We start from the raw sequence: 144,179 nt of genomic DNA, 5'->3' as shown, positions 1-144,179 counted from the left end.
AGGAATTTTCTATCCTTATTTTTTTTGTTCTTCAATAAGTTTAAATTTAAAAACTTGGTGAAACTTGAAGAAATAGTACAAAGGGTATCTGTATGCCTTTTCTAAGTCATGGCTAGAGTGCAATCATCAAAGCCCAGAAATTAACACCAATAGTGCTTATTAAGGAAGCTACAGACTTTGATCATTTTTTATCAATTGTTTCACTAATTTCCATTTTCTGAACTAAAATTCAATACAGCAAGATATTGATTTGGTTGTATCTCTTGTTTGATAATCTGAGACAATGTCTTTCTTTTTTCTTTTGTCTTTCATGACCTTGATCCTTTTGAAGAGTTCTTGCCAGGTATTTTGTAGCATGTTTCTTAATTTAGGTTTGTATTATGATTTCCAGTAGTTAATTTCAAGTTTTGTATTTTTAGCAGGAATACCTCAGAACTGATGCACATCTCTGAGCTTCACATTAGAAAGCTTTCAATGCTGGTATGTCTCATTGATGAGGCCGCTATCTGTAATCAATTGGTTAAGGTTGTGTTTACTTAGTTTTTTCCTCTATAAATATATGATTTTCCCTTTCTAAATAGGTAGGGATCTTGAGCAAATGTTCCTTTTGATTATTTAAAGGCTCTGTTTCTCATAGTTTTGCTCACTAACTTGAATTTGATCACTGATTTGAATCCCTTGATGATACCTAACTGCTCAGCTAGAACTGTTGAAAGGTGACCTACTTCCCTGATTCTCCCTATACATGATCATTTTATCTATTCATTTATTTAGTTATATTGCTATGATTTTGTAAATTTTTTTATTTTAGAAGTTATAATCCATTCCACCCCTTATTTCTTGTATTGCTCAACTTGTCCTAGTTTTGGCCATTTCGCATTGATTCCTAAGTTCTTTTGAAATATCCTCTTTGTCTCTTGAGCCACATTCTTGTTTTCTGTATTGAAAAGATGTTCCGAGCTCATCTTACACTTTCAGTATTCAGTCACAGATCAGTCATTTTCCCAAGGAGCTCTGTTACTTTTCCTAGCAGAATGAAGGTCTGGGGACGAGGGTTGCTCATTGCCACTGAAGTATTATTGCTTTTAGGTCTACATCAGCATGCTGAGCTAAGTATAAATAGTAATATACTAATGGATGTATTTATACATGTAACTATTTATAAATGTGTATTTAAATGTATATTTAATGATGTGGGTTCATACTGATGGTATTGGTTCTAGTTCCACCTCTGTACTTATTCTAGCCTTCCCTTTACTTATTAGTAAATTACTTTCTCTGACAATGAGAAATCTCATTTTCCACAGGTATTTACTTTTTACTCAATCCTCATACATAATTAGTATCAGAATTGTCAACTCATATCTCTGTGAAAAACAAGCATAATAGAGCACAATATTTGTGTACTGTTATTTTTGTTGTTAACCTTGAATACTTTGTCAAGTATTCTTTCTAAACAAACAGGTTTGCTCCTTTATTTCCCCCATTCTTTTACCGTAGCTCTGTTATTCATTTGTAATGCAGTTAGTTTCATTTTTATCTGTGCATGTTCCATTTGGTGCTCTTCCTACATCCTGCTTGAATTTAATTATACATATATATTGAGTTGGTAAAACATTAAAATGTTTCAAATAGTCAGTTACAGAAAAAGATGCACTCACTGAAATGTCACCTCTTTGCTTCTGTTTCATTTTCACTCTCCTATTCTTTACATCCCATGGCAACCCACTCATATAAGTAACTGTATTAATTCCCTAATTCCCTGAAATTATCACAAATTTCATGACTTAAAACAGCAAAACATATTCTTTCATAGCTCTGGAGGGCAGAAGTCTAAAATCAAGGTGTCAGTGGGACTGCCCTCTCTCCAGGGCTCTGGGTGACAATCATTTTCTACTTCTTGCAGCTTCTGGTGGCTCAGCGTTTTTAGATTTTTTTTTTTTTTTGGTTTATAGTTGCATCACCCCAAGTATTTCATCTTCATGTTGTCTTATTCTTTGTGTGTATGTGAAATATCCCTTTGCTTCTCTCTTAGAAGGACACTTATCCTTGTATTTAGGGCTCACCCAGATAATTCAGGGTCATCTTCTCACCTCAAGATTCTTAATCACGTCTGCAAAGAACCTTTTTCCAAATAAGGGAACATTCACAGGAACCCAATACCAGCCTCCATAGTAACTGATCTCATGAGTTTTAGGTTTATATTTTCTGTGATTTCATGAACGAATAAGCACATATAAATTTTCTGGTATCCCTTTTTTATATGAAAGGTAGCATATGATAGAAAATCTTTTCACCTTACTTCTTATTTGACAATATATCCACAAAATAAATATGTATTCACTCATAGAAATTACTTCACTTTTTTACAACATTTAGAGTACCACTCTGTGTATACACTATAATTTATTCCACTCACCCTAGGATATATGGACATTTCAGTTGCTATCAATAATTTGAAATTTCAAGAGATAGTACATATTATTCTTATACTGTTAGCAGTGTATCTTTGAGGATAAACTCCTAAAGGTAGGATAGTAGGGTCAAAAGATAAGTATAGAAATACAGATAAACAGAGGTGTTGTTTGGTGTTTCCAAATTCCCCTTAAAAAAAAAGATTAAACAGATTTACATTTTAATCAGAAATAAATAGCAATTCCTGTTTCCCAATAGCCTCACCACAGATAGTGTTCTCATAGTTTTTAGCATTCCACAAGTCTGGTAGATAGGATGTGTTTTAATTTTCATTTCTATAATCATGAGTGAAGTTGAACATCTTTTCACTCATTGAAGGGCCATTTATTTTCTTTTTTCTTTCTAAATGCATTTCATGCTAAAGGAATTTCTGTGATCATGTGAATTATACCTATAAATAAATCTAAAGACATATGAAATTAATAAGTAATTATTTAAAATATTCTATTTTAAATTAGAAACAACAAAACAATCCTGTCATCATTTTTATTCAACATTGAATTAGTTTCCTGACCAGTGAAGTAAGTCATGAAAAGAAATAAAAGTAAAAATTAGGAAGTAAGAGATAAAACTTCCTTATTCAGAGCTAACATTTCCTATACACAGAAATCAAAAGAATCCATAGTTAACGTATTAGAAGTATTGAGATGATTTGACAGTGTTCCTGATTTAAAAAAAAAAAAAGGTAAGACCAATTGCATTTCTGTTTCACAAAGCATAATTTATTACTACATAGAGTGTGTGTTAGTTTTTTAATACTGTGACAAATACCTGAGAAAAAAGGGTGAATTTTGTCTCATGGTTTCAGTTCATGGTCAATTGGGTCCACTGTTTCTGGGCTTCCGATAAGGGAAAGACCCTGGCAGAAAGAGTGTGGTAGAGCAGGGCTAATCACCCACATGGTGGTCAGGTAGCAAAAAGAAAAGAAAAAGAGCTAGTAGTAAGGGACTCAGGACAAGGTATACCTCTCCAGGTCACTCCCCCAGTGGCCTACTTCTTCCAACTAAGCCCCACCTCTTAGTTTTCCAACACCTCCCAATAGTGCCAAATCTTATGACTCCATCAAGTAATTCATCTACTCATTAGAGCCCTCAGAATCCAATCACTTCTCATCTGCTGGTTACCAAGCCTTTTACACATGAGCATTCGAGCTTCATTTCAGGTTCAAACCATAATGCAGTGAAAAAGCAGAATAAATATTAAGCACCTACAAATAATCCAACAAAACCATTCAAGACATTTGCCAAGGAAATTAAAAATTGCACATTTTATTGAAAATAATTAAGAAATAGAGAATTGCATTGTTGAATGAAAGACAAAGTTATGAAACATAAGTGTTCTTCTCTTGTTGATATATACATCCAGCATAACTCTATTCAAAGCCCCAAGTCATTGCAGGGGAACTTGACTAGCTGAGTCTAAAAGTTACATACAAGAGCAAAGTTTTTCTTGAAGGATCAAGGACAAGATTGGAGCACTTGGTCTGTAATATGCCAAGACTTAGCTGGGCACTGGTAGCTCATGCTTATAATCCTAGCTACTTGGGAAGACTGAGTTTGAGAGGATTGCTGTTCAAGGCTAGTTTGGGCAAAAAGTTATTGAAATCCAATTTCAACTAATAGCTGGGTGTGGTGGTAGACCTGTTATCCCAAGCTATGTGGGAGGCTCAAATAAGGAAGATCACAATTTTAGGAAAGCCCTGGAATCTAGTTTGTGGGACCCTAACTCAATGGCAAAAAGTTGGTCGTGGTGGCACATGCCTGTTATCTTAATGACACTGGGAAGTACAAAATAGAGGGTCTTTGTCCAGGCATGCCTGGCCAAAAAGTGAGACTCCATCTCTAAAATAACTAGAGCAAAAAGGGCTGGAGGTATGGCTCAAGTGGTAGCATGCTTGCCTTATTAGCTTGAAGCTCCGAGTTCAAACCATGATACTGCAAAAAAAAAAAAAAAAAAAAAGGAAGAAGAAAAAAGAGAGAATAGCAAAAGATGCTCAATCTCATCCCAAATCAGAAAAATGTATACCAAAAATCACAAGGTACCACTTTATATTTACCTTGTTAGTAAAACCGGTAGAGATGTACAAGTATTGCTGTAAATAGTAAGGAAATAGATACTTTGTATCAAGCCAGTGAGAATGTAAAATTTAAAAATATATCCTAAAGCAATCATTTGCATCAAAAAAGTTAAAATGGGCATTAATTTTCATTGCAGAAATTCTACTTTGAGCTGTATATATGAAAGAAATACTCTGATAGGTACTCTCCAAAGCCTAATGGCAGCATTTGTAAGAGTGAAGCATTGGTTAGGAATCTAAATTTCCATCCTCCATGGAATAAATAAACTGTATCATCAGACAAGAACAAATCTTTGTAACAGTGGAGATGCATGATGTTGAGCTGCATATGTCAATAACTCTCAGCAACAATACTGAGCAAAAGGAAGAAACCACATATATTCTGCAAAGTTTATAAATAGATAAAACTAAACAATATATTGTTTAGGGATACATTGCTAGGGAGGTGCAGTTAAACTATTTTTTAAAAGTAAGGATATAATAAACATAAACCTCATGAGAGTGACACCTCAGATGTTGGCAGAGAGGGTGGCCTAAAATGAGGAAAGCTCAGCCAAGAAGAGTTTTAAGACACTGAAATGTTGTATTGCTTAAAATGAACATTTACTTCATACCATACATATACACCCTACATACTTTTGTATAAAAACTGGAAAAAAAAGAAGCAGCATGACTCGTGACATTTGGGAAAATAGTTATTAAATGCTTTCTTTTGAAGGTGCTGATACCCCTCTGCTCCATCCCACTTAGCCTTTGCATATATATGTACTCACCTCTATTGAATATTTTGGTTTAAAATTTGATTCTTCACTAAAAACAGTAAAATAAGACTCAAAGATGATTTCCTTCTATGTCTTAAGACAAGAAAAAGTCTAGATAGCTTGCTATTTTTATTAGCTGAAAGCAAAACCATCAAGTGAATGCTGCTGAGTTTCCTAGTATGATAATTTGAATAACTAAGAAAAAAATTATATATATATATATATATGTATATATGTAGTCAACTTGAACCAATTGAATTTTGGAAAGATCATGAGTTCATAGTAGTTCTCACAAAAAGTCAAATGATACAAGCTGCTAGATGAGATCATGTATATCAATGTAAGTCATTTTTAATAGGATTCCAGTTTCTCACAGATGAAATGAGGTTAGGTCATCTGATTAAAAGAAAAGTGAATTATTGTGATTTGTTTAATTAGAACAATACTGATTTCTCATTGAATAAAATGTAATTGCATTGTTAGTGAGGAGTATTTAGCTTGTACTCTTGATTGTAAGAAACGTCTAACAGTGGCAAAGAAATATGAACTTCCTGAGTTAATACTGTGAGATATTGACCTGGGGACAGTGACCAGCATCAGGCGTGAAGAAGATATGTGCTCCTGGGGACCTAACCTTCAGGAAAGAGCTGCAGAGTGCTTCACCTGGAAATCAGGCTGGCATAGAGCCATGTGCAGAAGAGTTGAGGAGCTCTTGGACAGGGAATGGAATGCTCATCCAAACAGGTGGAATTGTGACTGCCCGGCCCTTTTGTAAGGCTGTGAAAGTCACATTGTTGTATCCCTGCTCTGTGGAATTATCTGTTACATCCTTTCCTTACATCAAAGTATGGGTATTCTTGGCCTGGATCTGCCTTTTCATCAATCACTGACAATATTGTGACAGCTGTGGATGTTGCAAAAACACTAGTTCTAAGGCACTTTAAAAAGTGTCATTAAAAATAAAAAGTATTTTGAGATTAAATACACCTGGGGAATTCTGTAGCAATTGGAGCTAAACAGGAATCTTTGAGATTTCCCAGAAAACTTATTATATTTTGTGACTCCCTAAGAGGTGGAGGTAGGTGGACTGAGGTTCTGTGCTGGCCCAGGCAAAGCATGAGACCCTATATGAAAAACAAACTAAAAGCAAAAGGACTGTGGCCACAGCTCAAGTGGCAGAGCACCTCAGAACTGAGAAAAAAGGAATTTCCATGGAAGGGGTTGCAATGCATGCAGACAGTGGTTTTCATCCAGGTTGTACCATGGAATCCTCAATTACTATTCAGAAAAATGCAATATGGAAATTCTCTCTAAAACTATTCACTATGCAGGACATTGCTACCTCTCCACTGCACGGATTAGGTTTGCAAGCCCAACATTCTGTCCAGTTGAATAAATCACACTGCACATTTTGGTTTCTGGGGCTTTTTCCCTGCACTCTACTCTACCCAATCATCTCCTTCCTGGACCACAGGGACATAGTTTTCTTTCCCATTATCACACTAGAATTGTGGATTTGTTGATAGAGGTACTGGTAGCATTAATTGGTTGTACATGAAAGAAAGGAAACTATAATTATTGGGGTAATCGAAGAAGAGCTTAGTTGTCTTCAGAGAAGGCACTTCTCTGATAGAGAATAGAATCTTCAAACATAGAAACGATAAGTTAAAGTACAACTCATAAAAACATAGATTTATCTGACGAGCATTTTGGGGGCTTCTGCTTTAGGCTAGGCATGGAGAAGTACAGATATCCCTTAAGCAGCTCACTCACAGGTCTGTGGGACTCAGGTCAGCAATGCAACTGTCACAGCACAGGGTGATACAGATATAACCGTCATATGCCCAAGATTCTACAGGCATACAGAAAGGAAAACACACAAACTTGCAGGGAAGTGACAGTCATTCCCACTTAGAAAAGGTCTATGACCCCTGATCATCTTATAGACAGCTCAAAAATATATCCAAAGTGGAACTCTGCATTCCTTTTTCCAACCAGTCATCCTCCAAACCTACTCTTATATTTTTTCTAACAGAATGCATGCTACTGCCATTAACTCATAAACTTGAGCCAAAACTTTGGGAGCTTCTAAAAGTTCTCTGAGTAGAAATTTTGTCTCACTTCCTATACGGAATGCAAATTTTCTTTTTCATATATATATATGCTTTTAATCTGTCAGTCACTCCTCTTGTCCTGTTTTAATGTGCACAGTCTTTCCTCAGGAATGCCAAAATAACCTCCTAGTCTCTCCAATTACACTCTTTTTGTCATTTCTTAAATTGTTGTGCTGGGGATACATTGTGGCATTTACAAAAATTCTTACAATATATCAAACATCATACATGAATTTACCCCTCCATCAGTCTCCTTCATCCCCCTCCCCCATTCCTGGAATAGTCTCAACAGATACCATTTTTCCATTTTCATACATGTGTACACAGTATTTACACCACATTCACCCTCCAACCCCCTTTCACCGCATCCTTCCACACACACACTGGTGTCAATCCCCCAGACAAGATCTGTTCTGCCTTCCTGTTCTCTGATTTTGTTTAAAAAAAGACATTTTTGTTTGTTTATGATAGCTACACAGGGAGTTTCCTTGTGACATTTCCATGTACATATGTATTATACCTCGAATTGGTTCATCTTTATTTTTCTACTTTCTACCTTAGCCCTCTTCTTACGGTGATTTCAACAGGTTTAAAAATTCTATATGGTACATCTATTGATGTACTTCTAAATCCACTCTTGAAAATACCTCTCCTCTTCTTACCTTCTACACTCATATTATTCCCTGTACAGCTGTCATCTTGTAAAAATGCACATTACGACATGCTTTCCTCGCATGCCATGTTTAATGCTTTCTCACTGCTCTTAAAGTATAATTTTCAGCATTTACTTAGGACCCTATAGCTTGAAAAATCCAGTTCTTGCCTCCTTCTTCAGTATATTTCATATCACTTTCCCCATTATGTACCAGGCTTTGATCATATAAGACTTCTCCTTCTCCAACCCTCTATGCTCTGTCCTGTCTTGGTTTGTTTATATTTGCTGTTCACCTTTCTGTTTCAGATTTATTTTTGGAGTAGACACTAAAGTTTAATCTCCTGAATTGGATGCTCCCTGACACTACTGTACCTCCTCCCTACCTCATTCAACTACCAGCATCATCCTGGGCACACCTTTGTCTCCTATGTGTTACCCTGTCCTGTGATACTTGCATTGATGACCTACGCCCCACCAGTCTGTGAGTGAGCTTTTTAAGGATATTGTCACATTGTCCTGAAATAATATTATTTGTGTGTACTTATTGGGTGTTGTTTGCTTTTGCCTGTCTTCCCTTACTAGAATGTAAGTCCCACAAAGGAATGGAATTTGTCTATTTTGCTCCCTTCTCTGTCTTCAGTAACTTGCACAGATAGATGCTTAATGAATTTTTAGTGAATGAATGTGGAAGAACTGAGAGGCCTGAGTATCTCAATCCACTGAGAAGTCTGGTCGATACAGTACTGCAGGAGCAATAAAAGTTTCTACAATAGTCATTATTTATTCAATGTACTTTTATGCCAGATATGATTCTAACCACTTTATATACATTAGCTCACTTAACCTTTCAACAGCCCTGTGAATTAAGTATTATTACAAATGGTGCAATGAAGGCTCAGCGAGGTTAAGGAATTTGTCCAAAATACAACTGGGAAGTGGAGGAGAGGAATTGAAGGCCTGGCTTTAGCATTTGTTCTACTAACTCTGTGGTAGCCAAGCTTTCACAGAGCAACTGAAGAGGTGTGAAGAAGCCATCAGTGATATGTTACACCTGTGGTATGGTGGGCAGTTCTTTGAAATTCCTACCATGAAAGTCACTCTTTGGGGCCTTTTGATTGTATAATTGAGGCACAATATATGTACTTGTTAAGGTATTAGCTAAATTGTTCATTTATCTAATTTGTCATTGTCCACTTTCACCTGATACAGAATATTATCCAACAGAAAGGAGCATGAGGAAACTGAGTTTGATAAGTGGGATTCCTGGTAGTGAGGAACTGAGAAGCTTAAGAAGTAAGCACTGAGAAAATTAACAGGGAAAAAGATAAATGATGAAACTTATGCACATATGTATTTCCCAAATATAGATTCAGGTTCCCATATTAAAATAATATGATTTTATAGATTTTGTAGCAAGAATGAATCATGCTGTCCTGTTTTCCATCTCCAGCTAGCTGATGTATTACCTGTATTTTGCCTAGGCCAAGCCCAGAAAAGTTCAATCTTTGCCCAGGTTTGGCCTGAAGTATGGAGCGTGTTCAGAGAGGGTTCGCTGAGCTGGAATTGCAGGCCTTTTCCAGTGTATCTGGTTCTTTATGTGTTAGGCAGAAAGCCCTCTCGCTCACGCCCTGGATGCGCCTAACCCCTAGAATTTATGACTATGCTACCTCATGTGCAAAGGAACTCTGCAGATGTGATTGAAGTTCGGGACCTTGAGATAGGAAACCCAAATAACACTAACAACAAAAACAAGAATATTTTTCCCTTTGTCAGATAACAGACAAAATTTCATGAGAGAAGCTATGGCTTTAACACTAGCATGCAGGTTGTGGGTGTGCTAATTCTTTATTTTGTCCCCAGTATAATTGATTAATGTCTCCTCCTCATCATGAAGTGGGAATCCTTAATGACAATTTAGAATTCTTACACTTAATAAAGGATGAAACAAAAGTTTTAAATGTAATCTATGTTTTATGGACCTATCTGCTTTTTGTTAGTTTCTTCTGTATTTTTAAGACTATATAAAATTGTCTTAAACTACATGTATTTTCTTCTATATTGTGAAGACATGGGAGCTATTGTTGTTTTACCTCATTTATTACAGAAGGTATAATCTTCTGGCTTATGACTCATCTTCGTTCCTTCCTCCCAGAGAAGAAAACAGAAAGCAGCTATACTGGGAATTAGAACTGTTATCAGGATCAAAACATTTAATTGAACAATTCATTTGATTACTGCTAATCATGTTGAATTAATCTTCTTAGTTCTGCCCTTATAATAGTCAGGAAAGGTTAGGCTATGCTATAGTAATAAATAAATTCTCTGTGGCTAAACACAGCAGAAATTATCTCTCATTCAAAGTCGACAACCCTCCTAAATCAAACTTCCATATATAGTTAGTGAAAACTCTAGGTTTCTTCCAAAGTGCGGCTCAACATCTCATTTTGAAGTCTTTGTGATGCCTGAACAAGGAAAGAGGAAGAGCTTTCTCATTCTAGTTTATCAGCCTTTAAATGTTTTGGTTTAAAAGTAACTTGTCATGTCTGCCTCATATGGCTGGTACATGGGCTCCCCTGCTTCATGGTAGCTGGGAAATTAGGAGGAGCACAATAAGAAGTAAATATTTGCCAGTACTCCATGTCTCAATATTCAATTTACAACAAAGCTCACATGATATGTAAAATTTCCATGTATGAAGTAAGGACAACAAATGCTGTAAGAAGTACTTTCTAATAAGGGATCAAATTGGGTAGCTTTATAGTAACTAACAAATATAAGAAAAGAAAGTAAGAAGTTAATTCTTTTCTATTTTTTCCTTTTTTTTTTCGGTGCTGGGGACCGAACTCAGGGCCTTACACTTGCCAGGCAAGCGCTCTTCCACTGAGCTAAATCCCCAACCCCAAGAAGTTAATTCTTAATGGAAAAGTTAGCTATGAGCTCTCATTAGTAGAAAACAGTGCATAGAGCGCACACGCAGGCACTGGAGAGGACCTGCGTGCTATTCCTAACTCGGCACACATGGGTGCTTGGAAAATGCTTGAACAAATGAATGAATGAACAAGCTGTCAAAGTAACCCAGATAGAGCTTCTCCACGTGGTGCTCTAGTCTATGAAATGAGGGTACTGGTTGACAAATTTAGACTTTTTCTATGTCTAAAAGCCTATTAGTTGCAGATATACAGCATCTCAAACTTCAGTGTGAATAATTCTAATGATTTGCTTAAAGTAGTTATTCTGAAAATAAGGTCTGAGACCCCATGTGGTCACTGGGACCTGTCCAGGATTGTGTGAGATGAAAAGTCATTCATGAACAAAAGATCTGTTTCCTGTGAAAGGTACTGACTGGTTTAAATGTATTATAGCTTGAAAGCTGATGATTATGGTTTCAATGCAAGCAATATTGTAAGTATTATGTGTTAAGCTTTGGTGTAGTATCATGAAGGATACCCATGATAATTTCTTCCTTTTTTTTTTTTTTTTCATTTGTCAGCACTGGGGTTTGAACTCAAGGCCTCATGCTTTCAAGGCAGGTGCTCTATCACTTGAGCCATGCCTTGAGACTTATGACTCTTGTAAAAGACTCTTAAAATTATCCTCTTTCGTGACTACATATCTGTGGGAAACCACATTTTCTCCATGCGCTTTAACCAAAACAACTTGCTACAGCAGATTGAGTCATGTACCAGAGCAAATGAAAATCTAACTGTGTTCTGCTAAGCAAGACATGTAAAGGATTAGCAAAAATGTCGAATGATGCCACTTCTCACTACAGTTTTTGAAAATGCAGGGTTTTTTTTTATAAAAATAAGTTATTTATGTCAGTATAGTTTATTGTTCTTTTAAATGACTTAGACATATGTATGTGAGATCACTCAGTTTTATTCTCTAACATAGTCTAGCTTAATGCTTGATCTAATCATTTATTCTGTAACATGGTACATACATCCATAGATACACATAAACTAAAGTCCTTTGGGTTCTTCAATGATATTCAATAGTCTTAAGGGGTCATGAGGCCAAAAAATTTGAGAATGGTTGATTTAGAGAGTAAACTTAGGTTCAACATTGAATAGAATATGTTCTTAAATATGAATATCTTTTCTTATATAATTAGGGATATGTTTTTAAAGAAACACATCAGAAGGAATGATTTCTTAATACTGTATTACAATTGTAGAATGTGAAATAATTTGCAGATGCCTTTTCCTAATGTGACAGACTATTAATTTTCTCTCCAACATGCACTCTCCCCCTTTCTACCTAGAAAACTACAATTTTGTTGGGGTTTAATCTGATGAGTAAGCAAACTCTCCAGAGTCCTTTCCTACGTCAGTTCCAGCTGATAAAACAAAATTAATTGATGTGATTGGAACTAAATGGTTGGAGCTTTGGGGAGATTCTTTGTCAAGACTGGGGATTTCACTTGTTTTCTCTTTTTTAACTCTAGCTCATTTTGTTCTTTTTGCTCTTTGTCCTTCTTCTCCATGGGACTATGATGTGTTGCCTGGAACTCAGCATACAAGTGTGCTTGGACACACAAATGTGAGGACAAGATTCATACTCTGAGGACAGAAGGAAACAAAATAGAAGAAGCTTTGGCTCTCAATAATATCAAGCCAATCAATAATCTGGGCCTGCTTACTCAATGTATTTTTGCTATGGTAAAGAGAAATTTACATTACTTGGATCACTACAATTTGTGATTTCTTAACTAATTCATAGCTTTATGTCACTTCTATTAAACAATTCCTTGTGATATGGATGAGAAAGTTATTATTCCCATGTTATAAATGAGGAGACTAAAGGCCAGAAATTTTAAATGAAACTCCCCCTACTACCCCAATTGTGTTCTAGGGCTGCCATCCATACTGGATGGTTTAAATAATAGAAATTCATTGTCTAACAGTTCTGAAGGATGGAAGTCTGTATTCAGGGTGTTCCCAGTCTTGGTTCTTTCCATGGACTTAGGGGAAGAATCTGTTCTATGCCTCTCTCCTAGTACCTGGCACTTTGCTGGCAATCTGTGGCATTTCTTGTTTTATAGATGCTTCAACCCAATCTCTGTCATTATAGTCATGTGAGCTCTTTGTGTGTGCAAGTCTTTTTATCCAAATTTCTCTCTTTTCAAAAGAATACCCATACATTGGATTAAGGCCCAACCTAGAGATCCAATTTAACTGGATTTCCTCTGTAAAAACTGAATCTCTCAAAAAGGACACATTGTTACTGGCAGTTAGGAAACTAGTACATAGTTTGGTGTGTCATAATTCAAAACATAATAGTGACCAAAAGTCACACAGCTATTAATTAGCAAGATTCTATACTCCAAACTTTTGTATCTCAGTTCAGCACATTTTTTCCTAAGGCATGTTTCTTAAAGTATGGATCACCATCGTCAGAGAAATCTCAGGCCTACTGAATCATAGCTTTGAGAGTGAGAACTGTGGGTTTTAATTTTTAGTATGTAATAACATTGATTTTTTTGGTGTAAAGTTCTATGAATATTAGCACACTTAGAGATTTATATAATTGCCACTGTAGTTAGGAGATGGAACAGTCCCATTATCCCTGAAAATGTCCTTCAGGAAATCCATACTCCCACAACCACTGGTCTCTTCTCCATTACTCTAGCTTTGGTTTTGTCAAGAGTATGAATACATGGAAGCATACAATGTGTTACATTTTGAAGCAGCTTCTTTATCTCTTCCTAGTGCCTTTGAGATCCATTCATACAAGTTGCTGCATGTATCCATAGTATTTCCCTTTTTATTGCTAAGTAGTATGACACGTGTGAATCAGCAGAGTTGATTTATCCATTACAGGATACACATGTTTAGGCAGTTAAAGCTGCTATATACATTTGTGTACAGAATTTTGTGAAATCATGACTTTTCATTTCTGCAGAGCAAATACTGAGTAGGATTGTTGTGCCATACAGAAAGTACATGCCTAAGTTTATAAGAAACTACCAAATTGTTTTTCAGAATATCTATACCATTTGCTCTTGAATTTTATTGTTTAGCAGACATCCTAGGTGACTCTCAGGCATAAACTAGTTTAAAAACACCTACATAATGACTCCAGTGGTTCATTCAAAGAACAAATCTATTAGCTAATACTAAGATGCATGGAGAAATAAGATCGCTCTTTTATCTAAGGGAACACTTACTTTCCCTATTAAGTAAGATACAATCCATGTACAGAAATCTGTGAACTAAATTTTAGCATGTTCCTCCAAAGACAGGAATATAAATATTTGCAGGCAATATGCCGTGACATCTAATAATAACTCATTCTTTGTTACAAAAATGCTTATTAGAGTAATTTAAAAATGTACTATCTTAAACACACACAAAAATGGAGATTATGTATAAATAGTTATACTGAACAATTAATCCAGATTTTTCTCTAGAAGTATACATTATTTATAAAAAAAACCATCTCCGGTATGTTCTTAATTTTTATAATTTCCTTAAGCAAACATGACAAAAACAAGTTTGAGATCCACACTGCAATTTGTTTCTTGTTTTGTGGGCTACTATGAATCAGTACAAAACATAGGCAAAAAGAATGGTATTAGACTAACACTGACTTCAATAAGTGTCACATAAAGAATGCAGTTGATCCCATTTTTAGGGCCAGCTAAAATCATTAAATTTTGGGACACCCAAAGTCTTGTGTCCACTCTTTGGGTGACATTGATTCCTGTGCATTTAGGAATCAATTTGTTACCATACATATTCTGCAGAATAATTAGTTAACTGAGGATATGGAGTTGGCTGGACTTTTCATGTATAGTATGGTAACTGATAAATGCAACCTGCAAAATACACCCTGGAAAAAATATATTCTGGATTGTGCCATGTGGGAAACTCTAAAACGATAGAAAAATAGATAACAAAGAGACTGATTCCCAATTGGTATTTTGCAGATCTCATCATTCCTTGCTTTAGCCAAATTAGCTTCATCCATACTTCTTACCCCTAAATTTGAAACCAACTAGCATTATTGAAAATTGCCCAAACCATCTTGAGGTTTTTAAAGGAATAATTGATGAATATAAAGTGCTTTGGAAAGTTAATATGCTATTTAAGTATTTTAAAGTCCTTTGTGGAACCCTCATACACTGCTGGTGGGAATGCAAGCTAGAACAACCACTCTGGAAAACAATATGGAGGCTTCTTAAAAAACTAAACACAGATCTACCATATGATCCAGCAATCCCACTCCTAGGGATATACCCAAAGGAATGCAACTCAGGTTACTCCAGAGGCACCTGCACACCCATGTTTATTGCTGTGCTATTCACAATAGCCAAGTATGGAAACAGCCAAGATGCTCTACTACCAATGAATGGATTAAGAAAATGTGGTATTTATACACAATGGAATATTACTCAGCCAGAAAGAAGAATGAAATCTTGTCATTCACAAGCACATGGATGGAACTGGGGAACATCATTTTAAGCAAAGTTATCCAGGTTCAAAAAGACAAAACTCACATGTTCTCCCTCATATGCAGATTATAGATCTAAAACAAATGCAATAACGTTATTGGACATGGACCACACACTAAGAGGAGAATGAGCACGGGAGGAATAGGGAAATGGAAGGAAACCTAAAACTTGAATGTGGTTGATGTACTTACTGTATGAATGAATATAGTAATCTTAAACTGGCCAAGACCACTTTGGGAAGGGGATTAGGAAGTAATGAAGAGGTCTGATAGAATGAACCAATGTGGGTTGCAATACACATATGCATGGAAACAACACAAAGCATCTCCCTGTATAGCTATCCTTATCTCAAACTAACAAAAATGCCATGTTTTTTTTATTATATTTTATGGTTTTTCTTCTACAAAATTGGAGAAAAAGAGGGCAGAACAGGTTCTGCCAAGAGACAGGGGAAGAGGAAGGTGGTGCAAATAATGTATATACATGTAAATAAATGCAAAAATGATACCTGTTGAAACTGTTCCAGGAACCACGGGAAGGGGGGATGAAAGAGAGCAACAGAGGGGGCAAATTCAAGTATGATATATTTGATACATTGTAAGAACCTTTGTAAATACTCCAATGTACCCCCAGCCAGCACAACAATAATAAAAAATAACAGGAAAAAAATAAAGTCCTTTGTTATTTGACAGAAAGATCTAATATCTGCAATAGATTAAAATCTTGCTTTTCTTTATCAGATTATATTTTTGCACTAAACAATTGAATGTTAATGGGGTCTGTCTTCATAAATGTTTCAATTTTAGTGTATTTTTATCATGAATGTATGAAGGATAATCCTTCAGTAATGATTAGATTCCATCAGAAAAAGTTTAAACGTTTGGTGACAAACATTAACACTGTGGAAAAGAATACATATTTTTGCCATTTTAAAAGCATCAAATATGATGGGTGGTTTATTTGTTTATATGATATAATTTACCTTAACATTGTTGGTGAATAAATAGAATATTGGCATATGGCCCTTTTATTAGTATCTCAGGGCTGGACAAGCTGATTATTGGTTTGCCATAAATTATACTGGACCTCGCTAGCCTTCAATTTCCTATGCATGATGTGAAAATTGATATTTTACTTTATAGAAACATGGAAAAGGTTCATTACAATTTCAAAATTCAGTTTAGTTGGTTTTATAAAACTTTCCTCTGAAAATCTATTCCAGAAAGACTAAAATGAGCTATTCAAATTTTCACCCATCTGACATTTTCTGCAATTTTTGGAGACAGCATATTAAAAACAATTTTGTTTTTTGTTATGAAATGTAACTAAATACATATTCCTTAGACAATCTCTAAATACTGGTGAAGTTCACATTAGCTACTTAAAAGCCAATTACAGAAAGCTATGAGTCTAGACCAGGACATATAAATGGTGTCAAATAAATACATTCATAAGCAAATAAAGAGACTTCAAATAACTGAGCTCTGTCAGGCATAGTGCATCTTTATGATTGCAAGTAAAATGAAATAAAATTCTGCTTTAAGTAAATTGTGATTCCCCTATCCACACTGAAATGATTGCTGAATTTGAAGAGAACAGGATTTTAAAATAAGTCATATTATTTACGACTATTCAAATCTAACATAGTTTTGCTTCTCAATGAGTGGCCCTAAAATTGACATTAAGGGGCTGGCTGTGGTGGGACACACCTGAAATCCCAGCTACTTGTAAAGCAAACATTCGGAGGATCACAGTTAAAGGTCAGGCTGGGCAAAAAGTTAGTGAGACCCCATCTCAACCAATAAACTGGGTGTGGTGGCTATGTAGGAGGTATAAATAGGAGGATCTCAGACCAGCTTGGTTCTAGGCAAAGATATTTGGAAAAATAACTAAGGCAAAAAGACCTCAGGGCATAGCTCAAGTGGTGAAGTGCCTGTCCAGCAACTACAAAGCCCTGAGTTCAAACTCCATTACTGCCAAAACTAACTAACTAAAGACACAGTAAGCTAAGGGCATCTAAATAATAAAATTATCCAAAAGAACAAGGAAATGCTCATTGCTGGTATGCTTATATCCGAACACGATGTCATTGTTTCAACAGATCAGTGCCTATGTGATCAAATGATAGACAGCAACAGCAATGTGCCGAGAATATCAAAGCGATAACAACCTCGGAAGTAAATGATCTCGGTAAGATTTCAAACCTTGATTGGGCAATGATGTTAAGAATTGAAAGCGCTATTCTGGAAAATTGGTTCATATTACTTAGCAATTTCTGACTTTCACAGAATCTAAGATGCTATTAATTAGAAGATGCTATTAATTAGAAGACACTATTATTTTATGTATGACTAAGGAAGAAAAAACATTAACAATTATAATTTGAGGATATTACTAATTATACCAACTTCAGAAATGAAAAGAATGTGATTATGGAATGAACAAAGTATAGCTTACAAAGCATCAGCCGGGGATATCAAATATTGCTGAGAAAAAAAAACAGCAAAAAGAAAACACAGTGAATGAAGTACACTAAAAGGCAAAAGCCAGAGCTCCTAATGGCAAAAGCCAGAACACTCTGAGCAACAATCTCAATAAAGTAGTATTATATTATAGCCCAAAGCATAAAATACCCATGAATTTATACTGATATAAGTGATTGAATAAATAAATGAGGGAAAACAGAAAAGTCTGCCACACAGGAAAATTCCAAACAATTTATGTAGACACCCTACCTCAAGGAAGTAGAACAACTCTCCACTCCTTAAGTGTGGCTATGTATGGTGACTTCTTTCCAAAAAGTACAGCATGGAGAGCAGTAAGGAAAAATAACTCTGTCGTGGGAAAACCTGGTAAACAGTACTCTAGCCCAGTGATCACTGTCAACATCATTAAGTTATAAATCATGTTGAGCCAAGAGAGGTGACTCACACTTATAATCCTGCCTCCTTAGGAGGTGGAGAACAAGAGGATTGCAGCTGGAGGCCAGCCTGGGACCCCATCCCAACCACAACACAGTGGTATGTGTCTGACATCTCAGCTGCATGGGAAGCACAAACAGAAAGATGGTGGTCCAAGCTGACCTAGGAATAAAATGAGGCCCTATCTCAAAAATAACCAAAGCAAAAGGGCTGCAGGCCTGGGTCAAGTAAGTGGTGGAGTGCTTAGAAGTGCAAAGCCCTGACTTCAACCCCAGTATCGCATATATAAAGTCATGCTGATAGCACGTACTCTAACCTGGTGGATGAAAATGGCACCTCTGTACCATTCTGTGGTCTTCCTGCCTGAAAATCAAAAGTCCAGTATTCTCACAAGATAAATATTAGCAAATTCCAATACAGGGGCATCTTACAATATACCTGACCTACTTCTCAAAGCTCTCAAGGTCATGAAAAAGCAAAGTCTGAGACACTTTCATAGGCAGGAGGAAACTAAGGAGGCATAGCAACTAAATGCAATGTGGTATTCTGAATGAGACCCTGGAGAAGAAAGATGACATTAGGTAGAAGATTTTAAAAAGTAAGGAAATCTGAATACAGGATGAACTTTAGTTAATAATGTATTGTGGTTAATTATTAATTGTAGCAAATGTATCATACTAATGTAGGATGTTAATAATAGGTAAAACTAAGTTCAGGGAATATGGGAACTCTCTACTACCTTTGGGATTTTTCTGCAAATCTAAAACTATTCTAATGGTTTTAAAAAGTTGTTTTTAAAAATGCATTGAAGAATTAACAAAATATAGTGTATAAAGTTCAACTGGGGATAATATTGGATGCTGGCTTCCCATTCTCATCAAAGGAAAACACTGGAATGTGATATTGATTTGTGCATTTGCACCTAGCAGACCATTAATGAATTTGTCAAAGATAATTAATGAATATGCTATTTCATGGTGTGAACCTGAATAAAAGATAGTCCTTATATTCATTGAGCTACTTCATTTTTCAAAGCATCATGCTAGGTACCTAATTATTTAATGATGACATCAAATCCATGAGGATTAAGCCTTTTTTTTTTAAAGCTAAAAACCAGGATCTGAGCTGTTAAGTAACGTGTTTGTAATAATTTGCTATGTCTGTTGTAACAAAGTACCCAGATTGTGTTTCTTAAACAGCAGGAATTTGTTTACTGATTGTTTTGAAGGCTAGAAATGAAAGATCAAGGGGTTGGTATTTCTTTCCTTCATGGCCTCCCTTTGGGCTGAAAACACTCATCTTAATTTCCTTGTATTATGAGGACACAGTCATATTATATTAGAGCCCACATGAGTGAAGTCATCTTGAAGACTCTCTCCAAATACAGTCCCATTCTGACATACTGAGGGCCAGGGCGTCAACATATGAAGGGGGACAGCAATTCAGCCCATAACAATATCTAAATTGGTCTCCCTACTCCTACTGTACTCCAGTGATGGAGGAATGATTCTAACTAGCTCTTTGTTACTCCAAAGTCTGTGGTTATTTCTTCACAATACCATAATGATCACTAGCCATGGCTTATTTGTCTCCTATAACAGTTCAGCCTCAGAAAAAGCTGACTTCATCTAGTGTTGTTTCATCTTTGTTTTGTTTTTGCTTTACATATTAATTTATATAAGGATTTTTATTTAAAAGTAAGGATTTCTGTCATTGTAGTATAGTGCATTCCAATCAGACAGACCTAGATTTAGATACTATTTCTGCTATTATGGATACTTTTTCTGCTATCCTCCTCCCAAAATTTTAGGGCACATTATGTACAAAAAACACTTAACATGAAACCAAGTAGTGATAGCATTGCCTTGTTTAGAGAAAATAATATTGTAGCAATTTTATCTGTATATTAAGTAGTACAGTAAGCATATGAAGAGTTCTTTAAGAATTTGGAAGTAAAAGAAATATGATTACCTTTTGAGAGTGAAACTTCAAAATTGTGCCTAATTCTACCATATTTTAAATTTAACCTGTTAGTTTCAAGATTTAGAGTTGTCAGATTTAGCAAATAAAAATACATAGTCCCTAGTTAAATTTGAATTTCAGATTAATAATGCATTTTTATGTAAATATGTCCCAGGCAAAATTTGGAATATACTGTAAGTAAAATGTATTGGTTATTCATTTGAGGTTCAAAATTAACTGGTCATTCTGTATTTTACCTGTCAACTTTAGTGAGACCTGTTTTAACACAGTTCTTAGTTTTAATATGCTTAAAGTCATTAGCACAGGTTCTGGCATATAAACACTACATTCTCATTTTTTATACAAGAAGTTATGGTAATGAGGGCTATATATGATAAGCTGATAGCCAGCATCATACTGAATGGGGATAGACTGAAACCATTTCCTCTAAAGTCAGGAATGAGACAAGGGTATTCACTCTTTCCACTCTTATTAAACATAGTGTAGGAATTCCTAGCCAGAGCAATAAGACAGGAAGAAGAAATAAAAGGAACACAAACTGGAAAGGAAGAAGTCAAACCATTCCTATTTGCAGATGACAATGATCTCATACCTAAAAGACCCAAAAAAAATTCCTGGACATCATAAACACCTTCACCAAAGTAGCAGGGTATAAAATCAATTTGCATGGGTTCCCAAATACAAAAATCAGTAGCTTTCACTATATACCAACAATGAACATATTGAGAAAGAATATAGGCAAGCAATTCCATTTACTATAGCCTCAAAAAATACCTAGGAATAAATTTAGCAAAGAATGTGAAAGGCCTCTACAATGAAAATAGAAACTATTAAAGAAAGAAATCAAAGAAGACTACAGAAGATGGAAAGATCTCCCATGCTCATGGATTGGCAGAATCAATATTGTGAAAATGGCACTATCACCCAGAGCAATCTACATGTTCAATGTAATCCCCATCAAAATTCCAATGATATCCATCACAGAGATTGAAAAATCAACCCTAAAATTCATTCAGAAGCACAAAAGACTGCAAATAGCCAAGGCAATACAGAGCAAAAAGCCAACACTGGGGATATCACAATACTTGACTTCAAACTCTACTACAGAGCCATAGCATGTTTTTGTACTGGTACAAAAACAGATATGAAGACCAGTGGAACAGAATAGGAGACCCAGATATGAAGCCACCCAGCTATGCCCACTGATTTTTGACAAAGGCAACAAAAACATTTGATGGAGAAAAACAGCCTCTTCAACAAATGTTGCCTGGAAAACTGGATGTCTGCACGCAGACAACTGAAACTAGATCCATGTCTTTCACCCTGTACAAGTATCAACTCAAAATGGATTCAGGACTTTAATATAAGACCTAAAACTTTGAAGCTAATGTAGGAAAGAGCAAGGAATACACTGGATTAATGGACATAGACAATGACTTCCTAAATAGAATTCAAATAGCTCAGCAACTAAGAGAAAGGATTGACAAATGTGACTACATGAAATTAAAAAGCTTCTGCATAATAAAAGAAATGGTCACCAAATTGAAGAGGCTGGTCACAGAATGTGAGAAAATCTTTGCCAAGTATGCATCTGACAAAAGATTGATAATAAGAATATACAAGGAGCTCAAAAGACTAAACTCCCCCCAATCAATTAAAATACAAATACAAGAATACTATGAAAAATAGGTCATACTAAGGAGAGGTCACATAGAGGGGGAGGGTAAAAGAAGGAAGTTTAAAAGGTGGATATGGTTGATGTAATTCCTATACAAGAATTAGTATAGAATTTTTAAACCTGTTGATGTAACCATAAGAAGGTGAATAAGGTAGAAAATAAAAAAATAGAGGAAATGAACCAATTTGAGTTATAATACATATATACATGGAAAAATCACAGGGAAACTTTCTGTATAGCTATCTTAAACAAACAAAACTGTCTTTTTTTTTCTTTTGCAAATCTGGAGAGCAGGAGGGCAGAACAGGTCTTTGGGGGGTGGTACTAGCAGGAGTGGGGAGGAGGTAGGGAAAGTACATGGGAGGGTGAATACAGTACAAATACTGTGTACTCATGTTTGTAAATGGAAAACTGAGACCTGTTGAAACTACTCCAGGAATGGGGGAAGAGGGGATAAAAGATTGGTAGAAGGGATAAATTCAAGTATGACGTATTTGATATATCATAAGAACCTTAGTAAATTCCACAATGTACCCCCAGTACAACAATAAAACAAAAATTAGAAAAAGAAGTTATGGTAAGTTTTTCCTTGCTGATACCCATTAACTAAAGATAAGATTCACAGATTTACGTCCTTTCATTCCTCACAATGAAAGCTTCAAATGTCGGATTATTAGGCCTTCTGTACAAACAAGGTCATGTTTCTTCTACTTTGCCCATGAAGTATCTGTGACTTATGAAATGGTCAAAAATGTTCTCTTCGCCTCTAAGGGTGGAGGGTTGTAAGGTAGTCTTACTTCTTCCATTTGAGATTATTTTCCTGTTGTCTGTGCTGGACTTAGAGTGAACATAAACCTTAGAATACCAAGATTTTAAAAAGTTCTCTCTGATCCAGCCACACTACTTCTGATCACTTTCTTTTAGCACAAGGGGAAAAGCATGAAATGGCACAAACTGTTCTAAAACTCTTTTTTTTTTTTTGATAATTGACCCTTATAGCAGATGAATGTCAGTGGAGGGAAGAAAAATATCATTCCCTCATCCAACCTAGGGGCATGGCTGAGGACCCTGTAACAAAAGACAGATGAACAAAAAGAAAGCATAAAGCATACAGATTTATTTAGTGTAGGTTTTATGTGATGTCTGAGTGTTCCTAAGGAAGAAGAGCCAAGCAACAGTTAAACATACAAGTATTTTACAGAAAGTCTGATGAAAAGTAAACGACCCTGGAGAAAATAAGATAGGATAAAGAGGAATTGATCTAATGGTGATAAACTATAGGAAACTCAGCAAGGCCTAGTCGTTCAGATTCCTTTCAGTGCCCTTTCATCTGCAAAGTATTCTCAGAGAAAAGTATGCTCCTTTCTAGGTACAGGGAGAGTAACTATCATAGGAAGGTCTTCCACCTTACTTCATGGGGAGACCAGATCCTTCCTAGGTGCTCTGACCTGCTTTAGAGGAGAAGAACAAGAGAAGGTGGGAGATCTTCCAGTTTCTGTGCTTTTCTGCAATTTCTTCAGCTTAAACATTTGCGCCTAGCATGACTTGAACTCCGCTATCAGAAAAATGACTGAGGCTTAGCCAAAGGTATAGCTATAATCTGGACTATACAAAGCCAAAGCCTTGAGAGACTTCTTTTAAAAATAGTGATAGGTAGTTTAAAGCATTCTTTTCTTTCTATATTTGTCTGCCAGACCAAAAATTTCCATAAAATTAAGACTATTAACGATCTTATCAATTCTTGGCATGTTGCTATCCAGGCAGCAACTTTCTCCATGTAATTTCTTCCAAGCTAATCAATACATTCTTCCCTTTTTTTCTCTTTCCTGTATTGTCTTTTAGGAGACCTCTAATGTCATGAAATATACCACCTGGTCTAATCTCTGCTGGAAAGAGTCTACTTAAGATGAGCTATATGGAGCTGTAATCTATGATTCTAAAGAAACTGTCTATGTGATTCCTGATTTGGACATATAAAACCATGTAGAAATGAATGACCAGCAAAAAAAAATAAGGTTACGCTAGAGTTGAGGAAGCTCCTTTTCCCCGAGTCTAGTTTTAATATCTCTTTTCTCTATTGTGATGAAACAATGGCATCATTAAAAAGTAAGTGCACAAATGCATTAAAGGAATTTAAGTGTATGGTATATTATCACTCAGCATTCCGCATTCATGTATGCATCTATTTTACTATGACAACAATAAAAATTTGAAGGAAAAAGTAACATTATAAAGTAAATATTCATTTATGGGAATTATGTGTAAAAATGTTGGCAGTTAAAATAGGTACTCCTCCATTTGCTTAATTTCAATAAATAAGATAAAATGGTAGCTTAAATTATATGTCTTATGGACATATAATTGGAAAAACCCAATTGTATGCATTCCTTAGGAAAAAAAATTACCCTAAGAACAACAAGCACTTATTTGACTTCTTTTACAAAGTCTAACATGATGCTTTCCAATTAAAACACAGCAAGCCAAGCTACTTTCTTACAGGTTTTCAGGAATAGGAATGAACAGGTATTTCATTAGCTTTCCTGTCCAGACAGAAGGGTACTTACCACTAGAATCAGGAAAGAAATTCCAGAACTCCAGGAGCCTGGAACTTATGAGTAGGACAAAGCAAGTAGCTCGCTGATTCTAACCTTAATGATTGAACAGAGACATAGATCTAACAGATTTCCAGGACCTCAATCATTAACTGACTCATCAGTGGGTGATATACATTTAAGTTAGTATTTTTTTAATGAGGATTTGATTCTGTAATTTATAAACTGAAGGCTGAGCCACCTAAGGCCCATGGCCACCTCCTGTTACGCTCCAAGTCACAGTAGGTTACTGCATCACAGGGGGGCGAACCTGTCCTCTGAAGTTGTGTGTGTGTGTGTGTGTGTGTGTGTGTGTGTGTGTGGAGTGGTGTGAGGGGAGGCAATGTCTACAAGACATCGGCAGCAGCTGAGGCCAATGCACTGGTGGAGCAAAATTCTCTGGGTCCAGCAGCAATAATATCTAGGAGAAAGTGGTACCACCAACAGTTCCAAAGGAGCATTAACTTAGTTTAATCAGTCATCCACTATATATTGTAAGAGGGCATTTATCATCTCTAGCTGGGTTTCCTTTCTATTAGAAGAAGATCTGAAGGAAGAACCTGAATATCTCCTAGAGATTTGGGCTCAGGCATACATCCTAGAGGCCCCCAATGGCTGTAGTCATCTGAAAATATATGCAAACAACAAGCTTGAATTATCTTAGGATGGAAAGTATGGTTGATGAAATAATTTCATACCTAAATTTACTTCTAAATAATATTAAAAATTATTCTACCATCAGGATAGACAAGTGGTTTTCAACCAAGGACAATTTTGTCCCCCAGGGGACATTTGGCAACACTGGAAATTTTTTGTCACATCTGAGCATGTGACATCTAAGCAGTAGAATGCTGCTAACTATCTTATAATACTAAAGTCAAATCTATACAACAAAAAATTGTGTAGCTCAAAATGTTAATAATTTTGTAATAATGATACCCTGGGTAAGATTATGCATTCAAATTATTTTGGTCTGGTTGGAGATGTACATAAATAATTTGAGAAAATTTCAGGAGCATAAAATTATGGCCTAAATTAGGGTATAGGCAGGCTTTGAGGGAAGAATTCAATCAGAGAGATATAGACTGTGCAGAAAAGGACTCAGAAAGGAGGTGAGCTATCTGCTGTTCTAACATTTACATAAGCAGAGAGCTGCTGTGGTTGGAAGAAACCACACATCAAAACTAGAGGAGACCTTAAGAGTGTGCTGGAACAGCTCATTTCTCCAGTTCCATGTGAATCACAGAGAATTGTAGAGCCTTGAGGAAATTAACTGGGACTATTTCCCCCTCTTTTTCTGTCCCCGCCATATCTCAGGAAGTACCCTGACAGTGAGACTGTGGAGAGGGGTGGGGGTGGAGACTGTCAGATAACTTGTCAATTTCGTGGTAGAGCCTGGAGTGTGGCTGTGATGGCTATGGCAAAGCCTTGTAGGCTTTTGACCTACAAAAAAGGACATTACCAGCAGTACATTACGTTTAACAGTTTGATCTGCTATAACAGAATAAGCATATATGGCTTATAAACAACAGAAATTTATTTCTAGCAGTTCTTAAGGCTAAAAAGTCTGAGATAGAAATGTTGGCAGTTTCAGTGTCTGGTGAGGGTTCTGCTAGTTAAGAGACAGCATCTGTCCTCTTGTGGCATAAGGAGTAAGAGAGACCTCTGAGGTCTCTTTTATAAGGGCACTTATCCTGTTCATGAAAGCTCTACCATGACCTAATCATCTTCCACACGCCTCATCTCTAAACAACATCATTTGGGGATTAGGTTTGAACATGTGGATTTTAAGGGGACACAAACATCCAATCTATAGAAATCCAGAGGCTGACTAATTACAGTGCACCTCAAATTGTTCATGCCTACTACATTTCCTATAGTCTAGAATATGGGGCTTCACCTTACTCAAGAGCTTTAATTTATAGCACCTGTTATATGCCTCTTCTATGTGTAGGAGCAAAAGTTGTAAGACTATTGACCATTCTAGAATTTCAATTGGCCTGAAGACATACACTTTCACACTTCATAATTAGTATATGTGCACACAGTAAGGTAGGAACAACATCAGAAAGCCGACTTGTGAAATTGGATGAGTTTACCTTTTTGAAGAAGAAACTCACCCTACTAGAAAGTGACAGTGACATTTTCCAAGTTTTCACTTATTGGGCTAGAATGTATTCTCAGGAAGAAGGGTTTCTTTCAACAAATATGATGAAGTCATTTCTATAACTGTAATGGACATGACTGGTACAAAGTATCTAACAAGCAGCACTAGCTGTTATTGGTAGTAACTAGATTTCAGGTAATGATAAGATCTGGCTGGCAATTTGGTACTAGGAAATTAGCAATCTGTATGGAGTCCACAAAAACCAAAAGCAAAGGACAATTATTTGGGGTGAGTCTGAGGGATGGGAAAGACTGGTAATTCTTACTCACAGTGCTCAGGAATGGAATATTCTGATTTCAGAAACCCATTATTCATTCTTGAGTTAAATAGAAACACTCATCCTAAGTAAGGTGGATCATTTCTCCAGCACTTTGCAGCTCTTTTTCCTACTTTGTTTTGATGCTACTTTATTTAGTGATCCTCTGAATTTGTACTTGTTCCTCTCAGGAGCTTTGCCTGGTAGATGGAAATGGCCTGTGTGGTAACGGCCTTGGCTCTCAAGTTAAGGACACTACTGGGATTCATCCATTTGTAAAATACTTGAACTTCCACATAAGCTTATTATATCTGGCTGTGAACTAGTAAGGTAGAATGCACAGTGGCTTTTATCAATATACAATATTGATAAGGCAAATGAAGAACAAAAAGGCTGCTTTGTGAAAGTTCAGCCAGATGGCCCAAGCTAGAGCTCAGACCCAAAGGCAAGTTCACCTACTCTGACCTGACAGTATCATCCTAGGAGAAGTAACAACAGGAAGATCAAGGGTGAGAGAATGAGTCCTAGGGACAGAAAATGTGAATACTTCTATTCCTCCCACTCTCTACTCCTCCCAGTTCTGCTGACACCTCTCTCCCCATGGTTTTAGTGACTTTGATTTCCACTCAGGAGCATGTTGGGTGACTCATTTTTCTCCTTCACTTCCTGGAAGATTGGGGATGACATCAGAGATGAAGGAGAGAGAAACTGTAGTATTTCCAGAGACATGTTTATCAGAGGCAGGATTCCTCCAGTGTAGACTGGGAGGAAGTGAAAGGTACAGAGATTAATTTCAGAGAGGCCTGAGGAGGCTTTTAGGCAACTGGACAAGTTTCTGTGTTTGTCTTCGTACTGTTCATAATTCTAAAATAAAGATGCAAAAATGCTGAAAGGCCTAGAAGACCCTTTAATTTATAAGGATATTTCTCAAATCATTTTGAAATTTAGCCAATCAAATCATTTCATAGTCCTTTCACATTTAATCAAGTATAGCAAAAACATTCTCTGCCTTTGTTCATTCATTGGTTGGCAACTGATCCAATTCCATTGAAAGGGTGACAAACATAATCCCTTCCTTAGGGATATGGCATTTCTTTCTTATTTTTGAGTATTCCACATTTATTATTCCTAAATGTACTATATTAAGAAACCCTGAAAAATAAAGTCTTTTAAAGAAATTTCTGCATGGGAAGAATTATGGATAATTTTAATTGTATTTGACACCATACTTAATAATCAAAATAATTCTATAAAATATTAAGGAGAAATTAAACTGTGGCACAGGAATAAGTTCAGAAAAGTGAATCTCAACCTACAACAAGCTAATTATTCTTTTACTGTATCAGATTACAAATTTATTTGATGGCTCCAAGGAAAAGCATATTTTGATATGCTTATGTGTCTTCAGATGCAAAAGTGTGTCATCTGGTTTCAGCCTGAGGTGATTCCTTTGCGTGTATTTGGTTTTCATTTTTCTGCTCAGAGGAACAGCAGTGTGAAATGCTGACATTCTCGTTACATTTTTTGTGTGTGAATTGACGTGTGCCTCTAGAGCTGTCCAGGTTCAGTGATTACATACTTTGTGTCCTGCTGGTTTTGGTTCATTTTCATTCTTTATGAAATCTCTTTACCAGAAGATTTGAAAAATAACTGATTGCAAACCAATCCATTCCTGCCTATAACTTCTGTCTTGCCTGACAGAAGAAAGAAAAATGCCCTACAATTGCATGCTGTAAAGACCACCCCTCAAAGTGTCCCCCTGTGTCAGGACTGACATTGAAAAGCCCCGAACTGAAAATTAAAACTTTACAATACTCTTCATTAATGTTTGTCATCTAAATTTAGATGCAGTACATAGATAGGTTTTTAATTAGGAAAGTGTGAAAACAAATGGAATCCTAAGCAAATTTCTTATTTCGGAATATTCTTGTGACTGTAGGCTAAAACTTGCAAGAATATGCCTTAGTTTTGTAAAACTTTCTAACAGAAAAGAATTGAGGTGCAATAGGTTTCTAGTTGTTTCAATAATACATGTTTAAAAATCACATAATAGGATCACCAGCTGATGGTTGGAAAGTGGATTCTTCTTGCTGTGAATCTGGTTCTAGAGACCCTTTTGATGCATTGAAAGTTTTATGCTAGGTAAATTGTTCTTAAAACCCTCTTTTTTTTTTAATGTGTTCAGAAGCAGGCAAATAGCACTGTAGTCTAAACATTTTAGGAAGCTAGACGTGGCCATACTTTTTGAAATGATTTGTTTGAATGTTTTAGAATGAGGGATACTTCATTAACATGATACAACAAAGAGAAACACGTGGGCATATTGTTCATAGTCCCTTGGAGAAAGTCTCAAAATCACTGAAATATTAAGAGCTGCTCCCCATCATCTGTTATTCAATTCTGAGACATTTCCTTATTGGCTTAGTCACATTTGGGAACATTCAAATGAATTCAACAGAACTGGATTTAAAGCACATTAGCAAGCAGAGAATATAAAAGTGAATACAACGTGTAGGCCCCCACAGTGTGCTTTGCCTGACACTTATATAAAAATTCTACAAGAGCACTTATATTTATTATATTTGTACTGCTTTTCCTCCTTAATCATTTGTATGCTCTTTGATTAAGAGGGAAGATCCTATTCTTAGCATGAACAGGGACAGTGCCAGGGTTATAGGATGCCCTCAAAAGTGTTTCTTAAAAGTTTTTCATTCTTGTTGGGCTGGGGGTATATTGTGACATTTACAAAAGTTCTTGTAAAATATTATAGTTGAATTCACCTCCTCCATCATTCTCCTTAATCTCTCCTCCCCCATTCCTAGACTAGTTTCAACAGGTCTCATTTTTCCATTTACATACATGTGTACACAGTATTTGTACCATATTCAGCCTCCTATACCCTTTCTCTGCATCCTCCCCATCCCACTATCAACACCCCTGCCCAGACTAGACTGTTCTGCCCACCTATTTTCTGATTTTGTAAAAAAATAAATGACATTTTTGTTTAAGATAGGTACACAGGGAGTTTCCCAAATTGGTTCATTGGTTCATCTCTATTTTTCTCCTTTCTATCTTAGTCCCCTCCTTTTAGTTATTTCAACAGGTTTAAAAATTCTGTATTCAGGAATTAAATTCCAGGAATGTACACCAGGAATACAAACCACATTCTGTATTCAGGAAGTACATTATCCATATTTACTTTCTTAACTTCCTTCTTTTACTCTCCTTCTTTGGTATGTGACCTCCCATGAGTGTGACCTGCTTTGCTTGTATTTGAATTACATCTATATTCCACCTATGAGAGAAAACATGCAGCCTGTGGCTTTCTGAACCTGGCTAACTTTACATAAGATGATGTTCTCCAGTACCATCCATTTACCTTGCAAACAACAAAATTTCATTCTTCTTTGTGGCTGAATAAAATACCATTGTATGTAAATACCACATTTTCTTAATCTGTTCATCAGTAGTGGGGCATCTTTGCTATTTCCATAGCTTAGCTATTGTGAATAGTGCTACAATAAACATGGGTGTGCATGTGCCTTTGTTGTAACCTGACTTACATTCCTTTGGGTATATCCCTACAAGTGTTATTACTGGATCATATGGCAGATATATTTTTAGTTTTTTGAGGAATCTCCATACTGTTTTCCATAGTGGTTGTACTAATTTACATTCCCACGAGCAGCATGTGAGGGTTCCTTTTTCCCCACATCCTCACCAACATTTGTTGTTGTTTGTGTTCTTGATAATAACCATTCTAACAGTAGTGAAGGAGAATCTTACAGTGGTTTTGATTTGCATTTCCTTTATGGCCAGGGGTGTTAAGCATTTCATGTGCTTTTTGGCCACTTGGACTTCTTCCTTTGAAAAAGTTGTGTTCATTTCATTTGCCCACTTCTTCATTGGGTCATTGATTTTTTGGGAGTTTAGTTTTTTGAGCCCCTGTATATTCTGGTTGTCAAACCCTTGTCAGAAGTATAGCTGGCAAAGATTTTCTCCTATTCTGTGGGCAGCCTCGTCAATTTAGAAACCATTTCTTTTGTTATGCAGAGCTTTTTAATTTCCTGTAGTCTCATTTGCCAATCCTTTCTCTTAGTTGCTGAGCCATTTGATTTCCATATAGGAAGTCATTGCCTATGTCTACTAATTCCAGTGTATTCCCTGCTCTTTCCTGCACTAGCTTCAAAGTTTCAGGTCTTATATTAAGGTCCTGATACTTGTACAGGGTAAAAGACATGAATCTAGTTTCAGTTTTCTGCATGCAGATATCCAGTTTGCCCACCAACATTTGTTGAAAAGGCTTTTCTCCAGTATATGTTTTTGGTGCATTTGTCAAAAATTAGGTGGGCATAGGTGCATGGATTCATATCTAAGTCTTCTATTCTGGTCCACTGGTTTCATGTCTGTTTTTTGTGCCAGTACCATGCTGTTTTTATTGCTATGGTTCTGCAGTATAGTTTGAAGTTGGATATTGTGATGTCTCCAGTGATGTTCTTTTTGCTCAATACTGCCTTGGCTATTCGCAGTCTTTTGTGCTTCCAAGTGAATTTTAGTGTTGATTTTTCAAACTCTGTGATGAATATCATTAGAATTTTGATGGGGATTGCATTGAACATGTAGATTGCTTTTGGTAATATAGCCATTTTTACAACATTGATTCTGCCAATCCATGAGCATGGGAGAGCTTTGCAATATTCTGTCTTCTTTGATTTCTTTCTTCAATGGCTTATGTTTTTCCTTTATTAAATTTATTCCTAGGTATTTCATTTTTTGAGGCTATAGCAAATGGAATTGTTTTCAGGTATTCTTCCTCATTCTGTTCATTGTTGGTATATAGAAAAGCTACTGATTTTTATAAATTGATTTTATATCCTGCTACTTTGGTAAAGCTATTTATGGTGTCTAGGAGTTTTTTGGTGGAGTTTTTGGGTCTTTTAGAATTAAGATCATGTCATCTGCAAATAAGAATAATTTGACCTCTTCTTTTCCAATTTATATTCCTTTTATTTCTTCTTCCTGACTTATTGTTCTGGCTAGGAATTCCAAGTCTATGTTGAATAAGAATAGAGAGAGTGGACATCTGAGTCTCATTCACGATTTTAGAGGAAATAGTTTCAGTTTTTTCCCATTTAAATTCCAATAAAAACAGAATGTATTGTTTAAGCGCCAGAATTTGCGCTAATGGCTTTTAAGTATATTAAAACTAAGAGCTGGATTAAAAGAGGTCTATTTAGAGTTAATAAGTAAAACACAGAATGACCAGTTAAAATTGAACCTCAAATGAATAATTAACCCATTTTTACTTATAATATATTTCAAATTTTGTTTGGGACATATTTATAGTTTAAAAAATTTGCTGGGCACTGGTGGCTCATGCCTTTAATCCTAACTACTCAGGAGGCAGAGATCAGGAGGATCACAGTTTGAGGCCAGTCTGGGTAAAGGCCCTATCCCAAAAAAATCCTTCACAAAAAAAGGCTGGCAGAGTGGTTCAAGGTGTAGGCTCTGAGTTCATACCCCACTGCACAAAAATAAAAGAAAATAAAAAGTGCATTATTTATCTGAAATTCAAATTTAACTACTGATTCCATATTTTTATTTGTTAAATCTGACAACTCTGAATCTTGAAACTAACAGATTAAATATAAAATGTGGCAGAGGAAATGGTTGCAGTTTTTCCCCACATAGTATGATGTTGACTGTAGACTTGTCATACATAGCCTTTACTATGTTGAGGTACATTCCTTCTATTCCTAATTTCATCAGTTTTCATCATGAAAGTATGTTGAATTTTGTCAAAGGCTTTTTCTGCATCTATTGAGATAATCATGTGGTTTTTTTCTTTGCTTCTTTTAATATGCTATATTACATTTAATAATTTGGGTATGTTGAACCATCCCTGCATCCCTGGAATGAAACTGACTTTATCATGGTTTATGATCTTTTTGATATGCTGTTGAATTCAGTTTGTCATTATTTTATTGAGGATTTTTGCATCTGTGTTCATTAAAGAGATTGCCCTATAATTCTCTTTTTTTGTTGTTGTTGTGTCTTTGTCAGGTTTTGGGATGAGTGTAATACTTGTTTCATAGAATGAGTTTGGCATTGTTCCTTCTCTTTCCATTTCATGAAAAATTTGAGAACTGTTGATATTAGTTCTTCCTTAAAGATCTGGTAGAATTCAGCAGTGAATCTGTCAGGTCCTAGACTTCTATTTTGGGAAACTTTTTATTGCTGTTTCAATCTCATTGTTTGTTATCGATCTTATTTCGGTCATTTATATCCTCTTCAAGAGTGTCTCTAAAGTAAATCCTGAATTTTGTTTTATAATATTGTCATGGGCACAAGATGTCACAGGGGAATTCAAGGATGTGCTAAAGGGTTCTTGCTTTCAGAACACTCTCAAGAATGAGAGACTGGAGCACCTAAGTTACAGGCAGGAAAGAAACTTAGATAGAGAAAGGCTGAGCAGAGAGACACACAGCGGCAGCCAGAAACTGGGTGCCCCCAAGCAATGGAGATATATCTATATCTATATCTATCTATCTATCTATCTATCTATCTATCTATCTATCTATGGCTTCCACCCTAACCTAAAGAAGTTCGTAGTGGAATCCTATAGGTCCATTCTTGGCACTCACAGACCTCCTGTAATTCCTGGTCCTCTGACCCAGCTGGTTCCTCCACTTCTCCCAGGTCTCAGGGGCTTCCTCATTCCTCATACCATGGGGCTGATCTATGTTATGGGACTGCTACAATAGGAAAAGAAATGATACTTATGTTAAGATATTTCTGTGGGTTTTTTTCAGTGCTGGGGTTTGAACTCAGGGCCTACAGATTGAGCCACTCTACCAGTCCATTTTTGTGAAAGGTTTTTTAGAGATAGGGTCTCATGAACTATTTGTCCAGGCTGGCTTTGAACCATGATCCTCTTCTGAATAGCTCCTGAATAGCTAGGATTACAGGTGTGAGCCACTGTGCATTTTTATACTAACCAATCTTGCTAGGCCTGCTAGGTTAAAATTACTATAATGAAAAAATATTTCAGGCTCTCTGTTCATGAAATCAAGATCTGCCATGTTTACTAGAGTAACATCTAAAAGCAATTATTAATATATTTCTTTTACTCTGCTTTCATGACTGTTAATGTCACCTTCATTGCCCAGAGCCACTTTTCAGAAGAAGGAGTTAGGGTTGAGAAATTAAGATTGTCATAGGATGAATATATAAAGAGACAAAAATATAGGTGTAATATGTCTTTGGGCACTCAATATCATCTCAACTCATGCTATTTTTTCTGGAAAAGGACTTTTCAATGTTCTGTAGCAATTCAGTGGTTGGAGGTGGCCCCAGGTCCCACGAAAGGATTTGATATAGGGAAAGTAAAAAGAAACTCAAGCTCTTTCCAGTACTAGGATTATTGCCCATGCTGAGTATGGGTCTTGGGATAAGTATGGGGGCTGAGAAAGTTGCATTGTCTGCAATCCTGGTTTGAGGCTTTGGGAAGAGATCATTTCTTTACCCTGCCTTAAACAATCTGGAGTGTGGAGACATTAATTTAAAGGCTCAAGCCATTAAAAGCACAAATCATTTTTGTTCTCTCTAGCTACCCTGATACCTTGGGTATTGAAGCTGAGTTGAGCTATGGAAGATCAGATAGTAGGACCTTTATACCAACAGGGGCAAGAAGATTTACCAAGCTAATGGCCCCCGAAAACAAGCAGGAGTAGCAATACTTATCTCTGACAAAGTAGACTTCAAACCTACATTGATCAAACGAGACAAAGAAGGACATTCCATACTAATAAAAGGGGAAATAGACCAAAAGGAAATAATAATCATCAATCTGTACGCACCCAATGTCAACGCACCCAATTTCATCAAACATACCCTAAAAGACCTAAAAGCATATATAAACGCCAACACAGTGGTTGTGGGAGACTTTAACACTCCATTATCATCAATAGATAGGTCATCCAAACAAAAACTCAATAAAGAAATCCAAGATCTAAAATATGCAATAGATCAAGTGGACCTAGTAGATGTCTATAGAACATTTCATCCAACCTCTACACAATATACATTCTTCTCAGCAGCCCATGGAACCTTCTCCAAAATAGATCATATCCTAGGGCACAAAGCAAGCCTCAGCAAATATAAGAAAATAGAAATAATACCATGCATACTATCTGACCACAATGCAGTAAAAGTAGAACTCAACAACAAAAGTAAAGACAAAAAACATGCAAACAGCTGGAAACTAAATAACTCATTACTTAATGAAGAATGGATCATCGATGCAATAAAAGAGGAAATTAAAAAGTTCCTAGAAGTCAATGAAAATGAAAACACAACCTACCGGAACCTATGGGACACAGCTAAGGCAGTCTTGAGAGGAAAGTTTATAGCCATGAGTGCATGTATTAAAAAGATTGAAAGATCCCAAATCAATGACCTAATGATACATCTCAAACTCCTAGAAAAACAAGAACAAGCAAATCCCAAAACAAATAGAAGGAGAGAAATAATAAAAATAAGAGCTGAAATCAACGAAATAGAAACCAAAAAAACCATACAAAGAATTAATGAAACAAAAAGTTGGTTCTTTGAAAAAATAAACAAGATCGATAGACCCCTGGCAAACCTGACTAAAATGAGGAGAGAAAAAACCCAAATTAGTAGAATCAGGAATGCAAAAGGGGAGATAACAACAAACACCATGGAAATCCAGGAAATCATCAGAGACTACTTTGAGAACCTATATTCAAATAAATTTGAAAATCTAAAAGAAATGGACAGATTTCTAGATACATATGATCATCCAAAACTGAACCAAGAGGAAATTAATCACCTGAATAGACCTATAACACAAAATGAAATTGAAGCAGCAATCAAGAGTCTCCCCAAAAAGAAAAGTCCAGGACCTGATGGATTCTCTGCTGAATTCTATCAGACCTTTAAAGAAGAACTGATACCAACCCTCCTTAAACTGTTCCATGAAATAGAAAGGGAAGGAAAACTGCCAAACACATTTTATGAAGCCACTATTACACTTATCCCAAAACCAGGCAAAGACACCTCCAAAAAGGAGAACTATAGGCCAATCTCCTTAATGAACATTGATGCAAAAATCCTCAACAAAATAATGGCAAACCGAATTCAGCAACACATCAAAAAGATTATCCACCACGACCAGGTAGGCTTCATCCCAGGGATGCAGGGGTGGTTCAACATACGAAAATCAATAAACGTAATAAACCACATTAACAGAAGCAAAGACAAAAACCACTTGATCATCTCAATAGACGCAGAAAAAGCCTTTGATAAGATCCAACATCATTTCATGATAAAAGCTCTAAGAAAACTAGGAATAGAAGGAAAGTTCCTCAACATTATAAAAGCTATATATGACAAACCTACAGCCAGCATTATACTTAACGGAGAAAAATTAAAACCGTTCCCTCTAAAATCAGGAACCAGACAAGGATGCCCACTATCTCTACTCCTATTCAACATAGTACTGGAATTCCTAGCCAGAGCAATTAGGCAAGAAGAAGGAATAAAAGGAATACAAATAGGTAAAGAAACTGTCAAAATATCCCTATTTGCAGACGACATGATCCTATACCTTAAAGACCCAAAAAACTCTACTCAGAAGCTTCTAGACATCATCAATAGCTATAGCAAAGTAGCAGGATATAAAATCAACATAGAAAAATCATTAGCATTTCTATACACTAACAATGAGCAAACGGAAAAAGAATGTATGAAAACAATTCCATTTACAATAGCCTCAAAAAAAATCAAATACCTAGGTGTAAACCTAACAAAAGATGTGAAAGACCTCTACAAGGAAAACTATACACTTCTGAAGAAAGAGATTGAGGAAGACTATAGAAAGTGGAGAGATCTCCCATGCTCATGGATTGGTAGAATCAACATAGTAAAAATGTCGATACTCCCCAAAGTAATCTACATGTTTAATGCAATTCCCATCAAAATTCCAATGACATTCATTAAAGAGATTGAAAAATCTACTGTGAAATTTATATGGAAACACAAGAGGCCACGAATAGCCAAGGCAATACTCAGTCAAAAGAACAATGCAGGAGGTATCACAATACCTGACTTCAAACTATATTACAAAGCAATAACAATAAAAACAGCATGGTACTGGCACAAAAACAGACATGAAGACCAGTGGAACAGAATAGAGGATCCAGATATGAAGCCACACAACTATGAGCAACTTATTTTTGACAAAGGAGCTAAAAATATACGATGGAGAAATAGCAGCCTCTTCAACAAAAACTGCTGGGAAAACTGGTTAGCAGTCTGCAAAAAACTGAAACTAGATCCATGTATATCACCCTATACCAAGATTAACTCAAAATGGATCAAGGATCTTAATATCAGACCCCAAACTCTTAAGTTGATACAAGAAAGAGTAGGAAATACTCTGGAGCTAGTAGGTATAGGTAAAAACTTTCTCAATGAAACCCCAGCAGCACAGCAACTAAGAGATAGCATAGATAAATGGGACCTCATAAAACTAAAAAGCTTCTGTTCATCAAAAGAAATGGTCTCTAAACTGAAGAGAGCACCCACAGAGTGGGAGAAAATATTTGCCAATTATACATCAGACAAAGGACTGATAACCAGAATATACAGGGAACTTAAAAAACTAAATTCTCCCAAAACTAATGAACCAATAAAGAAATGGGCATGTGAACTAAACAGAACTTTCTCAAAAGAAGAAATTCAAATGGCCAGAAAACACATGAAAAAATGCTCACCATCTCTAGCAATAAAGGAAATGCAAATTAAAACCACACTAAGATTCCACCTCACCCCTGTTAGAATAGCCATCATCAGCAACACCACCACCAACAGGTGTTGGCGAGGATGTGGGGAAAAAGGAACCCTTTTACACTGTTGGTGGGAATGTAGACTAGTACAACCACTCTGGAAAAAAATTTGGAGGCTACTTAAAAAGATGGACATCGATCTACCATTTGATCCAGCAATACCACTCTTGGGGATATACCCAAAAGACTGTTACTCCAGAGGCACCTGCACATCCATGTTTATTGCGGCACTATTCACAATAGCCAAGTTATGGAAACAGCCAAGATGTCCCAGCACTGACGAATGGATTAAGAAAATGTGGTATCTATACACAATGGAATTTTATGCAGCCATGAAGAAGAACGAAATGTTATCATTCGCTGGTAAATGGATGGAATTGGAGAACATCATTCTGAGTGAGGTTAGCCTGGCTCAAAAGACCAAAAATCGTATGTTCTCCCTCATATGTGGACATTAGATCAAGGGCAAACACAACAAGGGGATTGGACTATGAGCACATGATAAAAGCGAGAGCACACAAGGGAGGGGTGAGGATAGGTAAGACACCTAAAAAACTAGCTAGCATTTGTTGCCCTTAACGCAGAGAAACTAAAGCAGATACCTTAAAGCAACTGAGGCCAATAGGAAAAGGGGACCAGGAACTAGAGAAAAGGTTAGATCAAAAAGAATTAACCTAGAATGTAACACCCACACACAGGAAATCAATGTGAGTCAATGCCCTGTATAGCTATCCTTATCTCAACCAGCAAAACCCCTTGTTCCTTCCTATTATTGCTTATACTCTCTCTACAACAAAATTAGAGATAAGGGCAAAATAGTTTCTGCTGGGTATTGAGGGGGGGAGCGGGAGGGGGTGGAGTGGGTGGTAAGGGAGGGGGTGGGGGCAGGGGGGAGAAATGAACCAAGCCTTGTATGCACATATGAATAATAAAAGAAAAATGAAAAAAAAAAAAAAAAGGCATGTGCCGGGCCAGGACATTCAATGAAGGATGTGTGAAGACTTAGAGGTCTTAAGCAGTAGGAATTGAGAATGGCCCCAACAACCAAGGAGCTTCACCTAACTCTGACCAAACTAAAATTACACTGCATATTTCTCCAGTCACAAATTTTACCAGTTATGCTTGAGGACAAACAGCAAATGGTAGAATAAAAGACATGATACTGCTGGTACAATCAAGAGCTGAGAGTGGTGGTGTGCATCTCTCATCCTATCTGTGGTGTGAAGTATATAAAACAGGAGGACTGTGGTCCAGGTCAGCCTGGGCAAAAGAGAGACCCTCTATCAAAGATAGCCAGAGAAAAAGGGGCCGGAGTTGTGGCTCAATCAGTAGAGCACCTGCCTAGTTCAAAAACCTGAGTTCAAACCTCAGTACTGCCAAATAAATTTTTAGAGTCATGAAATTACATTACTGAATTGACAACCAGTAGGTTATAACTTCTGCAGAATACATAATCATAGATGGATAAAATGTTACTTTTTGTCTGCACATTGAAATTTAAATTAATTTCTGCAAACTTTGTAATGAGAGCTATGGCTGTTTGCCAACTGCGGCAGATTTCATGATAAGGCAAAAGTAGTATATGACAAGGTCTTTCTTAATAGTCATTTGGAGAAATGTGCTTGCAATTCTTTAATCAGTGTCACTGTTAGGAAAGTCTCCTCCTACTTAAGTCCTCTGGAATTTGTCATTCCAGGCTAAACATAGACAGGCTTTGAGGGGCAGGCTAGGGAAAGAATGGCTGCTTTCAATTCGCTATAGATATCTTTAACAATAACTCTTAATCAATAATATATTTGTCTAGTTAGAAATGCTTACCCCATTGTTTCCTATCCATCAGCAAAAATAAAAATTTATTCTACATTAAATTTACTGCATATATAATCTTTTAAAAATCTAACAATAGCTCAAAGTATAGAAAATATACCTCCATTTTTTTAGCCAACTGAAAATACAGATAACTTGCCAAATATTTCAACTAAAAAGAGGAAGAGGCAGATATTTCCTGAATGCATCCTTATTATGGCTCAAGAACTTTATATAAATGTTTTTGAATTAATCTCCAAGGTAGCATCATCAGGTCAATATTACCTTGTCTGTTTTATAGATGTGAAAGATGAAGTAATTTTCTCAAGATTACACAGAAAGATTAGAACCTAGGTTTGCTCTTATTTAATTGCTACTGTTCTTTCTATCCTTTGATCTTGCCTTGTATGTCTGTTTGAATATCAACCTGAAATTTATAATTTGTTATAGAACCTTGGGCATTATCCAAAGGAAGAAAGAGCAAATTAACACATAGCAGACTGATACAGTCTAAGCTTTCTGACTCCCTGCCCTATGTTTTAATTTTTTTAATGAAATACATATTAAAAGTGCAAAAATGGGCCTGACACATACTACACACTTAAATCATTTTACTTATTTCTTCCCCTATGAGCTTGGAAGATATATACATAATGCATAATACACATATCCTCTTATGTAATATTTATACCACTATATAATATATGACTTTATACCATAGATAGCATAAATCGTTGGTACTACGAAACTAAAAAGGCTAAAGATAAAATATTTGAGCAATTTGCTTTAGAGTTTTTTGATAGATAGCAATGACTTTAAAATGAGATTCATATAATAAATACTTAGTTGGACACTGAAAAGAAGAAACATCACAAATTTGAACAAGACTAAAAATCTTCAATTAATATCATTAACATTATAAAACTTTATTTTAGTATTATTATTTTTGTTGATACTCAAAAATGATGCTATTGAGTATAGTCAGATGGAAAACTTAAAATGTAATTTGAACATTAAAATGTTTTAAAATAGATAAAATTATGGCTTTTGGAAAATCTATAATTAGGAAAAATATGCCTTGGTAAATGCACAAAGCAAAAACACTCTGCAATGGTGGGCAGTGAAATGTCTGTGCAGCTCTCTTGCTCTCTGGGACTTCAGCCTGTCCATATGGTCGTCTAATAGGGGGCCTGTAGACTGTGGGTGATCTCACAAACCATATGTGCCACAACAGCTAGAAGCAACTGGGGCTTGGCTAAAGACATGGCAAGAACCTAAATTTGGATTTAACTTGTTTTTATTGAGCAGAACCCAAACTCACAGTTATTTTTGCACATTACTTCCTTTGTTTATCATTAATGCTGAAATGAGACTCTAAATATATACCCCTTTCTACTACAGTCATGTGTCAAGGACATGTTTTAACCAGAATCCTTGTTCTCATTCTATGGAGATTATTTAAAAGTGAAGAAATAATTTTCTAATTCTCTTTGTGCTGAGAAGTGTTAAGACTGGAGCCCACCAGGGAGTTGTCACTGGAATTACAGCTGTGAATGGTCTGGGCTGCAGCTCTGAGTCAAGGTTGTCCTCTAATCTCAGAGCCGAGATAAGAAAACCTGACTGTACAATTGCTGTGATTGTGGTAGAAGCCTAAAGGGAGTGATTAAACCTAGAAGTGAGCAAGAAGAAAGTCAGAGATAGAAACTAAAGGTCTGATGACATGATCATCAAAACCACGGGCTGACTGAGTTCACTGTTTCCGCTTCCTAAGCATCTTCTGTGGTGAGAGGAGTCTCCTTTAAACATCCTCGCCTTCTCATGTCTCTCTAGCACCACTTACAAACACACATCACTTATCACCAGGGAATAGGGCATGGGAGTCAGAGCGAAGTAAAAGAGCATTTAGGAAGAATCATGCTGTTCTAAGCTGTGTTCTTAGTTTAAATTCACCGATTAATTATTTGCCTCATCTCCAATTTCACATTAATCAATAGTTGTGATCAGCGAAATGCCAATAATATTAAGGAGTTTATTCTCAATTTAAGATTGGTACAAAAAAAGGAGATAACAGTCACATAAAATATCAGCAGGGAAATATCTTTAAAATGACTGACACACTTATTTCGAGGAAAGTATATACCTACAAAGAGAGGTTTGGGGTGTCTTCCATCTAGAGGCTTGTTTTCCTATCTCAGCACCTTCGTGAACAATTTGCACTGAATTAAGAAGCATTAATTCTGATTCTCTTTCTTAGGTTTCACATATCAAAGTCCACATCTGATGTTTAGATTCAAATTAAAAGTCCAATTAAGCTTTGTGTAAATGCCAAAATCTATTTAATTTCTTTTCACGGGTCAGAAATCAGAAGGGGGTGGGGGCTCTGTTCATTTGTATCGTGTTCCTTTAAGTTTCAGTTTGTTCTGGTTTGCAATTTCAAAACTGGTAAATATGCCAGGGAGATGCTCCTTCTAGCTCAGCAATGTGTTGTCAGATGGGTAGGAAGCATATTTTTCCTTGAACAGAAATGAGATCATTTAGGTAATAATAACTTTTATGTTGAAAGTTAGTGTGGATTACCCTTACTCTCACACCTAATGAGGATTACAAATAGAAAGAATGAATGCTGAAGTGTTTAAAGGGTTTTGAACATGTTAAACACTGAGTTTTCTCAGTTATTTTTCTTTTAGCTTCAGCAATCTTATTATCTCTAAGTAACATTTTTTTCTACATTTGTAGAAAGTGATATGGAGAACAGTATCATGACTACAAGTGGCTTATCCATGTTGCAATGCTATCATAAGGTGAGAAGTGCATTTCTATTCCTGGGTTGAGACCCTGAATGCTGTGTTTTACACTGAATAGAGACTTTTGAATACTTCAAATGAGCAACTATGGTTAAGAGGACAAGATAAAATGATACTTTAATTCAAGAGAGTGGCAACAAAGGCCAGATGTGGTGTAATCTCATCTACTAGGGAGGCAGAGATTACAAGGATTGCAGTTTGAAACCAGCCCAGGCAAAAAGTTATTGAGACCCTTCCTGAAAAAAATAATTAAAAGCAAAAGTACAAAAAGCAAAAGGTAAAGGCGTAAAAATAAAGAACAATGATCAAATAAACCACAAAATAATTACAGTCACTGAACTGGATCTAAACATGAGGACTCCAGACAATAACAGTTTTCCTATCAAAAGTACTATGGATATTTCTCTGAAAAGTTTACAACAGAATCCAAGTAAAGTAAATTGATGGATCCATTCAACAAATATTTACTGTGTGTATCAAGCAGAGCGAAGACAGGAAACAGAAACCACATCAGTTGAATTTAATCATTGACTAGGTATCCAGCCATTGAAAAGATGCCTAGTTACAATTACTGTAATGAGCAGCTGGGACAGAGTGGGACCACAGAGAGCCTGACTTACAGAAAGTTAGGGGGATGTCTAATAAAACATGATAAGCCCAGAGACAAGATGTTTATGTGACCTGAAGAAATCCACGATAGCAGTGTAAAGGGTCCAGAAGCAGCCAACCCAGTGATAGATGAGGAAAATTACCTAATCTGAAGAGCAGGAATTTTGGACTAAACCTGAGGGACGGGGTGGAGACGTGTCTGACAGCTAGGGACGTGTTGGTTTGAAGCACAGAGACTGGGGGGAGAGTGTGAGAGGACGTTAGAGCCATGGGCAGAGGTGGGACGATAAGGAGCTTCGCAGAGCCCGGGTGAGGAACTTAGATTTATTCTGCAACACTTTCAGTGAGAGCCAAGAGAATACTTTAAGCAGGGTAGTGGTATGATGAGAATTTATTCTTCAATAAGATGACACCAGTTACTGATAAAAGGGACTTTCCAAGACCCAATTTAAAATTTCACCCCTTCCTCTATTTTTCCAATATTCTGTATCCCTTTTTTCTGCATTTTTCTTTTTTTGCATTTATGAATACTGTATAGTTTATGGTATTTATATTTATTTACTTGTAGTGTATTGTCTAGCTCCTGCTAGCATGGAAACTACTGGAGAACAGGACTTTTTTCTTTGTTTTAGTTTTTAGGTCCCCAGTGTCTAGAAAGAGTGCTTATTACTATCACACAGTGCAAGCACAATAAATATATCTTAAATGAAAGAACAGCAATCTAAATGGCTGCTATGTGGGGAGGGTGGTGAAAGCCTAGAGGTAAAGTGAATATTGAAGAGTGAGGCAGCATCCAGAGGAAGGATGAAAGCTTTAGTGGTGGAGACAGTGAGGATTTGGTTCACTTTTAGTTCTGTTTGAGAGTGGAGCACTTGATGGTAGATTGAATGTTTGTGTTATACATGGAGAGGAAAATTAAGGCTGATTTGCTTGAACAACTGAATAGATGAAGACTGGTGGAAGAAGGGATTTGAAACGTAAAAGAACAGGGGGTTACTCCCCTGTTTTTCTGCTCAGAGTAGACTGAAAATCATAAGACTTGGGAGAATGAACTTAAGTCGGCAGTCTTCTCAAGCAGAATTTATAAGTCTTCATTGGTCTGACTAAACATTGAAAACACTGGCACACTGAGTGAAAGAATGGGGGTAGCGAGACACTCTCATTATAGAGACAAATCAAGGAATGACTACTTCTTGCTATTTCTGTAACCTGTACTGTCTGAGAAGCACTAGTCACGGCAAACCTTCAGTTTATCCCATCTCTCTCTTATAGTAGTAAAATGGATTTATACTCAAATGTGTTGATCTTTTAATCAATAAAAAATCCTGGAGGTCAGGCATGGTGGTATACACCTGCAATCCCTGCATTCGGGAAGGTGAGGCAGGACCATTGTGAATTTGAGGCCAGCCTGGACTACATAATGAGTTTAAGGTCAGACTGGACTATGGAGTGAGACCGTGCCTCAAAAACAACAACAAAAAAATCCTAGATCTCCTGCAGATTTTTATTGCTAAAGCAATACACTTGTACTAGAGATCATAATATCATAATTAAATACCAAAATCCCATTATCAGCAATATTAAATGCACAGCAGAGGTCTAAATGGAGACCTTTGGAGAGAGGGCCGTCAATGCTGAACAGGCAATTTTACCTCCAAACCAGAGAAGACTTTTTTCTAACCCATGGTACGTAAAAATCATAGTATTCTAAAAGCTACTGGTAGGTAATTGTGAAAGAAGTCAACAACACCAACAAAAACCTCTATGTTTAACAATGAAAAGTCTTCTACATATAACTACTTCTGGAAAAATCCTCATCTTCTAACTCTTTCTTTATATGGAGTGTAGAGGACCTAGACTCTGGCTGTACCTTAGTCACCTAGGGAATCTTTAAATGTCCCAAAGTCTGTGTTGTGTACCCATTCTAATTAAGTCAGAACCTCTGGAGGTCAGAATGTTGCTTTAAAAATCTCCAGGTGACTTTAATGTGCACGTAACACCAATAACCAGTGCTTTATGGATTCTTAAAACACATTAGTGCATTAAAGACCCTGAGGAATAGTGTAGGAAATACGCCTATTTTCTTTGTCTAATCCACAGTTTATAAAGTTGTTTCCTTTTTGTGTAACATTTATAGTATCTCAAGAAACACAAGGGTCACATTAATGTATTTTGAAAACTGTTCTGCAGGTAAGTTAAATTTGAGCTGAATCTTTTGAGTAATTCAGATCTGAAGGGATTAAAAAAAACCTCAGCCCATTGCTTTTATTTCCATTTGCATTTTCTTGTTTATTAGGGAGCTGAACATCTGTTCAGATGTTTATTTAAAGGTCAGAAAGCTTGCAGGGTTGCTGCTTGTGGTTATGGAGAATTCCAATAAAGGATTAGGGGCAGAAGCTGCAGAACACTGAGGGGAGGGGAAAGCCAGGGTTCTGGAGAAATGAGTTGTTGGGCAGCAGAATCCTGGCATTTTCACTGACACTGGTGTGGCATCACACTTTCTACATGAAAATTTATAAAGGTGATAGATGTTGACATGAGCATTTTCTCTTATTCACCATTACTGGACCTCAATAGGGACACTGTAATAGTTTTGTTCCCTTTATAAAGCACCAACCCCTGCGTGGTTTAAGGAATAGAGATTTAGTTTCTCAAAATCAGACACTGGCAGTCCGAGATCAAGGTGTTGGTAGTGTTGATTCCTTCTCAGACCCTTCTCCTTGGTTGTCTTCTTCTTGTGCCCTTATGGGGTCCACTCTCTGCATGACTTTGTAATCTCTTTTTATAAGGACATTAGTCATAGTGGGTTAGGACCCATTCCAGTGACCTCACTTTAACCTAATAATGTCTTTAAAGACTCTGAAGATCCCAGATATAATTGTATTCTGAATTGCCAGAGTTTAGGGCTTCAACAAATGTGTTAAGAGTGAAACATAGTTCAGGGACCAGACAATTGCAGTTCCAAGAGATCTAGAGAGATGACTTTGGGACGGCTTACAAAGTACGTGGGTATCTGGAGTCCTGTGTTTTTCTCCATCCTCTGAACTCCCTCTCTCTATTTCTCTCTCTCTCTCTCTGCCCCTTTTCCTCGCCCTGCCCCACATTTATGTGTGCATGTGTTAGATGCATATGTCTTAGAGAAAGAAAAAAAAACTGTTAGAAAGAGGATTTTTTAATAAGTCAGGCTGTTGGAATATTTTAAGAAGGGCTTGCTAATAAGTCTAAGAGTCTGTCATGCTTCTCTTCTTCTGTTTAATTCCCTGGGAGAATTGTAGCTTGCCTGATGGTTGAGAACTTCTCAGAAGGTTTTCTGCAAATGTAGAATTGATGATTGTTCATCCCCAAGACTGATTACAGATCTATTTATCTCAATAATGTTTATTTTACACCATCAGGAAGGTAGAATTGTAAGGCAAGAAGAGATTTAAAACACTGTGATAGGTCACTTACAATGGATCACTTATATTCAGAGCTATTCTTTATTTATCAAAGAGTTCTAGTAGTGTTTTCTTCCATCTTACAGTTTCTAATAGTTTCCATTTCCCTTGTTTTTAGCTTATTCTTTACCAGCATTTGTAGCTTAAATGGAGTAATTAAACATAAAGTAAAAGAGAAATCTAAAAGAATGATATTTTTTGAACTCTTTCCCTACTTATTTTTCTGTGTTTTGAGAAGGCATTAAATTATTAATGTTTTCTTCTTAATTAAGTTAAGAGATTTAGGTCCTGTCAGTGTGTGCAAGTATTTTGTGTCTTCCTTTGTAATTCTCAGTCTTTGAAGGGAAAATATTTGTATCTTTATTTTCACTAAAGAGAAATGGAGGGGGTCAGCAAATCTACCCATCCACTCAGTACCACCTTATTTACCATATTGGATTCAATTTCATGCCAGAATAAAGAGGTGATAATTATAATGCTTCATTAAATTTGATATAACATAATTACTAAATATATTTATTAGGATCTTAAGCTGTCATCTTTATGAAGGTATAGTTTGCTTATGTAATAAGCAAAGGTATAGTTTGCTTATGTAATATTTCATGAATTTCTATAAAAATATTAACTAAAGATTTCATAAAATAACATTCTACTTAGGGAAATTGATTGGAGAAGAAATCTAGTCTGTGTGTGACCAGGCTTTTCTTCCTAAATTTGATCTGTATATATATAATTTCCCTTTTTGTTCTTATTACTGCATAATAAATACAATTTCATTTCCACTGTAATTTATGCAGTAATGTACATTTTACTATAAAGGTATATGATACCAGTTTTATGTATAATTTGTCTGTTTACACAGTTATCTATTTACACTAGTTTAGTGAACTCTATATGAGCCATTTTTTATTGTTATGCTGGGGATACAATGTGGCATTTACAGAAGATCTTATAATACGTCAAATATATCATATGTGAATTCGCCCCCTCCATCATTCTTCTTTATCTCCCCTTGCCCCCATTCCTGGAATAATTTCAACAGGTCTCAGTTTTCTATTTACATACACGTATAGACAGTGTTTGCACCACATTCACCTTCCTAAACCCTTTCCCTACCTCCTCCCCTCTCCCAGTGATTCTGATACAACTATTAGGTTATAGGGAAAGAATATTTCAAGGACTCCAACAGGAAAGTTGGAATAAGGAAGTACAATGTGTCTATGTAATGGAAGCCTTGACTTAGTGAAGTATATCAGTGAAAGAGTTTGATTGTTCCAAAACCATATCATCTGTGTGCTGCAAGGTTCCTCTTTTCTTCTGTATAGTGGCCCTCGTATGATTTTCAATCACTTTCAACTTTGTTAAGACTCAGTTCTATGTATGTAGACAAGTGATTTCTCGTAATCTCTGCTGCCTCTTGTTGTCAATCCCATGACTGGCACTTTTGTTGCCCAGAGAAGACAGTTTATAGTTTTCTTTTTATCATCTCTCTCCTTTGTACAAGAAAACTATGCTCAGTAAAAATAATGAAATGAAAGAAGTTGCTTTAATGAGCAGAAAAGACATGCAGACAGTGAATATTTTCTTTTATAACTTCATATACATAATCATGCCAGTAAAGTTTTTCAATTAAAACAAAATAACCATAAATATATAATAAGGAGAAAAAGACTAATGGTTTAATGCTGTTCAATTACAGTAAAGAATTTTTTCAAAATGAGTCTGTTTAGTGACTTCTATTTGCACATCTAATGACTTAGTTACAACTGTTTTTTTTTTATTTTTTGGGTTATATATGTTAAACAGACAATATAGATCAATTTATTGATTAATTTTCACTTGAATTTCTTCAAAGAACACTTTTTATTAATTTTCATTTCATAAACATTTATTTCATGAAATGATAGATACTCTAATTGTTGGGAAGAATTTAAACATAAGAACACATATGACAGAGATTCATAAAATTTCATTTTCCAATGAGCTCCAGAGCTTTCAACATTTCTCCAGAATTAATTGCAGAATCTTTCCAATGTCTCTGCAATGAAAAAAAAATTCTAACACAGATAAGAATCCAAAATAGGCCAAATATTCCTAATCTCAAAGTCCAAAATCTGAAATCCAGAGCATTTTTTAGTTGTGTCCTTTTAATAAATATACTTGCAAAGTTATATTAAATCTTTGTAAAAAATAAAAACAGATTTTCTCACTCCAAACATTTGCACGATCTTAATACCTTTAATACTATTGTTGAAATCCAAAAGGTTTTGAGCTCCAATGTGACACTTGAAAAGTTTAAGTTTCAGAACATTTTGGATTTTGGATTCTTGAATTAGAAATGTTTAATCTGTAGTGTCTAGACAAATACGCCAAAAATTGAAAATATCTGAAGTGCAAAATAGTTCTGGTGTCAAGGATTTTGGAAAAGTCACTCTTAATCTCTAGTCATATATGATAGTAGAAGTGAAGGAACTGATGTGCTACGTCTTCATCTTCAAGATCATTGTGTTTTAACTGTTTCAGAGCAGAAATACATTGTCCTCCGTGGGCTGGAAATAAAAAATGCACCCAAAGTGAGTTTAAATTTTTCTGAACCATTGCAAATTCACTCTTTAAAGGAGCACATGTGACTAAGTCCCTGTGTTTTGGGAGACTAAATGTATAACTGGAAGCTCCCTAAATAAACATTGATATCATATAATTTTTATTTAAGGATAAATAATAGAATGTGCTAATTTGGATATTGCACATATATTAGTCAGATCCTTAGTTAATTGGAAAAAATGTAAAATTAGAGCAAGAAACGCCTTGCTTTGTCTTCAGGAAAAGCACTTATCACTATATTTAAAATTCTTGACTGTCTTTATTGCATGTCTCCCAGGCAGACCTCTTTCACCTGTGATATTCTTGGCACCCTACAGCTAGGAGATAATTTTTCATGGGTCTGTCATGTTTCTGTTGTCTTATGAACTGAGGCACTGACCTCATTCTTTCCAAGAATGTACCAAGAACAATCTTGGATGATAGAGATAGTGTCTTCTTTCAGAATACAGGGAAGATTTTTTTACTGTATAACAATCTCTTCTTTCAGGGAAAGGACAGACATGCTGTCAAGTATGAAAGATTGTACTTCCCAAATCTTGGAATTCTCTTCTATAGCACAGCCCACTGCTTGGGCAAGCATCAGCCTGTCTTCATCACATCACTCTGTGATTAGTAAGTTACATAGCTGTGATTAGTAAAGTCCTTTATCTCTTACCTAGGAGTCTCCTGTCTTTCCCAGCATCCATCAGACTAATTTGTTACTGAGAAAATTGGGTAAAATCTCACTTTTTATTTTAATGAAAATATTTTGAAGCTAAATTAAAATTTTAATGTGCAAAGGAGAGTAGGTAACTTTAACAAAAGTAATAAAGAGGCATTTTTGATTTCTTAGATCAGTTAGATACAAAATTATCTATTCTTTAAATGTTATGTGCATCATGCTATGACATTTGTGTGTTACCACAATGACAAGCAGCCTATTGGGACAAAACCAGAGACAACCAACAGCCATACAAGAAGCAAAAAATAGCTAGTGTGGTGGCTTCCTATTTTCCCAGCTACTTGGAAGGAGTCATGGCTGAAAGCTAAGCCTTTGTTGCGTTAATGAGACCCCATCTAAACAAAAAGCTAGGCATACTGGTGTGGGGCTGTCATCCCAGCTGCATAGAAAGCATAAGTAAAATGATTGTGGTACAAGCTGGCCTAGGGAAAATGTGATCCGCTACCTGAAAAAATAACTAAAGTAAAAACGGTCTGGTGATGTGACTCAAGTGTTAAAGCACCTGCCTAGCAAGGACCAGGCTCTGAGTCCAAAACCCAGTGCCAATTAAAAAAAGAAACAGTGAGCAAGTGTTACCTGTGTTCCATAACAAAAGCTATGATTTATTGGAAGGGATGCAATGATTAGAATAATAAGAAATGTCAAGAGGAAGGTTGAGTGAGATGCAGAGGACAGAAATGGAGAAGAGTGATGGGAGACCTGGGGGAGAAGATGGTGGATTGGAGACACACACCATATTCCTGTGTCTCCACAAACAGAAATAAAACCTCTAGTACACAGGTACAAGGATAGGTGAACAAATTAGCAAGCTAGCAGAGGACACAGTGAAAGACTAGACAGATGGCTAGAGAAAATTTTTTAAAAACTCAAACATTAGATTTAGAAAATAAACAGAGAACACCTTGCTCGAGGGGAGCCCAGACTTCCTCACAGAGATGGGAAGGGAGATCTCCATCTATTTGTGTGTGGGCACCTGCCAAAGGGAATGAGTCCTGCTGGCTTTCCCCCTTCCTGGCTACAGCTCTAGAACCATTTCCTAGCATAGTGTGTATTCATGATTACAGCTGCCCACAAGATCCAGAAATTCCCACAACAATCTCTGGTCCAGTGGGAAGAAAATGCCATCGGCTCTAGCCAGAGACTAAGGGCAAGGTCTTGTGGAAGGGAGTGAGCACTGCCCACTGCTGGCTGACCTCTCACTGGCTGTAGTGCTGCTTGAAGCACCACATAGCACAGTGTGCATTAATGATTATGACTGCAACAAGATCTGGAAGTTCCCACACCAGTCTCTGGCAGAGTGGGTGGGGGAAGCCACTCAATGTCTTCATCCCTGTCTGGAGACACCTCCATGTCTCCATGTACTATTCCACTCTCCTGGAAACACCCCCCAAACCCAGGCAGAATTAGTGCTGGACTTTGGTGCTGCTCCACTAGCCCTTCCCCACCTTACTCCAGCAGCTGCTCCTGGCCCAGAGTTGTAAAAGACCATGAAATAATGTACTGATGCTGCACCCAGTGCCAACAAAAATAGAACATCCATTGTACAGATAGAACCCAAGAGAGGCATATGTTCTTCTTTTCAACACCAGGAACAAATAATAACTCCTTATGGAGATATAAATATTCCAAATATTCCCTCTTCAAAGGATAGAAAAGAATAATAAACAAGAAGGTAGAATAAACTACCAGTTTCAAAGTGGAAAAAGTGAAGAGAAAAAAATGACAGTAAATAAAAAATGTAAACAAATTTTTTACTTAAAAAATTAACATTACTGGCATTTAAACTCAGGGCCTCACACTTTCTAGACAGGTTCTCTATTACTTGAGCCACACAAAAGCATCTCATGACAAAAAGAAACACTGGCTTATGGTGGAAGGGTAGAAAAAGATTTACCAAGAAAATGTACCAAGAAAGCAAGCAAGAATAGCTACTAATATGTGGCAAAGGAGACTTCAAATCAAAATTATCAGATGCAGAATGTCTAAGTGACATTAACAAAATTAACAGTTTATCAAGAAGCCACAACAGTTGTTAACATATATGTGCTAAATGCTGGCATACCCTACTTCATTAAAAGCACAGATGGAGTACAAAAAATAATAATGCAAGACTTAAATATCCCACTCTCATTGATAAGTAGGTCACCCAGGCAAAAACTCAACAACAACAAAAAACCCTCAGAACTAAATGACACTTACAGAGCAAACGTCTAAAGAGTATTTCCTCCAGCAGCTACACAATACACACTTTTCTCAGCAGCCAATGGGACTTTCTCCAAAATAAATAATGTTGTAGGATACAAAACAAGTCTTAGCAAATATAAGAAAATTGAAATAACTACCTGTATCCTATCAGGCAATAATGAATAAAGCTAAAGTCAGCAGCAAAAGAAACTACAGAAACATTCAAACAACTCGAGACTGAACAATACATTGTTGAATAACCAGTGGGCTATTGAAGAAATAAGGGAGAAGTTCAGAAGTTCATATAATCTAATGAAAATGAAAACACAACCTACCAGAACCTTTGAGGTACAGCAAAGGCCATGCTAAGAGGAAAGTTTATACCCAAAGAGCTTCTATGTCAGAGATCTCAAATAAATAACCTAATGATGCACCTTAAATTCCTCAAAAAACAAGAACAAACCAAACCCAAAATTAGCATATGGAAAGAAAAAAAATTAATGAAATAGAGACCAAAAAAAAAAAAAAAGCCTACAAAGTATCAATGAACTAAAAAGTTTTTCTTTGAAAGATAAATAAGGTTGATAAACTCTTAGCCAATCTGACTAGAAGGAGGAGGGAAAAGACCCAAATTAATCAAATTAGAGTTGAAGAACGGACTATCCCAACAAATCCTAATGAAATTCAAGGATCATGAAAGAATATTTTAAAAAACCTATATTGAAGTAAACTGGAAAATTTAGAAGAAATGGCTAAATTTCTAGATGCATTTGACCTACCAAAATTAAACTTAAGTAGATCTATAGCAAGCAGTGAGGTTGAATTACTAAAAGTCTCTAAACAAAGAAAATGCCAGGACAGAATGGATTCACTGCCAAATTCTACCAAACATTTAAAGAATTAACACACCTCAAAAATTCTCATAAAATAGAAATGGAAGGAATACTGCCATACTCATTCTATGAAGCCAGTATTTTACTCATTCCAAAAACCAGATAAAAACACTACAAAAAATAAAATGACGGACCAATATCCTTAATGAACATAGATGCAAAAAGTCTCAATAAAATACATACAAACTAAATTAAAAAACACATTAAAAATATCATGAACAGGTTGGTTTCATTCTAGAGAAAGAAGGATCATAATACAGCATATAAACAGAATAAAAAAATCATACAATCATCTCAATTGATGCAGAAAAAGTCTTTGACAAAATTCATCACTCTTTGATGAGAAATGCTCTGAAGAAACTAGTAATAGAAGGAATGAACTTCAACATAATGAAGGCTGTATATGGCAAACCTACAGCCAATATCATATTAAATGGGGAAAAAACTGAAATCATTTCCTCCAAAGTCAGGAACAAGATGAGGGTGTCCCTTCTTCCCACTCCTATTCAATCTAGTATTGGAATTACTAGCCAGAGCAAAAGCAAGAGAAAGAAATAAAAGTTGCTCAAATAGGAAAGGAGTCATATTTTTTCTATTTGCAGATAACATGCTTCTTCACTTAAAATACTCTAATAATTTCACCAAAAAATTCCTAGAGCTGATAAATCCTTTCAGCAATTTAACAGGATACAAAATCAACATACAAAAGCCAGTAGCTTTTCTATATACTAGGCCAAGAAAGAAATCAGAAAAACCATTCCATTTACAATAGCCTCAAAAAAAACCTAGGTAAAAAATGCCTAGGCACAAACTTAACCAAGGAGATGAAGCATCTGCACAATGAAAACTATAAAACCTTCAAGAAAGAAATACAGGAAGACAACAGAAGATGGGAAGATGTCTAATGTTCATGAACTGGCAGAATTAATATCTTGAAAATTGTTATACTACTGCAAGAATCTACATTGTCAATGCAATGCCCATTAAAATTCCAATGTCATTTTTGTGGTCGATGTGCTCACTGTAGAAGAGCAAATAAAGTAATCTTAAACTGGCTGACACCACTATGGGAAGGTGACCAGGAAGCAGTGAAGAGGTCTGGTGGAGATGAACCAATATGTGTTATAATACACATGTGCATGGAAACAATACTAGGAATCGCTTTGTAAAACTATCTTTACCTCAAAGTAGCAAAAACTCTATGTCTTTCTTATTATCTTTTATTTTCTCTTCAACAAAATCAGAGAACAAGTTCTTCCTGGAAGTAGCGGGGAGGGGTGTGTGGCAACCAATGTATACACATGTGAGTACATGCAAAAATGATTTTTAAAAAACTATTTGAATATATAATTTTAAGAATTCAAATGTCATTCTTTTTTTTTAAAGAAAAAAAAAGCGTTTTTTCTAGTTGAGATAAGGATAGCTATACAGAGAGATTCCTAGCATTGTTTCCATGTACAAATGTGTTACAACCCATGTTGATTCATCTCTAACTGATCTTGTCACTAGTTCCTGATCCCCTTCTCATATTGACCTCTGTCACTTTAAGGTTTCTGTATTATCAAATGTCATTCTTTGCAGTAACAGAAAAACTACCCCAAAATTCATATGGAAGCAAAAATGAATTCAAATAGCAAATGAAATTCTGAGCAAAAGGAAGAACATTGGAAGCATCACGATACCAGACTTCAGTTATACTACAGAGACATAGCAACACAAGTATCATGGTACTGCTACAAAAACAAACACAAAGACCAGTGGAGCAGAATAGAAGATCCAGAAATAAAACCATACAGCTACACCATCTTTGAATGGAACCAAAACTATACACTGGAGAAAAGACAACCTCTTCAACAGATGGTTCTGGGGAACTGGCTATCTACATGCAAAAGACTGAAACTAGACTCCTATCTCTCACCTGTACAAAAATCAAATCCAAATGGATCACCAATCTTAACCTGAGACTTGAAACTTTGAGCCTACTACACAAAAACATAGGGAAAACTCTGGAAGATACAAACATAAGTATGAGTTTTCTGAAAAGGACTCCAATTACCCAGGAAATAAGAGCAAGGACTGACAACTGGGACTGCATTAAACCTAAATGTTTCTGCACATCAATAGAAACAATTACCAGAATCAAGAGACAACAAACAGAATGAGAGAAAATCATCAGCTATTCAGTAGATATGGTAGTAATATCCAGAATATGCAAAAGGGTTGAAAAGTCAAATAGCAAAACAAAAAATGATACAGTTAATAAACTGAACAGTACTTAGAAGAAGAAAAATGACTGACAAATACATGAAGAAATGCTCAACATCCTTATCCATAACAAAACTGCAAATCAAAACTACATTAAGATTCCATCTCACCACAGTAAGAATGACTGTTATCAAAAAAGCAAACAACAAATGCTGGTGAGGTTGCGAAAGAAAAGGAACCATCATAGCTGCTGTTGGTGGGAATGTAAGCTAGTGCGAGCACTATGGAAATCATTATGGAGGTTCATCAAAAAATTAAAAGTAGACCAACCTTACAACCCCACCATACCACTCTTGGTTTTATATACAAAGGAGTATAAATCAATATACAAGACGGATACAACATCTCTGAGCTTATTGCAGCTCTCTTCACAATAGCTGAACTATGGAATCAACTCAGGTGCCCAAAATACAATGAATGGATAAAGAAAATATTATATATATACATGCATAATTATACATATAATTACGTATATCATGGAATAAACTCAGCCATAAAGAAAAATGAAAATTTGTTATGCAGAAAATGGATGGAACTAGAGACCATCATATTGAGTCAGATAAGCCACACTCAAACAGCCAAATATTACGTCTTCTCACTCATTTGTGGATCCTTGACCTAAAATGATGATGATGATGATGATGATGATGATGATATTGGTATATGAATGTGCAAGAAAGAGGTCTGAGAAGTGGATCTATCTTTCTATCCATCTATCTATCATCTATCTATCTATCTGCAGCATAATGAAATGCACCAAATGCTGTTTGAAAAAGTAGTTAGGAGAAGGGGGATAGAAATTTAATGAAGGGGTGAACTTGTTCAACACACACTGTACACATGTATTTAATCACCAAAATGAAATCCCTTCATATCACTGATGGATGCTAATTCAAGAATATAATAAACTTATCCATAAGAAAATGAGTGATGGGGAAATAGTGAAATGGCTGCAGTTTGGCCTAGAGGAGTCATTGCTACTACAAATTGATGATCTTTGTCTTGTCTCCAGTCCTTCAAATACAAGAACAGAACACCTGTGCTTTTGCATGTTTTAACCTTCTACCCTGATCTGAAATCTGTAGACATAGAATAAATGTAACTTGCTTTATGTGTCACTTTAAAAATAAGATTTTCACTTAGGATTGCTCCCTTCCAAATGTGAACATTTAAAGAGGAAAAACAATTAAAGTTAGTTCATTACACTTTTTTTCACCTCTGGATATTATTATAGAAGGCTTTGTTTTTGTTTTTTCCTGTATTTTAATTTATTGTTCAAGATCTTCATTGCAACTCATTAAGAGAGTCTTTTTCCCTGGTTACTAATCCCTTCAGAGCTGATAGCTGTATCACAAGTACTAACATCCTCATTACTGTGCACAGGCATGTTCTTAGGGAGACAGAATAGGAAACAGAAAACATCTCTATCTTTTCCCAGGAGTAAACTCTAAATATACCATGATGGAGGCTAAAGAGACTATGAATATCACAGACTCCAGAGAATATACTATCTGAAGACTTTTTGTAATCTTACAGATATTACTAGATTGAAGATACTTTATTAAAATTTCTAATTACAATTTACACTAGAATTCTACTATTCTACTACCATTATCAAATGATGTAAAAGCATTCTGTGAGACCACATTGAAAATGATCCCTTATTCCCTGACTTCTTTCTTCCTTTTTTTTCTTGGTCCAGGCAGAGTCTCACTATGTTTTTCAAGCTGATCTTGAACTCCTCACCTCCAGTGATACTCTCCCAACTGCTAGACCAAGTTCATGCCACTATGTCTGGCTATTCCATAGATTTAGAATTAAATTTCTTTAAAAAAAAAGACTTTCTATTAGCATATATTAGTTGTACAGGGGGATTAATTGTGACATTTCCAAATATGCTTACAATGTACCTTGGTTAAGTTCATCTCCATCTGGCTCTCTTGTCCCAGCCTACTTAAAAGGACTGCAACAGGTTTCATTGCTCTACTTCATATAAGTATATAAAGTACACCAACCATATTCAACCTCCTTCATCCCATCCATTCACCCTCCCACTTCCCACAAGTACCACCTAACAGGATTTGTTTTAAAATCTTGTCCTTCATTTTTAAGTCCACATTCATTGTTCAAAGGGGTTTTATGGTGGTATTTCACCTGTGACTATACTGTATTTTAGTCAGATTCCCCCATCTACTGTCCTTCCTTACTCTTTCTCCTTATTCACTATTATTCAACAGCTTTTAGAGAGTTAACTTTCAGTTGTAAGGGAAACTCTAGATTGAGAGACTATCTGATACTATCTAGCTATCTGGGCTTTATTAAATTCAATTTCATGTTTTACTGAGTATCCACTAAGTTCTAGATTAGGATTCAGTGCTAGGGATCAGAGACCAATTGAGGATTGGTATGTATCCTTTCAAAACCATAATTCTAAATAAAAACATTTCCAATATTTCAGGAAGAAAACACTTGCGAAGAATAATTGTAAATAAAAGCTATGCACAAAAATCTTGTGCATGTATACATTTCTGTCCAATTTTGGCTATAAAAACAGCTCATGGTGAGGGAATTTCATAGCGGATATAATCCCATTCTTGAGTGTACAAGTTGTCACATCCCCACAGTCATGCTGTAGAGTGCATGCTAGAGAGGTATGGGACCTCTCTCCTTCCTGAGCAAGCATCAGGGAACAGGGAACATGCTTCTGACTGAGTTGGACCTGGGCCTGGACCATGCAGCCAGAGGCTCCAACATCCCTGCTTCAGTGCCCCTATTCTTTTTTTATACCACCCTCATCTATTTTCAGATATTTGTTTTCATTTTCCCTACCATAGGCTTATCTAGTTTATCAAAAAGAGGAACACCAGCACTTGCTTTTATGGGAAAGAGGGAAATGAATGTTTGAATAATATGAAGATATAAAAATTGATTGAAAAATCATGAGCTACCAAAGATAATTGAAAAAAGTGTTCACTTTAGAAATACAAGCAGTTGAGTAGTACATAGGAAGAGTAATTTCCAACTGTAACTTCTGTTTCATTTGAGTTGTTCAGCTGGGGTTTCTGATACCAGTTGATGTCTCTGATAGATAAATTTGTTGAGCTATTTGTACCATTTTCAAAGGTGTTAGCATTTCTGTGGATGCCTTCACCATGTCCATTGTTGGCTGCATCCCACCCAAGAACAGAGGCCATGCTCTGCCTCTATGCACTGTAAAAACGGTACAATACAGAGGCCCCTGGAGACACTCCAGGGTACTTACTGAATGAACTAGTTTCTATGTGAAGAAATGGAAAGAAAAATTTATAGCAAGATATTTTGCAAATAGGTTTCTAAACCCATCTTTTTATGTGATCCTACATTTGATATAAAACCATAATGGAGTTAAATGTTTGCTTCAGTTACTAGGCCTGTAAATTCTTTTAAGAAAAGGACAGCATCTTTTTTCATTTTTTCTAATCGCAATAAAAACATGTATAGTTTTATCTGCTACTAATTCTTCCCTGCAAACAACCACAGACCCTATTTCCATACAAATTTAGAGGAAAAACATGAACTCTTTACCAAGGGATATTAAAAACTTAAAAAAAAGCCAAATGATTTTAAAATGAAGGTCATGCTATATTCCTAAATTAGAGAGATTGAAGATTTCACTGTTATTCTTCTCAAATTAATTTATATGTTTGATGAAATTCACTAAGAATCTCTATGAGAAAATAGATAATAGACAACTAGCTAGATGAGTTTTGGAAACCTAGAAGATAATTTTAAGTTTACTCTGACAAAAAACAACCACAAAATTTGTGGAAAAGATTGTCCTGAGTGTGAAATATCTTCCCAGATATCAATGGTTACATTAGTTAGAAAAATGTGATTCTTAGAAAAGACTTAGCAGTTCAAGGACAGAAGATGAAAACACAGAACTACACAGAGTGCTAGACAAATGCAATATTCAGTAAACATGGCATCACAAAGTATCTGGAAGAAGGATTAGTTAATAAACTAGGCTGGAGAAGCGTGTATATAGTTAAATGATAGCTCTTCACCAATGCTGCTTTATCAAAATGAATTTCACAGATATTAAAAAGTTAAATGGAAAAAATAGAACTATTATGAAAAATGAAAGATCATATGTAATGTTATTTTACCAATTCCTAGATGGGAAATTACATTGTACACATAAAAGCAATATAAAGGAAATAATTCATATTTTTATAAGAAGTAAAGATATCTATGTATTACTATAATTCAAAGACAAAGCATGGCAAATTATAAAACATGTATAACATACACAACAAATTTTTGTCATTTATATATAAAGATTTAGTAAAGCAAATTCACTAAATTTCCCAGTTAAGACGCACAAAGATGTCATGGCAGAGATTGCCATCTGGCAAGCAAAATCTCTTTCTCAATAGTAACAGAGTTGTCCTTTGGTTCCCAGTCTCCATCACGGCTATGCACTAATATCTCTTGAGTGCAGCAGAAATAGAAAGGATGTGCCACTTCCAGGCCAGGGCTTTCAGAAAGAAGTATGTCTGCTCCCCATTCTCCTTTCCTGTCCGCCTGCTGAAGCCTGTGTGGTGTGACCCAACCTCAACAATATAGGACAGAGCCAGAGAAGAATGGGTCTCTCAGTCAACATGCATCCACCCGCCAGCAACATCAGCTGGACAGGGTGATAAATAGACCTGTATTTATTTCAGTCTTTACTCGGAAATCATTGGTTAGAACAGTTTACCTCTCCCTTATACGCAATGCTTAAAAGAAGAAACACAAATGGCTAAAAAGTACTCTCTCTACAAGAATGAAGATAGGATCTTTAAACCTGTTGAAACCACCATAAGAAGGAGTCTAACGTAGAAAGAAGAAAAATAGAGATGATCCACTTCGGGATGTACGTGGAAATGTCACAAGGAAACTCTCTGTGTAGCTATCTTAAGCAACTAAAATGTCATTTATTTTTTACAAAATCAGAGAACAGGAGGGTAGAACAGGTCCTGTCTAGGGATTAGTACCAGTGGGAAGAGGAAGGATGTGGGGAAATGGTGTGGGAAGGTAAATATGGCGCGAATATTGTGTACACGTATGTAAGTGAAAAAATAAGACCTGTTGAAACTATTCCAAGAATGGGGGAGGAAAAAGGAGAATGGTGGAGGGGGTGATTCAACTATGATATATTGTAAGAACTTTTGTAAATGTCACAATGTGTCCACAGCACAACAATAAAAAAGGGAAAAAAAGAATACGACTATATTGATAAACTTGAAAAAATATAAATACAAATAATTGGATCATTTTTTAAAAGAAACATACAACCCATTCATTCTCATAAATAATCACAAGAAATTAAAACAATGAGATACTATACTCATCTATGAAGTAAGTATTGCCTACTAACCAATAGCAAAAGCAATGAGAGCAAAAGTGCTCACTCTGCAAGGGTTCAGGGAAATCACCACCCTTGTGTGTGACTACTGGGAACACACACTGGTCTGGACACTCCAGGGATAATGCAATGTGTACTTTTGACAAATCTTGGAAAACTTACATATTTTAATCTAATAATTTGTTTCTGATAAATTTATTCTAAGTAAACAGTATCAATAAATATTTATGTGCAAAGTTAATTTGGAACTAAATTAATTCATCCACATAGTTAGGTAACAAAAACTGAGTGCATTTCTATAATGGATTGCTGTCACCCCATCCAAGTTGTGTTTAGGAAGATTTGTTTATTTATTTATTTATTCATTTTTAAACATTTTTATTATTTTATGATAGTCATACTGGGGGTGTCACTGTATTTATTTATTTTTCAGTCATTTTTTGAACAGGATCTCACATTTTTGCCTGTGGCTTGCCTCGGACTATGATTCTCCTTACCTTTGCCTCCCACATAGCTGATTACAGGCATGACCAATCATGCTCAGTTTATTTATTAAGATGGGTCTCACTAACTTTTTGTCATGGCTGGCCTTGACCATAATCCTCTCAGTCTCTATCTCCAGAGTCACTGGGATTACAGAAGTGAACCACCACATCCATTCTAAATAAGTTGTCAAAAATCACACTTAAATGCTCAGACCATAAAGGCTAGTGTAAAAAGTAGGACAAAAATTTAGTGTAGATTTTGCTTCTAATATTTGCAGGAAAGACCATATTATAGATTTGTACTTGTGTACATCTATAATTAGACATGCATATATGTGTTTAAAGGCATGATGTGATTTCTGTGATCTTCCCTTTACCTTCCTTCACTTCCTGTAATTCTCTACAATAAGCATTCATTGATTTATGATTAGAAAAGAACTTTTGAAAAGGGAAAGCTGGCTGTCAAACTGCTGATGTGGGTTTGTGAAATTGTGTCTGTCAATGTAGCATCCATCACAGCAGTTAGCTTAAGAACATGCTGTCCTTAGAACACCATGTTAGCTTCCGTTATCTTGCTCTCTGGTTTATGAAGCATTTTCCATTTGTAGACTCTTCTATGGAGTAGTATGAAGCTGCTACTTTGGATGTTAAATACTTATAAAACATTTCATTAAGTACAACACGCAGAGAAATGTGCACACACTTCAAATGCACAGTTTTATGGATTTTCACAAATTGAAAGCACCTGTGTAACTCACAGAAATGGAATGCCATCAGTGGACAAGCATCCTTCTCCCATTCCCTTCCATCCATTGCACCCTTACCCATGGCATAGATGAGACCATTTAGTATGTTTTCCTTTGCTTCTACCACTCAACCTTCTGTGTATCCAATCCATCCATGATATAACATCTAGTCTCAGATAATTCAGTCTTATTGTTATGTTCCATTATAGAAGCATACTCCAATTTATTTGTATGTTTTACTATTTCCAGGCATTTGAGTAGTTTTGGTTTTTACTCTTATGAGTACTGCCTAGTACATTCTTACACCCTACTTCTAGCAAACAGCAGTAAATTTTCAGTCAAATGTATCTCTAGAAATACAATTGCTGTGTAATGGGGCATGCATGTGATCAGCATTAATATTGTCAAACATTTTTCCAAAGTTGCTTAGTGACTCATATTTTCCCCCACAGTGCAGCAGTTTTGATTGCTTCACATTCTCATTAACACTAAGAGGTAACCATCCTGGTTTTCTTCTTCCAGCCTTTCTGTTGGTGGTAGAGTGATATTGACATCTTAACAATTGCTAAATTTGGTCTAAAACTGTCTCTGTTTGTATTTAAATTTGGCCTAAATATTTCTCCCTACAGAGTAAACTATAACCTAACTTAATGTATAAACAGACTGTAACCTACTCTTGTAACAAGTAGCTGAGTTTCAGCCAATCACAAGCAGGTATAACACAGGCCTATAACCAATGGGGCTCTCTCTGTCTTCCATTTCCTGTATGTCACTTCTTTTCCTCTGGCTATCAATATAACTCTATCAATATAACTTGCTCATGTGGTTGGAGCAGACCTTTTTGAACCATTTTTTTTTTGTCTGGACTATTGCTCAATTCTAGAATCAAAAAAGCCAATTAAGAAATGTAAAACTAGAGCTGTTGTAATTTTTTATTAATTAATATGGCTTATTTCTCTCTTTATTTGGGTCTTTAAAATTGTCTCAATAATGCATCTCAATGAATACAAACTAGTTTATAGAAATACAGCAACTTTTCTTTAGTTGTTAGTTATTTGGTGTTTATGGCTTTCACTGTAGATGGTATCATTTTCTAAATTTTATTTTCTATTTGTTTGCATCACTCTCTTATGCTCTATTCCATGACCTCTAGCTGCCTTGATCTCCCCCAGACTGTCAGCTTGTGTGTGCACAACCCACAAAGTCCTCCTGTCTTATCTGATCTCCCCTCTGGTGCTGTGAATTAGAAACTCTCAAAACAGTATTTTAGGACAAATTTAAACAAAAATCCAAGACATCATAAAAGTTAAGATAAAAGCAAATGCATCTTTATTTGGTCACAGAATAGATTTGCAAGTGGGGAACGCAGGTACAACTAGACCAAACCAGCAATCACTTCAAAGAAAGTAGACTTTGGCTTTTCTGAGTCAAGTGATTGGAAAGTGAGGCTCATAGGTGTGGTTGTGGAATGGCCAGTGTGGTGTTTCTTAAACCTTGTAAGGTATTGTTCGTGTCTGGAAAATAATTCCCTCTGGAAGATTCAGTTTCAAATGTGATGCCTGTGTGGCAATTTGCCCCATCTGTAAACTCTCTAGGGCCTGGAAAAGATTTTTGTTCTTTCTGACCATCCTGAAAGCATTTTGACTTTTATATTATGGAAGTCTTACCTCATTTGATTCCTGTCTCTCATAAATCATAACTTTTGTTTTTTATGTCCAATTTCTTGGAAACCACTTTTTTCATATATCTTATCACTTACTATGTGTCTGGTTGTTTCATACATGAGTACAAATCTAATCTTTTCTCTTTATCTTGGCCAAAAAATAGAAGCAATAAAGTCCACAAATGTTTGTTTTTCAAGCTATACAAATGGTTTATTATAAATTTTTTATGTAGACAATTTATAAATAATAATATATGCAATACTCTCTGTTGCAGGTTTAGAGAAACCATAGTCATTTCCAGATGACTTACTATTTTTTCTTTTACAAATCTACTATCATTTCTTGTAATGCAATCACCCACTGTAGTCTTACAATAGTAGACTAGGCATACATGTTTGATTACTATCTGATTCAGCAAAGTTGTTCATGTCATTGACAAATGAGTTTAGTTCTGATATGAATTTTGGTTGTTATTTTTGTTTCTGTTCATGAGTATGACAAAAAATGAAACAGTGAAGATAGGATAGAATTTCTTTCATTCATCCATGATGTAACTAGCTTTTTTTGCTGAATCCAATAATAGTTTTCAAACACTGGGAAAATGTTTCCTAAACTTTTTGTTCTGCTCACAATATAATAACAACTGGCACATAGACACGATAAGTGATCAGCTGTTTCTGGTTTATGAAAGTAAAGTGATGGTATAGCCCATAGCAGCATTCTTAACACTGCTATATTGAAACTACATCAATGGCCTCAAAGTCTTAGATCTAGACAATCAACAAGCTAGGACACCAAGGACTGATTTGTAGTATGGCTGACTCCCACCATGGCAAATTTGAAGCTCCTACAAGCTGTCATTCAACATGGAGTTAGAAAGAGATGAGCAGGAGCGCACCAGTGCCTAGTATTTCCTCCATGTGTATATTAAAATTATAAACAAACAGCACTAAAATTTATAGAAAATGTACTAAAGCACGTGGAAAGTATTGCATTTTTTATTACCTTTATTTTTGATGCAATTTATTTCTAATGTAAGTTTATATGATTCAATTTTTAGTAATGATAATTGTTATTAATGGGCTCAAAATGTCCTGAAAATTTAATAATTAATTCTCAGAAGCTTACATGAGCTGGCTTCAGCACACTTTTGCTTAGCTACAGAGCAGCTGAGATGCTTAGACACTACACAGGCAAAGTTCCTGATGTACAGAGGTGCTAAATCAATGCTCAATCTTTCCACCATTCCTCCTCCCTGCCTCAGGAAAAAAAAGCTCACCACAAATATTTTAGATTTGTTGCTTAAAAAGTAATGTATAATAGGCTTCATATACAATATGCAATAGAACAATGAAAGCTTTTGCAATTGTTTTAAGTGGAGCAAGCAGGGGCTGGGGGAAGATGAAGGCTATTCAGAATTTTCACAATCCCCATTGTACAATGAATGTATGCTAATAAAAATGAAAAATAAAGGTTTTTTTTAATATAAGTATTCATTAAAAATGTGATATATTGTATAAAATTCTCTAAGTGAAGGATTCAGCATGAAGGAAGAAGATTCAGAATTGTTTGCATGCCTCAGGACTAGTCTAAGCCTTGGTTCCTCATCTGTAAAGTAAGGACTTAACTGTAGGTGCATCATGAACCTGTCGTACATATTCAATAAAACACTACACGCACAATTCTTAGAAAAACACCTCATAAACATAAAGTACCAAATTTGAAGAGCTTTGGAGATGCAAATTCACAGTTTCCATGTTTTAACAAAGGTCTTTTTTTATCTCTCCCTCCTCTTCTCTGACTCCATTTTATACCCACTCTGCTCTCACTCACCTTTGCATCTCCAAGAACATCTTCCAAACCCCTTCCTGCAACATTTGAACATGCTCATCACATACATAGAGCTCTTTTTTTCAATTTGAAGAACTAAGGACACAAACAAATCAATATTCTCATTTGTGTCCTAACGCCCCTCAAACTGTTTTAGCAGTATAGTGCCCCATTAAGTGCTATAAAGCACCAATTTTTTATTTAAAATTATTTAAAGTTTGATCTGGTTTAGATAAAATTTTGAGAATTATCTGATACACCTTGAGATACTTGAAAACAATGCAAGTATCACAAAGCAAGAAAAGGAATTAGTAAGAGGAACTTAAGCCAAGCGTTAATAAGCAGAGAAAGAAAGTGGACTGAGTGCTTAACTGCAGCACAGATGGAGGTGGGCCTGGTACTGGGGAGAGGGGATGACAAAGGGAATCTGAAGTGACTTTCTTGTCAACATGAAAGGTTGATTGGGAAAGGGGATCATGGGAGGAAAAGAAATGAGAGGCAAAGGAATGAAATCTTCCCCCATACCTTCTACAAAGGCCACTCTACATGGGATCTGTAACTTTCTGATTATAAAGCAGATGAGCACAGGGCTGTGAGACTACAGAGGTATCTCCTTCCCAAACCTGACTGTAAGAAAGCTGGAAGTTTGGCAACCACATGGAAGGACAGAAAGTGTTGTTGGTGGAGTTTCCAATCAACCTGAAGCAGGAATACCCTGCCATGTCTGCAAATGTTAAAAAAAAAAAAAAAAAGTCAGTGGTGTATAATGGTCTTGGAGGAATTAGATGGACCTTGTCAGCTCTGATGTTCAGTGTAGTTTGTGGATGGGATTACATTGTGACCAGTTTGACTGGCTGAGCTCAGCAGTGCATACTTTATAGTTTCTATCACTGCTTTGAAATAGGTTCCTCAGTATTTTGCTAATGTCAAAATTTTAGGTCAATTTCACGTCTGAAAAACAAATACACTTCCAGAAAAATTCCTGCCTAAATTTATTCTAACATGATGATCTTTTTAGAAGCTAGGTTTGGTCCATAAATTGTGAGGTTGAGGATGGGTTATAATTTCACCTTTCATCTTTCACCTCTTTCTCACTCATGCACGATTTCTCCTGCTTTTCCAAGTTTGAGGGAGAAGGGACAGGAAAGAGGAAAAGAAGCAGGAAAGGAGAAATGTATTCTTATTTATTTAATACAGCTTGTGATTTACTCTTGGGAGCTGGAGTTTCATGGCAGGTAAACAAATGAGTTCCTTTATGAAATATCTCTGCTGGGAACCTCCAAACCACACGCTAATCCATCGTAAGTGAAGTCATCTCTAGCTGACTGCTTGATATTCTGCTTCTAGGAATACATCTGGCCTTTTACTCCTGGGGTCCTATTTCCTCCATAAAATGCTTACCTGGGCTCATTCCAGGTGACTTGGATCAGGCTAAATACAATTGTATCTACTTGACACCCTGGGTGCAAACCAGAGGGTTGTATCTACACATATACTCTGAACACTCTCCAGGGAACACCGCTCAAGTTCTCCCAATATTTCTTGTGCTCCCCTCCAAATAGTTCACAATAGGATTCAGATTTTTCAGTTCATTAGCCATCTGGCTAGGACATTGCCAGTCAGGGCTATCTGCCCTGGGCACAGGCCATGGGAAGGGACATTTGGTGTAAGAAATGTTAAAGCAGTAATAAAACTGACCAGAAGTCAGTTTAAAGTTCTTACCATGAACTGATAATTCTAAGCAGAGTCAGTGACAAAATATTCCTTGTAAGAAAAATATTTTAATGATCGAAGTTCTAAATAATTGCTTCAGTTCTTTTTTCAGTATTAATAATACATAGCATTCTTTAAAAGAGAATGCTGAAATTACTGTCTTTCAGCAAACCTTATATTGTATGAGGACATTAATTTGAAGCGTTTCCATTTGTACACTTGCCTCCTGACACACCTAGACTCAGCTTCATGGAAGAAACTTCAGAAAAGTCTGGAATGGCTGGAGCTCATTTCAAGTGTGGTTTATGTCTCCAACCAATGTGGTACTGCATATTCCTGACTTAAGTAATAAATAAATCAAAATATATAATAATATAACTGTGATCGAGACGACAAAGGGACAGAACACACCATTCTTCAATTCTGTCTTTCATTGTGACCTCTTGGAGTTTTAAAATTATGTTTAAAATTTAAAACAGTGGAATGGGTGCAAAGTGCAAGTGGTAACATTTTTGTTTGTAAAGTACACATTTTCATTCACTCATCAAATGCTTATTAGCTTTTAATAACATTATTAAAATTAAAAAATTTAAAGTTTCTTTTTTCTTATTTGATAATATTTATGTCAAATTATAATATAATTAGTTACTGGTTCAGGCTAACAGAATTTTTCAAAGTATGCGTTACATGTAATTAAAATGTTAATTCGTTTTAATTTTCTTTTTGTACTTTAATATTGATTTTATTTTTTACTGTTTCGGATTTTTGTTTTGTTTGGTTTTGTCTTGCAGTGCTAAGGATTTAATCCAGCTCATGCTAGGCAAGTGCTGTACCACTGAGCAACACATCCAACCTATTTTACCTTTTTTTCTATAGACATGAGTACACGCATGAAGCTTAATAAACTTTTTCACAGTCTACATTTATTTTCTGGCTAGTATTATTTGTTTCATTTTAGGATTACTATTAAGGAGAAAGAGTATTTAAATCAAATCAGAGGCTGACACTGGGCTGGGACTAAGATACCGACCTCCCCATTTTGCAACCAATCTCAAAAAGAGTTCTCTTGACACCTCTCATTTGGCTCACTATTATACCAAGTGATCTGGGATTGAGATTTAAGAGAAAGTCTACAGTAACTAGAATTTTTATCTCATATTTTGTAGTATTAAAATTCTTTTCTAAAATTCCTGTATCCCTTCAGTCAAGATATTTGTATGTTCTTGTATAGAGTGTAGTATTCTAATAAAATTAAGGGACTACAAAGACAAAAAAGCCAGCACTTTGTGACCCATTTCTTCCTGGGCTTCCATGCAAGGAGGGACAGTGTGGAGTTGGTTTACAAGTGCACTATGATTGCACACGGGGTAGATCATGCTACAGAGCACCCACAGACGAGTCCTCACACACAGGAAGACCTACCAGTCTGTAGAGATGTCCCAAAGAGGTTCTAATCCAAAGAGGAGACCAAATTTCTGGTTTCTTATTCAGTTAGGAAAGTCTACACTCTTGGAAAGGGAACAAGCATCCCCAAGGGAACTCCTAGATTACAACCCTATTCTATAAGTATTTGCAATTCATGGTGTGCTGGGCAAGAACAGAGCTTGGTCAATGTAATGGATATTTCCCATGGTACTATACACCCCACAAAGCAGGCCGTTCATTCCTGTTGCTTCGTGTCTGTAAGCATCAGCACAGAGGTGATATTCAATCCTGACTTATTTCTTAATCCCCCAAAGTCCTCTGCTCAATCCCAATCACCTTTTACCAAATCTGACATATGTTATATTTTAATATCTTCATACTTTGTTACTAAATGATTTTCATTTTGTCAATTTGAACTCAAACACCACTTCCTTGGTTGAATGTTCTATGAGTAGACATGGCGTTCTGATCCCAGTTCTTTTATCAATTTTATTTAAATTTGAATTATAATTAATTTGCTTGCACAGCTGCTATTCTCTTCAGATCTTAAACTCTTTGAAGTTAGAACATAGGTCCTATGAACTTTCCTACCTGTATCTACTTTTGTCTTCCATGTTTAATGAAACACATTTAAAAATATTCCCCAAATAGTTATTCTATAACATATTTGGAGAATAATTTAATTGAATGCCAAAATCATGACTATATTGACTAAAGCGGTTAATGTGTAATAATCAAACACTGAGTTTCTGAAAAATTCTAATTAGCTTTTGTTGAAGAACTACTATAGTCTTTTTTATATTCATAACACAATGAATATTTTAACTAATGAAGAAAATGTGAAAAGTTTCACTTATCAGCTTGTAGGTTAGAGATAGGATAGTCACCTGAATGGAACAATTAGGGAAAGAGAGTGTCTTACTCTGTGTTGTGCTGCTATAATAGGAGAGTTGAGACTATGTCATTTATGAAGAAGAGAAATTATTTCCTCACAGTTCTGAAAGCTGAAAAGTCCAAACTCCAGGCACTGACATCTTGTACATTAGAACATGGTGGAAAACACCACATGGTGCTTGGTTGAGAAAGAGGGCAAGAAAATGCACAAATCCATGCCACAAAAATGGCATTGGATCCATTCATGAAGGTTGTCCTCCCTCTAGGCCCATCTCCCATGCCCACTCCATTGGGGATCAAATTGCCAACACATTAACCTTGGGAGACGTGTTCAAACCACAACACAGAGGTACCTTTATTTTGAGTCACTGGTACTGATTTAATGACTCTAGACATGGGCCAATGCTAACAGTCCTCAAATCAAATTGTTATACAAAGTTTGCAACAGAAATCAGAATTGGGTTAGCAGTTTGGGTTTTGAGGCATCAAGACAGGGAAATTTGTAAGTAAAGGAAAATCAAGCCAAAGACTTTTAATAAAATCCTGAGATTAGAGTGATGGGGTGGAGCCGAGGTATTTTGTCTTGGCCCTTACTGAAGCAGGATTGCTCAGAGAACTGAATCACTATCAGGAAATATCCTTTTAAAGGTCTAAAGCTGGAGGATTCTATTGGTGTTTTCTAGGTTTACTTTTAGCTCCTTTTTATTCTGTCTTGCAGGTAACAATCCATGTGCCCAGACCAGCTTCTATCAAAGATCTTTATCAACTTATGATTTAAAAACAAAAAAAAATACATAAATACTCAGTTAATTACATGTAGGTCACCTTCAAAGTTGTTGCTTCACAGTCTCATTCCTCACCTAAATGTTCTATATATAATCAAAGTCTGCAATAATACAGATGTGCCCCACTTGCTTAAAAACAAACAGGCACAGATTCAGATTTTTAGGATGGAAAATAGTTACTTAGTTTCTGAAATACATATTTAAATTCATATTTAAATTTAAGTATTGATACTGAAAATAATGCATTATTTTATTCCACTGGAGGTCCTTTGTTTTTGTTTTTATAAAATTCCACTTCACAGAACTTCTTCCCAAGTAATATTTAATTACAAAATGAGATAACCTTTTTGTAAAAGGTTGAAAACTACAAAAATTGAACCATCTTTAAATACGTAATCAAATTTCACTTGTCTGAATGAAATCTTCCATTTCCCAGTCAAGATCTCTCACATTAACAATTAGGAAGAAATACGAATGACTAAAATAATTCATAAAATATTTCTTGAAAGGGTGTGGGTGACTGTAATCCCAGCTACTAGAGAGGCTCAGATAAGAAGATTATCAGTTGGAGGTCAGCCGGGGAAAAGGTAATGCAAGACCCTATCTGAAAGATAAACTAAAAACAAAAGGGCTAGGGCCTGGCTCAAGTGGTAGGGCACTAAGCGTGAGGTCCTGAGTTCACAAAAAGAATATTTCTTAACAAGTCACAAAAGCAATTATGTACAACTTCAGCAACTAATACGTCACATAAAGTTGTATGTGGAGTCCCTGTGTCAAGTAATAAAATACTAAAATTTTGTCCTCTAGTGTGGTAATCACTACACAGGTAACCTATGAACACCAGTACTTTTGATTTCCCGATTTCACCTCACATTTACGTCCAACAATGGTAGAAGCAAACCTCACATCACTGTATGAGATAAGTTTCTACGTGTGTACTATTCGTCTATCCTTAATAGATTAAAACTAATTATGATTTGGTGATAATGTATTGGACTAAAAGAAAAGATCTAGGTTTGAATATGGACTTTTCCATTTTTAAGGATCATAAAATTTTGGAAAGTTATTCTATCACTCAAAGATTTTTGTTTATTCATGTATGTGTCAACACAATGAATCTATTTCACACAGCCTTTATGAAAATTTATTAAGGTCATATACACAAAACATATTTAGTACTCTATCTTCCACTGAGTAGAAAGTCAGTAAAGTGTTGCTTATTTGATTTTCACTTTTAACAACATACTAATGAAAGGCCTGTTCTTTTGATGATCTGTTATTTTCAAAAGAAAAAGTTGGGAAGAATTAAAGAATGATATAATAGGAGAGAGCATTAACCAAAAAGGACATTGTATAACACAAGGTTTATGTAAGATAGCATTGTAAAAATTGTGAATATTTCCAGTTATGAAAACTGGAAAGAGCCATATGTGCAGGTCTCAAAGGAACCCTGGAAGGTCTAGGTGAAGCCCTGCAGCTCTAGGAGGAAGTATGACCTGTGGATGTGCCATTTCTTCATTAAATATTCTATTTAGATTGCATTCTCCTCATTTTCTCATATACTGTTACATATTATACAACATCCAAATTGCTGTGTCTTAACCCTTACAACATTGGAATCTACTCCCCTTCACACCTTGGTTTATAGCTAGGTATGTAAGGAAAGTAATGGATTAGTCCAGGAAAGTAGAATTCTTCATGGACAGAAGTTTTGAATTGAGTGGCAGGGTTCTAACTTGTTCTTCCTTGAATTTGTCTGTAGGAGTTTTCACTTCTCCTATTTGTAAAATGAAGATCTCCCCTAGTCCTAAAACTGAATTCAGGTCATATAAGCTGAATTGAATGTTCTTTCCTCTATGTGATAACTCTCTTTCAAGAGAATAGAAAACTTGTCTACTTTGGAGCAAATATAAGTTTTGAATTAATAAAAACGTTCATATATATTCCACATGTTTAATTTTGCATAACAGAATTAATACAGTGCCAACTTGTGAAGTTTCCAAAGTTGCGGAGACACATTAAAGCAAAGAAAAAAGCGACACAATTTTTTCCCTGACACACAAGGAATGCAAGAAATTTTGCTTCTAATAATGTGGATGTCACTGACAATTCATTATATCAGAAAAAAATGGGTCAGGTTTAAATATCCTGTCCTTATAAAAATACATGAAACTGTAAAACAGACTTTGTATGTGTCTTTTTGAAAGAGTAGGTATTTTGAACGGCCTGACGGGCTTTGGGGATCACATCTTTCTTTGCACAGCCTCGCCATGGCCAAAAGCAAAAAGGTGATTGCTTCACAGGCTTTGTCTAAGAGGCAGTGATGATTGCAACAGCAAGCTTCCTAACACCTACAGGTACTAAGACATTGTTGTTTTTAACCTTAAAAAGGATAATAGAATTCTATTTCCTCTCAATTTTATTTTTACCCAAGTCTTTAGTTTTAAAGGTGATTGCAGAAGTTTCCAGGAGCAAAATCTCCATTACACATTACTCTGCACACTGCTTTGTAGTCTTCATTTTACAATCCTTTTCATCAAGTCCCACGTCACACATACTAAAGAAGATCTTGTCTCAGTGACACTTGTGTGATGGTTAATCCACTTGTATTTATAGCAAATTCATTGATGTGCAACCAGAGATCTGTTTTGTTTTGATCTTATTTGCTTGACTCTGTCATGGGCTTGTTTATTTTGGGGGCAAATGCCATGACACATTTGTAGGACATTTATTTAAAGAGAATAAAGCTATTAACATGATACTTAACTAAAAATGTGCTTAATCTCCTGCTACTTTTTCATTCATCTCTCTAACTTTTATTTCTACCCCAGGAAGGTCACAAGGCTGCTTAGGGTGGAAGAAAGTGAAAAGTGACTTATTGGTGCCTATAAATTGAACAGGAAAAGCAGGAAGTTATAAGAAAGGGAGATCTGAAGTTACCTTGAAGAGGCCACTTGGGGCTGCTCTTGCTGCCAAATCATCAGTATTTATGGCATCTTCTTTGAGGTTGTAAAACACTGGCCCAGGGTATTACATGGTGGTTCTGTTACATGGGTCACCTATCCTGCTTCTGAATTTTTGCTGAAAATATTTCCTATGTCTAGTCTTGTCTCCCTGCTCTTTCAGTAAGTTTGATTCTGTGTCTAAATTTGATTCTAAACTAAACTTGATCCTTCAAGGAATCCTGCCTGCATCAAGGCAAAAGACACCCTTTAAATACTCTTCATAAGCTTTCAAAGATTTCAGAGATTTAAAAAATAAAAAATAGTTTAAAGATCTACTCTAGACAGTATCACAGAAGATTATTTGTACTTACCATTGCCAGAATTTGCAAATATAAAAATCTTACATCCAATGGAGACTGGATGGGACCTTCTGACCCAAAACAACCCCGTATAAATCAGGGCAAGCTATCCAATCATTCCTTGGCCTTCTGTCTTGTTCTAAATTAAACATTCTGCTCCTGAGCAAAGTGACAACAAGATCTGTTGTTAGCACTTAGCTGTGAGAGGTTTACTCAGCACTTTAGGATGAAGGCACTGGAGAAGGCTTGTGAGGAAGAGAATGTGCTCTACTTGTAGGACAATGGTGACAATCTGAATCAAGCCTTGTGCACTCGTAACAAAGCAAGGAGCATTCCACTGACCTCGTGGGAATGACTAAGAGAGCTTCTGGTACCCTCTTCTCTTGTAAAACCTCCTTCCCAGAGATAAATCTCCAGAAGAGAGCAGAAAAATGTATTGCACACTCTAAAGCATTCTCTTTTTCAATAGGATACAAAGGGCTCAAAATAGTTAGCTCTTGGCTCTAAAAGAACATCACTGTAACAGCAGTGGTCCCAGAGCAGAGACAACCGACGGTGCCCTTGCTCTCATGACCTGCTTTGGCATTAGTTCGTATGATGCTATAAAAGGACTTTATGGCATGCCTCTGTCTCCATCAAGACTGCTGATGAGGCAAAATCGTTTATACCACACTGTTTCCCCGTTTACATGTTTACAGCTAGGACTTAAGTTTCAATGAGGTACCAATAAACTTCACTCCCTGGAAGCCCTCTACCCTGACCGTCTTGCTTGGATTAGGATTTTGTTACGTGCAACCAAAAATGCCAACAAGTATTTTTGCTTCTATATATTGTAAAGAGCAAAAATCTTCAGGACCTGCTCAAATGGACTCTTTGATTTATGAGTTATAATAAATTCCGTATCAAATATCAATGGGTACTCAGAAAGGAAACTATTAGCATCCCCAAGGACCCTGTGGTAAATGTTTGAGATGAAAAAAGAAAAGTAACTAAGTACCGTCAAGAAGAGGTGCCTTATATGAGAATGGAAATTTGACCCAGGAAATTGCCTCTTCCTTCCCTACCTCTCTTCCCCGTCCTCCTCTCACACATACATCTCCCACTCCAAGGCTCATCTCACCTAGTGAGATCTCATTACATCAGGTGACACTGAGTGCCAGGCTGAGAGGTTTAACTCATTCAATGAAGAATTTTAATTCAATTGCTCATTTCTTTTAGCTACAGTCCTTCCAGTGTCCCTGATTTGTTCTGGGAGATCCCTTTTCCCTTCTCCTCTCAGAATCTCAACTGCCCTTGTCACACAGGCTTCTGACCTTGATAAAGTGTTCGACACATTCACAAAGCTCAGCAAAAGCAGGACATTAGAGGTTGTCAAAGCAAATGGAGAATCCCAACAGAAATGTTCTATGCAGAGTCCAAGTAATGCAGTTGTAGATGTAAGAGCTGCTGGAAAAATATTCATTATCACTCTTACTGCAGATTCTTACATTTCCCTTTTATTCTCTTAAAACAACTTCCCCAAAATGCTTAATGATAATTTCTAAAATGTTTGTTAAGCAGATACCTACACAGCTTAAAATGCCAGCATGTCCTAAATGACAGCTATGTCCTTTATCTTAGTCCTACCCTCTTTTCCTTCCTTCCTTCCTTGGTTCCTTCCTTCCTTCCTTCCTTGCTTCCTTGCTTCCTTCTTTTTTTCCTATTTTTCTTGGTACTGGGCCTTGAACCCAAGGCCTCAAGTTTGCTTTTATGTTTTTGACTACTATTCTTATTCTGTTTATTTATTAGTGAAGTTCAGTCATTACCATTTTATTTGAAGACAGCTCAAGATTTAACACTAGACCAGCCTCTTCCCCACACTGCCACTTTCTGTAATGGTAAATTAGTACACTGTGATTAAATTACTATGACTCATAAATATTGCTTTCACCAAGCCAAATACTACAACTTATTTTCTTTGGCAACTTTTGATAATCTTGAAATTAATACTTACCTTGTTTTATCATTTGATTCATTTTCCTTACACTTTTCATGCTTTGCTATCAACTTCTCCATGTAATTTACCACATAATTTCATGTTCCTTTTTCACATTTTTTCTGGAGGCTTGCCTTGTAGAGTTCTGAGTTCTCCAGTTCATTGTGAACTGATGGCTCTCTGAGCCTGCTCACAGCTGTTATCCTGTAATACCAGAACCGAGTGAATTCCCTTCGCCTGTGTTCTACGTGGACTCTTCCGGTACCTGGATCCCATTTTCTTAGATTAATTTCCTTGCTTTGTAGATCAAACCCTTGAGAAAGGATGACTGGCAGATAAAATTTTAAGATCTTACAAATCTTCAAATGTTTTTATTCTATTTCTACAATATTCAATATTCTGCTTGCATGTTGCATTTTAGGGTGAAAATTATTTCACTCAGAATTATACAAGCCTTGGTCTACTGCCTTCTGCATCTCAATGTGGATGGTTGAAAAACTGATGTCATTCTAATTTCCATTCATTTTTATTAATCAATTATGCCAGTGTAGAATTTTTCTTCTCGTAATTAAATTTATTTTTAAGTGATACATAAAAATTGTGCATATTAATGGGGCACCCTATAATGTTTTGATACAGGAACAACATGCAATTCAAGTCTGAAGCTCAGGAAGTCAGTATAACTTTTTAAAGACAGACCTGGGAACACACAAAATTTAGTAGAAGGCATTGGAGTTAATGTGTACCCAGAGCATGTATCCAAATGAGAAAAGCAGATGGTCATGGAACCAACTCCTGACATGTCATTTCTAGGATACTCTCTCTCTCTCTCTCTCTCTCTCTCTCTCTCTCTCTCTCAGTGGGACTGGGATTTGAACTCAGGGCTTCATGCTTGCAAAAGCAAATGCTGGACTGCTTGAGCCACTCCTCCAGTCCATTTTTGTTCTCATTGTTTTGGAGATGGAGCCTCCAATTGTTTGCCCAGGCTGGCCTTGAACTGGGATCCTCCTGATTTCACCTCACAGGAAGCTAGGATTACAGGCATGAGCCACCAGCACCTGGCTCCTAGGATTAGCTCTGAGAAGGAGAGGTCCAGAGAGAGAATTATGCTATGGAGGTCAAGGTTAAATTGCCTTTTAGGAGACTGGTCAATGTATCCACTTCAAAAAAGATGCCAATCAGTTTAAAGACTGAACAGGATGTAATTGAGAGACATTTAGAGGATATAATAGAGAGGAATTTGAGATGAGGAAAGTGATGTGCAGAATGAGGAAAAAGTGTACCATGCTTCTGGCTTGGGTCCCCAGATGAACAATGGCACTATTTCCTAAGATAAAAGTCCCAAGAGAATCTTTAGTTTGGTAGTTTAGAGTTTGAGGCACCTCTCAAATATCCTTGATAAAACATACTTAGTGAAGCTTTTTATGTGGTTTAGGAGAGGGATCTGGTTTCCCTGAGTTCAGAGCAGACAAGGATAGAGAAGATAAGAGCTTCTTCAATAAAGAGGGCGTCATTCATCTTGTTGAAGCAGTGCAATCACTGGATGAAAGAGAGAAGCCAGATTGCAGTGACTCTGGAGGAAGACTGGATGGTGAAGTAGAGTCAGCCAGCATGGGGATCCACCATCCCCTGTGTGCAACTCTTTCCCCAAATGACATTCTTTAGTCACAACTACTCTCTACCCTCCTCCCTGTCCCTCTCTGCTCCTGCAAACTTTTTATAAATTTCTTCTATCATCTCCACATTTGTAAAATGTTTGGCAATTTCACTATACTTATCCTGACAATCCTAAAGCTAAATCAATACAGTCTCTGCCTTTTCTGCTTTTATACCTATGATCTTAAATAATTTATTTAAATGGGCACAATGTGTGGTAATTTCCAATAAATATTCATGCTCACTAACCCTGTTCAAACTAAGAAATGTTAAATAGCTATTTCATTTCTCATCATTATTCAGAATCATTTCAAACATCCAAAATTCTCATTGAAACTTAATACTAACGCTCTGCTGGTGTAGAAAAAGTTCTGAACCCCCTGAGAAGGAAGTCCTTCATTTTCCCACTGGTGAGAACATATACCTCAGGCCCAAATCTCAGAAGACCTTGACCAAACTAGCTCCTTTCATCTGAATCCATCTTTTAAAAGCAAAAATGAATTGTCACTGCTCATCTTGACTTGCATCAAATATTGCCATAGGGTTCAGACTGAACTCCGAATTACTTAGCTTGGGAGAACTGAAGTAGTATGGGGGAGATGAAATATGAATTATTACGGCACTGAAGAGGTAGACAAGGGACAGATCAGAAAGGACCTTATACCATGAGCCTGATAATAGCTGCTATGTCAAGGCATGAGAATTGATCGCTCCTATGACGAAAGAAGGGCTACGTGGAAAAACAATTTAACATCTTCTATGATTAAATGCCTTTAAGATCATTTGATATTGGATTGAGTTCCTTCTTATTCCAGTATTACTTGAGGGGTGTTGGGGACAAAGTGTACCATGTTCTGGAACATGGGTCTTCACTATGACCTGGAATGTGCATTTTTCTTTCCATGGGCGTTCCTGGTCAGGTCCGAAATGCTTGCCTTATCCTTCCTTTACCTTGAAAATAACCAATTATACAACCCTAAATCTTAGCCTTATAAACTGCCAATGAGAAATTGCAATGTCAGGTAATAATATTCTCTATCCCTAGGAAATTACTGATTTACTTGATATTGATAGATTATTTGGTATTTTTGAAAGTTTCATATAAATGGAATCACACAATGCATACTTTTTGGCCTGATTTATTGAGCATATTCATGTTGAGATTACCTATGGTACTGCGTGTATCACAGCTCATCATTTTTATTTATGAGTAGTAGAGCACCATATCAACTACTAAATAAAATTGTGTAACTGGCTTATTCACTTACCTGCTGATGGATTTTTGAATTTTTTCCTGTCAATGGCTTTTGCAATAAGCCAGCCATAAACACTGGAGTAAATCTCGTAGTCTCTGTATAGACAGGTACTTCCACTGGATAAGTGCCTAGAAGTAGAATGGTCTGATAAGGATTGTGCATTTTTAACTCTTAAGAAAATGCCAAACTGTTTTCTAGAGTTGTTTGCCTTTTCACATTCCCTCTAGTTTCTCAATAACACTTAGTATAGTCAATTATTTTTAATTTTTAGTCATTCTCATAGATGACATAATGGCTTCTCACTGTGAACTTAATGCGCATTTTTAAAGTCATCATGCTGTTGAACATCTTTTCAGTGTACGTTTATCATATGCAAATCTTTGTGAAAGAACTCAAGTTTTTGCTTTCTTGTTGGTAGTGGTGGTGCTCTGGGGCTCCAGGCTTTGCATTTAGTAAGCAGGTACTCGATCACCTGAACTACTATCTTTAGTCCTTTTTGCTTTAAGTAGCTTTCAAATAGGGACTCACTTTCTGCTTGGACTGGGCTGGACCACGATCCCCCTATTTACACTTTCCACATAGCTGAGAAGACAGGCCCGTGATACAGGGCCAGTTTTTATTGGTTGGGAATGAGTTCTCTCTAACTTTTCCCCCAGATGGCCTCAAACTGCAATCTTCCCCCACTCTGCATTCCAAATAGCTAGGATTGCAGGCATGAGCCACTGTGGCCAGCCTTTTTTGCCCAATTTTTATGAGTGAGTTTCCTTATTATTAAGGAAATCTATATTTCCTTTATATATATTTTATACACATATGTATAAGATTATGTATATATATTCTGTATATAAGTCCTGTATTACAAAAATATTTTTCAGTTATTTTTGCACAGTATATAGTTTGCCTTTTCATTCTCATAACAAAGGTTTTTATTATTTTCTTATTTTTTAAAAATATTTTCATTTAACATACATTAGTTGTACAAAGGGGTTTCACTGTGACATCTTCACATATGTTTGCAATGTACCCCTCATCACTCTCCTTCATCTCCACTACCTCCTTTCTTAGAACAATTTCAACATGCTTCACGTTCTATTCTCATACAAGCATACAAAGTACACCAGCCATATTCACCTTCTTCATTCTCTCCATTCTCTCTCCTCACTAGTATCCACCCTTAACAGGACCTGTCTACCTTCCAGTCCTTCATTTTCTAAAGTGTGCATTCATTGTTCAAAGGGGTTCACCGTGGTGTTTCACACATGTATGTATTGTACTTCAACCAGACTAACCTCTCTCTTACGCTCTTTCCCTATATATATACCGCCTCACCCCTACCACTCAATACCTTTCAGCAAATTTCATTTTGCCATCTTCATTATCTGATATTACTCACTCTCTATCACTCTCCTTTCCTCTCTCACGTCCCCCTAGGCCCCTCAAGAAGTCCCACTGTTATAAACACGTTCTGTATGTATATGTATATGTGATCATGCATGCATTTGTGTATATGTTTATCTTTTGGGTCTAGCTGCCACCTATGACAGAAAACATGCAATAGTTGTGTTTCTAAACCTGGATTACTTTGCTTAACATATTGCTGTCCAGTTCCATCCATTTACCTGCAAACGACATAATTTCATTCTTCTTTATGGCTGAATAATACTCCACTGTGTATATATACCACATTTTCTGAATCTGTTCATCAATTGTAAGGCATCTAGGCTGCTTTCAAAGCATGGCTATTGTAAATAGCTCTACAATAACATGGGTGTGCAAGTGGTTCTCTTTATATGCTGAATTACATTCCTTTGGATATATGCCCAGCAGTGGTATCCAATCTAACAATATTTTCCTTTATGGATCATAATTTAGTGTTATAGCTAAAATAATTTTGCCAAACTGAGAATCATAGCAATTTCTTCTATATTTTCTTATAGGGTTGCTTAGTTTCTTCGGTCAGTATTTATATTTTATATTTTTAATCAACTTTGAAAAAATTCAGCCATTATTTCTTCAAATATTTTTCTGTCTCATTTTCTCTTTTCTCTACTTTGGAGATCCAGTCACACATATATGATATGCTTGACTTTGTTCCACAGTCCACTGGTGCTCTTTCCATTTTGTACTTTTTTTCTTTCCCATATTTCTTTTTGGATAGTTTTTATTGTTATAGCTTTAAGTTTATTGATCATTTTTATGGAGTAAGTGACATTAATCTGACTTTAATCCAATTCTGAGTATTTTTCATTGTGGCTTTCTCACTAGAAGCTTGATTTGTATTTTTGCATTTTCCATGTCTTTGCTCAACTTTTTGAATATATGGAAGACATTTTAATGTATTTTAATGTCCTCGGCTTACTCTAACATCTGTATCAGTTTCAAGAGACCCAATTTATCCCTCATTATGTGTTATATTTTCCTGTTTCTTGTATGGCTACTAACTTTGATTGGATAACAGATATTATGAATTCTATCTTATTTTGTGTTTTAAAATCTTATATACATATAAATATTCCTAAGTTTCATTCCAGGATGAAGTTTATGTTATTGAAAATAGACGAATCCTTTCATGTTGCTTATATAACATCTTTATTGTGGGTGGGGGTTCCTGTGGGTTGACCCAGGGAGGGCCTCCCACCTGCTAAACACATGGTCTGCCACTGAACTGAACCTGCAGCCACTATAGTTTTTTTTCCATGCTGGGGAATCAACCCAAGGCTTTGCACATAGTACACAAATGTTCTATCACCAAGTTACATTCCTGATCACCTTATAACACTCTTAGATGTGAATAATTCAGTGCTTAGACTGTGGCTAATTATTCTCCACTACTATTTAAGACTCCTGTGACATGTGGCTTAATATCGTGAGAATTATGAGGTGTTCCAGTCTGCTGGTGAGAATGGATACTATTCTCAGCCCGGTGTGAATACCAGAAACTGTTCAAATTATTTTCCCAACTGTAGGTAGTTTCCTTACACATGTGTGCTGCTCAGTCCTCAGCTGGATACTTTAGGCTTAGTCTTCAGGCATCCAGAACTCTCTCCATGTGAAGTTCTCTCCTCTCCATCACCCCTGCATACTTGAGCTGTGCTGCCCTTCCTGGTCTCAATGGCCTGTCTCCAGCTCAGAGTCTGCCGATCTCCCCTTGAGTTAATTCTCCCTTACTGTATCCTGGAAAGTCTCTCACGGAAGTGAACTCCTCTCATTTGCTTCCCATTTCTCAGGGATCATTGTTCTGTATTGCCTGATGTCTGGTATCTTGAAAACTGTTCAGCTATTTGTCCTTGTTACTCTTCTTGACTGGAAATAAAAGTCCTAACTATTTTGTTTTTGCTTTCATTAGCATTACTTTTTTTTGAGATGGGTCACTCTATATTGCTTCAACTGGTCTTTAACTCCTGAGTTCAAGTGATCTTTCCTCACCCTCCCTAGTAGCTGGGACTATAGATGTGTAGTACCCTGCCCACATCTGATTCACTCAATTTTAGAGTTTGTTTTTTAAATCATAGGAAGAGATGGTCTTTGCTTCTACCACTTGCTCTCAGGTATGTCATTTTAGTTTACAATATATTTTTATAGCAGGTAAGAGCAGCTTCAGTTTATGCTTTGTAAAGCATTGATGTGGTTTTTCCTCTCTGGTTATTTCCTTTTTCCTTTTGTATTTAGACATTTCAGTCAGATAACTTCCGATTCTAAGAAAAGTTTGTGCAGATTGTTTTGGCATAATATCCCCTTAGAACTCTGTATATTAGACATCTTTTGTACAATCTTTTTCTGAATTTTATAGCATCCTTTGATTATTCATCTTTATTAAACCCAACATAAAATTATAATTTGAAAAATGCTGAGCACTAGTCAGAAATAGCAGTGGTCATTGCTTTTTACATATAACATTTTTTCTAAAAAAATTTATTTTTGAATAGTAAGAATGTCAATTTTCTCACTACAAAATGTCTAATTTTAATGCCAGTGCAGATGTTCACAAATGTAACTGATAGGTCTGTGTATTATAATTAAAAGCACATTTTCTACATATTAATTATTTGTGAAGAGTTAATTGAATAAAGTATTTTACTTTGCCACAGCAAGGATGACTCAAGAAGGACCTTCCCTGAAGCAATCTATCAATATCCTTCTTAGCAACAGTCAAGATCATATATATAGGGTGTGTGATAGGTAAATCCAACTTCTATCACATTTATATCTTTTCATTTCATTGCTGTTTAATGGTGAGAAGTAATATTTTTATCTTTATTATTTCTTTTTTTTTTTTTGCCACACTTTGTAAACTTCCTTGTGGAAATTCAATATGAAAAAAAGATGAAAGCAAGTTGTGTGTCATTGGACTATCTTGGAAACTAAACCAGATGGTTCTTTTTCTTTTGCATTCTTTGATTTGTGTTTTTTGGCATTACCAAATTAAAGGCAGAGTATGATGCATTTTCTCAGATAGCCATTTGTCAACATCGGATGCCAGTCCAGAGTTGATGTGGACCAATCTTCTAGAATTATGAAGACTGAAGAACTGACTCCTATCTCTTCCAAATTGTCTGGAAAACAATGAGAGTTCTGACTGGCAGGAGCAACTGTCAAAGACCATACCTGGCACTTTTGCATGTTCATTTATTCATCTGGATTTGAGTATCTGTCATGAACTTGATATTACAAAAAGAAAGAAAAGAAAAAGATATGTTGGACCAAGACAAAACTTACCTATTGTCAAGTTTATGTTTTTCCTTCTTTTGGGCCTTGTCCTTGCTAGGCAGGTGCTCTACCCCTTGAGCCATGCCCACAACCCTTTTCTACAGTTATTTTTCAAATAGGGGCTCATATTCTTGTACAGGTGTCCTGGACCGTGATCTTCCCATTTATTCTTGTCACACAGCTGGGATGACAGGCAGTGCCACCACGCCCAGCTATTGATTGAGATGCTGGCCTCAAACAATGATCCTCCTGATCTCTGCATCTCAAGGAGCTAGGAGACAGTCATGAAATATGTTTGTGCCCAGACTTCAAGTTCATCTTAAGCTCTAAAGTCCTCATTTTTTATAAAATGAGAGAATAAAACTACATGTAAGCATCTAATATGATTTCAGCAGATTTGGAAAGGTAAATGTCAATCTTTATCACTGCAGAAGACATAATATTGACCTTGATAGGTCATCTATTAGAGACTGGTATAAATCATTAACCCTAGATACCACTTTTCCTTTGGACTAAGCATATTTTCTTACCTGCTAGTAGATTTGAATTACTACAGCCATAATTTACTGCCAACTGTGCTATCTTAGATCCATTGCCAATCAAAACTAACTTGTATGTTCAATGTAAATCCTGAACAAAACTCAGGAGGTGCTAGGATGCCAATGGTGATTCCAGAATTTCACTTTTTTTTAACTTCTTTTCCTTAAACCATACCTCCAATTATGATCTCTGTGTTTTATTGTTGGCCTCTTAGAGCATTAAAAAGTTCTGGGACTGTTACTTTGGAGATGGGAATGCTAATCTTGTTACTCCCTCTAAGTAGCACTGACATTTTGGCTTCAGTTTACTTATTTGTAAAATGGAAACTTAGGTCTGTGTGATTTCTAAGGTTTTCCAAAGCTCCCAAATTCTAGATTATTAAACTTTCTTTCAAAGATAAAGGGATTTAATGTGTTCACATGAAAAGGTAGTATTATTTGTTACAAATCTGAGAAAATTCACAACTAAAAAAGTGGCTGAAATCCCAGCCACTTAGCCAGCAAAGGCAGGAGAATTGCAAGTTAGAAGCCATGAGAAAGGAAGCAAAAAAACTCTGTCTCCAAAACATAAAAACAAAGACAAAAAAATGGGTTGAGGGCATGGCTCAGGGTGGTACAGAACTTACCTATAAACCTGAGGCCCTAAATTCAATCCCTAGTACTAGAGAGAGAGAGATGTTTGAAATGGATGTGTAAAGTGTTCAAAACTTAAAATTAGAGCTTCTTTACTACTGCTAACACCGTCATTCTGGGCCACTCAAAGGCACTGTCTTTTTTCCTTTTGGAAATGCTTTTTATTCACTTATCTACTCTACTCCTATTTACTCATTCAACAAATATTTAGTTAATGTCTACTATGTAACCATCACTTGCAGATACTTTATATCTGCTACATGTTCCTATAAACTGTGGGAAATTATGAAGTCTGGAGTGAGTGCTCTCAAAATTATGAAAGACTGAAGTGTTCCTGTGAGGGTGGTCTGCCCTCCAGCTGCCTTACTCCCTGTTACCACTTCCCATTCTCACCCTGGCCAGTCCTTTGAAGATTCTTCCCAAACATTTGGGTGGAACAAAGAGGGAGGTAATTGTGAAGTGCAGGGAAGAGCTTGAAGGAGGCAATGTCAGTATAAAATGCTGAGTCTGGCACTCCATTTAGCCAGAGGATGGAAGAGAAAGTATCCAAAACACATAATTGCAGAGGCTTGTCCTCATACATCCTAGAAATAGCCTTTCCTCTTTTTTAGTAAAAACACAGCCTGAATGTGTGTTTGTGTGTATATGTATGTGTACAAGGTCTTTTCTAACTTTTTTTAAATGTGGGATATATAACTTAAATGACTAATTTTTTTACGTATTTCTTCTACCTGGAGACATTAAAAAATCTTAACTTATTTTACTGTGGTCATGATCAGGCTCGACTTTAAGAGAATCCATGTATATAAAACAATAATGTAAGATGGCACATTAGACATAAATGCTTTGAAGTACCATGATTCTGTGAGCTCAGAACTAAGTCCTTCACGTCTAAACTGTTAACATCCATTTTTCAGGTTTCTCCAACTCCTCCACTGTACATTTGTCATCTTCATTTCGTTGTTTACACATTTATTTTGGGAATACAACATTTAGAAAATTGGAATCTTCTTCAAGAAACACGAAGTGAGAATTCCATCACAAAGAAAATACTGAGATCCAGTGGCATTTATTTTTCACACATCTTTTATTGAATTATTTATTTTTGGATATCACCTTTTAGGGATCGTGCAATGAACAGGATATAAAATATGAACCAACTCTCAACTGAAATTCACACATAAAATTGTGTTAAAAGTTTGAAAATTGAAATTGATTATAAAGTTGTCTTTTTTTTCCCCTTTGCCTCCAGAAAGGTGAAGAACTAATTGTTGAGAAACTGAACAATTTTTAATCCAAGGGAAAAGATCAATGCCCTAAAATATCACCCCTGAAAGACTTTGGGATATTTTCTGAGACTATGATTTATTTAATAAATGTGAATTGAGAATATGTATTACTATGTGCAAAACAGGCTCCCAGCCACAGGACAGGAAAGACAGATTTATACAAAAGTATAAGGCATGGTCCTTACATAAAAAACTTTATAATAGGAAAACAAAGAATCATATGTGGAAAATTGACCCACTAATAAAATATATGCCAGATATGTTGTTCTTTTAATATTTTGGAAAAAGCTATGACATATTTGCCTCATGGTTCTAATTACTACACTGGGGGAAACTGATCTAAAGAGAAGCCCTGAAAATCTATTATGAAGAGTTCACCACAACAATGTCTTCTGCTTGCATGGCATGATACAAAAAAATTTTCAGAAGAAAAAAGCAGGACAAAAGAGGTAGGAATTGAAAAAAATTCCTCCTTAACCTGTTCTGCAGATTAGCTACTTGCAGCCAGTTACCAGCTCGGACAACCCTGGGTCAAGTAGCCAATTGACTATATTCCATACATTTAAACATGGATACAACTCAATTCACTTAAGAGCTTTTCTCATCTGTATTTATATCCACCCAAAGTAAAGTCCTGACAGTAATTTGGCTCTTCCCCAGTTATTAAAAATTTACTTAGAACACCAGAATCAAAACAACATAGACTTGGATTATAATGATTCCCTGAATTTTTAGGGCTTCTAAATATAGTCCCTGAAATAAAACTTTCAGATGAAAAACTGAATACAAGAAAAAAATTGAAGAAACATTTGCACATAAGGGAGGGCCAGTCTATGAGTACATGGAAAGTCAGTTTTCAGCATTTGGATAATATACATTTCAAAATAGTACCAATCATACAATATTGGTCTTGGTAAACAAGAGAATTTGTAGAAAGTGAGCAAGGTTAAGTGATAAATGCAGAGAAACTGAAAAAACTGTCAGAATCCCCAAACTTGGCAAAGCAGCTTAGGGAAGTTAAAACTACTGGAGTGAGAGATGAGATAAAGTGAGGCCAGGAATTGTCAGTGAAGATGGCTAAGTATTTGATATCCACTCACCTCCTATGGTGGAAGTAGAAGAGCTTGTTGCTGTTATTGTTTGGTTTCTTTTCAAAGCCTTGGTCTATTTTATAGCTCTAAGATCTTATTGATTTTGACTAAACCAAGTATTTAATTTTGTGATCCAAGAAATAAAATTAGATATAATTTAAGACATTGGTCACAATTCATTAAGTCATAGCTCTGTGCACTAACTTTAAGTCTGATTACATGAAATGCTAAGAGCTATAAGAATATGGATGGATTTGAGCAGCACAGAAGCAAGGCAAGGACTCTGTGCAACAAGAAAATGCAACACACATGGGAATCAGACTCCGTGTTATATTTTTGTGTGATCTTATTGATAACTCTTCTGTTCCTTCACTAAGCACAACTGGATAAATACTAGGCACTACAGATAAATATTTGTAAATCTACCTATTTTATTATGTTTGTCAATTGCTTGCTAGAATATTAGCTCCAAGGATCTTGGCCTCCTTGATTCACTGCTGTACCTGTACTAAGATAATCATTAAATAAATATTTATTGAAAAAATACACAAATGAGTGAATTTCTTTATTCTATATTGTCTCTTTTTGTTAAAGTATTAAGTAAATTATTTAAAATTTGTTTGCAAAAAAACATTTTATAAATAAAACAACATCTTAAATTCACAGGGAAAATTATAGATACCTCTTATAATCATGACATGTGAAGTACTTCCAGTGTGCATTTAAATTTTTGGATTGGCATAAATCCAAAAGGTAGCTACTCCTTTGTGATCTCTGAAGACTTAGGTCTTGGACTACCAACTGCTCCAGTGGAGGTAGGAGCATGTTGAAGGGTTTCTCACTAATGTTACAGTGCCATGAAGCTAAGAAGGTTTCAGCTACTCAACAGATATTCAAAAAACTGATTGCTATGATGCTTATCATAGTTCAGAGATTCTTTGGTTTTACTTTTCATATGTTTTAAAATTTAGAATCAAAGCATATTAAATTGGTAAATGTGCTACGTCTATAATAAGATTTGGGTAAAAAAGGTTGTTATTGACCTAATGTAAAAACTTCCAATGGCTCAAAGAGGGAGAAAGTATTTCCATGGTCCTTAAAGGACAAGTGGAGCTTCTTAAGATGTCCCTCTAGCCGACACTTCTTCATATCTCTTTGGTCAAATGGCACCACATCTTGTTTCCAGCTACTTTTTTGTTGTTTTGTGGTATGGGGGTTTGAACTCAGGACCTTGTGCTAAGTAGGCAGGCACTCTACCACTTGAGTAACATGTCTGGCCCTTATTTTCAGCTACTAAGAGCAATATAACACCATGAGTGGCCTTAGACCAATACCTCTCACTTCTGCTACATGTCAAGCCCCCTATTTAAGACACATATTTTGTGTTGCATCTTTGCCATCCAAGAATAAAGATTATAAAAAGTATAACGTACTTTCCAAAAATTAATATGATGCTGTCAGTAAAACACTAGGTGAAATAAAAAGGAACAAATCCACAGTGATATAATCTGTATTTTAAATTGAAGTGGTCAAAGATTGTTGCTCTAGGTGTTCTGTATTTAAGTGTTTATGCCATGCATAGACTCATCCTCTGTATAACAGTGGGGTTTGTTATACATGCATTATTTCAGCATCTCAGACATCTTGGGTGATGCCACCTGTAGGGATGTGTATTTCTGCACTGGTGGACAACATTCAATGAAGTTGCAAACAAAACAAGGTGCGATCTTCTCTTGATTCACAAAGTAGTTTTAGTTGTGAAAAATTAACATATATGAAAAATGCTTTGGTTTTATATATAAATTGGAATTATACTGTAAGCTCGGGTTAGTTTAAATAGGGACTTCACACAAATCTAAAGAAACTTTTGAGAATGATGAGGAACTTGAGACAATTCTTATTGTTTGGGACAATCCTGAGTATAGCAGATCTTCACCCACTAAGTGTCAATACCAACCTGCAGTCATTGTGACAGTGTAACATGTCTTATCTGCAAATGGTCACATAAACCTGTAGAGGGCATTTTTACCACCAGTGACACCTTCGGCCTAAGCACGTGTGTGTGTGTGTGTGTGTGTGTGTGTGTGTGTGCATGCAGAAGGGAATAAGCAGAACATCCCTGGGCCGGCCACATTGCAATCTCCCACAGTAGTCTAAAATGAGGCTGTTTGATGGGGCAAGGATTTTTAAAGCAGATTATGGGGTCAATACACTGCAGCAGAGGAGCAACTTGCTTTGTATCAGGCAGGTTGGGATCCAGTTCTGGCTCCCCTATTTGAAGGTAATATGAGCTTGTACTGTTACAGAGCTCTTTGAACTTCAGTTTTCTTTTCTATAAAATAGTATAACACCCTCACAATGTTGCAATGTTAAGTGAGATAATTTATGAAGAACCTGGTTTCTGGCAGGTACTTAAAACAGTGTGTTGGTTGGGATTAAGTCGTTCTTTGTTTTCTGTTGATAAGCAAGTGGACACATCTAGGTGGACTTATAAGCTGCACAGGCTTTGTGAGGGTTTAATTGGATATGATGTGAAGCATTCTTCCTTGAATAAAAACATGTACTTACTGTGTTCTTCCAACCATTTTTCTTTTTTTTTTTTTTAATTTCCCCTACTCTGTTATCAGAAGTGAAGAATTTTCTCTGGAAGTAACCATATTCAATTATTTGAAAGACACCACTGAGGTAACATATTCAGGTTTCTTGATTATTTGCACTTCAGGGAAAACAGGAAGGGATGGGGAGCTGTGCTTGGCATTTGATACATTGTTTCTAAGCATTGGATACATTGCAGAGAGACTGAAAGCAGATGTACTTTGTCAATGACTTCTACTTGTTAAGGTCTAGTGATCTCCTTAGCAAGTCTACCCATTCTCATCTCAGTTTTCCAGCTCCAGTCTTCTCCCTTCCTAAATTCTTGGAGACCCCCCCTTTCTCTGTGCTGCCTCCCTGCATTTCCTCCTGATGTGCCACATCTAGAATGTGCTGCCCCTTCTCCCTGTCAGTCTGTGCCTGCTGCAGTTGTCATGAATTTATTCATTCAAGACTTGCAGTTCTCATGCCTTCCTGAGGAGCCTCATCCATCCTATAGTTCACAGTCCTCATGGTTGTACTGTGTAGGATACAATTCAGGATTCATTTTGCGAGTCATGTGCCTTGCATCTCCTTAGCTAGTCAGTTCCCTGGGAGGCAGGGATTAGGCCATTGTTTCTGTTGTCTTCTTAGTGTTGTTAACCAAATGCTTGTTTCCCTGCAAGTAACCAATTAACCAAATGCTTATTTTGATAATTAAGGATATGCAATTAACTTTATTGCATGCAATGTCATACTTTAAGTACTTACTTTATAGAGATACATTTTTACACTATTTTTTTACTTATTTATTTTACTTGTGGGACTGGGCTTTGAACTCAGGGCTTCACACTTGCAAAGCAGATACTGTACCACTTGAGCCACACCTCCAGTGCAACACTATTTATTTATTTTTGTTTTGGGGGGCTGGAGATCGAACTCTGAACCTTGTTTATCTAAGGACACACTCCACCACGAAGCCACAACTCCAGTCTTGGTTTTTTAGTTTTCTTCTTAGGTGCAGGGCCTTCTGCATGCCAGGAATGAGTTATACCACTTGACCCATGACCCCAGTCCTTTGCTTTTATTTTTCTCTTCTCCAGATAGGGACATGTGTTTTTTGCCCAGGTTGGCCTCATCCCATTACCTTCTTGTCTTCCCCTCTCAAATAGCGGGGATTCAGAGGTGCTCCACCATGTCCAGCTTTTTAGTTTTTAATATAGTTAGCATGGTACAGTTTAATAAGGAAAACATCTGGAGTCACAGGCCCAGTGTCCACTCTGCCATTCATAGAAAATTATTTAATTATTATTTCCTTATCTATGAAATGGGAATCACAATTTTTATCTACACAAAAGTCTTTTGAGAAACAGATGAGAAAATAACTTGGAAAACAGTTCATCAAATGTATGGCCTAGAAAAATACTATTCTTTATTTTTAATGGAAAACTAATAGGTTTTGTTATTATTAAGGCCAAACAAGACTTTAAACCAATCAACTTTATTGAATTAAGCATAAAGTTACTTTCACATTGGTCTACAATGACAGCAAATACATTTCTTGCCATAAAGACACAGCATTTGGAGTTTAAAATAGTCCCACTGAAGATTCCATACATAAAGCCCCAATTGTTGTCTATGTAATAGTGAATTAAATAATCAAATTAAAATAGTTATACGATCTAGAGTAAAGTGAAATTAAAATGCACTATCTAAATAAAATAAATTCATATTTAAAGCATCTATTAATAAAAATTTCCTGAGAATTACAATTCTATTAAGCTTGAATTTGTTGTAAAGTATCATGACTAAATCACAGTATTAATTTGAAATGAAAATGAGACAGAGTCAAAGGTATTCTGAAAAGAGATCTTACATTCACACTGGTCTATAATTATAGTAAATACACTTCTTGGCATGAAGACACAAACTTTGGAGTTTAAAATTGCCCCACTGCAAGATTATATCCATAAAACTCCAATTATTTATATAATAGTGGATTAAATAATGAAGTTAAAACAGTTACACTATCTAGAATAAAATGAAAATATAAAAGAACAGAATAAAATAATAAGATTCATATTTAAATCATCCATTTTTAAAATATTCTTGAGACTTATACTTCGATTAAGCTCAAATTTGATGTAAAATGTAAGGACTAAATCACATATTAATTTGAAATGAAAATCAGACAGAGTCAAAGGTATTCTGAAAAGAGCTCTTACTTTCACATAGGTCTATAATTGTAGTAAATAAATTTCTTGGCATGAAGACACAAACATTGGAGTTTAAAATATCCCCACTGCAAGATTATATCCATAAAACTCCAATTATTATTTATGTAATAGTGAATTAAATAATCAAGTTAAAACAGTTACACTATCCAGAATAAAGTGAAAATTAAATAGTAAGATTCATATTTAAAACATCTATTTATAAAATACTGTCCTGAGACTTATACTTCAATTAAACTTGAATTTGATGTAAAGTATAATGACTAAATAACTGTGGTAATTTACAATGAAGATGAGAGAGCAGTCAAAAGTACTTTGATAAGAGATCTTACCTTCACATTGGTCTACAATTACAATGCATTTTTTGGCATATCAGGACAACAGCCTTTGGAGTTAAAAATAGCCCCACTGTAGGCTTACAGACATAAAACTCCAATTATTATTTATGTCATATGGGATTAGATAATCATATGAAAATAGCTATACTATGTAGAATAAAATGAACATTAAAAATACTATCTAAATAAAATAAAGTGGAATTAAAACAATAAGATTCATATTTAAATCATCTATTTATAACATACTATTCTGAGAATTAAATTTCTATTAATACTAAGTTGAAAGTAAAGAATGACTAATGAACATACAAATAAACAGTAGTAATTTAAACTGAAAATAAGAGAGAAGTGAAAAGTACTTTGAAAAGAGATCAAAATGTTGCCATGTTTCTTCTTGTGGTTCTAGATGTTCTGTAGCAGGTTGGTTTGAAGGTAGGATTGACCTTGAAGAAAACTCAGTTCTACTTTGAGAATGTGGGTGCAGCAGGGGACATCCAGTTCTTGAGGGAAGTTAATTGGGGACAGCCCTGGGTGAAGAGACATTTCTCACTGGAAATGGAGGATGTGGTGGGCCAGGGAAACCCCTTGGTGTAAAATGATCTGAGGAAGCTGCACACATCTTGTCTGGAGGAGGTGGTGGAAAAGGTGGGCCTCTTCTCAGAAAATGGCTCCTGGGATCCATTGGAAACACTGCCCTTGGTGGTATAAAATGGTGAGGAGCTCTAAACATACTTCCTGGGAGAGGTGGTGGAAAAGGCAGAGGTGGTGGAAAAGGCAGAGGTGGTGGAAAAGGCAGAGGTGGTGGAAAAGACAGAGGTGGTGGAAAAGGCAGAGGTGGTGGAAAAGGCAGAGGTGGTGGAAAAGACAGAGGTGGTGGAAAAGGCAGAGGTGGTGGAAAAGGCAGAGGTGGTGGAAAAGGCAGAGGTGGTGGAAAAGGCAGAGGTGGTGGAAAAGGCAGAGGTGGTGGAAAAGGCAGGCAGAGGTGGTGGAAAAGGCAGAGGTGGTGGAAAAGGCAGAGGTGGTGGAAAAGGCAGAGGTGGTGGAAAAGGCAGAGGTGGTGGAAAAGGCAGCCCTCTTCTCAGGAAGTGACTCCTGGGATCCACGGGGAACAATGGACTTCGGACAGGAGGAACACAACCAGGGCCCAGTGTTGGGGCACCAGGTGGAAAAGGCTCTCTGGCATATGCTGCATGTGAAATGTCAAATGCATGAGGGTCTTCGAGCATTTCAAATTCTAATTTCATTTTCATTAACTTTTGTCTTTCCCTGGCATTTACCATTGTAAGATGGTTGAGTTGTTTTTCAGAATTCTGGACTACCAGCCAATTTAAATAAGCTTTTTTCTTATAATAAAGAGTCCGCTTTTGATAATAACGATTGGTTCTCTCTAAGTTTTCTTCGAGTTCTCTGGCTGTCTTTTTGCAGGTCTCCAGCTCTTCTGCATGGCTGGTCTTTTCTCGTGCTTGGGAAAGTTTCTTCTCTGTCTCTAGCCGGTAATGATCCTCTGTCATGAATTTCATGCAGTGTGTCATTCTCTTTTCTTCCTGCAGTTCAGTGGTGGTCTTAAGATTCTGCTGAATCTTCTGATTCTCAATTTCAACCCGTGTCTTCTCTGCCTGTAAGGTGGCTTGTCTAGTCTGGAGATTTTTAACATGCTCTGTGAAGTCTTCCTTTATTCTATCTACTTCACCCAACTGAGTGTAAACTGCTGTCTTCTGTTTCATCAGTTCACTCAGTCGCTCCTTCCACACTTGTGCTTCTGGTGAAAGCTGCTCGCAGCTTTCCTGAAGCTGGGCATTTTCCTTCTGAGCATCTCTTACTGAGTCCTTCAGATGTGCTCCGTTGTTTTGAAGTATTCTTAAGGTTGTTTTCGCGTTCAGTATGTTGGATTCCAGAGATTTCGATTTATTTTCTAGGGCCTGTATTAGTTTTGACATTTCTTTCATCAGTTCAACTTGTTTAGAACATTTAGATTTCTCTGCTTTCAGCTGTTTTTCTAGAAGGAGGACTTCATCCAGTGTAGACTTGGATCTTTTCAGCTGTTCACAGGCTGCCTCCAAAGTCTGTGCTTCCATTGAGCACGGCTCAAAGCTGGCCTCCCTCAAAGATGACACGAAGGCATCACGCTCTTTTTCCACAAGGCTAACTTTTGCAAGTAGCTGACATTTTTCTTCAATGAGTCCAGAAAGTTCTGTGGCCAGATTTTTTTCTCTTCTCACATAAAGTCGGCTTCTAAGTGACTGAAAACTTCTCCACAAAAGCAATATAATGGAAAAAAGTCCAGTAATGGCTCCATATAGCAGCAGTTCCCATGGAAAATCACAGGGCATTGGTCTCATTTCTTCAGGGTCTGTTGTCACAACACTGAAACAGTCCTTTAGGACCAGCCCCAAGTACGGCTGGGCGACAGCCTTGGGCCCATCCATGGCTCCGAGGCTGCTCTGGCTGTTGCCAAGACCAGGCTGAGCCTCAAAATGCAACAAACGCTCAAAGTTCTGCCTGGAACCCCAAGGCTCACCTCACAGCTGGAGCAGACCACTGTGGAGCTGGCTGTGGGGGGGTCCGGGGGTGTTTCACATCCAGTTCACTCCCCCCACAGCAGAGGAGTTTTGCCCCTTCCTTAAACTTTACATGGTATTGGCCAGATCTTGGCCAGGAGGTCCCACTGTCTTTTATTCAATGGGCAAAGATTTCCCAGATGTCCTAAAGCTCATCTAGGCACCCTCATTATAGAACCTAAGAAAAATACTGCTCGTGATGAGACTTGCAACTTTGGCATAATTTACAAGGTTTGTAATCATGATACAACTCTGGAATAACTTTTCAGAGTTCTCAATGGACATGACACGTTGTTCTGTTTGACTGGTACTTTTCTAGTGGGAGCAGTGTCTCCTAGGATGGCGGTTTAATCAGGAGGAGGAGGATACCCATAGTTGAAATAGCTTTTCTCGGCACAACCTCACCACTCAACGACTTTGCATAACCAGACAATTTGGTGTTATTGGTAGAAGTAGAAACAGAGGTGAACAGTGTTTTTTCCATAGCCAGCGTGGAGACACCTGCCTGTAATCCTAGCGCTTGAGAGGCGAGGCAGGAGGATCATAAGTTCCAGGGTAGCATGGGATGCAGAGTTAGACGCTGTCTCAAAGATAAAGGAAACCATGCCTTTTCTCCAGGTATCCTGAGGGAGAACGGAAAACTATATAAAATAACATTTTCCCCAATACCCTTCTTTCTCCAAATCTTTACTTCATCTTTCTCTAGTCTTGATCCTCACAGATTAACAGCAGTTGGAGTGGTGGCAACACTTCCTAAAGAGCATTTATTAAAGAAAACCTTTAATTTTTTTCTTTCAGGTTAAGGTAATCATTGATCAAAGTGACAGATTTGATATTCTAATGAGTTCAAATGAAATCAATGCTACAGTACCAGCACACCATTCTTGTTCCCAGTGAGAATGGGGCCACTGTTCTCTTCCCTGTCAAGCTCACACATTCCTATCAGAGTCATTGCTGTCTCACCCACTGCTTCTGATGCTATCACCCAGAAGATTTTAGTAAAGGTAAATATTTGGAGTCTTAAATTAATAAATGGAAATGCATAATTGAAAAGCAAACAGAAGATGCTTCTTACCTCCACTAAATCTGTTGAAAAACTTAATAGGTGATTTCCTCCAGTCTCCTGGTAATGCTCAGTTGTTTCCTCATCTGCATGTGAAGACATAACAGGTATATATAATAATTGCCAGTTTCCTTTTAAAATTTTATAGGGAGTGAGAATATAGAGACTATCAAGTCTTTTGTAGTCATTTACATCTACATACTGTGTTACATGGGATCCAATAAATCATCAAGTTGATTAGCAGATAGGAGATTTTGCAGTTCCTAAGTGCAGGTAAAAGATTTCGTAAACCTTTTTTTTTTTTTTTTTTTTGAGAAGACATTCTGATAAAAACATAGCTGAGCATGATGGATGGATAAACCCTCGTGTTCTGGGGTGCAATAGCTGTGGGTTTGACTGTGCCCATGTGATTTCAGATTAGGTCATTGATCCCTCTTTTTGGATAATGATAGAATCTACCCTACAGAGTTTTCTCATCACACTATCAGTGTCTCCTTTGTCATTTCTATCGCCACGCTACGAAATGTTTCCTCTAATTTAAATAGAAAGTAAACACTAAACAGATTTGAAGTCAGACTCAAGAACTGCTAGGTACCTATCTGGCTGTATATGAACTATAGCCACAAAGGCCAGAAGTTTGCCTTCATATCTGCATACAGTCCTCTGTAAACAGATGAGCAGAGACCATGCTAATTGTGTTTCCTTTCGTCACAGAGTGAAGGTATAGAAAACTCATATTCACAATCCATCTTATTAGACTTGACTGACAGCAAAGAGCAAACTACCACGAAAACTTTGAGTTTCTTGTTTCCTCCTGATACAATGCATGGCAGTGAAAGACTTCAGATCACTGCAATAGGTAAGACAGAGTATATCACTAACTTTTGCTTTATTTATGTATAAATCTATTTATAGGTGTATATTCTTATTTAGAGCTAATGAGAGATCAAGAAAGCTTTCAGTTGGTGCTAAGTGTTGACTGCAATAGAACAGTTAGCAAATTGTGGTATCCTACACCAGTTCTTCTCAATGTTTAATGCATATGAATTGTCTGGGGAATCTTTTTGATTTGTTTGTTTGTTTTTTGTTTTTGAGAAAAGGTCTCACTAAGTAACCCAGTCTGGGCTCAAACACTGGATTCTCCTGCTTTAGCTTCTTGAGTGCCCGATTTACAGGCAAGTGCCAGCACACTCAGTCCAGTAATCTTTTTTAAAAGCAAATGCTAGTTTGTTAGGTCTGCAGTATGGCCTGAGATTCCATATTTCTTTTTTTTCTCTTTTCTTGTCAGTACTGGTGTTTGAACTTAAGGCCTCAGGCTTACTAGGCAAGTGCTCTACTGCTTGAGCCATATCCCCGTCCCTTTTTGATGTATCTGTTTTTTAAAGATGGTCTTGCATTTACATCCAAGCCAGCATGGACTGTGATCCTCCTTTTTACACCTACTACATAGCTGGGATGACAGGTGTATGCCACCACACCCAGCTTTTAGTGGTTGAGATAGTTCTTGTGAACTTTTTGCCCAGACTGGCCTGGATTTCTGCCTCCCAAGTAGCTAGGATGGCAGGTGTGAGTAACTAGGCCCAGCTGGATTCTGCATTTCTAAGAAGCTGCCAGGTGATGGTGAGGCTCTGGTTTGCAGACCCCACTTCTGTAGCAAGACCTCACTAAACTGTGACTGGAGGAAATGGTCATTTCTACATATATTATCTTTAGGTAATGTTTTGGTAGTATTGGGGTTTGAACTCCGGGCCTCACACTTGCTGGACAAGCATGTATACTGCCTACATGGTTCTCTGTGCAGTTTATAAGTAAGTTTTACAATAGGAAGCTACCCACAAACTTTAGTTACTTCTCTTAGTTACCTTCCAGTTAGCTAAAATACTTCTGAATTACACATAGCTCTTATGCAGCGAAGTCTTAGACATAGACAAACGCAGATTTATTATGAGGAATTTGCTCCTGTGATTATAGAGCCTGAGGAATCCCATGATCTTCCTTTGCAAGCTGAGGAGTTCCCGTGACACCTAGGAGGCCCATGAGAGCTGATGACGTAAATCTCAGTCCCAGGACAGAAGATGAGCTGTGATGTTCCAGCTCATGTAGTGAGACAGGCAAAAGGGATGAACCCCTCCTCTCCTCTGTTTGTTCTAGTCAGGCTCGCAGTGTATAGGATAATGCCCATACATTTTTTGTAGTGCTGGGGATCAAACCAGGGCCCTGCAAATACTATGAAAGTGCTGTGCCACTGAGTGACCCCTCAGCCCTACCACACATACATTTTTTCCTTTATTGTTGTGCTGGATGGGGGTACATTGTAGCATTTACAAAGATTCTTACTGTGTATCCTACTTGAATTCACCTCTCCCACTGCCCTCCTTCATCTGCCCTTCCCCAGATTCCTGGAACACTATCAACAGGTATCATTTTTGCATTTACATACATGTGTACACATTATTTGCAACATATTCACCACCTACCTCCACATACCCTCCTCCACTGCCACCTTTCCCACCACACTGGTGCCACCCAACCCCTTCCCCTGGGCAGAACCTGTTCTGCCCTCCTGTTCCCCAATTTTGTAGAAGAAAAAAGATAAAAAGGAAAACATAATGTTTTTGCTAGTTTGAGATCTGCTCTTTAATTTCTAACATTCAAGATTCAGTGTTCTTGCTTTGGTCCAACCCATGACATCCTTTTTTTTATTATTATTATTCATATGTGCATACAATGCTTGGGTCATTTCTCCCCCCTGCCCCCACCCACTCCCTTACCACCCACTCCGCCCCCTCCCTCTCCCCCTCCTCAATACCCAGCAGAAACTATTTTGCCCTTATTTCTAATTTTGTTGTAGAGACAGTATAAGCAATAATAGGAAGGAACAAGGGTTTTTGCTGGTTGAGATAAGGATAGCTATACAGGGCATTGACTCACATTAATATCCTGTGCATGTGTGTTACCTTCTAGGTTAATTCTTTTTGATCTCACCTTTTCTCTAGTACCTGGTCCCCTTTTCCTATTGGCCTCAGCTGCTTTAAGGTATCTGCTTTAGTTTCTCTGTGTTAAGGGCAACAAATGCTAGCTAGTTTTTTAGCTGTCTTACCTATCCTCACCCCTTACTTGTGTGCTCTCGCTTTTATCATGTGCTCATAGTCCAATCCCCTTGTTGTATTTGCCCTTGATCTAATGTCCACATATGAGGGAGAACATACGATTTTTGGTCATTTGGGCCAGGCTAACCTCACTCAGAATGATGTTCTCCAATTCCATCCATTTACCAGCGAATGATAACATTTCGTTCTTCTTCATGGCTGCATAAAATTCCATTGTGTATAGATACCACATTTTCTTAATCCATTCGTCAGTGCTGGGACATCTTGGCTGTTTCCATAACTTGGCTATTGTGAATAGTGCCGCAATAAACATGGATGTGCAGGTGCCTCTGGAGTAACAGTCTTTTGGGTATATCCCCAAGAGTGGTATTGCTGGATCAAATGGTAGATCGATGTCCATCTTTTTAAGTAGCCTCCAAATTTTTTTCCAGAGTGGTTGTACTAGTTTACATTCCCACCAACAGTGTAAGAGGGTTCTTTTTTCCCCACATCCTCACCAACACCTGTTGTTGGTGGTGTTGCTGATGATGGCTATTCTAACAGGGGTGAGGTGGAATCTTAGTGTGGTTTTAATTTGCATTTCCTTTATTGCTAGAGATGGTGAGCATTTTTTCATATGTTTTTTGGCCATTTGAATTTCTTCTTTTGAGAAAGTTCTGTTTACTTCACTTGCCCATTTCTTTATTGGTTCATTAGTTTTGGGAGAATTTAGCTTTTTAAGTTCCCTATATATTCTGGTTATCAGTCCTTTGTCTGATGTGTAGCTGGCAAATATTTTCTCCCACTCTGTGGGTGTTCTCTTCAGTTTAGAGACCATTTCTTTTGATGAACAGAAGCTTTTTAGTTTTATGAGGTCACATTTATCTATGCTATCACTTAGTTTCTGTGCTGCTGAGGTTTCATTGAGAAAGTTCTTGCCTATACCTACTAACTCCAGAGTAGTTCCTACTCTTTCATGTATCAACTTTAGAGTTTGTGGTCTGATATTAAGATAATTGATCCATTTTGAGTTAATATTGCTATAGGGTGATAAACATGGATCTAGTTTCAGTTTTTTGCAGACTGCTAACCAGTTTTCCCAGCAGTTTTCCTTGAAGAGGCTGCTATTTCTCCATCATATATTTTTAGCTCCTATGTCAAAAACAAGTTGGTTATAGTTGTGTGGCTTCATATCTGGGTCCTCTATTCTGTTCCACTGGTCTTCATGTCTGTTTTTGTGCCACTACCATGCTGTTTTTATTGTTATTGCTTTGTAATATAGTTTGAAATCAGGTATCATGATACCTACAGCATTGTTCTTTTGACTGAGAATTGCCTTGTCTATTCGGGGCCTCTTGTGTTTCCATATAAATTTCACGGTAGATTTTTCGATCTCTTTAATGAATATCATTAGAATTTTGATGGGAATTGCATTAAACATGTAGATTACTTTTGAGAGTGTAGACATTTTTACTATGTTGATTCTACCAATCCATGAGCATGGGGGATCTCTCCACTTTCTATAGTGTTCCTCAATCTCTTTCTTCAGAAGTGTATAGTTTTCCTTATAGAGGTCATTCACATCTTTTGTTAGGTTTACACCTAGGTATTTGATTTTTTTTTGAGGCTATTGTAAATGGAATTGTTTTCATACATTCTTTTTCCGTTTGCTCATTGTTAGTGTATAGAAATGCTAATGATTTTTCTATGTTGATTTTATATCCTGCTACCTTGCTGTAGCTATTGATGATGTTTAGAAGCTTCTGAGTTGAGTTTTTTGGGTCTTTAAGGTATAGGATCATGTCATCTGCAAATAGGGATATTTTGACAGTTTCTTTACCTATTTGTATTCCTTTGATTCCTTCTTCTTGCCTAATTGCTCTGGCTACGAATTCCAGTACTATGTTCAATTGGAGTGGAGATAGTGGGAATCCTTGTCTGATTTTAGAGGGAATAGTTTCAGTTTTTCTCCCTTAAGTATAATACTGGCTGTAGGTTTGTCATATATAGCTTTTATAATGGTGAGGTACTTTCCTTCTATTCCTAGTTTTCTTAGAGCTTTTATCATGAAATGGTGTTGGATCTTATCAAAGGCTTTTTCTGCATCTCTTGAGATGATCAAGTGGTTTTTGTCTTTGCTTCTGTTAATGTAGTTTATTACGTTTATTGATTTTTGTATGCTGAACCACCCCTGCATCCCTGGGATGAAGCCTACTTTGTCATGGTGAATAATCTTTTTGATGTGTTGTTGAATTCAGTTTGCCATTATTTTGTTGAGGATTTTTGCATCAATGTTCATTAAGGAGATTGGCCTTAGTTCTCCTTTTTGGAGGGGTCTTTGCCTGGTTTTGGGATAAGTGTAATACTGGCTTCATAAAATGTGTTAGGCAGTTTTCCTTCCCTTTCTATTTCATGGAACAGTTTAAGGAGGTTTGGTATCAATTCTTCTTTAAAGGTGTGATAGAATTCAGCAGAGAATCCATCAGGTCCTGGACTTTTCTTTTTTGGGAGACTCTTGATTGCTGCTTCATTTTCGTCTTGTGTTATAGATTTATTCTGGTGATTAATTTCCTCTTGGTTCAGGTTTGGATGCTCATATGTATCTAAAAATCTGTCCATTTCTTTGAGATTTTCAAATTTATTTGAATATAGGTTCTCAAAGTAGTCTCTGATGATTTCCTGGACTACCGTGGTGTTTGTTATTATCTCCCCTTTTGCATTTCTGATTCTACTAATTTGGGTTTTTTCTCTCCTCATTTTAGTCATGTTTGCCAGGGGTCTATCGATCTTGTTCATTTTTTCAAAGAACCAACTTTTTGTTTCATTAATTCTTTGTACAGTTCTTTTGGTTTCTATTTCGTTGATTTCAGGTCTTATTTTTATTATTTCTCTGCTTCTAGTTGTTTTGGGATTTGCTTGTTCTTGTTTTTCTAGGAGTTTGAGATGTATCATTAGGTCATTGATTTGGGATTTTTCAGTCTTTTTAATATATCCACTCATGGCTATAAACTTTCCTCTCAGGACTGCCTTAGCTGTGTCCTATAGGTTCTGGTAGGTTTTGTTTTCATTTTCACTGACATCTAGGAACTATTTAATTTCCTCTTTTATTTCATCAATGACCCATTCTTCATTAAGTAATGAGTTATTTAGTTTCCAGCTGTTTGCATGTTTTTTGTCTTTACTTTTGTTGTTGAGTTCTAGTTTTACTGCATTGTGATCAGATAGTATGCACGGTATAATTTCTATTTTCTTATATTTGCTGAGACTTGCTTTGTGCCCTAGGAGATGATCTATCTTGGAGAAGGTTCCATGGGCTGCTGAGAAGAATGTATATTGTGTAGAGGTTGGATGAAATGTTCTCTAGACATCAACTAGGTCCATTTGATCTATTGCATATTTTCGAGTTTGGATTTCTTTAATGATTGCTTGTTTGGATGACCTATCTATTGATGATAATGGGGTGTTAAAGTTTCCCACAACCACAGTGTTGGCGTTTCTATATGCTTTTAGGTCTTTCAGGGTATGTTTGATGAAATTGGTTGCATTGACATTGGGTGCATACAGGTTGATAATTATTATTTCCTTTTGGTCTATTTCCCCTTTTATTAGTATGGAATGTCCTTCTTTATCTCGTTTGATATATGTAGGTTTGAAGTCTACTTTGTCAGAGATAAGTATTGCTACTCCTGCCTGTTTTCGGGGGCCATTGGCTTGGTAAATCTTTTTCCAGCCTTTCATCCTTAGCCTATGCTTATTTCTGTCGGTGAGATGGGTCTCCTGTAAGCAACAAATTGTTGGATCTTCCTTTTTAATCCATTTTGTCATCGGTGCCTTTTGCTGGGTGAATTAAGTCTGTTAACATTAAGCATTAGTACTGATAGGTATGTGGTGATTCCTGTCATTTAGTTGTCTTAGTTGTTTGAAGGTTTGATTGTGTGTACCAAAGTTGAGGTTACTCTTTACTTCCTTGCTTTTTCTTTTCCTGTGGTTTGGTGCTGCCTGTCTTTTCATGGTTAAGTTGGGTTTCACTTTCTATGTGCAGAATCCCTTTAGAATCTTTTGTAGTGGTGGATTTGTGGTCACATATTATTTTCTTTTCTCCTTAGCATGAAAGGCTTTTATTGCTCCATCTATTTTGAATGATAGTTTTGCTGGGTAGAGTATCCTGGTGTTGAAGTTATTTTCATTCAGTGCCCGGAAGATCTCACCCCATGCTCTTCTTGCTTTTAATGTTTCTGTTGAGAAGTCTGCTGTGATTTTGATGGATTTACCTTTGTATGTTACTTGTTTTTTCTCTCTTACAGCCTTCAATATTCTTTCCCTAGTTTCTGAACTTGTTGTTTTAATGATGATATGTTGGGGTAGTTCTATTTTGGTCTGGTCTGTTTTGTGTCCTGGAGGCCTCTTGCATCTGTATGGGAATATCTTTCTCTAGATTTGGGAAATTTTCTGTTATTATTTTGTTGAATAGATTACGCATTCCCCTCGCTTGCACCTCTTCTCCTTCTTCGATGCCCACGATTCTCAATTTTGGTCTTTTGATGGAGTCGGTGTGTTCTTGAATTTTCTTTTCACAGGTCTTGAGTTGTTTAATTAATAGTTCTTCGGTTTTTCCTTTAATTACCATTTCATCTTCGAGTTCTGGGATTCTGTCTTATGTTTGTTCTATTCTGTTGGATTGGCCTTCCATTTTGTTTTGCAGTTCTGTTTCATTCTTTTTCTGAGGTTTTCCATATTCTCGGTGGTTTCCTCTTTAATGTTGTCTATTTTTGTCCTGAGTTCAATTATCCGTTTATTCATCATGTTCTCTATTTCACTTTGGTGTTTTTACAGTGCTTCTATGGTTTCCTTTATTTCTTCTTTTGCTTTTTCCAATTCTCTATTTTTGTTGTCTTGGAATTTCTTGAGTGTCTCTTGTACATTTTGGTTGACCCTATCCAGTATCATATCTATACAATTCTCATTGAGTACCTGTAGTATGTCTTCTTTTAAATTATTCTTGTGGGCTTCATTGGGTCCTTTTGCATAGTTTATCTTCATTTTGTTGGAGTCTTGATCTGAGTATCTGTTTTCTTCATTCCCCTCCGGTTCCTGTACTAATTTTTTGCTGTGGGGAAACTGGTTTCTCTGTTTTTTCTGTCTTCCAATCATTGTCTTTGGTGTTGTTACTGTCCCTGTACTGTGTGCAATCAACTATTTTCTAGCTTGTAATAATAACAATGGTAATATTTAGAATGGAAGGGTGAGCTGAGATGGAAAGCAAGAAGTTAAAGAAAAGGGGAAAACAAATACACAGACAAGAAGGAGAAAACAAAACAAGGTATCAGACAAGAAGTTTCAAATGTAGAAACAGGGAGCGCTAGGGTACTAATTGACAGTAAGCTGAAAAGACATTAGAGATACAGAGAGAGGATTGAAAATCAAAAATAAAAAAAAGATAAGAATAAAAATAAAAAATAAGTAAATGAAAGAAATGTCTATATATAAAAATGAATTAAAATAAAATGAAAAATCGAAAATTAAAAAAAAAAAAACCAAAAACCCAAAAAACCTCCAAGTTCAAATGCAATGAAGTTTCAGTCTTAATAATTTGGATGTCTGTCTCAGTCTCCAGTCCTGGAGATGGTGCCTCAGATGTTGTTCTGTAGTTGTCTCATCAAAGGGGATGCATAAAGTAGAACAAAACCACACACACACACACACACACACACACAAAACCCCACCAAGTGTCCCAAGTTCAAATGCAATACAGTTTCAGTAAGTTTTTCAGCATGCAGTTATAACTCGGTTGTTCTCCCATCAAAGGTAGGGAGAAAAAGAAAAAAAAGAGTCTGGAGACAGTTCTGAGAATGTTATCTGCAGCTGTGGCTGGCCTCCCCACTGCTGTCAGGCTGCTGTTGCTGGCAGTGTTATTTATGCAGATCTCTTGGGTGAGCTTAGCACTCACCTGGCCCCGAAGGCTTTGTTTGCTCAGAGTTCTTCTGTGTGGGAGCCTCTGCTACAAGCTTTCCCCTTTCCAAGCACACTGGGAAAGGTAACACTGCACCTGTGTTGTCAGGCCTGCGTGTTTATTTACAGTTCATGTGGGAGGTGGGTCTTCCCCCCTCTCCTGTGGAGTTTTCCTCCCACCTCCACTTTCACAAGCTTTCCTGCTCCTGATTACTGGGTGGTGCTGCTGCTCCTGCCAGCTGCCATGTTTGTTTACAGTTCACGTGAGAAGTGGGTCTTCCCTCCTCTCCTGTGGAGTTTTCCTCCCTCTGCCACTCTCACAAGCTTTCCCATTCCTGGTTGCTGGGAGTGCGCCCCCGCTCCCGCCAGAGCCTCTCCAGCCCGCCTGGCTTGTTTATTTACAGTCCCAGGAAGGATTCCCTTCCCCCAATCTTCGGCACTCAGGGTGCCCCACCCTCTTTCTTATGTGTCTCTATTGTTCTTATTGCTTATTAGTCAGTTTCTCTTTTTTCCCTGGGTGGAGGTCAGTCTGTCCAGGGGGCTATGCTGCTCTGGCCCAGGCTGTCTGTGGGAGTACCACGGTACCGTGAAGCTCACCTGGTCCATGTCTTCCCAAGCCATCTGGGCATGGGCAACTGGCAGCCTGGGGGCCCTCCTGGTTTCTCCGTTTAACGTGAAATGGAGATTCTCTGTGCCAGCTGGAGGTGTGGAGGGGTCAAAGTTATGCCTCTTCTCAGTGATTATGCCTGCAAAGTGTGTCTCCAGCGTCTCTCCAAGATTTCACTATAGGAGGCTTGCTTTCTGCTTCCTCCCTCTAGCCGCCATCTTGGAATCTCCCTGTGTCTGTTCTTGACTAAGAACTTTCTGGCTACTGGACCTTTTTGTTTGTTTAAGATAGCTTTGAGATCTCTCTGATTTTCTAATGTGGTCACTGATGAACTAACTTTTCTCTTAGCACTGTCTTTGCTGTGTTCCATAGATTCGGGCAAGTTGCATTTTCATTTTCATTTGTTTCTAGGAATTTTAAATTTTCATTCCCAATTTATTCCTTGACCCTCTGATTTTTCAGTGTCTTGTTTAGTTTCCATGTGTTTGAATAGTTTTTGTGGAATCCTCACCATTGATTTCTAATTTTATTCCATTGTGGACTGTAAGGATCCAGGAAGTTATTTTTATTTCTTTGCTATTTGTTAAGACATGCTTTATGCTAAGATATGGTCTATTTTGGATAAAGTTCTATGGGCTGCTTGGAAAATTGTGTGATAAACTGTTTTTTTGTTTAGTTCTGAGATGTATTTGTTGAGTTTTTGTCTGGATGTTCTATATATTGGTGAGAGTAGGGTGTTTAGGTCACCCACTACTGTTGTATCAGGCTCTGCTGTCCCTTTATGTTCATGTTAGTTCTGTGAAACTGAGGACACTGACATTGGTGCATATATATTTAGAATCACTACATTTTCTTGAAAGATTGTTCCCTTTATTAATACGTAGTGACCTTCTTTATCTCTCTTAATTTTTGCCCGAAACCTACTGTGTTTGATAACAGTATGGCTACTCCTGCTTCTTTTCAACTTTCGTCTGCTTGGCATATATTTTTCCATTCTTTCACTTTTAGTCTGTGATAATAATTGTTGGATCCTGCTTTTTAATCTAATCACCCAGTCTGTGTCTTCTGATTACAGAGTTAAGATCATTTACACTTAGGATTATGGTTGAGAGTTATTGACTGTTTCTTATGGTTTTATTGAGTTTTTCCCAGGTTAATTCAAGTGTCACTAGTTCTTTTCTTTAACCATTATCCATCCTCAGGTTTTGCTGGTTTGCTGAGTTGAACATGTTTGATTCTTTCTTAATTCTCATGTGTTCATCTATTTGTCTCTTGAAATTTGTTCTTTCCCAGCGTTTTGTTTTTGTAACTATCTTTCTTCCTCTTCTGTGTGTGTTCCCTTAATTATCCACTGTAAAGCAGGCATGATGGGTATGAACTCTGTAGTTTATATTTAATCTTAGAAGTCTTTTTTTCTCCATCCAAACTGAAGGATAAATTTGCTGGATATAGTAGTCTTGGTTGGCAGTTATTTGCTTTCAGAGCTTGAAGTATATTTTTCCATGCCTTCTCAGCATGTAGAGTTTGTGCTGAGAGATCTGAGGTAATTCGTTAACTGTTTACCTTTATATGTTAGTTAACATTGTTCTCTTGCATCTTTTAGTAGTCTTTCTTTGTTCTGTAGTCTTGACATTTTAATAATGATGTGGTATGGTAATGAGGTTCTTTTCTGTTCATGTCCACTTGAGGATCTATATCTTTCCCAAGATTTGGGAAATATTTGTCTATGATTTCACCCAATTATTTTCTGTACCTTTAGTTTGTATCTCAGATCCTTTTTCTACTCATGGATTATTTCTTTGGTTGCTTGATCATGTCCCAGAGTTCCTGAAGGTAGTGGTCTTAATTGGGCTTCTTTCTCTTCTTTCTTTCTTTCTTGGTGTCTGAGTGCAATATTTTCTTAGTCTTATTCCTGATAGTCTTTCTTCTGCTTGATCTTGTTTTCTGATGGTGCTCTCTATGATGTTTTATTATTTGATTTATTGAACTTTTTGTTTCTAATTCTTTTTTTAAAATTTCTGTTTCATTGCTGAGTTTCTCATCCATGTTGCTGATGTTCTTGTCTAGGTCTTGAATTGATTTCCTAACTTTGTTTTTGTTGGAATCCTTTTTGAGGTCATTGGTCATTTTTTAAAGTGGGCCTTTGAATTCTTTATATGGCACTTCAACCAATTTGGTATCTTTGGATTTCCTTATTGAGTTTTTATGAGGTTATGAAGAGTGATCTTGCCTTGCTTTGTCATATTACTTGTGTTTCTATGTTACAATTTATTCATCTGAAATTTTATTTCATATTCGTGGAGACACAGGAATGTGGTGTCTTTAATCCACCATCTTGTCTCTTCCAAGACATACTTTTAAATAAGTTAAAAATCCAAGAATCTTAATGGAAATTAGAAAATATTAAGATCAAAGTGATAATGAAACTATTAAATTGTTAAATTTGTGGTATTCATATAAAATAGCACTTAAAGAGACATTTAATGAAATGAAGAATTTATGTAAGTGAATTTTGTTAGATGAAGTATATATCTAAATAAAGAGTTAGAAAATATCAGGATAGTAATCAAGGGAATAGAAGGGCGAAAATAATACAGATAAGAGCAGAAGTTAGTGTAATAAAAGACATGTAATAGAGATTGTAACAAGAAATAAGCATTAATAGTTAAAATTCATAAAGCCAAAAGTGAAAAAGTTACCTGTAAATCTAAAGCATGAAAAACGATATAATGCTCTGGGTAGAGCAGTCACACATCTGTATATTGCAGGTTCATGTGTACTTAGTACAACCACTTTGGAATACTATTTGGCATAGATGCTGTGGTTAAAAATAAACTTATCTTGCAATTCAACAGTTCTAATATTAGGTATTTATGAAACAGAAGCCATTAAGTCTGTGCCTCTGGGAACAGGTATAGAAATCTTCACAGAAGCACTCCTGTAACAAGAAAATTAATTTTTGCAAAGATATAAGTAATATGAATGACATTAAAAGTATAATGCACAAATTATGATGTGTTCCTACAATAAAGGCCTATAGAGTACTGGAAATTAATGAATTATAGATATATGCAGTAACATTGACAATTATTAATAGTTAACAGAGTTATTCAGAGAATAATAAATACCCTATTATGAAAAATTAAACAAGAGAATGAACAGAAAGGAAAGAATGAGATTAGGAAAGAGGCACACATGAACATCAAAGGAAATAATGCTTTTTTCTGATAGTAGGTTGTGAGTTTAGGAAACCTATTAGTCAGTACATTTTATAAATATTACTTTTTCTACTTAATAGTTTTTAAAATGTTTTCTTAAATGAGCCCATCTCTTGGAAAACAAAGCCTAAGGAGAAAAGATCTCTTAGCTGGGAAAACTTGTACTGGCTATCCACAAAACCCATTCACCAATAAGAGATTAAAAATGTTTTCAAAGCATGCTCTTTAGAACAGATATATCATCTGGAAGAATGGAGTCCATCACTCATTACACTCCTCTAGCTGTTGCTGTGTCCAGCACTCCTTTACTCTATTGCGTTCTCTCCATCTTTTCACTGCAATCCTTGTCCAATTTAGTGTTCTTTCTCCTTTGGGCCAATACAGTCATCTCTGAACCCAGTATCCAACATTTGCCCTAGCTTCTTTAATCTACTGCACTGTGGCCAGAAGAATTTCAATTCTTCCCCAACCTCTTGCTCAAGCTCACCTTTCAATGACTTGCCTTTGCTTTCATCGTAAAGACAAATACAATAGTGGCACCTGCAAGGCTTGACATGATCTGGCCACAGATTCTGTCTCTTCTTTTTGCATTTTCCCCTCCTTGCTTTCTGCAATACAACCACACTGGTCTTTTGATTCCTGACAGGTGTCTTTGCTTCCTCTCCCTCCAAGGCATGCATTCTAACACTAATGTTCTTACCCTCCAATTTCTGTTTGTTTAAACTTAACAATATATGTTTTCATGATGTTTATTATTACATAGTTAAAAGTGGAGATTTTAAAAAGGGAAATAGGAAGGATTAATATAGACTAGCAGATGAAGGACTAAGTCTTACATTATCAGAAGAAAGGATATGAAAAAGTATGATAAAAATAAAATAGATACCAAAAAAAGAAAACAAGAAGAGTTTAAAATGCTTCCTGTCATGATGAAGATGGAGAATCAATAGAAGTCAAACAGAAAAGGAATTATCAGGAATTCAAGCCCTGTCATATTTTGTACCCATCCTGACATTTCTGTTTCATATCATTACTTTTTAAAATATACTCTGCCCACACTCTTCTGCATCCACTGATTGGAATTTGCTGTTTTTTCCCTTCTGCCCTTGTCCATGCTGAAATTTTCTCTCAGCATGCAGAACTTTCTTCTTCATCACTTAGATCATGCATCTTATTCAAGACAGAGCTAGAGGGTGGTGCTTCACCTCCCACAAAAAGTATTGTTTGATCATTGCCAGCTCTAAAGTGCTATAAGCATTTTAGTCCATAAGACTCAGTTTAGCACTTAATTGTCTGCAGTGATGCATCCAATTACCTAGGGGTCAAACTTCTTCAATTTCAACTATCCAGAGTGAAACAAGACTTATAAAAACAAGTAAACAACAAACAAACAACCCCCGTAAAACCAAACAACAACAAAAACAGACTTATGGAGAAAATAGTTGTCTTTCAAAGTCCATATCACTTGAGTCTGTGTCACTTGAATTCATGTAAAGGGACTCTAAATGTACTGACAAACCTTTTTATCTCACCAGAACACACACATGATTCAAAAAGTCATACCATACTTTCTAAAGTCTTCTTATAATGGCTAAAATTCTATTTTGTTTTCACATTTTGGCAACCTGGCTACCTAGACCACTAAAACCCATATTTGAATTATCATATTCCTGTGAAAAGACTCAATTCTCAGAAAGCAATTAGTAATGAGATACACAAGGCTAATGGCATTCTGAAGTTCTACAAGCTGAAGTAACTTTATTTAGATTTATTTCAAATTGGGTAATTTCTAATGGAAATAATACAGCATGTACCCTGTGAATCTGCCCATAAGATAAATGTGGTTGGAAGAATACTAATCCTAAAGAAATGAAAAATCCATGCAACATTGTAGAGTTGAAATCAACAGCATTTTATGATCTGCATATGTCTAGTTCTGGGAGTTTGAAGTGAAATTCAAAAATTTTCAAACTCAGAATGTTGAACCTAAAGCTCGCTCTTAAAGTCTTTCTTTCTAACTTAAGTGCCCAGACCCTCATAGTTCAGGATCATCAGGGGTTTATTTAGTGATTTCTCAGTTGGAAATATTGCACCCAGACCTCAGTAGAATAGCAGACAACTGAGGGCTGAAGGGCAGGCCCTGTCTGCTGCTTCCTGTTGAGTGTTCTATGGAGTCATTGCCTCAATGCCTCACAATCCGTTTTTATTACTGCCTCTCAAGGTACACTTTTTAGACATATTTTCTATTCATGAAAATTTAATACCACAGATAGACTGTATATCTGTTTATATGCTGTATGTATATTTGTACTTTACATGCAAAAGAGTAAGCATAATTATTTTAACTCAACTCAGGGTTAAATATAAATTTTAAGGCAAAACTAAATGAAAAAATTGAAAACTGTGAGCATTTGATACCTTCTGGCCATACTGAATGACTAGCATATTTAGTTACATGTATTTTGATATATAAAATTATCAAATATTACATTAACAATTGACATAAACATGTTATCTTTTTATGTGGAGACCCCAACCACCTCAACTTGGCAGTTGGTTGGAGGTGGCTGTGCAGCCACCTCTGGATTGGGGTTTCCTTGCTTGGTGTCCACATGGGCAGTCCAGGCTGCTGCTGCCTGGAGAGGAAGGTCCTGGTATGAGTAGGACAGGGGCAGAGCCGATCTGACTTCTTTGCTCTCCATAGCAAACAGTGCTTGCTTCATTTGTTCTCTGACCTTACAATAATGGAGAACTGAGATTTGGCCTGTGGGTCACACTTTACCAACTACTAACCTAAATTATTAACTTTTAAGAAAATAAATAAATTCAGTGAGATGAAGTTTTACTTATGTGAGATTGCTATATTACTTAGTATATTGCATCAATGAATCATTATTGTGATGCCTTGTAATTCTGTTTGTCCCTAATTTGTTGGGACATTTTTTGTGGGTTGATAGAAGTATTTCTCTTTAAAAACAAAACTCTCTGAACGATGGAGAACAAGAATGCAAAACCAGGAAGAAAAGTGTTTTTAGGTAGACTATTAGGAGAAATGTTCTTCCACTCTTTCTGGGTGTATTTATATATGGCTATTCAGGAACAGTATTTTGTACTGGTTGTTGGATCTGAAAATATACACTATTTGACGGCAGGGCACACCAATTTTACAACCTTTGATTTCCAAGATGGAAGTATAACATCTTCTGTGTAATGTTCCATAATTATGTTAGGCCAGCAGTTTCTGAGAAGGGAAATAAGTGGAAAGACCATTGAAATTTAGGAGAATTAGTTCAATTGTTATAATTCTCATATGGCAAATTAAGTGCCTTAATTGGAAACAATGTTATAAGGAGTATGAAGACAACAAATAGAACATCTTAAAAGTCAGTGAATGGAGTTGTTAGTGTTAGAATGGAGCCACCAGCAAAGGAAATCGTATTGAGGTTCATGTCTATTGCACTAAAGATAAATCACTAACCGTCTATGATGTCTATGATGAAAGGAATTTGATATACTCTAGTAGCTACAGTAGGAAAACCTGGGGACAGTTCATTCCCTCATGAATGATGAATTACTGGAGACTCAACCTTGACTTCTAATGTGGTAGTTTGGACACTTAACAGTGGTAGTAACGATATCATACTGCTGCATCTCTGTTGCTAATGCCATGCATAATATCTGTCACTGCCTTCATGCATCCTCCTACTTATTAAGAGCTTCATACAATGTTATAATAAATATTAATATTGTATGTATCAAACATCATGGTGCTTTAATAAATAAAAACATTCTAGAAATATGTGGAAGACTCAAATTTAGTAAACAAAATTATGGTGTTAGATTTTAGCACATTTTTTAGAACTTAAAAATCAGTAGACAAAATGAAAGCAAAGGGATTTTGAGATTCAGTAACTAAGCCCAGTTTTATTTATATATATATACATACATATACATATGTATGTATATATAATATATATATGCATGAATGTATATATAAGTATACTCAAAGCATTTTTCTATTATGTCCATGAAACAGTTCCCCAAACCAACCACATAGTAGATTGAATCATAGGAAGTTACTATTTTATTGGTTGAAAAATGGTCAAGTCAGTAATTTCATATGGTTCAATCTAATAATTGGTAAAAATTTTCAAACAAATTTAATATATTTATAGAGAGCAATCTGTAAACAAACAAAGAATGAAAAGACCTTGCTCACAAAAATACCATTGGGAAACCAGCAAGCAAAACTAAAAGTTTAGTTTAATTACAAATTTATGGCAGGTAGACATTTAATGTAAAAATCTAAGCCATCTACATAAACCAAACTCAAAGGAAACTGATATTCTCTAAGGTAAGTATCAGAAAGTTTTAAAACAAGTAAATGAAGTGTTCAAATTAAGAAACTAGAAAAAGAAGAAATACTCTAAAGGAAGGTAAGAAAAAAATTATTTAAGATAAAGTATTTTAAAAATGAAAATGTTTAAATGAACTAAAAAAACAAACAAAAAGGTGTAGTGGCTTGTGCCTATAATCCCTAGCCACTTGGAAGGCAGAGATAGGATAATCAGAGTCAGAGGCTGGCCCTGAGCCAAAACAAGAGATCTTATCTAGAAAAAAACTTGCGTAGGTCCTGAGTTCAAAACCCAATACAGTCAAAAAATAAAAATAAAAACCAGATTATACAGTCAAAAAAATAAAAAACAGATTATTAAGGAAAAAATGAAAGGAAGTCCCATCACTTATACCTGGAATACAATTGATTTGCTATATGAACCTTGCATTGCTGAAGTTACTTATTGGTTATGGTAACTCCTTGTAGATCCTTAGTATTTTGTATATGCTTTTTCCTTTCCCATCTGCATGCCCTTTATTCATAGTGAGGACCTCAATGTTGAATTTCAAAAGCGTTTGACCAATCATCATTTAATAAGATATAGCCTGTGGTTTTTATTGTATTGCTTTAATCAAGTTTAACAATTTTTCTTCATTAAAAGTTTGCTAATAGTTTCAATCATGGTTTGATATTGAATTTTTTCAAGTATTTTCTCTTCATCAGATGATATATATATATTTTTGTTGTTGTTGTTGTTGCTCCTTTTTAGTCTGTCGAATTGGTGAATTACTTTGATTAACTTTAGAATGTTGAACCCATCTGGTGGCATAAGCATCATATGGCCATTATACATTATTTTTTAATATTATTGAACTTGGTTTGCTAATATTTTGTTAAGGATGTTTACATCCATGTTCATGAAAATGGTGTTCCATCCTTCTGTGTAAGGTACCTCTTTTTTGTATCAGAGTAATATTGGACTTAAAAAAAATGTATTAGAATATATTCCATATTCTCTACTTTCTGGAGGAGTTTATGTGAAATTGGTTTTTATTTCTTCCCTATACCTTTGTAGAATTTGCTGGTGGAGCCAGCTAGACTTGGAGTTTCTTGAATGAAAGTTGTCAACCATAAATTTAGTTTTCTTAATAAACAGACCTTTCAGGTAATCTCTTTTTGCTGGCATGAATTTTGGTAATATATAAACTTCAAAAAATTTATCCATTTCGTAGGGCTTTTCCCTATTTAGCATTTCATTAACAATTTAATTGAAGATGAGCATTCCATGCTTAGCAAGTCTGGATGCAACAGAATTATGTGAGTGACTAACATGTTAAGAGATAAAACCAGGAACTTAGAAGAAAAAGATAGGTAAGAATCATGGACTAAAATGATACCTAACCAAAATTATATAAAGTGCTGCCTTAAAATTTAGGGAAAAAAATCAACCATGTAGAATAAACGGAAATTAATTTTGGTCTACAATTATCTGGCCACTGTTTTCAGCATAAACTGATCCTGACTGGTAGGATAAGAGCATTCTTATTTTTTTCATCTTGCTTATTCTTCCAATCAGTGTTCCTATGTTCAGAGATTGCTCTTTGGATGGGAGCAGTGCTGTGACAACACTATGGTGCTGGTTTAGCAGGAGTCAGGCCTTTTCAGGGACCCAGCCTGTGTTGAAAGATAAATTGGTAAAGGATTTACAAAATAAGGACATTTGTCCAAGTCATGAGTTTCAGTATTTGGAGCAAAGATAGGCAAAATCTGGCCTGCAGACCAGATCCAACACACTGCCTGTTTTTGTACAACTAGGGAGCAAGAAATGGTTTTTGTGTTTTTAAATGATTGGAAGAAAAAATTAAAAGAGTAATATTTTATAAGCTATATGCTTGTCATAAATATTCTTTATTATGTGAGGTACATTCCTTCTATTCCTAGTTTCATCAGAGCTTTTATCATTAAAGCATTTTTTAAATTTTATCAAAGGCTTTTTCTGCATCTATTGAGATGATCCTCTGGTTTTGGTCTTTGTTTCTGTTAATGTGCTGTATTACATGTAGTGATTTGCATATGCTCCATCCCTGCATCCCTGGGATGAAACCAACTTGATCATGGTGTATGATCTTTTTGATATGCTATCAAATTGGATTTGCCAATATTTTATTGAGGAGTTTTGCATCTATGTTTATTAAAGAGATTGGTCTGTAATGCTCATGTTCTTATCTGGTTTTAGAATGAGTGTAATACTGACCTCATAGAATAAGTTTGGCAGTGTTCCTTCCCTTTCTATTTCACAGAAAAGTTTGAAGAGTGTTGGTATTAGTTCTTCTTTAAAGGTCTTGTGGAAGTCAGCAGTGTATCTGTCAGGTCCTGGACTTTTCTTTTTTGGGAAAGTCTTTATTGCTACTTTGATTTCATTGCTTGTTACAGATTTGTTTAGGTGATTAATATCCTCTTGGTTCAATTTTTGATGGCCATATGTATCTAGAAATTTGCCCATTTCTTCTAGCTTTTCCAATTTATTTGAATAGATTTTCAGAGTGGACCCTAATAATTTCCTGGATTTCCTTGGTATTTGTTGTTATCTCCCATTTTTCATTTCTAATTTTATTAATTTGGGTCTTTTCCTTTCTCATTTTAGTCAGATTTGCCAGGAGTTTGTCAATTATTTATCTTTTCAAAGAACCAGCATTTTGTTTAGTTGATTCTTTGGGTTTTTTTTTTTAAGTCTCTATTTCATTGATTTTGGCCTTTAAATTTATTATTTCTCTCCTTCTGCTAATTTTGAGTTTAGCTTGTTATTGTTCTTCTAGGAGTTTGAAATGTGGCATTAGGTCATTTATTTGAGGACTTTCTGTGTTTTTAATATATGCATTCATGGCTATAAACTTTCCTCTAGGAACTGCGTTTGCTGTGTCCCATGGGTTCTGATAGGTTGTGCTTTCATTCTCATTAAACTCCAGGAACTTTTTGATTTCTTCCCTTATTTCTTTGATGACCCACTGATTATGGAGAAACTTGTTGTTCAGTCTCCAAGAGTTTAAGTATTTTCTGCTGTTTCTTTTGTTGTTGAATTCTAGTTTTACTGCATTGTGATCAGACAGTATCCAGGGGTTTACTCCAGTTTTCTTAGATTTGCTAAGACTTGATTGCAACCTAAAATATGGTCTATTCTGGAGAAAGTTGCATGGAATGCTGAGAAGATTTTATATTATACTGTTGTGGGATGAAATACTCTGTAGATATGTGTCAGGTCCATTTGATCTGTGGTGTCTTTCAACAGAGTTTTTTTATTTTTTTGTCTGGATGACATATCTATTGTTGATAGAGGAGTACTGAAGTCTCCCACCACCACTGTGATGGGGTCTATCTGTGTTTTAAGTCCAGTAGTCTCTGTTTAATGAAGTTGGGTACAAAGACAATGAGCATGTATAAGTTAGCAATTGCTATTTTCTCTTGATGTATTACTATGAAGTGACCTACTTTGTCTCTTCTGAGTAATTTAGGCTTATAGTCTACTTTATTTGTTATAAGTATTTCTACTCCTGCCTAATTCAGGGGCCATTAGCTCGGTAAATCTTTTTCCACCCTTTCACCCTAAGGCAATGTTTTTTCTGTCTGTAAGGTGGATTTCTGGTAAACAACAGATTGTCTGGTCTTCCTTTTTAATCCAGTTTGCCAATCAGTGTCTTTGATGTGGGCGTTGAAGCCATTAATATTCAGTATTAATATTGAGAGGTGCGTGGTGATTCCTGCCATTTAGTTGTTTTTGTCATATAAGAGTTTAAGTGTGTGCAACTAATTCTATGCTACTCTCTGATTACTTGTCTGCTCATCTCTTGAGGTTTAATGATTCTCATTCTTTCATGGCTGTGTTTGTTTTCATCATTTGTATATAGGATTCCTTTCAGAATCTTCCGTATAGTGGTTTAGTGGTCATGTATTGTTTTAGTTTCTATTTATCATGAAAGATTTTTATTTCTCTTCCAATTTTGAATGATAGCTTTGCTGGGTAGAGTATCCTAGGACTGAAATTGTTTTGTTTCAGTGCTCAAAATACCTCATTCCATGCTCTTCTTGCTTTTAAGGTTTCTGTATTTTAATGCATTTACCTTTGTATGTTACTTGATTTTTCTCTCTTACAGCCTTCATTATTCTTTCCTTGTTCTCTGTGCTAATTGTTTTAACTACAATATGCCATGGACAGGTTCAATTTTGGTCAAGGCTGTTTGGTGTCCTGGAGGCTACCTGTACCTGAATGGGCATCTCTTTCTTGAGATTTGGGAAATTTTGGGATATTATTTTATTGCATATGTTATTTATACCTTGGGTTTTACCTGTTTGTCTTCTTCAGTGCCCATGACTCGCAGGTTTGATCTTTTGATGGAATCGCTGAGTTCTTTTATATTCCTTTTGAGGTTCTTGAGTCTTTTGTCTAAGAATTTTTCTGTTTTTTCTATAATTTCTATTTTGTCTTTGAGCCATGACATTCTGTCTTCTATTTGTTCTAGTCTGCTAGAGTGGCTTTCAACTGTGTCTTTTATTTGATTTATGGAACTTTTTATTACCAGGATTTCTGTTTGAAATCCATATCTTTGTAAAATTCCTCTTTCATTTCTTTTTTTTTTTAATGCGAGAGGGTTTTTTATTTATTTATTTTTTATTCATTTATTCACATGTGCATACATTGTTTGGGTCATTTCTCCACCCTGCCCCCCTCCCCACCCTCAGTTCCAGGCAGGTTCTGTTCTGCTCTTACCACTAATTTTCTTGAAGAGACAAACAATAAGGAAGACAAAGCATTTTTGCAAGTTGAGTTAAGGATAGCTATACAGAGAGATTCCTAACATTGCTTTCGTGTACCCTCTATCTTCTTTATTTCATATATCTCTTTATTTTATAATCTCCTTAGTTTCATTTTGGAGTTTGTCAATTTCCTATCTGAGTTAATTTAGTTGTTTCTGTGTCTTCACAGATTCAATGTCAGACCACTTATCTACATAATATATAAAAAAAGCCTTTGGTGATATTACCTATAAAGAGAGAGTATTCGGGAGAGAACAGGTGTTTTCATAGAGACAGAAAGTTAGGTAATTAAATATATGGTGCTAGAAGAGGGGTGTGGGAATGGGGCAAAAGAAAGAAGAGGTATGAAGTGTGAGGGCAACAGGGTAATAGGCCCTAATGTGTGTAAAGATGTGATTCAGTCATTGCAGGGCAGGGTGCCATTGTCAGGGATTGCAGAGGGATGAGAAGGATTGGGGAATTTATAAATTTGTTATAGTATTCACTGAGTGGTGAGTGCAGAGGAAATAGGGATAGTGGGGAGGGGTAGGAGAGGAAAGTAAGAAGAAGAAAGGAAGAGAGAAAAGAAGAAAAAGGGGGAGAGAAAGGAAAGTGGAACAAGAGAGGCTAAGCAAATTGATACTTGGAGAGAATGGAAGAGGGAGAGAGGTAACAACAAATTAAAAAGAATAATAAAAAACTAAAACTAATAAAACATATATATATATTTATACATATTGTCCAAATTTCTACCTTGTTAGAGAGGAATGGGTTCCTTCTCAGTTCGATGAGTGTTCTGGTCTCTTACCTCTGATTTCTAATCCAGGTGCTGACACTTTTGACAGGGGCTTTCTTCATGTCTCTGCCCATTCTTTAGGTTGATATGATAGGCTGTTTGGCAATGGATGTAGCCCCTTCCTATTGGATAGCTTTAGGGGGTGTCCACTCAAAGTGTTTGAGCCCAGGCTTTTCTTGGTGGGTTAAACCTTTCTTTCCACTTGTGTAGGATATTTGCCTGTTTTGTTTCCCAAATATCCCAAAATTTAGAATAATGCATGTTACACAGTAGTACTCAGTACTCAATATCTGTTGAGCAGAAGAAATGCTTTATAGCTAGAAATCTGTTATTTGGAAATAAAATATAATTGTGACATCATGATGATGAATTCCATGACCATCCTGAAACCAGGAAGGAAAGTTTTGATTACTCCTGCCTCATACTGCATATTTCTATTGAAAATTTTCTGTGCACATTGTGGTAGTTTAATTTATTGGACTCCCCACCAGAGCAATTACTCAGCATTGTAATTAAGTAAGGCATGTATGTACTTGTTTTTGTGTTGGGCATAATTCACAGTCCAACAAGTTAGCTGTATAAATCACTTTTTATTTTCCTATCTCAAATTAGTATCTGACCCCAGAGCCAAGGCTTTGCTGGAGAGTGATCTGAGGGATATTAGCCCTCTACCTTTGGTCTAGCAGTGCCATGAAGACCTCTATCACCTGTATCCTTGTCTCTCTCCAGGTCTTGTGGCTGTCTACCTAGAGGATATCTTGAAAGGATGCCTCTGACCAATAGTACTGCTATGGAAAGAACATACAGATTATTCCTGCATCCCCCTATGGGCTCATAAAACTGTCTCTTTTTTAAACATTTTTTTGGTAGTACTGTGGTTTGAACTCAGGGCCTTAAGCTTGCTAGGCAGGCAATCTACCACTTGGGTCACTCTGGCAGCCCACAGAACTATCTCTTGCCTCTACCTAACAAACTGGGGAAATCTCCTTTTCATCTTTTTGTAGGTTTTAGACATTCTTCCTGTGGCTGAAAATCCTTTTCTTCCTTATTCACCTTCTTCTAATGTTCTAAGTTTCCTTAAAAGTTTAAACTTTTGGAAGTACAAAACCATAGATAAATCTCACTCTGTCATAGAGCTTCTTGAGAATATGGACAGCTAGCTACATCTTTAAGGGGAAAAAGGGAGGAAAATTCCAAATTATAATAGCTCAAATCATACAAAGCCCATTCTTTTTTTTAATTGTTTTATTATTCATATGTGCATACAAGGTTTGGGTCATTTCTCCCCCCCTGCTCCCACCAGCTCCCTTACCACCCACTCCTCCTCCTCTTTTTCCCCCCCACCCCCTCAATATCCAGCAGAAACTATTTTGCCCTTATGTCTAATTTTGTTGTAGAGAGAGTATAAGCAATAATAGGAAGGAACAAATGTTTTTGCTGGTTGAGATAAGGATAGCTATACAGGGAGTTGACTCACATTAATTTCCTGTGCGTGTGTGTTACCTTCTAGGTTAATTCTTTTTGATCTAACCTTTTCTCTAGTTCCTGGTCCCTTTTTCCTATTGGCCTCAGTTGCTTTTAAGGTATCTGCTTTAGTTTCTCTGTGTTAAGGGCAACAAATGCTAGCTAATTTTTTAGGTGTCTTACCTATCCTCACCTCTGCCTTGTGTGCTCTCCCTTTTATCATGTGCTCAAAGTCCAATCCCCTTGTTGTGTTTGCCCTTGATCTAATGTCCGCATATGACGGAGAACATATGATTTTTGGTCTTTTGGGCCAGGCTAACCTCACTCAGAATGATGTTTCAATCTCTTTAATGAATGTCATTGGAATTTTGATGGGAATTGCATTAAACATGTAGATAACTTTTGGGAGTATCGACATTTTTACTATGTTGATTCTACCAATCCATGAGCATGGGAGATCTCTCCACTTTCTATAGTCTTCCTCAATCTCTTTCTTCAGAAGTGTATAGTTTTCCTTGTAGAGGTCTTTCACATCTTTTGTTAGGTTTACAACTAGGTATTTGATTTTTTCTTGAGACTATTGTAAATGGAATTGTTTTCATACATTCTTTTTCAGTTTGCTCATTGTTAGTGTATAGAAATGCTAATGATTTTTCTATGTTGGTTTTATATCCTTCTACCTTGTTGTAGCTATTGATGTCTAGAAGCTTCTGAGTTGAGTTTTTTGGGTCTTTAAGGTATAGGATCATGTCATCTGCAAATAGGGATATTTTGACAGTTTCTTTACCTATTTGTATTCCTTTTATTCCTTCCTCTTGCCTAATTGCTCTGGCTAGGAATTCCAGTACTATGTTGAATAGGAGTGGAGATAGTGGGCATCCTTGTCTGGTTCCTGATTTTAGAGGGAATGGTTTCAGTTTTTCTCTGTTAAATATAATGCTGGCTGTAAGTTTGTCATATATAGCTTTTATAATGGTGAGGTACTTTCCTTCTATTCCTAGTTTTCTTAGAGCTTTTATCATGAAATGGTGGTGGATCTTATCAAAGGCTTTTTCTGCATCTATTGGAGATGATCAAATGGTTTTTGTCTTTGCTTCTGTTAATGTGGTTTTCTATGTTTGTTGATTTTCGTATGTTGAACCACCCCTGCATCCCTGGGATGAAGCCTACTTGGTCTTGGTGAACAATCTTTTTAATGTGTTGTTGAATTCGATTTGCCATTATTTTGTTGAGGATTTTTGCGTCAATGTTCATTAAGGAGATTGGCCTTAGTTCTCCTTTTTGGAGGTGTTTTTGCCTGGTTTGGGGATTAGTGTAATAGTGGCTTCATAAAAGGTGTTTGGCAGTTTTCCTTCCCTTTCTATTTCGTGGAATAGTTTAAGGAGAGTTGGTATCAGTTCTACTTTAAAGGTCTGATAGAATTCAGCAGAGAGTCCACCAAGTCCTGGACTTTTCTTTTTGGGGAGACTCTTGATTGCTATTTCAATTTCATTTTGTGTTATAGATCTATTCAAGTGATTAATTTCCTCTTGGTTCACTTTTGGATGATCATATGTATCTAGAAATCTGTCCATTTCTGTAAGATTTTCAAATTTATTTGAATATAGGTTCTCGTGGTAGTCTCTGATGATTTCCTGGACTTCTATGGTGTTTGTTGTTATCTCCACTTTTGCATTCCTGATTCTACTAATTTGGGTTTTTTCTCTCCTCATTCTAGTCAGGTTTGCCAGGAGTCTGTCTGTCTTGTTTATTTTTTCAAAGAACCAACTTTTTGTTTCATTAATTCTTTGTATGGTTTTTTTGGTTTCTATTTTGTTGATTTCAGGTCTTATTTTTATTATTTCTCTCCTTCTATTTGTTTTGGGATTTGCTTGTTTTTGTTTTGCTAGGAGTTTGAGATGTATCATTAGGTCATTGATTTGGGATCTTTCAGTCTTTTTAATATATCCACTCATAGCTATAAACTTTCCTCTCAAGACTGCCTTTGCTGTGTCCCATAGGTTCCGGTAGGTTGTGTTTTCATTTTCATTGACTTCCAGGAACTTTTTAATTTCCTCTTTTATTTCATCGATGATCCATTCTTCATTAAGTAATGAGTTATTTAGTTTCCAGCTGTCTGCATGTTTTTTGTCTTTACTTTTTTGTTGAGTTCTACTTTTACTGCATTGTGATCAGATAGTATGCTCGGTATAATTTCTATTTTCTTATATTTGCTGAGACTTGCTTTGTGCCCTAGGAGATGATCTATTTTGGAGAAGGTTCCATGGGCCGCTGAGAAGAATGTATATTGTGTAGAGGTTGGATGAAATGTTCTGTAGACATCAAGTAGGTCCATTTGATCTATTGTATATTTTAGATCTTGGATTTCTTTATTGATTTTTTGTTTGTATGACCTATCTATTGATGATAATGGGGTGCTAAGTTTCCCACAACCACTGTGTTGGCGTTAATATATGCTTTTAGGTCTTTCAGGGTATGTTTGATGAAATTGGGTGCGTTGACATTGGGTGCATACAGATTGATGATTATTATTTCCTTTTCATCTATTTCCCCTTTTATTAGTATGGAATGTCCTTCCTTATCTCTTCTGATCAATGTATGTTTGAAGTCTACTTTGTCAGAGATAAGTATTGTTACTCCTGCCTGTTTTCAGGGGGCATTAACTTGGTAAATCTTCTTCCAGCCTTTCATCCTTAGCCTATGCTTATTTCTGTTGGTGAGATTGGTCTCCTGTAAGCAACAAATTGTTGGATCTTCCTTTTTAATCCATTTCGTCAAACGGTGCCTTTTGATGGGTGAATTAAGTCCGTTAACATTAAGCGTTAGTACTGATAGGTATGTGGTGATTCCTGTCATTTAGTTGTCTTAGTTGTTTGAAGGTTTGATTATGTGTACCTAAATTGAGGTTACTCTCTACTTTCTTGCTTTTTCTTTTCCTGTGGTTTGGTGCTGCCTGTCTTTTCATAGTTAAGTTGGATTTCACTTTCTATGTGAAGAATCCCTTTAGAATCTTTGTAGTGGTAGCTTTGTGGTCACATATTGTTTTAGTTTCTCCTTATCATGGAAGACTTTTATTGCTTCATCTTTTTTGAATGATAGTTTTGCTGGGTAGAGTATCCTGGGGTTGAAGTTATTTTCATTCAGTGCCCGGAAGATCTCACCCCATGCTCTTCTTGCTTTTAATGTTTCTGTTGAGAAATCTGCTGTGATTTTGATGGGTTTACCTTTGTAATGTTACTTGTTTTTTCTCTCTTACAGCCTTCAATATTTTTTCCCTAGTTTCTGAACTTATTGTTTTAATGATGATATTTCGTGGGGTAGTTCTATTTTGATCTGGTCTGTTTTGTGTCCTGGAGGCCTCTTGCATCTGTATGGGAATATCTTTCGCTAGATTTGGGAAATTTTCCGTTATTATTTTGTTGAATATATTACACATTCCCTTCGCTTGCACCTCTTCTCCTTCTTCGATGCCCATGATTCTCAAGACAAAACCCATTCTTATAACTGCCTTTTCTCAGGTGAAGCACATTTGCCTTAGAGTGGTTATTAAGCTAACATGCCTGCTTTGCAAACTGATTTTCTATAAAACACATGACCTCTCAGATTAATTGGTTAGGTATTAAAATAATTTTGAAAACTTTCACAGCTATTTTCTTTTCAATCAAATGTTCCTTAAAAGAAACTTCTTTAGTGGTACTTATTGATAGAAGGCCTTTATTGGAATACACAATGAGAACCAGATTGAGAAAAAGTAAAACTTCATATAATTTAATAGTTACTTTAGACTTAGGTGTTCTACAAAAAGGAGAAATAAACTTATAGTGAAAACTATTTAGGAGTTAGATTTTTTCCCCATTTGGTCATTGAAAATGTCTTTTGAGTCCTTTTTTGTTTTTGTTTTTAATTCTCACAAAATTTTCTTTGAGCCATTTTTGCTAAGGTTTCACTTTCCTTTAAATATCATTACATAAACTTTTTGTGAAAGGTAGAAAATACTTCCCTCCCCTTTTTATCAGACACGAGGAGCAATCCCTTGTTTAATATACTATCATAGCAAAATACATACAACAAAAATCTGCAGTTTTAGCTGGGTGCCTGTGTCTCACGCCTGTAATCCTAGCTACTCAGGAGGCAGAAATCAGGAGGATCGCGGTTCGAAGCCAGCCCAGCAAATAGTTCTCGAGACCCTATCCCGAAAAAACCCTTCACAAATAAAGGGCTGGTGGAGTGACTCAAGGTGTAGGCCCAGTTCTGCAAAAAAAAAAGAAATTCATATTTGCAATTTTAATCATTTTAAGTGCAAGATTCAGTGGTCCTAAGTATATTCACAGTTTTGTATAACCACACCTCTATTTGTTCCCAATATGTTTGTTTTTTTTTAAATCATCTGGAACAGAAACTGTAACTATTAAGCAAGAACTCTTTCTAATCCCTGGTGACTTTACTTTCTAGCTTTATGAATTTGCCTATTTTAGGTAAATTTAATGAGTAGAATCATACATACCATATTTGTACTACTATGCCTGGCTTGTCCCACTTAACAAAATGTTTTCAATGTAGTAACTTTTATCAGAACTTAAGTCGATTTAAGACTGAATAATATTTTTGTATAGTTATAGCACTTTTTATTCATCTTTTGATGGACACTTGGGGTTGTTCCCACCTATCAGCTATTACAAATTATGCTGCAATGAACAATGACCTGTTAGTATCTGTTTGAGCCCCTGCTTTCCATTTTTTGAGGTATACATATGGGCACAGAATTGCTTAATTATATGGTAATTTTATGTTTAACTTTTTGAGGAATTGTCAAACCATTTTCCACAATTGTTGTAGCATTTTGCATTAACACCGGTAATATATGAAGGTTCCAATTTCTTCACATTCTTGCCAATACTTGATATATTCCTCTTTATCTTATTTTTTTTGGGGGGTGGGCAGTACTGGAGCTTGAACTCAGGACCTCTTTCTTACCAGGCAGGTATTCTAACATTTGAGCTATGCCTATATACTTTTTGCACTGGTGATTATTTATTTTTCATTTATTTATTGTTGTGTGGGGAGGAGGTGCATACTGACATTTACAAAAGTTCTTATAATATATCAAATATATCATATTTGAATTCACCCCTCCACCATTCTTTCTCCCTCCCCACCAGTCCTGAAATAGTTTCAACAGTTCTCATTTTTCCACTTGCATACATGTGTACACAGCATTTGCACTATATTCACCCTCCCACACCTTTGTACTGGTTATTTTTGAGGCAGTGTCTCATGTGTATGTCTGGACTGGCCTGGAATGTGATCCTCCTATTTATGTTGCCACACCCAACCATTGTTTGAGTCGGGGGTCCCTCAAACTTTTTTCCTGCACTGGCCTTGAAACACAATTGAACAGCTGTGCTCAGCTTCTCTTATGTTTTTTTAATGACAACCACCCTAGTCAAGTGTGAAGTGGGAACTCACTGTGGACATTGAGCATCTTTTCGTGTGTGTATTGGTTATTCATGTATCTTCTTTGAAAAAATATTAAAGTCAGTTCCCTTTGGATATGGCAGTGATACCAAAGGCACATTTTTTCATTACTTAGAAGTTTTAGGTTCACAATAAAATTGATGGAAAGGTACAGAGACTTCCTATATACCCCTGCCCCCACCTACACATAGCATCTCCCACAATCAAAATCTTACACCAAAGTGGTACATTTGTGACAATCGATGAACCTGCATTGGTGCTACATTAGCACCCAAAGTTCATGGCTTACCACAGGGTTGTGTCTTGGTGTTGTACATTTGATAGGTCTTAAAAAAAGTTTAATGATACATAGTCACAATTATAATATCATAGACACTTTTTTCTTTCTCCATTAATTTGTCTTTCCTAACATGTCATATAGCTAGAATCATACAGTATGCAAACCTTTCAGATTGGCTGCTTTCACTTAGTCATATGCATTTTTTAAGTTCCCTATATGTCTTTTTTATGTCTCGATAACTCATTTCTTGTGTAATATAGAACATTGCATTTTCTGAATATACCACAGCGTGTTCATCCATTTGTCTACTGAAGGACATTTGCTTCCAGATTTTGGCAGCTGGGAACAAAGCTTCTGAAAATATTCATGTACCGGGTTTTATGTGGACATAAATACAAAGTATGACAATTTCTGGGTTGTGTGGAGTATGTTTAGTTTTGGTAAACGCTTTCCAAACTTTCTTCCATACTGGTTTTACCATTTGCATTTCCACCAGCAAAAAGCAAGTGTTTCTGTCACTTGTCTTCATTCTCTTGATGATGAAAAGCTATCTTTGTAAAGCAGAACTTTTTAATTTTAATAAAGTTTGGCTAATGAGTTTTTTCTTTCATACTTTGTGACTTTGCTATCATTGTCATAAACAAAAACATCAAAGCTTTCTCCAACATTATCTTCTACAAGTTTTGTTTATGGTTTTCCACTTTAAATTTGGTTCTAAAGTTTATGTTGAGTTGATTTAGGTTAAAAGCATAAAGTCTGCATCTTATTCCTCCTCATCACCCTTGTGCTCCTCCTGCTTCTTATACTCCTTATATCCAGTTGTTCTAGCACCATATTTTGAAAAGTCTACTTTTGTTCCATTGTATTTGCTCCTTTGTCAAAAATCAGATGTTTGTTTATATCTATGTGTAATTTCTAGGCTCTCTATTCTAGTCTGTTGGTCAATTTGTCTCGTCTTTTACCAGTACCGCACTGTCTTGACTAATGTAGCTTTACGTTAAGCTTTGAACTTGGGTAATGTCAGTCCTCCAACTTCTTCAAATGTTCCCTGTTCTCATCCTTTCACCTAGCCACATACTTCATAATCAGTTTATCAATTACACACAAAATAAGTTTTTGGGTTTTATTGGAATTTTGTTGCAGCTATGTATGAAGTTAGGAAGAACTAATTTCTTGATAATATTGAAGCTTCTTTTCAGGAACATGGGATATCTTTCCATTTATTTAGCTCTTCGACTTGTTCCAACTGAATTTTGTAGTTTCCCTCACATAGGTCATGTACATATTAGATTTAAACTTAGTAATTTCATTTTTGGGGGGTGCTAATCTAAATGTATGGTGTTTACAATTTATAATTCCATTTATTCACTGTCAGTATAAAAGAAAACAACTAAACTTTGTATTTTTATCTTGCATCTGGCGATTTTGATGTAATCATATATTAGTTCCAGGGCTTACTTTTGTCAGTACTTTGGGAATTTGTACATAGACAACCATGTCTTCATGGAAATAGTTTTGTTTCTTACTGTTGGATATTTGGGTTTTTCCCCTTTGTTGTTTCTATTGTGCAATTAGAACTTTTAGTACAATATTGAAAAGAGCTGTGAGGAGCATTCTTATCTTATTCCTTATTGTTTAACAGATAATCTCAGATGATTACACTTTTTCTCAATAAAATATTATGTTACTTGTAGGTTATTTGTATATATTCTCTCTCTCTCTCTCTCTCTCTCTCTCTCTCTCTCTCTCTCTCCCTCTCTCTCTCTCTCTCTCTCTCTGTTTTAGTAGTACTAAGGTTTGAACTCAGGGCCTCACACTTGCTAGGTAGGTGCTCTATCACTTGAGTGCCAGCCCTATTTCATGTTGGTTATTTTTGAGATAGGGTCCCATGAACTATTTGCCTGGTGCTGGCTTCAAACCTCAATCCTCCTTATCTCTGCCTCCTGAGTAGCCAGGATTATAGACATGAGCCACCTGCACTCAGCTGTACACGTTCTTTATGTAGTTTAGGTAGCTCCTCTCTATTCAGAGCTTTCTGAGAAATTTTATCATAAATAAATGTTGGATTTTTGTCAAATGCTTTTCTTGCATCCACTGATATGATAATGTGATTTTGCTTCTGTAGTTGATTGATGTAATGGATTACAATAAATGGTTTTTGAATGTTAAACTAGACTTGTGCACCTGGGATAAATGCTATTTGGTCATAGTGTTTAATTCTTCTTATACATTACTGGATTTTATTTAGTTTGAATTTTTGCATCTGTGTTTCATGAGAGATCTTGGTCTGCAGGATCATTTTTCCTTATTTGTCTGGTTGTGGTATTAAGGTAATACTGGCCTCAAATAATGAAGAAGTATTTCCTCTTAGAAGAGATTGTAGAAAGTTCATACAATTTCTTCTTAAAAGTTTCATAGAACTCACCTGTGAACCAACCTGGGTATGGGGCTATTTTTTAAGCTAGTCATTGATTCAATTTCACTAATAGATATAGGACTATTCTGATCGCTTCTCTTTGTGTGACTTTTGCCATATGGTGCCAACATATGTTCTTAACACCTTTGTCAAACCTGCAATAGGTATAGCTGTGTGGGCTTATTTATGGATCCTCTATTCTGTTCCATTTATTCACGTGTCTGTGTTTGTGCCAGTACCATGCTGTTTTTGTTACTATGGCTCTGTAGTATAATTTGAGATCAACTATTGTGATACCTCCAGCATTGCTCTTTTAACTCAAGATTGCTTTGTCTATTCGGGGTGTTTTGTGAGTCCATATGAATTTTAGGATTGATTTTTATTTCCGTGAAAAATGACAGAATTTTTTTTTTGTAGTACCAGGGCTTGAACTCAGAACTGAGTTTTTCTTTGTTGGGAGACTATTAATGTTTCAATCCTAGCTTATTATAGATTTGTTTAAGTGATTTATATGCCCTTGGTCCAATTTTGCTAGGCCACATGCATCTAGAAATTCATTTATTCTAAATTTTCTAGTCTATTTCAACAAAGGTTTAAAAAGTACTTCCTAATGATCATGTGGATTTATAGTATTTATTGTGGTATCCACTTTCTCATCTCTAGTGATAATAATTTGAGTCTTCTTCTTTCTTTTACTTAGTTTAGCTAAAGGTCTGTCAATATTGTTTATCTTTTCAAAGAACCAACTTTTTGTTTCATTGACTTTTTTGTATTTTTTAAAGTTTTCATTTTGTTCATTTCTACCCTGATCTTTATCCTTTCTTTCCATCTACTGCTTTAGGTTTGACTTGTTCCTGCTCTTCTGAGAACTTTAGATAAATCATTACATTATTTATTTGAAATCTCTCTGGGTTTTCAATGTAGGCACTCATAGCTATGAACATTTTCTTAGCACTGCTTTTGCTGTGTTCCAAAGTTTCTGATAAGTTGTGTTTTCATTTTCATTTGATTCTAAGAATTTTAAAAATTTTCTCCCTTTTATCTTCAATGACCCACTGATCATTTGGTCTCCACATGTTAGAACATTTTTTGAAGTTTCTGTTGTTACTGATTTCTAATTTTATTCCACTGTACTTTGATAAAATGCAGGAAGTTACTTCACATTTCTTACAATTGTTATGATTTGCTTAATGTCCTAAAATATGACCTGTTTGGAGAAAGTTCCATGAGCTGCTGAGAAGAATATGTACTCTATGGCTGTCAGGTGTAATGTTCCATAGATGCCTATTAAGTGCATTTGATCTATAGTGTTCATCAATTCTCTAGTTCCCTTCTTGATTTTTGTATGTATGAACTGTCTATTGGTCAGAGTAGAGTGTTAAAATCACCCACTACCATTATGTTGGAGGTCTATTTGAGCTTGTATGCCCAGTAGTGTTTCCTTTGTGAAGTTGGATGCATTGACATTCCATGCACATATGTTTACAATTGTTAAATCCTTCTGATTGATTATCACCTTTATCAGTGTGAAATGGACTTCTTTGTGACTAATTTTAGTTTGAAGTCTGTTTTTGAGATATGAATATAGCTACTTCTGCTTGCTTTGGAGTTACATTTTCTTGGAAAATCTTTTCCCGTTCTTTCACTTTCAACTTGTGTTTGTCAGTGAGATGAATGTTTTGTAGGCAACAAATAGTTGGGTCTTGTTTTTTAGTCCATGCTATCAATTTGCATCTTTTAATTGGCAAATCAAGACCATTAACATTTATAGTTATTCTTGAAAAGAATATAGTAATTCCTGCAAATTTGTTTTTTTATACTGTTTGATTCTTTCCTACTTCTCATTTGGTCATCTACTCACCTGGTGAGTGAGTAGATATTATTTTTCCCCATATCTTCCTGGTTGCATTTGTCTACCACCTCTATGCATAGGATTCCTTTGAGTATCTTCCACAGTGCTGATTTAACAGTCATGAATTGCTTTACTTTTTGTTTATAATGGAAAGCTTTAATTTCTTCTTCAATAAACTTTTCTGGGTAGAATAATCTCAGTTGGCAGTTATTTTCTTTCAGAGTTTGAAATGCATTATTCTATGTCTTCTTTGCTTTTAAAGTTTTTGTTGAGGTTTTTGCTGTTACTCTGATGGCCTTCCCTTTATAGTTGACTTGGTGCTTCTCCCTTCCAGCTTTCAATATTCTTTCCTTGTTCTGTGTATGTAATTTTTTAACTGACATGGGGCGGTTCCATTCTGGTCTTGTCTGTTTAGAGTATTTTGTACCTGGATGACCATCTCTTTCTGCAGATCTGTGAAGTTTTCTGCTTTTACTTTATTGAATATGCTTCCTATGTCTTTAGCTTGCACCTCCTCTTTTTCTTCTAGGCTCATGATTTGTAGACTTAATGATGTCCCAGAGGTCCGGAATTTTCCACTCATACTTCATGTAATTTTTCTATTATATCTACCTTGTCTTCAAGTCTTCAAGTTTGTTTTCAATTTGATCCTGCATACTGGAAAGGCTATTAATTTAGTTTTTTAATGTTATTTATAGAGCTTTTCTTTTCCAGAATTTCACTTTGATTTTTTTCAGAATTTCTATATCCTTACTGACTTCTCTTTCATATTTTGCCATGTCTTCCTTATTTCAGTCAGCTGAAATATTTATTTATATCCATTTGAAAATGTTTAGCTCTTTATTTATATTCTCTAATTCACTGAAGTTTTATATATGCCCTCTTAAATTTTGTTCACAATTTTTATCATCATTCTTTTGAGTTCAATATTTGATATTGTATCCTTCAGATCTTGTATTGTGTAATTGTGGACTTTTGGAGGTGCAAATTTACTTATTTTTCATATTTCTTGTGTTACTGTATTGAGATTTGCTCATCTGAACTCAAGTTATTTGTTGGGGTTTTAATGACCCAAAGTCTTTCAGTTGAATTATTCTCTATGTTTTGGCAAGACTGGGTAGTGGTAGGGTTGACATGCCATTGCTCATCACTGGATTGGGGCATAACTCAGCAATAATGAATTCATCTATTCAAAACCAAAGCAGATATTTATATGAAGTAAAAAAATTGTCAATATCATATATATATATGTACTAGCATTCTTACATGGTACACCACAAGGTTAGAAAACAAATATTTTTGTAGGATTTAAAAATATAGGGGATGAAGGAAGGAAGAAAAAAAGATAGGTAGAAGGGGTATGAAGAGTTTGAACTAAATGTAACAAAATAATAGTGTGCAGGAATATTGTTTAATTATTATGGAGACAGATACTGTAGTCAGGGATTGCCAAGGTTTAGAAAACTTAAGTATAATTTTTTTAAAGTAATAAACTACCAATAGAAAAGCTAGTAAAAAGGAAATAGAAAAAAGTCAGTATTTCTTCCTTATTGAGTAGAAGCGTGTGTGCCTGCTAGTTCTGTCAGAGCTGTGAATTCTCTCCTCCTAGCTTTGGTCCTCATTCCTATGTCTGTGTCTCTCCTGTTGTGTTTGCTCATATATAACCTATTGGCTTGGGATTGCCTAGGCTTCCTCTCTTAGTGCAGTCTAGGTGTTGTGTTCCAAGGCTGGTTCTGGACTAAGAGCAACATCTGGAATGATGTGAGGCAGTTCCTGTGGAATAGCATCAATTCCCAGGGCTTGGACTGTTCTGCTGGGGCTCTGGTAGGGGTGAGGTCAGCTCCAGGCATGTGTAGTAGCAGTTGAGGTTACATGGAAGGACCTCCAAGCATAGCTAGTAAGATAAGGATCACTTGTCCAAGTGCACCAAGTCTTTGTCAGGAAGACACAGAAATATGATGGGTATCTGCAATCTGCCATTTTTTCTAAGTCCTCTCTTAAAAGACTATATATTTTTAAACATTTTAAATTTTCTTCTCTACTGATTTTCTATTTTCAATTTCATTGATTTCTGTTATAATTTTATTATTTCTTTTATTCTGCTTACTTCAGATTTAATTTGCTCTTCTTTTACTAATTTACTAAAGTGAAATTTACATTATTGATTTAAGATATCTCTTGCATTCTAATGTTTATTTTATACTATAAATTTCACTCTAAGCATTGTTTTCACTATGACCTACCAGTTTTGATGTTTGGTTTTGACTTTGATTAAATTTAAAATAGCTTTTAATTTACCTTGAGATTCATGCTCTGAAAAAATGTTATTTTTATATATTGTTTAAGCTCTGAGTATTTGAGGGATTTACCAGGTATCTTTCTGTTAATCAAGTTGTAGTTTAATTCCATTGTTCTCTAAAAGTAAGCACTGTAGTATTTTATTCTTTCAAAGTTGTTAAGGTATATTTTATGAACCAGGATGTGACTGATCTTGGTGAATGCACCATATGAATTTGAGAGGAATGTGTCATCTGCTAGTTAGAGGAATACATTTGTAGACATGCCATTGAGTTCAGCAGTATAATTACTGATTTTCTGTTTACTGGGTCTAATTTTAGTGTTGAATTCTCCAGTTATAATTATAGATTCATGTGTTTTTCTTTGAAAATCTATCAGTTTTCTTCTCAGAATTGTTATGCCTGCTTGGTGAATTGGACACTTTATTATTATGCAGTGTTCTTTATCTCTAATAAATTCTCTTGCTCTGAAATCTCATTTATCTGATTTATTTGATTGATTTGATTAATTGATTAATTTATTTGATTATTATTAGTATGGTATATGTTTCTGCATCCACTTGCTTTTAATCTATATGCATGTTCAGTCTAGTAAAAAATCCATCAAAGGCATTCTTCCTTTCTGCTATGATTCATTTTATCTCTAGTGTTTCATCTTTTGTTCCTTAGAATTTCCACCTGTCTGCCCAGATTGCCTATCATTCTGCTTTATCTTTATAATATTCTGTACATGGCTTGATTGTATCCATGAAAGTTCACGTTTTGGAAACTCAATCTCCAATGCAACAGTGTTGAGAGGTGGACCCTTTAAGAAGTGGTAAGGTGATGAGTGTTTTTCCCTTATGAATGGATTGATAATATTATCACAAGAATAGGTTAGTTATCATAGGAGTGATTGCCTGATTTTAAAAAAGAAAAAAAGATGTGTTTGGCTTTCTTCCCTTCTCTCTCTCTCTCTCTCTCTCTCTCTCTCTCTCTCTCTCTCTCATACACATGTTTTCTTCCCTTTGTCTTTCTACCATGGTATAATGAAGCAAAAAGTCCTTCACCAGATACAGGCCCCTTATCCTTTGACTGTTAAGCCTCCAGCACTGTAAGAAATAAATTTCTGTTCTATATAAGTTACCCAGTCTATGATATTCAGTTATAGAAGTGCAAAATATATTAATATATCATAATTGTTTTTAATTATTAACCTGGGAATTCCAACATCCCTTCCCATATCCAAGTCTAGCTCTGATGTCTAGTTGTGTTTTTAAACTGTGTTTTTGCTTTTTCTTTTCTTTTCTTTCTTTTTCTTGTAGTACTGGGGCTTGAAGTTGGGGCTTTTACCTTGAGCCACTCCACCAGCCTTATTTTTGTGAAGGGTTTTTCAAGGTAGGGTCTCATGGAACTATTTGTCTGGGCTGGTTTTGAACCACAATCCTTCCAATCTCTGCCTCTTGAGTAGCTAGGTGCTTTTTAATATATAATGTCATGTTTTTCTTGAGAGCTGCACTCTGTAAAAAAAATGTAAGGATGTGGTGGCAAAGTGTGGGAGTCCTGATCAAGTCTCAGTCTTTTCATGAGACTTTCCTTCTGGACTACAAACTTGACAAGTGCCTCTCAGTTTTTCCCTCTTTAAAGTGGAACAGAATGAGTAAAGTGGACTGAAGCTGGCCACCTCCATTCTTCTACCTGAAAAGTTGAGTGAGTTCTGGTTGGGTATTTCCCTTGCCCCAAGTTGGATAAGCTCTGGAAAAGTACGCAGTAATTTAGGTGTTTTGTCAAAATAGTTTCTTTTGAGCACAAACCTTAAGAAGAAGAGAATGCTCTGGTATATTTCAAATGCTTGCTTTCCGCTTCCTCTGCCAGAAACTTGAGGGCATTTTCCCCAGTATTCACTGTGAAATTCCAGGGGTAAAATTTATAAAAGTGAGATTTCCCACCCTATGCCTGGGTTTCTGAGAAAGTTTTAACTCTCAGACTTGTCCGCACTGAGCCTAAAGCAATTAATCATTTGCCGTTTAAGTTTTTCTGTAGCTGTCATAGTAGTTGCCACAGAGATTTCTGCTCTGGCAAATTGATGATTCTCTGTGTTCACTTGTTTATCTCTCCAATTTGGGGGCAACAGTTTGCCCTTTGGCTTCCCATCTCCAATGGGTCTAAGGAGAGTTGTTGAGTTTTCAGTCTGTTTACCTTGACTTTTTGTTAAGATGGAGTGATGACTTCCAAGTTCCTTATATTTTGGACAAGAAATCAGCAGTCTTTCCTTTGCCCATGTCTACATTGAGTCTTAGAAGAGATTTTATGTTTAGGTAATTTGTTTTTCTAGAAAAAATAATTCCTTTTAAAAAGGAATTGTGTTCCTTGTATTAGATAGAAAGCTAAAGTTTACATTACTTTATTTCAGCTTACATACTTTCACCCAATACCTTTAAAACCATCCTATAACTCTTTTTAAATCTGGAATAAACTTTCTTCTTAGGTGTATGAAATTATTCATCTCAAGCTTTAAAATAAATCTAAAAAGGGTCATGTACAATCATCTCCATCCTATGACTAATTTGTCCTCTTCAATAGTATTACAAAGGACTGTGACATATGGCTTGCTGTTAAAGAACCAGATTCCCACAAACACCTCCACCTCCTCCCTTTTCCTCCCTGTCCCTTGGAGTTACATCAAGATTTCCCTTTCAACAAGTCTATCGTAACCTTCCACTTGCTTATAACTGAGTCACTACTCATATTGCTGAGAATGATCACCACAATGCTTTCTTTAGTGTATTACACTTCTTAAAGTTGATAGGCTTGTAATATCATAAATATCGTCATTCTATATGCAACATTCTTTGCTAATATTAGCTGTGAGGTGTATAGTGCAGTTGTCAAATTAAGAGTTTAGTTCAGAGTTTCAAGTAGTCCTTCATAATACCTACTCATGATCTGACATAATGACCTCATGAAAGGGAGTATTTTAAGCCAACATAACCATATTGTGTATATCACCACATAAAATAAATAGCTAAGATGCAAAAGAGAGCAAATGTACCTGCCATGAGACGTGGTCCTAGTTTTTCTTCATATGTCTCTTTTTAAGCAATGAATATATGCCTATTTTATCTCACAGGTATGGTGTATAAAGAAATATGAGGATTTTCTTAAGACCTTCAATCCCATGACACAATGCATGCTAAATAATTTGAAATCAGAGCTATCCCACCTAGCACAAACTAAACTTCCACCTGGTATGTTGGAGCATGTACTCAGACATTTGACTATTAGTACTAGTTCTTCTGTGAATAGTGCCTCTGAAAATGCTCCCACCTCCACCTTCTCCTAAGCTAGTGATGGCTGTAGTCAGGGTTCTGTGACTCTCATGGCCTTTAATAAGACTCCCTGAAGAGACACGATTACCTTCAGCAGCAGGCACTCTAGGACTGGAGCTGTTCCATCCTTTTTAAGGAATAGCACTCTCCCTTGCCTTGACATTTGATTACTCTTGCTTTAACTATAAAATATCATGGAATAAATTATGACAAAGCATGCCAATAAACATGATTTTTCAAATGTTAATAATATAACTATTACTGAACTTCTGCTCAAATTATTCCCACTTCAAATAGAAAAGCTTTGGCAGCTAATTCTAAGGCATAATAATTTTCACTTTCTTCAGAAAAAAGAACATATTCAAGCTGTCATTATATGTTAAGGACCATTTCCTTAAAAACTGGGGGAATGTTGTACTGTCTGTCTGTAATTATACTACTTCCTCAAAACATTTCTCCAAAGATCCAAGAAGTAGTATTCCATCTGGAAAACTACTCATTTTCAATTCAGTATTTCTGCTAATTTTTATGGTATAGGCCTTCCAGATATAATTTTAGGGATTCCAAAAAGCATTTTGTTAATGATAAAAGAACTATGAATATTTTTGTTCATTATGTGTTTCTGAGTCATGCATCTCTGTCTTTTAGAATTACTTGGAGGAATACATTACTTAAAATAAAATCTTAATTTAAGCAAATAACATAAAAATGAAGATTTACACAATAATAAATTTCCTATTTACAATTTACAGCACTTCACCCATAGTTACAATGACTACTCAGTGGTGCATGGCTATAATCCCAGTTACTTGAGAGGTTGAGATAGGATAATTTCAGGTTCAAGGCCAACCTTGGCAATTTAGTGAGACTCTGAATCAAAATGCATACATACATACATACATACATACATACATATAGGGCTTCACTGTTGCCTTTAAATGTAGGAAATCATTGGTTAATAGTCTATTACCTCAGCAGAGAACATGCATCATTCTGGTCTCATGTACTCTCTACTCTTTATTACAGATAGAGTTGGTTAGCCAAGAATAAATTGGCCTTCAGTTTTTAATATTTGTCAATACCCATAACTTTCATGCCCTGTATTTACAAACTAAAGACACACCTCAGTGATATAGCTGATATCTCTACCTGCGGATCAATGCAATCCTCTATTTTCTCTATTTCTGGACACATGTGGTTTAATACAGTTGGAGAAAATTGGTGAAAATTGAATGAACCTCTAGTTCATTCAGGTTTCCCTAGAATCCCTGTCCATGTCTCCAGCCATTGTATAGTCATTATACAACTTCACCACTTTGCCATTATACAACTCACTAATTAATCCCAAGAGATTACCTTTATTTCCTCTTTTACTAAAAAGGAATTTCCTCAAAGTCTACTTCTTCCCCTTCTGCATGAACCAAATTTTTATATCCAGACCAGTTATTATCTGCATTCCTCCCTTTTTAGGGACACAGAAGATCACACCTACAAATCAAACTTACATAAATGAGAACTATTATGCCCTATAAAACTTTCTAATAATGTCAACTGTACGTGAGGATGCACAGATGAAGTGGAGGAAAATCCAAGATCAGCAGCATAGCTATGCACATCTGGCACTTGGTGACTGAAACATGTAGCCTTAGCCCTTATCCCTGATCCCACCCCAACTTTCTTACTAATTACCATTTCCCCAGTGTGATGAGGACTCTTCATTTTTCAAAACTCAGTTTAGAGGCCACTTCTTTCAGGAATTCTTCTTTGAATCTTTGAGTAGAGACTCTCAACCTATTTTTTCGTATGCCTCATGCTTGACTGCGTTGTGTCTTTAGCTCATGTTTTGCAATTGGTTTACTGTTTCCTCCCTAGATGATAAACACCATTAAGTAAAACATTTCCCCCTGCATCTTAACCATTGTTATGGCGCCTGTAACAAATTAAATTCTTAATAACTGCTTATTAAAAGATGGAAATGTTAAATCTCTCTAATATCCTATTAGTTCAGGAGGGGAAGGGCATGGGGAAAATGGTGAAAACACAATGTAACAAGAGCTGAAATAGATGCAGAAAGCCATGAGACCATCAAGGGAGACTACTAAATCTGTCCCAGGAAGTTAAGGAGAATTTCATAAAAGCAGAGGAGAAATAAAGCTGCATTATGAAGAGAAAACAGATTTGACATCTGAAGTCATGGCTATCGTTCTGTAAAACTCAAATAGGACGATGAAAATTAGGTACCTCATCTGATAAATTATTCAAGTTTTATCCTTTTGTTTAGTTACCAAAAGCATCTGGTAATTCAGTATTTACAAAGGAAATGAATTTAGCCTAACATTTGTATTATTGGATGATGAAAAGTATTTTTAAAATCAGTGCATAACTACAAGACAGACTTTGGGGAGGGTTATTATGCAATGATTATTACAGATGTACTGTGAATTATTGATTTAGCAAGCAATTGAGCTTTAAAATTGCTAAAGCTAAATTTATAAGCATTTTATTTTTTTTTGATTCATGCATCTGAATATATAAACCAGCTACTTATTTTTGAAAGAAAAACAAATATTGTTACTAATCAAATGTTCCAATAACAAGTGAACGTCTGTTAATTGCTTTAAAGTGCATGATGACCTCACAACCCTAAGGTAAAGTTTTCACTATGAAAAAGGATTGGAAAGACAGCCCTGGAAAAGAAACCAATGACATATAAGCTGGGTTTCAAGGGTAAGTATAATATGCAGCAGCTGACATAGATAGCAAACTCTTGCACCGTTATATGTAGTGAATAATGATTTGCAACAAGAATCTCATTTCTCAGTGATGTAGACATTATCATCATGATTTAGTACTCATACTCTTCACTGACCAAGTTTGGAGAATAAATGTGTTGGAAGAAGGCATAAAAGACATCTGAAGATTATAGAAGTTTCCTATGCTCTTAAGTATTTACTTAGACAATTGATTGCAGGTTGTTTGGTCTAAGGAAGAAAACAACATGGGGCTCACAAGGATACTTACAAACACAGGAGGCCAGCCTCTGCCTACAGAGAACTCCACATTCCACATTCTTGGGGAGCCAGATTGACAAAGATATACAATGGCAATTGTGTAGAAGGGACAGAGAAGGAAAGATTAGAACAGTGGTTTTCAGTTGGGGGTGATTTTGCACACACACACACACACACACCTCTGCAGGGGAGATTAGACAATGCCTGGAGATATTTTTAATTGTCACAAGTGGCGGGTGCTACTGGCATTTAGTGGCTAGTGGCTAGGAATGCTACTAACCACCTTACATGCTCCAAAACATAAAATTATCCAGCCCAAAATGTCAATAGCATCAAGGTTAAGAAACGCTGCACCACAGACCATTATTGATTGCAGACATTTTTAAATGTTAAGAAACAAACGAAATATGGGTAAGAAATGATTTGGCATTCCCTTTTAGATTACCAATGCAAATAGTTTTAGAAGGTGTATAACCTGAAATTTTTATTTGGCATATGAAAAAACATTATAATGGGAAAATTTTTTAAGTCTTTTTTTATAATCTTATAATAATAGAGGTAACTACTATTAAGTTTTACTTTATTCCTAGTGATTTTGTGCAAATGAGTTGGAAGGTCACTAGGAATCAGATGGAGAATATGCTAAATTGGAGGAGAGTATGCTATCAAGGTTAATTGGTAGAAATAGCATTTAAAGAAGAATGTACAGGTTGGCGAGGACTTGTGAAAAGACAAACGAGATAGGAGTCTTTGAATGACTTGAGTAGAACCAAGTGTCAGTAGTGAGTGAAATATGCATGCCCCACTTCCAATGGTTCTTGCAATGGTGCTGGTATCTAATAATGTTTAATTAGACAGTAGAAGTAAGCCATAATACACTTACAATTGAAATTTGAAATTATCTGTAGAATCAGACAACACCTTGGCTGTCAGGAAGGAGTCTGTCATAGCATGAGATTTGGGGAGAGTCTATATTAAGTACAAAATTGTTTAATGAGCCCCACATGGAAGAGAACTTTGGGAAATGACATGCATTTGTTTCTCCCAGTGGTTTTTCTCAACGAGTGCCAATTACTCTAGCAATTAAGAATTTACATACTTTCATTTCTATTTGCCGCCTTTGCTTCTCAAAGACATTGCGCTAGCAGTGGCAGGGATGATCTTCTTGATGTTCTGTGCAAACAGGTTTAGAATTAGAGCAATTGGAGTAGTCACTACAACAGACCTTTCTATCACCCAAATCACCAAGAAAGGTGTTAGAAAGAACAAGAGAGGTTAACAACATAGACTGTGTGCGAACAAACATATTGTAACTATGTCATTTAAAGGCTTGGGGACCTAAAGCATAGAGATTTAACCGTCTGTTTTTCATTTGGGTATATCATGAGCATTTTTCTCATTTCATTAGTCTTCAAGACATGATTTTTATCTCCTTACACACAGAATTCATCACCTGGCTCTACCATAATTTACTTAACTAATCTCTGTTGCTGTACATGTTAAGCTGCTTATAACTCTTCTCTTATAAAATAACCTCACACCATGCATTATTACAGAATAGCTGTTTAAATGGAAGGTGTTAGAAATAAATATTGAGTGGATAAGCAGTACATTATACTTTTGTTTTGTTGTTATTGAGGTATTATTTATATATAATAAATCACCCACTTTGAGAATATAATTCAATGATTCTTAGTAAATTTAGTAAATTTACAGAGATGTACAATCATCACCACAGTCCAATTTTAGAAGAAGTCTATCACTCCAACAAATGATCTTGTGCTCATTTACAGTCAGTCCCCACTCCCCACCCTCTCATTCCCACCCTGCTCTAAGTAGCAAACTCTAACCTACTTTCTGTGCCTATTAATTTGCATTTTGGGGGATACTTTATACAATTGAATTATACAATGTATTCTTTTGTAACTGGCTTCTTTTATCCAGCATAATGCATATGAGATTCTTCCATGTTGTAACATGAACCAAAACTTCATTGCACGTTGGATTTTTAAAGCCACCTGTCATGAGCATGTATACTTCTTCAGATAATTTGGCTAGCTTTTGGTGTGCCTCATTATCCAGTATGCAGGACTGATGACCATGTCTCGTTTTCCTTGTGTGAAGCCACGTAAGTCTCACACACTAGGATGTGCAGTTTGACCTTCACTTTAATATGCAGATGGAGTTCTGGGCCAAAGAATTTCTCTCTCCTTTTCAGTTGGAATACCAACAATTTCTTCTTCATTTCTGTTCATTTTCTTTTTCTAGATGAGGATGTCAGAAATAATATGGCAGTGTTATATCTAATGATTGCTCAAAATACAAAATATATTTGTTTAACTTGCCACTTTAACCTAACTAATGCCACTTTTCTGGTGATTAGCCACGGATTTGGCTTTTCCAGAGTAACACATCTAGAGATGCAAATATATTTTTTAAAGTTAAGATTTAATATGTCATTAATCAAGAACACTGAAGTGCAAATGTATTGAGTAAAGTTGACTAAAACTTCCTAACAGAAGTAGGGAAAGACTAGGATGGCCCAGGATGTAGTCCAAAGTATGTGAGGAGAAGAGATGGCTTTTGGAAATATTACTTAATGTCAACTGCTTCCAAACACAAACACTGAGAATATAGCTAAGGTGGAGTCTGATGTGCAGAATGATGGCCCCTCAAAGCTGTTGGTTATCAGATATGATTCAGTAGAGGCTTGTAAAATGGTGAGATTATCCCAGATTATCCAGGTAAACCAATGTAATCACAAAGGTTCTTATAAGAAAAAGAGGGAGCTACAAAAGTGAAGGCAGATGTGGCAGAAGAAGTCAATGTCGGGATCACCTAGAACTATTGGCCAACAGGGACTCTGGACGCTGGAAAGGCAGGGAAATGGATTCTAACCAGAGCTTCTGAAAGGATTACCACACCTTGGTTTTAGTCACAGTGCAATTGCATTTTGGGTTTCTGACCTTCAGAAATATAAGAAAATATATTTATGTTTTTTAATATATTAAATATGTATTCAATAGGTAAAATATGTTTAAGATGTTTTTCGGTAATTTAATGCAACAGCAACAGGAGACACATGCATGGAGACTTTAGGTTAAGGGAGAGAGAGGAGTTTGTCTGCTTTCAGTAGAGGATTGTGAGGGAGAAGCAGATGCTAGAAAATCCTGAGCTGAGTGATAACAACTGTGCCTGGACCAGGGCCTAGCTTGTTCTCAGAAGGCTCCAGAACTGGAATATCCTACATCTCTTCAATCTCCTGTCTCTCAACATGCAGTTACTAAGAAATGGTTGACTCTAGTTTATGTTCAAGACAGGGCCTGCCAGAGTCCTGTGAGTATGCCTTTTTGTACGCAGTCGAAATGACCGTCATGGACAGATCTGGTTTTCCATGTTGCTGCTAGTACTTTCCAGCAATGTCATGGTAAGCAAGTGACTGGACACACCTGAACTTCAGTGTCTCCTTCTGAAAATGAGGAATTATTACTACTCACATCTTGGATTTGCTATGGAGATGAAATGAAGCACCATCTCTGGTTTTTAAACAGTAATCAAAAGCAGTAGCCAATACTGTTATCACAATAGGGCCGGAAATGGGTAACTGAAGACAAACTTTCATCTCATAGATTTGCTGGCTACCCTTATTTGCAGATGCATGGCAGCAAATAAAAGCTATACATGAAGTTAATCCTCCTTGCTTATTCTTGATTATTTCAAATACTGTACTACTTGAGTCATGCCTCCTGCCCTTTTTGTTATGGTTATTTTTAAGATAGTGTCTCATATTTTGCTCAGGTCAGCCTGAACCTCCTATTTTATGCTTTCTGTCATCACTGGAATGACAGGGGTGCAGCCCAGCTGTTGATTGAGATGGAGTCTCAAGAACACTTTTCTGGATAGGCTAGCCTCAAACTATGATCCTCCCAATCTCTGTCTCCCAAGTAGCTAGGCTTACAGGCATGAGCTATCTGCACCAGGCAGTTCTAGATTTTACTTAATTGAATTAAACAATAATTTGATTTTCTCATCTCTTCCTTATAATCACAGGAAAAATTTAAGTACAGAATTTATTTGCTCATAAACAAAAACTACATAGCTAACAATTTTTTTCACTAAAACATTGCTGTATTTCCCAGGTTACTTATTATTTTATTTCTTATTACCACACAGTCTTATAATGTGTCATGCATTTAGGCTATAATTAATTTACCAGAGCAGTGACTACCTTCAATGTCAAGTATGCAAATGACTTTTATGCAACCAATACATGCAAAAAAGATGGGCATTGTCAGTATTTTGCAGAGCGGATATATTTATTGGTCTAATCATTGGACTTGGTGAAAGGAGTCAGTGTCTTGCTTCCTCAAGACACTCCACATATCTGATGATCTGCACATTATCCCTTCCATGCGTCCTTCAGGTCTCCTTCATGTATTACCTCCTCAGCAGGCCTCATTATCCCACTCACTTTGTTAAACATTGCACTCTCCATTCTTCCTTCTTCAACATTCACTCTCTCTACTTTTCACAGTAGTTTCTTCAGACACAAAATCTGACACACAATACATTTTACTTTTGTTTATTTTTCCATCTCACCTGTCTAGCTATATACTTCAAGAGAGCACGATTTTTGCATAATTTGTTTTTGTTCATTTCTCTGACGCCAGCCCTTGGAACAGTGCCAGGCAAATTGTAAGCATTCAAACATTTATTGAATTAATTGATATTAACCATTGTGGTTTGCCTTATGTCTTTCTTTCAAAGTTCTATAATCCTAACAGGTTTAAGTAAAACTGAAAAATATCAAAATCCCATCCAATGTATTTAATTTGTGTGAGAGTACAGGAGATAGCTTAGCGGTGGCTGTTAGGTCACATTCCTTGTTCTCACAGAAATATTTGCAGATTGTTAGGCTGTGATCAGGGAATTAAGGGATAATGACTATTGCTGGGCTCAGAAGCTCAGAAGTAAGAGAATATGGAATAAATTAAATTAATGTTAGTTGTTCTGAATGCCCTTCTTCTGAAGGGTCTACACCTATAAGAGATTTGTACTGATAGTCTATGTGGCAGGCAGAGATGGAGTCAGTGTGTTATAGCAGTCAGGCATGCAAACCAGTACTTTCCTAATGGGCATCCCTCATTTATAAGAAGGAGGATTCAGCTCACCTAGTGAGCAGACATCTGATGTATGACCACAGTATGGAAATGGATGAGTGACTATTTAGTTTTGAAATAGCTTTTGAAGTGGTAGCTATTATAGGAAAGAGGTCTGTGAACCTTTGCCATCAGTACACAAAGCACTTTCAGCCTCTTCAACCTGAATTAAAATATATCTGTTGATACTTTGTGCTGGCCTCCAATTCCAAGCGGTGATGTACCTATTCAGAGAGATTCGTTCCTCAGGAGTAGATCCTTTTCTGCCTCCTTTCCAATTATCCTGGGTTGACAATTAGTAAGGCATTATTTCCTAGTATGTCAGGGGTTAAACTGTGAGGATTATAAAGAAATCCAACGACAGTCATTAAAGTAAATATTTCTTTTCCTGTCATAAGATGAAGTTCAGATACCTGCGCAACTGTTATCAAGGATCTGTCTGTTTCTGCCTCCCCTGCTGTGTGGCGTTATTTCTCCTGATTACAAGAAAATAGTTCCTATCTGGGGGTTGGTACCAGTGGGAGGAGGGAGGACATAAAGAAAGGGTGAATATAGTGGAAATATTTTGTACCCATGTATGTAAAATGGAAATGAGTCCCGTGGAAACTATTCCAGGAAGGGAGGTAGGAGGGATAAAGGAGAATGATAGAGGCAGTGAATT

Source organism: Castor canadensis, chromosome 1 (assembly GCF_047511655.1).
Source record: "Castor canadensis chromosome 1, mCasCan1.hap1v2, whole genome shotgun sequence".
In the NCBI taxonomy this organism is placed as follows: domain Eukaryota; kingdom Metazoa; phylum Chordata; class Mammalia; order Rodentia; family Castoridae; genus Castor; species Castor canadensis.
This window is presented reverse-complemented; position numbering follows the sequence as displayed.